The 144,179-nt window shown below is 41.6% G+C and overlaps 3 protein-coding genes across 26 annotated transcripts in view; 2 read left to right on the forward strand and 1 right to left on the reverse strand.

Moving 5' to 3' along the window:
• Nucleotides 1-5,782: 5,782 nt before the first annotated feature.
• On the reverse strand, nucleotides 5,783-32,687 carry LOC103561503 (proteasome assembly chaperone 2). Of its 3 annotated transcripts, none has more exons than XR_011542572.1 (8): nucleotides 32,341-32,595; nucleotides 29,436-29,607; nucleotides 26,172-26,230; nucleotides 22,926-23,044; nucleotides 21,849-22,087; nucleotides 21,601-21,774; nucleotides 7,171-7,291; nucleotides 5,783-6,081 (listed from the first exon to the last, which is right to left on the reverse strand). XR_011542572.1 is itself a non-coding variant. In XM_070629663.1 (8 exons), the coding sequence occupies exons 2-8, from the start codon at nucleotides 32,076-32,078 to the stop codon at nucleotides 5,989-5,991; spliced, it is 753 nt and encodes a 250-aa protein (XP_070485764.1). In that variant the 5' UTR covers nucleotides 32,079-32,218; nucleotides 32,341-32,595; the 3' UTR covers nucleotides 5,783-5,988. The 3 variants fall into 3 exon arrangements, 2 of the variants coding, with proteins under 2 accessions (XP_070485764.1, XP_070485763.1); XM_070629663.1 differs by lacking the exon at nucleotides 21,849-22,087 and adding an exon at nucleotides 32,064-32,218; XM_070629662.1 differs by lacking the exon at nucleotides 21,849-22,087 and having other exon boundaries at nucleotides 32,341-32,687.
• Nucleotides 32,688-32,719: 32 nt separating this feature from the next.
• LOC103561502 (centrosomal protein of 76 kDa-like) lies at nucleotides 32,720-56,828 on the forward strand. 13 transcript variants are annotated; one of them, XR_011542573.1, is made up of 9 exons: nucleotides 32,722-33,087; nucleotides 34,093-34,248; nucleotides 38,743-38,829; nucleotides 39,875-39,952; nucleotides 40,335-40,430; nucleotides 47,386-47,439; nucleotides 50,358-50,521; nucleotides 51,644-51,836; nucleotides 56,556-56,828. XR_011542573.1 is itself a non-coding variant. In XM_070629664.1 (3 exons), exons 1-3 carry the CDS (start codon nucleotides 33,025-33,027, stop codon nucleotides 35,784-35,786), a joined length of 258 nt encoding a protein of 85 aa, XP_070485765.1. In that variant the 5' UTR covers nucleotides 32,789-33,024; the 3' UTR covers nucleotides 35,787-35,901. The 13 variants fall into 13 exon arrangements, 1 of the variants encoding a protein (XP_070485765.1); XR_011542579.1 differs by having other exon boundaries at nucleotides 32,771-33,087; nucleotides 38,743-38,928; XR_011542577.1 differs by lacking the exon at nucleotides 51,644-51,836.
• A 34,686-nt stretch (nucleotides 56,829-91,514) lies between these two features.
• Nucleotides 91,515-144,179, forward strand: part of ANKRD29 (ankyrin repeat domain 29) — a 62,099-nt gene continuing 9,434 nt past the window's right edge. For 2 of the 10 annotated variants that reach the window (XR_011542584.1, XM_070629673.1), the window contains exons 1-9: nucleotides 92,494-92,602; nucleotides 110,406-110,516; nucleotides 115,999-116,097; nucleotides 119,791-119,889; nucleotides 122,881-122,979; nucleotides 127,247-127,345; nucleotides 137,462-137,560; nucleotides 139,087-139,182; nucleotides 141,921-142,019. Coding sequence is in view for 9 of the 10 variants with exons in the window: in XM_070629673.1 (XP_070485774.1) it covers nucleotides 92,591-92,602; nucleotides 110,406-110,516; nucleotides 115,999-116,097; nucleotides 119,791-119,889; nucleotides 122,881-122,979; nucleotides 127,247-127,345; nucleotides 137,462-137,560; nucleotides 139,087-139,182; nucleotides 141,921-142,019 (813 nt within the window). In the remaining variant the exon portion in view is untranslated. Of the gene's footprint in view, nucleotides 91,756-92,493; nucleotides 92,603-109,124; nucleotides 109,178-109,533; nucleotides 109,675-110,405; nucleotides 110,517-114,603; nucleotides 114,691-115,998; nucleotides 116,098-119,790; nucleotides 119,890-122,880; nucleotides 122,980-127,246; nucleotides 127,346-129,099; nucleotides 129,274-137,461; nucleotides 137,561-139,086; nucleotides 139,183-141,920; nucleotides 142,020-144,179 lie in introns of those variants that run through there. The other 8 variants (XM_070629672.1, XM_070629670.1, XM_070629669.1 and 5 more) reach the window with 8 other exon arrangements.

A 144,179-nucleotide genomic window follows, 5' to 3' on the forward strand; every position in this document is an offset into this window, starting at 1 on the left:
CTACATGCAAGATCATGTCATCTGCTAATAGATAATTTTACTTCTTCCTTTCCAGTTTTGATGTCTTTTATTTCTTTTTCTTGCTCAAGTGCTCTGGCTAGATATTCCAGGACTATGTTGAATGCAAGTGGCTAGAGTGAGCATCTTTGCCTTCTTACTGACATTAGAGGAAAAGCTTTCAGTTTTTCACCATTAACTCTGATGTCAACTGTGGGCTTTTCATAAAGGGCTTTTATTATGTTTAGGTAATTTCCTTTTGTTCGAATTTCTTGAGTGTGTTTATCATGAAAGGGTGTTGAATTTTGTCAAAAGCCTTTCCTGCATCTATTAAGATGATCATGTGAGTTTTGTCCTTTTGTTGATGTAGTGTATTACTTTTTTTTTTCTGCTTTATCTCCCCCAACACCCCCCCCCCCACTCCATGCACAGTTGTATATCTTAGTTGCAGGTCCTTCTACTTGTGGGATGTGGGATGCCACCTCAACATGGCCTGACGAGCGGTGCCGTGTCCACGCCCAGGATCCAAACCCTGGGCCACTGCAGCAGAGTGCGTGAACTTAACCACTCGGCCATGGAGCCAGCCCCTAGTGTATTACATTTTTAAATTTTCTTATGTTGAACCATCCTTGAATTCCAGGGATAAATCACACTTGTGCATGGTATATAATACTTCTAAAGTGCTGTTGAATTCAGTTTACTAGTGTTTTGTTGAGCATTGCAGGGATATTGGTCTGTTGGTTTTTGTAGTATCTTTGTCTGGCTTTGGTATCAGAGTAATGCTGGACTCATAAAATGTGTTAGGAAGTGTTCCATCCTCTTCAAATTTTAGGACGAGTCTGAGAAGTATTGATAATTCTTCTTTAAATATTTGGTAGAATACTCCAATGAAGTCATCTAGTCCTGAGCTTTTCTTTGTCGGGGGGGTTTCGATTACTGATCCAATCACATTACTAGTTATAGGTCCGTCCAGATTTTCTATTTCTTCATGATTTAGTCTTACTAGATTGTATGTTTCTAGCAATTTATCCATTTTTTCTAGATTATCCAATTCATTGGCAAATAATTGTTCATAGTAATCTCATAATCTGTTGCATTTCTATTGCATTAGTTGTAATGTCTTTCATTTCTGATTTTAATTATTTGAGTCTTCTCTTTTTTCTTACTCTAGCTAAGGTTTTGTCAATTTTGTTGATCTCTTCAAAACAAACAATTCTTATTTTCATTGATATTTTCTATTCTCTATTTTGTTTATTTCTTCTCTAATCTTTGTTTTCTTCTTTCTGCTACCTTTGGTTTTAAGTTGTTCTTTTCCTAGTTCCTTGAGGTGTAAAGTTAGGTTGTTGACCTGAGAAATTTCTTCTATTTTAATGTAGGTGTTTACTGCTATAAGCTGCTCTCATAGTACTGCTTTTGCTGCATCTCATACGTTTTGGGATGTTGGTCTTTCATTTTTATTTGTCTTAAGATGTTTCTAGTTTCACTTGTGAGTTGTTCTTTGACCCATTGGTTGTTCAAGAGTGTGTTGTTTAATTTTCACTTATTTGTGAATTTTCCAGTTTTCCTGCAACTGTTGATTTCTAGTTCCATTCCATATTGGTCAGAAAAGATAATTGGTGTGATTTCGATGTTCTTAAATTTGTTGACTTCTCTGTGGCCTAATATGTGATCTATCCCAGAGAATGTTCACTGTACACTTGAGAAGAATGTGTATACTGCTGCTGTTGGGTGGAGTGTACTGTATGTGTCTGTTAGGTCCCATTGGTCTACAGTGTTGTTCAAGTCCTCGGTTTCCTTATTGATCTTCTATGTGGTTGTTCTATCCATTATTGAAAGTGGAGCATTGAAATCTCCTACTATCTTCAATTCTGTCAATATTTGCTTTATTTATCTGGGTGCTCTGATGTTGGGTGCATATATAATTGTTGTATTGGCCTGGTGTATTGACACTTTTATCTTATATAATGTTCCTCTTTTTCTTTGGTGACAGTTTTGACTGAAAGTCTAATTGATCTGAAATTAGTATAGCCACCCCTGCTTTCTTTTCCTTATATTTGCATGGAATATATTTTTCTATCCTTTCATTTTCAGTCTATTTTTTTTCCTAAGTTTGTCTCTTGTAGACAGCACACAATTGCATCTTGTTTGTTTGTTTTTTTTAAATCCATTTACCCATTCTATGTCTTTTGATTGAGGAATTTAATATATTTACATTTAAAGTAATTACTGACAAAGAACTTACTTTGTTTGGGCACCTATAACACCACCACCATAAACTATACGGCTTATACACAACATTTCTTTCTCACAGTTCTGGAAGCTGAGAAGCCCAAGATCATGGCATTGGCAGATTTGGTGTCTGGTGAGAGCCCACTTCCTCATAGACAGTGCCTTCTCAGTGTGTCCTCACATGGTGGAAGGGGCAAGCTGGCTCTCTGAGGTCTCTTTTATAAGGGGACTAATCCCATTCATGAGGGCTCTGCCCTCATGACCTAAGCACCTCCCAAAGGCTCCACCTCCTAATAGCATTACTTTGAGTATTAGGGCTTGAGCATATGAATTCTGGGGACATAAACATTCAGACCAACCACTTACTATTGCCATTTCGTTAATTGTTTTCTGTCTGGTTTCGTTTTTGTTTTTTTGGTCTCTCTTTTCCTGTTGCGGTGTTTCTTTGATTCTTGTGTTGACATGCTTTGGTGTTTCCCTCAAATTTTCTTTTGTATGTCTTTTATAGGTGTTTATTTTGTGGTTACTGTGGGGTTTACATAAGATACCTCCAAGCTACGATAATATACTGCATGCTGATAACTTCAATCATATACAAAATCTCTCTTTTACATCCCTCACTTTATTGATTCACAAATTACATCTTTATGTATTATGTATCCATTAACATGCTTTTAGTTATTTTCATGCTTTTGTGTTTTAAATTCTTATACCAGAATTTAAAATGCTTTACACAACGATTACAGCATCACAGGATTCTGTATTTGTCTATTCACCTTTACCACAGAGCTTTATATTTTTGTATGTTTTCATGTTATTGTCTACCATTTTTTGTTTTAACTTGTAGGACTCCCTTTAGCATTGTAAGGCACATCTAGTGGTGATGAACTCCCTCAGCTTTTGTTCATCTCAGAAAGTATTTCTTCTTCATTTCTGAAGGACAGTTTTTCTGGATAGTATTCTCAATTGGCAGGGTTTTTTCCTTTCAGCACTTTGAATATACCATTCCACTCCTTTCTGGCCTCTAAGGTTTCTGCTGAAGAACTTGCTGATTAATCTTATGGGAGCTCACTTGTATGTGATGAGTCACTTTTCTCTTGCTGCTTTCGAGATTCTTTGTCTCTGAAATGGACAGTTTTTTTTATTATAACGTGTCTTGGGTGTGGGGCTGCTCAGATTCATTCTATTGGAGCCCTTTGAGCTTCTCAAATTTGGACGTCCATTTCCTTCCTGAGAGTAGAGAAGTTTTCAGCCATTATTTCATCTAATAAGCTCTGTCCCTTTCTCTCTGTTCACTTCCTCAAACTCTCATGATGCATATATTGGTCCATTTTATGCTGTTTTCTAGGTCTCCTGGGCTTTCTCCATTTTTTTTCATTTTATTCCTGTGATGATAATTTCAATTATTACAATTGTGGATTCTTTCTTCTGCTTGATCAAGACCACTGTTGAACCCCTGTAGTGAATTTTCCAACTTGGTTATTGTATTTTTTTCTTTTCCCCCGCTGAGGAAGATTCACCCTGAGCTAACATCTGTTGCCAATCTTCTTCTTCTTTTTTTATTTGGTGAAGAAGACTCGCCCTTAGCTAACATCTGCTGCCAATCTTTTGCTATCTTCTATGTGAGCCACCACCACAGCATGGCCACTGGTAGAAGAGTGGTTTAGGTCCACACCTGGGAACTGAACCCAGGCTATTGAAGCAGAGCATGCTGAACTTAACCACTAAGCCACCAGGGCTGGCCCCAGTTATTGTATTGTTCAGCTACAGAATTTCTGTATGGGTTTTTAAGTTTCTCCTTGTTGATATTCTCATTTTGTTCATTCATTGTCCTGATTTCATAGTTGTATGTGTTCTCTTGTACATCATTGAGCTTCTTTAAGACAACTAATTTGAATTCTTTGTCATATAATTCATAAATCTGTTTCCTTGGGATGGGTTTGCGGAGATTTACTTTGTTCCTTTGAGCCATGGTTCTGCTCTTCTTGTGCCTTGTGATCTCTTTGCTGAGTTTTACTCATTTGATGAAACACCCACCTCTCTGTCTTCTCACAGGGAAGACCTTCACCAATCGGCCTAGCTAGAAACTCTGGGGACCTCTAAAACCCTCTTTGGAGGATACAATTTCTCTGGGCTTGTGAGTAAAATTTCCCAATTAGAGATTGGCAAGTTTCTTTTTCAGGAGTTCATTATCTCTGTGGTGTCTGTTCATGGCACTGCTGGTTCTCTGGTATTGCAGCAGCAAGATGCCACACTTTCTGTTGTTCTCAGTGATCCCCAAGCATCCAGGGTATGCTGGCTCCCAGTCTGCACTGAGTCAGGTGAGACAGATAGCATTCCTCCAGGCAGCCCTCTGAAAAGTTGGAATGCTGGATCCACAATTCATTCTTTCCTTCCTGAGGGAGAAGCTGCAAGTTGGGTGCCTTCTCCCACTTGGGCAGAGCTGCACAGGCCTGTCTGCAGCACTGCAGGTGCTCTGTTGCTGCAGCAAGCCACTCCTGCTCTCCCTTGCTTTTCGTGGTTTGAGCCATCTAAACTATGTCAATTTCATCAGCACCCCAAGTCAGTTGAGACAGAAACCAGTCCTCCAGCAGCCCTCCAATAAGCCAGAATGTTGGATGCACATTCCACGCTTCTCTGCTCTTCCACCCACCCAGAAGCTGTGAGCTGATGGTTTTTGCCCAATTATGCTGAGTTGTCAGCTTGGCAGAGGGGCAATTGTGGGTAAAATGAGACAGCTCTTCTTACCTGTTTCAATGCAGCCATTTTTAACTTTTGCTTGCCTTGGGTATTGCAACTTTTTAACTGGTTCTGGAGTTCTGATAAAGTTATTTTAGTCCATATATTACTGATAAGCTGGTGTTTCTGCAGTGAATGAGGACTGGGACTTTCTATTCCCCCATCTGGCAGATGCCACCCCTCTTCTAATATTTTAAGCAAAAGGGAGACAGTAACAGGCTGCAGAACCCAGAATGATTTCTATATCACATATAAAATATTTACTGAGTGCTGTGGAGCAGGGTGTACCCCTTAAAATTATAAACTGTTGTTTTAAGGATGAGAAAGCCAAGGCACAGAGGTACCACAGCCAAACAGCAGGTACATAAGATCATGTTTAAAAAGTGACTAACATATAGTAGGCACTCAAGAATGAAAATTACTTTTATTATTTCCTTTATACTAAAATTCTTTTGAGATGGAGAAATTATTCTGGATTACCGCAGTAGGCCCAATGTAATAACAAGAGTCTTTATAATTAAAAGAGGGAGAGAGATTTCAAGATGCTATGCTGCTGGCTTTGAAGATAGAGGAAGGGGTCAGGAGCCAATGAACGTGGCAGCTTCTAGAAGCTAGAAAGGGCTAGGAAATGGATTCTCCCCTAGAGCCTACAGAGAAAACACAAGACAGACTTATTTTTGGACTTGACTTCAAGAATTCTAAGATAATAAATTTCTGTTGTTTGAAGCCACTACATTTGTGGTAATTTGTTACAGCAGAAATACGAAACTAATACAGAAGTCCAAGTTAAAAAAATAAAAAGACATTTCAGACAAAATTACTTAGGAAATATTTTATTGTACAAAATTTACATTTTTGTATATGAGAAAAGCATGGTAAAAACAACCTTTTTTCTTTAAGATTTTCTGTGAAAAGTAAAGATTTCCTAATACATCGTCAGATAATACAACTTTTTATATAGTTGTTTAACACTTGGGTTGGTAATAAGTGTCTTCAGACATAAAGTATACAACCGAAAACAGATCAAAAAAGCGCAGGGGGAAGACCACTGCCAAAGAGTAATCTCCAAGAACTTGGTATTTTCCAAGGCAAGGCAGATGCTGTGGGGTCATCGCACTGTAACGGAAGAAAAAAATATTTTACTCCTTCAACTTTACCACCTAATCTCCTTTTTTTTTTTTTTAAAGATTTTACTTTTTTCCTTTTTCTCTCCAAAGCCCCCCAGTACATAGTTGTATATTCTTCGTTGTGGGTCCTTCTAGTTGTGGCATGTGGGACACTGCCTCAGCGTGGTTTGATGACCAGTGCCATGTCCGCGCCCAGGATTCGAACCAACGAAACACTGGGCCACCTGCAGTGGAGCGCGCGAACTCAACCACTCGGCCACGGGGCCAGCCCCCCACCTAATCTCCTTTTAATATGTAAGTATTACAAAACTCTCGCTTCTCTAGTTTTTTTTTTGGTGCCTTCTGGTTTTGACACTTTTAGCTGAGTTTTATTGTAAGCGAAAAGAAAGTAATAAATTTCTATTACTTTATGTCAAATGAAAATAAATTTCCTCAGGTTCTAAATCATAAAGATACACCAGAAAGGATGTGGGTGGAGTCCATCAAGTAAAATCAAATTCAAAAGGAACAAGTGTTAGGAAAAAAACAATGTCAGCACTGTGTGATTTCTGCCAATTTGTTCCTGGCAAAAGCACAAATTAAAAAATTTCAGATACCTAGCATATAAAGCAGCAATGGTACCTGTTATGCCTAAAGGCTACCTGATTTCTCTGGGTTTAACACTCCTATTTCATAATAGAGAAAAACACCTTAATTACAATGCACATTCAACAGCTACAGTATTGCTCACATAGTAATATTTTGTGCTTTCCTTTAAAAAAAATTCCTGAATGCCAAACAGGACATGTTTATTCTTGTAACAAGCTGTCGGATATAATTAATGCAACACACGCAGTGAATACAATGACGTACCGCAGATTTTCTTTTTTCGGAAACCAGCCTTAATGAGGGCTATAGACAAGCTGGTTAACTGCCCTCTTTCCTTTTCAAAACTTCAGCTAAACTAAATCCTATATAAAGTTAAATCTATATTTAACAAAAACCTTCACTTATTTGGTCTACTTATATAGTATATAAAATGCAAGTTTATGAATACACAACCAGAGAAGGCAGAGGCTTAAACTGTAGTAAAACTTACACGGGGTTTGATTATCTGAAGCCATTCATTAAGATGCTCAACAAGACCCAATGCATCTGGGATATTGTCTCCTTCGGAAACAAATTTCAGCAGGACAGCCAGTGGGATTTCTTTAGAACAGCTACAACAAATAAAAAGAATAATTCAGTATTCTTCTACTGATACTGATTCCAGTAAGTCAGTTTATAGCTAAGATGATCTGCCAGGTTGTAGGCAAGGAGAAGATGCCACATCATAAGGTCACTTATTTATCTCCCTTTGCCCCAGATATATTTTTCTATCGATGAGGTCAGGATTGGGAGGCATGTAAGGCCCACTCTGGGCATATCCCTGGCTATATCATATGAGGTACGTTCTGATCCACTCCCAAAACCTACTGTAGAAGACAGTGATTTTCAGAAGCCCTGCAGCAAAGAGACTGAAGGAAAAAACCCTTGTTATCAATAATCTAAAGCAGCAAAGGAAGACCGTGGAATACAACAGAACAGTTACAGGGAAAGTAAGTTACTACTACTTCCTACAGATTCCATTTATTGAGTGATTATTATGTGCTAGCACTGTCTGCATATTTTAATGATTCAACCCCTGTAACGATCCTTGACGAAGTTATAATTATCTCCATTTTACAAATGAATCAGTTTGAAACAATGGGAACAAGGACAGAATACGTGTATTCAAATTCCAGCTCTGCACTTACCAGATATGTTGGGCAAGTTACTTACTCAGGGCTTTAGTGTTCCTCACTGTAAAAGGGCAATCACGGTAGACCCAACCTCACAGGCTGCTGAGGGGTGTAAAGGAGGTAATGGGGGGGAAGTGCTCAGACCGGTGCTGAACACACAGTCAACGCTGTGGAAGTGTTCGCTATCACTGCAAGGCAACTGAGATTTAAAGGGACCAAAACATGGTAACAAGATCCCAGTTCTATATCCAGGAAGTGGCAGAGGTGGGATTTGAACTTAGGTCTTTGTGACTTGAAAACAATCTCCTAAATGATTTGCTCTGAAGGCCTCAAGCTAGTGATGAGATGGAGATACAGCAACGCCAAAAGCTTCCTGTCTGCCAAGAAAAAGCAAAAATCATCTCTAACACCCAAAACCAAGAACTATGAGAAAATCCTAAGGCCAAGACATGAGACCACATGACAGACAGTAATAAAGGAGAGTTGGGGTCCCAAGTGGCAGAGACTCTGACCCTGGGTTCAGAAGTCTCAGATGTACTGGGAGAGTCTACCACAGCATCTGAGTCTCTAAAAATGAGAAACTGGAAGTTGTTAGCAGTAATTATACCATCTCAGTACTCAGTTCTCAAATATCTGAGGGGCTCTCAAGCTTTGTATGTAGGCACTGAGAGCTGTGATGGCTCAGAAGATTCTAGTTCCTAAATATTCACGCTATCACAGCCTTAGCAATGGCTCCCGTGTGGGGAAGGCTGCCACCCTGACTGTGCCTTCACGTTAAAGGCTCCCGCTTCAAAAGCCAGGGGTACGGTCTTGAACTCACGGTGCCTCTACTACTACTACTGTCACACAGAGTAACAGTTTTAATACCATCCTCTGGTCCTCTCTGTAAAAAAGGAAGGTGGAGGATGACTAATTTAAGTACTTTCTGTGACATTAAAATTTAGCACGTGATACATCCATTATTAAATTACAAAGTACTTCTATTTGAATTAATTATAAAGGATCCCAGATCAGCCACACCATTGCCACCATTTATTTTGAAGTAACTAATATTATATTTTTAAGAGATCAGAATACATATTTATTCTAATAGAGGAAAGCCAAAATATGTATATTAGCAAAAATTTAGCAAATAATCATGATATGCATCGGGGAGAAAAAAGGATTCAAAATTGTATAAGCTGTATGATAAGAGATTTTCTGCAATTTCAAAAATTCCTTATTGCAATGAATGTGTAATTGCATTGAACACTAAACATGGGTCTGGTTATAAATGAATAAAAGATTTGCTTTAGAAAATTAAAAGAAAATCGATTTTGTGAGAAACACCTTTGAATAGGATGAACTCTAAAGTTACAAATGTTAGAGTTGCAGTATCTTGCAGATACATAGATTCAATTCGACTATACTTTAAAGAAGCTGGGAAGCCATCAAAAAATTAGTGGAGGAATGATGTCAGCACCATGGTGGAGGGAGTTGTTCCCTTTGTCTCTCAAATCTAAGTCACAGCCAGTGGGACATGCAGTGACCAACAAAAGCCTACCTGCACAGCACACCAAAATACGTGAGAGATCCATACATTTATACATCTGAAAGCAGCTGGAGTGAACCTCCACGAGGCAGTGGAACTAGGGGAGCAGTGGTGGTGACTCCAACACCTGCCCTCCCAGCAATGAGGGCTGCATCCAAAACGTGGATGCCTCTGGCAGTGGTGGTGGGGCCCTGACCTGAGGTTTCAAAAACCACAGCGATGCCAGAGACTAGAGGCTGCAGGGGCAGCAATGGCTCTCGTGGCTCAGCTCCTGCCCTTCCCCCAGCAATGGCAGGTGGTGCCTGCAATCTGAGGATTCAGGAAATACAGCAGTATCTGTGACCCAGCACCCAGTGGCAGCACCCCAACACCGGCCCCACAGCAGCGGGGACTGCATATGAGACCCTGGTAGTGGCAATGACACCATCTGAATGCCCCCAGCAGCAGTGCTGCCAGCTCCCCTAGATAACCCAGGAGCAGTAGCACAGGTGGTGCATGTGGCAGCAGCACCCAAGCCCAAGAAAGCCAGCAAAGAACCAGTGGGGGAACGTGAGACCCAGGTGCCCCTGGAAGCAGCAGAGGTGCTTGCAGCCTGGTGACCCCAGTGATGACAGCCACGACTGCAGTGATATCATAAAGAGCAAGGCATCAGCAACCTTGGGGGCACAAAGAGGGCAGTGATGATGCCTCTGGCAGAGGCAGTGGAGGGCAGAAAATACAGGCTCTCAAATACAATCAGAAGGAGCTCAGAACCACAGTAACCAAAGCTTTACCCAAATAAGAAAGGTGTTACTACCACAAACGTGCCCGCAGAGAAACAAGTCATCAAGCACCACAAAAAGCTACAGTAACTACAGTACAGAACTATGGTAGCACAGAAAGAAAACAACAACTTTCCAGAAATCAAACTTGAAGTCACAGAAGATTACAATCTAACTGATAGAAAATTCAAAATAGCTGTCATGAAGAAATTCAACAAGTTACAAGAAAACTCAGAAATACAGTTCAATGAGCCCAGGAATAAAATTAATGAAGAGGAGCGTTTCAGCAAGGAGATTGAAACTCTAAAAACCAAACAGGCTATGGAGATGAAGAACACAATTAATGAGATGGAAAATAAAGTAGAATTCATTGGAAATAGAGCAGACTATACAGAAGAGAGAATTAGTGAGCTCAAAGACAGAAACCTAGAAATGATTCAGGTGGAAGAAAGAACTAAGATTTTTAAAAAATGAAGAAATCCTATGAGAAATATTCAACTCAATTAGGAAAAGCAACATAAAGATAATGGATATACTAGAAGGAGAAAAGAGGGAAAAAGAAATAGCTTATCTAAAGAAATAATAGCTGAGAACTGCTCAAACCTGGGGAAAGAACTGGAAATACAACTACATGAAGGTAACAGAACTTCTCATTATCTCAGTGTAGAAAGACCTCCAAGACTCATTATGTTAAAACTGTCAAAAATCAATGATAAAGAAACAATAGTAAGGGCAGCCAGAAAGAGGAAAACTTACAAATAACCCCTATCAGCCTATCAGTGGATTTCTCAGCAGAATCTCTACAGGCTAGGAGAGAGTGGAGTGATATATTCAAAATATTATCACCCAAGAATACTCTATCCAGCAAAGTTATCTTCCAGATATGGAAAAATAAAAGCTTCCCATACACACAAAAGCTGAGGGAGTTCACTGCCTTACAAGAAATGTTGAAAGGAACCCTCTTACTTGAAACAGAAAGGCAAAGGTTTACAAAGCTTTGAGCAAGGTGACAAACAGAATCAGAAAACTGCAATTCTATATTAGGTTAGTAAACAATTATAAAGTTTGAAGGGAAAGAAAGCATCAAAAATAACTATAACCACTTCAATTTAGTAACAAATTCACAACACGAAAAATAATATAATTTGTGACAACAAAACATAGAAGGGGAAGATGAAAAGAATGGAATCTGCATAGGCTAATGGAGTTAAAACACTATCAGCAGAAAAAAGACTGTCGTTTATGAGAGCTTTTATAGAAACCTTACAGTAACCACAAAACAAAAAATCAGAGGAGAGTCACACATCATAAATAAAGAGGAAACTGAGGAAAACATCACAGAAATCCAGCAAACTGAAATGGCAGACAGAAGCATAAGGAAAAAGAAATAATGGAAATAGGAACAACTGGAAAACAAAAGATAAAACGGCAGTATTAAGCCCAAATATATCAATAATTACTCTAAATATAAATGGGTTGAATTCACCAATCAAAATGGCTGGAAGGATTAAAAACAAGACCCAACAATAGGCTGCCTCCGGATCTATCTCATCTCTGAAGACAAACAGGCTCAGAGTGAAGATGATACTTCAAGCAAATGGCAATCAAAAGAAAGGTGTAGCCATATTTGTAACAGACTAAATAGACTTTAAGCCAAAAAAAGATAAGAAGAGACAAAGATGGACATTATATAATGATAAAAGGGACATTCCACCAAGACATAACACTTATTAATAAATATGCACCTAACATAGGAGCACAAAGTATATAAAGTAACTAACAGACCTAAAGGGAGAAATTGACAACAACACAATAATAGTAGGGGATTTTAACACCCCACTTATATAAATGGATAGATCATCCGGACAGAAAGTCAACAGGAAACATTGGCCTTAAATGAAACACTAGACCAGCTGGACTTAATAGATACATAAATATAGAACATTCTATCTGAAAGCAGCTGAATACATATCCTTCTCAAGTACACATGGAACCTTCTCAAAGACAGATAACATATTGGGAAGCAAAACAAGCCTAAATAAATTTAAGAAGATTGAAATCATATCAAGCATCTTTTCTGACCACAATGGTATGAAACTAGAAATCAACTACAAGAAGAAAGCTGGAAAAGTCACATATACATGGAGACTAAACACCCCCCTACTGAACAATTGCTGGATCAATGAAGAAATCAAAGGAGACATTAAAAAAAATCTGGAAACAAATGAAAATGAAAACACAACATACCAAAACTTATGGGATGCAGCAGAACTGGTACTAACAGGGAAGTATACAGCAATACAGGCCTACCTAAAGAAACAAGCAAAATCTCAAATAAACAATCTAACACTATACCTAAAAGAACTAGAAAAAGAACAAACGAAGGCCAAAGTCAGTAATAGGAAGGAAGCAATAAAAACCAGAGCAGAAATTAATGAACTAGAGACTAAAAAAATAACAGAAATGATCAGTGAAACTAAGAGCTGGTTCTTGGAAAAGATAAAATTGGCAAACTCTTACCTAGATTCACTAAGGAAAGAGAAGGCTCAAGAAAATCAGAAATGAAAGAGAAATTACAACAGACACTACAGAAATATGAAGGTTTCTAAGAGAACAGTATAAAAAGCTATATGCCAACAAATTGGATAATCTGAAAGAAACAGATAAACTCTTAGAATCATATAACCTCCCAAAACTGAATCAGGAAGAAACAGAGAGTCTGAATAGACCAATCACAAGTAAAGAGACAGAAATAGTAATCAAAACATTCCAAAAAACAAAAGTACAGGACCAGATGGCCTCTCCAGTGGATTCTACCAAACATTCAAAGAAGATTTAATTTCTATCTTTCTCAAACTCTTCCCAAATATTGAAGAGGAAAGGACACATCCTAATTCATTTTACGAGGCCAACATTAACCTGATACCAAAACCAGATAAGGACAACACAAAAAAGGAAAATTCCAGGCCAATAATGCTGATAAACACAGACATAAAAATTCTCAACAAAATATCAGCAAATTGAATACAATACATTAAAGCATCATACACCATAATCAAGTGGGATTTATTCCAGGGGCACATGGATGGTTCAACATCCACAAATCAATCAATGTGATACATCACATTAACAAGCAGAAGAATAAAAATCACATGATCATCTCAATAGACGCAGAGAAAGCATTTGACAAAATTCAATATCCATTCATGATAAAAACTCTGAATACAATGGGTATAGAAGGAAAGTACCTTAATATAGTAAGGGCTATATATCACAAACCCACAGCCAACATTATACTCAATGGTAAAAAACTGAAAGCTACTCCTCTAAAGAACAGGAAGAAGACAAGGATGCTCACTTTCACCACTCTTATTCAACATAGTACTGGAAGCGCTAGCCAGAGCAATTAGGCAAGAAAGAGAAAAAGTATCCAAATTGCAAGTGAAGAAGTAAAACTGTCATTATTTGCAGATGACATGATTCTATATACAGAAAACCTTAAAGAATCCATGAGAAACCTATTAGAAATAATTAACAAAGACAGTAAAGTTGTAAGGTACAAAATCAAAACACAAAAATCAGTTGCATTTCTATACACCAACAACAAACTAGCAGAAAGAGAAATCAAGAATACAATCCCATATACAATGACAACAAAAAGAATAAAACACCTAGGAATATATTTAACCAAGGAGGTGAAAGACCTATATAATGAAAACTATAAGACATTGAAAGAAACTGAAAAAGACATAATGAAATAGAAAGATATTCTGTGCTCATGGATTGAAAGAATTAACACAGATAAAATGTCCAGGGGCTGGCCTGGCGGCATAGTGGTTAAGTTCGCGTGCTCTGCTTCGGTGGCCTGCAGTTTGCAGGTTCGGATCCTGGGTGTGGACATATACCACTCATCAAGCCATGCTGTGGCAGCATCCTACATACAAAATAGAGAAAGATGGGCACAGATGTTCAGTCAGGGCCACTCTTCCTCAAGCAAAAAGAGGAAGATTGGCAACAAGTGTTAGCTCAGGGCAAAACTTCTTCATCAAAAAAAAGACAGAAAGAAAGAAAGAGAGGGAAGATTCAAACTACTAATATCAGAAATGAAAGTGAGAACATTATATTAATTTTACAGAAATAAAACAGGAGTTATTATTTAATGAGTACAGATTTTCTACTTAGAATGATGAGAAAGTTCTGAAAGTAGATAGTGGTGATGGGTACAGAACACTGTGATTGTATTTAATGCCACTTACTTGTACACTTAAAAATGGTTAATTTAGAAAAACTCTCCGACCCCGACGGGCAGCCTAGTACCCGCAAGCGGCTTTCTTCCAACGGAGGCCCCCAGAGGATCCACACACATCTAGGGCAGGAGCGAGAACACAACAGAGGAGCGACGGTGGAAACAGGTGACCAGAACCCTACCTAAACCCCCCGCAATTACTCCTAAACGCAGAGGGAAACTTTGGAGTTACACACCTGAGCCCGCGGGGAGAGTCTCTCCCCGCCATTGGCGGGGAGACCCAGCCTGGTGCTCGGGGCGCCCGGAGGGTCCCAGAGAGACGCCCGCCCCGGGGGACTAGGGATTGCCAGAGATCTCGGACAGGACCGGGGCGGGGGAACTTTCAGAGGCGGGTCCGGCGACCCGGTGGGGAAGCGCCGGAGCTCCGCCAGGCAGCAGACAAAACTCTCTGTCTGCCGGTAGCAGAGGGGCCACGCTGAGCACTCAGGGCTCCCGGCAGAGGCCCGGAGAGAAGCCCAGAGGGCGGGGCGACCCCCAGCTGCCGTTGCCCGCCCCGGGGGACTAGGGATTGCCGGAGATCTCGGAGAGGACCGGGGCGGGGGAACTTTCAAAGGCGGGTCCGGCGACCCGGTGGGCAAGCGCCGGAGCTCCGCCAGGCAGCAGACAAAACTTTCTGTCTGCCGGTAGCAGAGGGGCCACGCTGAGCACTCAGGGCTCCCGGCAGAGGCCCGGAGAGAAGCCCAGAGGACGGGGCGACCCCCAGCTGCCGTTGCCGCCCCGTGGGACTAGGGATTGCCGGAGATCTCGGAGAGGACCGGGGCAGGGGAACTTTCAAAGGCGGGTCCGGCGACCCGGAGGGGAAGCGCCGGAGCTCCCCCAGGCAGCAGAGAAAACTCTCTGTCTGCCATTAGCAGAGGGGCCACGCCCAGCATTCAGGGCTCCCGGCAGAGGCTCGGACAGAAGCCCAGAGGGCGGGGCGACCCCCAGCTGCCGTTGCCGCCCCGTGGGACTAGGGATTGCCGGAGATCTCGGAGAGGACCGGGGCAGGGGAACTTTCAAAGGCGGGTCCGGCGACCCGGAGGGGAAGCGCCGGAGCTCTGCCAGGCAGCAGACAAAACTCTCTGTCTGCCGGTAGCAGAGGGGCCACGCTGAGCATTCAGAGCTCCCGGCAGAGGCCCGGAGAGAAGCCCAGAGGACGGGGCGACCCCCAGCTGCCGTTGCCCACCCGGTGAGGCTAGGGATTGCCGGAGATCTCGGAGAGGACTGGGGCTGGAGAGAGTTCCAGAGACCCAGCTTAGTAGCCTAGGGGGAAACCCTACAGGTTCACAGAAGCCTTAGGGAAAGCCTCTGCACAGCACCAGTAGAAGGCACCCAGCCGCCAGCCACAAGGCTGGAAGACCCCAGGGCAAAAGCAGCATAGCTAGGTGTACTAACCACAGACTGTAGAAGATGCCAATAGCTCTCCTGCGACCCATAGAGGACAAGTGAGATTTGGTGGGTGCCGACAGCAACGGAGCGACAAATATAAGTGATCCCACCCCTGGCCGCTGGAAAAGCCCATAACACCGTTGCAGACCCCAAGGAGAGAGCGCATCTAGGTGGGCAACAACAGTAGGCACCTGCAGCCTGAAGCCCCCCGTGACGGCCCCCACGGCAGAGGAGGGAATCCAAAGGGCCACTGTGGCTACGAAGAGGGGCCCAGGCCCAGTTAGCAACTACGGACAGGGTTCCTGGTTGGTGAAGTATAAACAGCTGCTCCCCCCACCGCAGCAGCTGAAACAAGTGAAAGGAGCAACTAAACTCTATCTCCATGCGGAGGCACAAATCAACATCATCAAGCAATATGAAAAAATACATTAAATCTCCAGAACAGAAAGAAAGTAACAAATACACAGAAAACAATCCCAAAGAAAATGAGATATATAACCTAAATGATGATGACTTCAAAACAGCCATCATTAAAATACTCACTGAGTTAAGAGAGAATTCTGACCGACAACTCAACGAGTTCAGGAGCTATGTCACAAAAGAGTTTGATACGATAAAGAAGAACCAAACAGAAATATTGGAAATGAAGAACACAATAGAGGAGATTAAGAAAAATCTAGATGCTCTGAACAGTAGGGCCGATAATATGGAGGAAAGAATTAGCAATTTGGAAGATGGCAATATAGAATTGTTGCAGGCAGAGGAGGAGAGAGAAGCAAGACTTAAAAGAAATGAAGAAACTCTCCGAGAATTATCAGACACAATTAGGAGATGCAACATAAGGATTATAGGTATACCAGAGGGAGAAGAGAAGGAGAAAGGGGCAGAAAACCTATTCAAAGAAATAATGGCTGAGAACTTCCTAAATCTGGTGAGGGAGATGGATCTTCAGGTGACAGAAGCCAATAGATCTCCAAACTTTATCAATGCAAGAAGACCAACTCCACGGCATATAGTAGTGAAGCTAGCAAAAGTCAACGACAAGGAGAAAATACTAAGGACAGCCAGGCAAAAGAAACTAACCTACAAAGGAACCCCCATCAGGCTATCAGCAGATTTCTCAGCAGAAACTTTACAGGCTAGAAGAGAGTGGAATGATATATTCAAAAATCTGAAGGACAAAAAGCTACAGCCGAGAATTCTCTACCCAGCGAAAATATCCTTCAAATACGATGGAGAAATAAAAACTTTCCCAGATAAACAAAAATTAAGGGAGTTCATTGCCACAAAACCTCCTCTTCAGGAAATCCTCAGGAAAACCCTCATTCCTGAAAAATCCAAAAAAGGAAAGGGGCTACAAAACCAAGAGCAGAGGAGATAAGTAGAGGGACAACAACAGAGAGTAGCAGCTCTACATCAGAACAGATTAAACCATGGGACGAGAAACAAAGGAAACTGAAGAAAACCGGAAAACAAGACACAAAATGGTAGTGGTAGGCCCCCACGTCTCAATAATCACTCTAAATGTAAATGGATTGAACTCCCCAATCAAAAGACACAGAGTGGCAGGATGGATCAAAGAACAAGATCCAACAATATGCTGCCTCCAGGAAACACACCTCAGCCCCAAAGACAAACACAGACTCAGAGTGAAGGGATGGAGAACAATACTCCAAGCTAATAATGAACAAAAGAAAGCAGGTGTCGCTATACTAATATCAGACAAGGTAGATTTCAAAGCAAAACAGATAAAGAAAGACAAAGAGGGACAGTATATAATGATAAAAGGGACTCTCCACCAAGAAGACATAACACTTATAAATATATACGCACCCAACACAGGAGCACCAAAATTTGTAAAGCAACTCTTAATAGAACTAAAAGAAGACATCAACAACAATACAATAATAGTAGGGGACCTCAACACACCATTAACACCAATGGACAGAACATCCAGACAGAAAATCAACAAGGAAATAATAGAATTAAATGAAAAATTAGACCAGATGGACTTAATAGATATGTATAGAACACTTCATCCAAAAACAGCAGGTTACACATTCTTCTCAAGTGCACATGGAACATTCTCAAGGATTGACCATATTTTGGGAACCAAAGCAAACATCAATAAATACAAGAGAGTTGAAATAATATCAAGCATCTTTTCTGATCATAACGCTATTAAACTAGAAATCAACTACAAGAAAAAAGCAGAGAAAGGTGCAAAAATGTGGAGACTAAACAACACGCTTCTCAACAAACAATGGATCATTGAAGAAATTAAAGAAGAAATCAAATATTATCTGGAGACAAATGAAAATGAGAACACGACATACCAAATCATTTGGGATGCAGCAAAAGCAGTCCTAAGAGGGAAATTCATCGCAATACAGGCTCACCTCACTAAACAAGAAAAAGCTCACGTAAGCAACCTCAAACGACACCTAACAGAACTAGAAAAAGAAGAACAAACAAGGCCCAGAGTCAGTAGAAGGAGGGAAATAATAAAAATAAGAGCAGAAATAAACGATATTGAAACAAAAAAGACAATAGAAAGGATCAATGAAACAAAGAGTTGGTTCTTCGAAAGAATTAACAAAATTGACAAACCCCTAGCCAGACTCACCAAGAAAAGAAGAGAGAAATCGCAAATTAATAAAATCAGGAATGACAGAGGAGAAATCACAACAGATACCAATGAAATACAAGAGATCATAAGAGAATACTATGAAAAACTATATGCCAACAAATTGAACAACCTGGAAGAAATGGACAAATTCCTAGACTCCTACAATCTCCCCAAACTGAATCAGGAAGAAATGGAGAATCTGAATAGACCAATCACAAGTAAGGAAATAGAAACGGTAATCAAAAACCTCCCCAAAAATAAGAGTCCAGGACCAGACGGCTTCTCTGGAGAATTCTACCAAACATTCAAAGAAGACTTAATACCTATTCTCCTCAAACTGTTCCAGAAAATTGAGAAAGATGGAGAACTCCCTAACACATTCTATGAAGCCAACATCACTCTGATCCCCAAACCTGACAAGGACAACACAAAGAAGGAGAACTACAGGCCGATATCACTGATGAACATAGATGCAAAAATCCTCAACAAAATTTTGGCAAACCGATTACAGCAATACATCAAAAAGATTATACACCATGATCAGGTGGGATTTATACCAGGGACACAGGGATGGTTCAACATCCGCAAGTCAATCAACGTGATACACTACATCAGCAAAATGAAAACCAAAAACCACATGATCATCTCAATAGATGCAGAGAAAGCATTCGACAAGATCCAACACCCATTTATGATAAAAACCCTCAGTAAAATGGGTATAGAAGGAAAGTACCTCAACATAATAAAGGCCATATATGATAGACCCACAGCCAACATCATACTCAATGGACAAAAGCTGAAAGCCATCCCTCTGAGGACAGGAACAAGACAAGGGTGCCCACTTTCACCACTCCTATTCAACATAGTTCTGGAGGTGCTGGCCAGAGCAATTCGGCAGGAAAAAGAAATAAAAGGAATCCAAATAGGTAACGAAGAAGTAAAACTCTCGTTGTTTGCAGACGACATGATCTTATACATAGAAAACCCCAAAGAATCCACAGAAAAACTATTAGAAATAATCAACAACTACAGCAAAGTAGCAGGGTATAAAATTAACGTGCATAAATCAGTAGCATTTCTATACACTAACAATAAACTAACAGAAAAAGAACTCAAGAACTCTATCCCATTCACAATCGCAACGAAAAGAATAAAATACCTTGGGATAAACTTAACCAAGGAAGTGAAGGATCTATACAATGAAAACTACAAGACTTTCTTGAAAGAAATAGGCGATGACATAAAGAGATGGAAAAACATTCCTTGCACATGGATTGGAAGAATAAACATAGTTAAAATGTCCATACTACCTAAAGCAATATACAGGTTCAATGCTATCCCAATCAGAATCCCAAGAACATTCTTCACAGAAATTGAACAAACAATCCTAAAATTCATATGGGGCAACAAAAGACCGCGAATTGCTAAAGCAATCCTGAGCAAGAAAAACAAAGCCGGCGGAATCACAATCCCCGATTTCAAAACATACTACAAAGCTACAGTGATCAAAACAGCATGGTACTGGTACAAAAACAGGTCCACAGATCAATGGAACAGAATTGAAAGCCCAGAGATAAAACCACACATCTATGGACAGCTAATCTTCGACAAAGGAGCAGAGGGCCTACAATGGAGAAAAGAAAGTCTCTTCAACAAATGGTGCTGGGAAAACTGGACAGCCACATGCAAAAGATTGAAAATTGATCAGTCTTTTTCACCACACACCAAAATAAACTCAAAATGGATCAAAGACCTAAAGATTAGGCCTGAGACAATAAGTCTTTTGGAAGAGAATATAGGCAGTACACTCTTTGACATCAGTTTCAAAAGAATCTTTTCGGACACTGTAACTCCTCAGTTGAGGGAAACAATAGAAAGAATAAACAAATGGGACTTCATCAGACTAAAGAGCTTCTTCAAGGCAAGGGAAAACAGGATTGAAACAAAAAAACAGCTCACTAATTGGGAAAAAATATTTACAAGCCACTTATCCGACAAAGGGTTAATCTCCATAATATACAAAGAACTCACACTGCTTAACAACAAAAAAACAAACAACCCGATCAAAAAATGGGCAGAGGACATGAACAGACATTTCTCAAAAGAAGATATGAATATGGCCAATAGACACATGAAAAGATGTTCATCATCGCTAATCATCAGGGAAATGCAAATCAAAACTACACTAAGATATCACCTTACCCCCGTTAGATTGGCAAAAACATCCAAAACCAAGAACGACAAATGTTGGAGAGGTTGTGGAGAAAGAGGAACCCTCATACACTGTTGGTGGGAATGCAAACTGGTACAGCCACTATGGAAAACAGTATGGAGATTTCTCAAAAAGTTAAAAATAGAAATACCCTATGACCCAGCCATCCCATTACTGGGTATCTATCCTAAGAACCTGATATCAGATATCTCAAGAGTCCGTTGCACCCCTATGTTCATCGCAGCATTATTTACAATAGCCAAGACGTGGAACCAGCCTACATGCCCAGAAACTGATGATTGGATAAAGAAGATGTGGTATATATACACAATGGAATACTACTCAGCCATAAAAAAAGACGAAATTGGCCCATTCACAACAATGTGGATGGACCTCGAGGGCATTATGTTAAGCGAAATAAGTCAGTCAGAGAAAGACGAATTCTATATGACTCCACTCATAGGTGGAAATTAGCATATTGATAAGGAGATCTGATCGGTGGTTACCAGGGAAAAGGGGGGGTGGGGGGAGGGTACGGAGGGGGAAGTGGTGTACCCACAACATGACTAACAAAAATGTACAACTGAAATCTCACAAGGTTGTAATCTATCATAACATTAATAAAAAAAAAAAAAAAAAATGGTTAATTTAATGTTACAGATATTTTACCACCATTAAGAAAAAAAAAAGATTGACTGTAGAAGTTTCATTAAGTATCAGGATCCCTAATAGGCCATAGATAGTAAAGCTTTAAATATGGCTTTTCAGGGACCAATTCTCCTACAACGAAATTTCAGTCTTTCCTGTGAATATAATACAGTACCTATCTTATAAATGTATTTTCAAAGTTCCAGTAAGTAATCCAACACACTCTCCCAATTATCTTCTTTCCTTTTTAAATGAGAGGGGGAACAAACGAATAACCAGGCAAACAAACTCACCCCTCATCATAGAGTGTTTTTGTGATACCTCCTCCAGGAACACGGACACAAAACTCAGAATCACTTATTTCAGGAATGCATGGACTTTTCTCCATTTCTTCCCAGTTAAGGCTCTTTATTTTACTTTCAACATTTTTTTGCAAGGAAGGTGTCAGCAGGTATCTGAAGGGAGTACTAGAAAGAATCATATAATTAGCTTTCTAAAAACCCACAAGCAGGAACATTAAGGAAAATATCAACTCTTTTACCAAAAATTATCTCATTCTCCATATATTCTGTTGCACAAGGCAAAACACAAGTTTCAGGGGGCTGGCCCCGTGGCCGAGTGGTTACGTTCGCGCGCTCCGCTGCAGGCGGCCCAGTGTTTCGTCGGTTCGAATCCTGGGCGCGGACATGGCACTGCTCGTCAGACCACGCTGAGGCAGCGTCCCACATGCCACAACTAGAGGAACCCACAACGAAGAATACACAACTATGTACCGGGGGGCTTTGGGGAGAAAAAGGAAAAAATAAAATCTTTAAAAAAAAAACAAACAAAAAAAAAACACAAGTTTCAGCAGTCTACGGATAAATAACATAAAAAATATTGCTCTGGCCTGTTATTTACATCCTTAGGAGAGAGTGTAAAGAGACAGGAAAACTGAAACTAAGGCAGGGCCACCGAGAAGATAAGCCCGTTTCCCACAGCTGCGCTCTTCTGGCCGTGAGGCCTATTGTGAGATTCCCAGAAATGTAATGTCTTCTGTGAGAGTCCTAGAAGTTAGCTCCAGTTTTGAAAGGCTAATATTTTTCATCAAGATTTCATAGGTACATAAATGATAATGCAATAAAATAGATTATGTTTCTATCTCTTGGATACTTTGTCTTACATTTAAGAACTCAGTGTGACATGGCTGAGAGCTATCCTTAAAGGCAACTGGATTTCCACAAAGACAAATGGTTGAATACACGAAATAAACAGAAATTTCAACCCGATCTTTCAAAAATTATCAACCAAGAAATCGAAGTTATCCTTTCTCCTCTTTCTCTTCATCAGCTGAGCTCTGTGATGTTGCCACGCACATGACAGCAAACAATCAAAGCACAGTCCCAGAATCATCTCTCTGTCTACACCAAAGCCTTCCTGTGCCCCAACCACAGGAACCACAAGGATCCACCTGACTATACTCCCTCCTGTCCCTTGACTTTCTTTTACCTTCTTTCTAAATTCTAGGGAGGAGAGGAGAGGATGTACATGGTTTTTCAAGTTTATTTTAACTTTTTAATAGAGACTCATCATAATACTGTATAAATCATAACACAATTTTTCAAAGACAAAAACTTACCTGCGAAGCTGTAGATCATTACGGTGATAGGAATGACTGCTTGAAAGAACAATAACTTTGGCACAGTTACTACTTTTCACCCAGGAAAGTAGTTTTTCACAGAATGGCTTTGATTTATACTTTGCATACCATTAAAAGAATAAAAAGAAAATCTAAAGGTTAGATCCTAGACTATAAGAGTACTCTACACAATATTTTATCAACTTTATGTGATGACATATCTTTACATATCTTAAAATTATAATTACTTTGACATCTACTTGCTGTCCTTAAACTGAAGATGAAAAATGAAGAGCAATGAATTATTATATCTTTGCAATTAAGAAACAAATTAATTAAGAGGAATCTAGATTTCAAAAGAATTCCATTCAGACTGACAAAGGAAAATTTCCAGTTCTCCACTTAAGTGATCGACTGTTGCTTGAAATCTACCACATAGTCCTCCATGAGACGTTCTTGCCAGAAATCTCTGACCTGAATCTGATCATGAGGAAACAACCAGGCGAATCCAGAATGCAGAACCTCTGGCCTTGGTTCCTCAAAGGAGTCAATGCTGTGAAGAGCAGAAAGAGGAGGAGGGCCCGTTCTACACTGAAGGATACCAACTGAAAAGACGTAACAGCCAAATGCAACATGTGGACCTTGACTGGGTCCAGAATTGAAGGATATTTTGGGGACAACTGGGGAAATGTGAATATGTTGGATGATACTACTGAATGTTCATTAAACACTGATTTTCTTAGGTGTAGTAGTGGTGTGTGGTCGTGAAGGAAAATGTCCTTGTTCTTGAAAGATGTGTGCTGAAATATTTAGGGGTGAAATATCATGATGTTGCTAGTCTACTTTTGGATTGTTTGCCAAAGGAAACTGTGTGTGCACATGCCTAGAGAGAGAAAGGTAACCAAGGGTGGCCAGATGTTAACAGTTGTTTAATCTGGAATGCGGATTATAAAATTTAGGGGGGGAACCCACTTTATGAAAGCTCTTTTCACAGACTGTTAATAAAAGACGCAATAAAATTTAAAATGCAGGTAAGAAATGGCTAACTTTTAAAAATAGGAGGGCAGTATACTATACTGGTTAAGAGAGGCAGGCTCTGGAGTCAGGCTGCCTGGTCTAGAATGCTGGGCTCACCTCCCACAGACCATGTCTCAGGCAAACTGCTTAACTTTTGTGTGCTTCAGTTTTCTCATTTGCAAAATGAGGAGAATGTGAGTACCTGCCTCAGAGGACTGTGGTGTGGATTAAGTAGAGAAACGTACATAAAGTACTTAGTACAGTACTGGTGCAAGGACTCGATGCTCAATAAACGTTTGCTATTTTGAAATCACTCTACTTCCATCTACTAAAAATTTCATTTAGAAATGTCTGAATTGTTAATTCTTGACTTTACACCGATATTACGAAGAGGACAAAAAAGCCACGTGGTGCATTTAAAAATGTTAGCAACTCTCATTGTAAAACTTTGGGTATATTATTAACTAAACAAAGTAAAGAGTGATTCTAATATAAGTATTAAAATAATCATAGCACTATTCACCTCAGTCTCAAACTGGAAACAATCAAATGTTCCATCAACAATACAATGGATAAATTAGGGTTTATTTATAGAACAGAATCCCATATAGAGGTGAGAATGAACAACTACCTCCACTTCCAACAACATCGATGAACTTCACAAATAAAATGTTGAGTAAAGGAAGCTAGACATACAGACGCACCTACCATAAGATTCCATTTATATAATGATATAATGACTAGGAAGAGCCTCTAGGATGTTGATAAATTTCTGATTTCCTGAACAGATATAGGTACCTTAATCCACTCAACAAACATTTATTGAGAGCTTCTCTACAGGCAAGGCACTATTCTGGAAGCTGGGGATGTAAGAGCGAATGACACCATCACTTCTCTCAGGAAACTTACTTGCTATTAGAGGTAGATAATAATATGGCACATGCCAGGTAGTAATAGCTTGAAAGAAAACGAGCACAGGGTAAGACGATAGGAAGGGTAGTCAGGGAAGGCCTTTCTGAAGAGGTAACATTTAAGCAAAGACCAGAGGAAGTGAGCCATTTAGGTATCCAGGGGAAAAGTATTCCAGGCAGGGAAACCAGTGTAGAGACTGAGACAGGAGTGAGCTTAATCTGCCTGAATGACACAGGGAAGCGAGTGTGGCCGAAGGAGAGTGAGCAAAAGGGGAAACAGGCAGTGAGCACACAGGCCCGGCTGGAGGTTAGATCAGGTAGAGCAGCTGTCCAACAGAACTCTCCATGATAACAGAAATGCTCTTCATGGCAGCTGCTTGCCACATGCAGCTACGCAGAACTTGAAACGCCGCCAGTATGACAGAGGACCTAATTTTAAATTCTATTTCATTTTTTAAATTAATTAATTATTTTGCAGATGAAGATGAGCCCTGATCTAACATCTGTGCCAATCTTCCTCTACTTTATATGTGCTCGCCACCACAGCATGGCTGACAAGTGGTGTAGGTCTGCACCCAGGATCCAAACCTGCGAACTTAGGCTGCCGAAGCGGAGCATGACAAACTTAACCTCTACACCACAGGGCCAGCCCCTAACTTTATTTACTTTCAATTAATGAGTCAAAATTTAAATAGCTACATGTGGCTAGTGGCTACTGTATCAGCACAGACGTAGAGTCTAATAGGCCATGGAAAGGCTGTGAATGCACTTCAAGTGAGATGGGAAGCCACTGGAGGGTTTTGAAAAGAGAAATGATATGATCTGATTTAGGTTTAAAGGATCATTTGGGTGCTGTGTGCAGACTATTAGGTGTCTGTGGGGAGTGGTGGCGCAAGAGTAGAATCAGGGGCGTGAGGTGACAGTGGTTTAGACTAGAGTGGGAGCAAAGGAAGGGGAAAGAAGAAGTTGGACTCAGAAAATTATTTTGATATATACATCATTAAATGTAGATGCCACTGGTTGAAATGTAGTACAAATGGAATAAACCTCTAATATTCACATGCATATATTTTTTTCCCAGTGCTACCTGAATCAAGAGTATGTAAGTCCCGAGCTATATGTCCCAATTCCTTTAAATATAATCATGAAACAATGTTAACGCCTCTGAAATTTTATAATTTCTTTATAGAACTAGGCCTTTAACTGTGAATACAGTAAAGAGCAGAAACGATTTTTGAATCTTAATTCTTAATGATACAGACTTAGTATTTCCTCATTATATTTTACTTTAATAAACTTAAAAAGATAACATACTAACCTTAATAAAAATGGATCTTAACTGAAGAGCCACTAGCTTCTTTGAAGGCAATGAATATACTAAAAAGAAAAAAATGAAATCATATGATAATCAAAATGAAGGAGTTATACAAGTGAAATTATTAATATGATAAAAAATTATAATTTAATTATAAGAACTTTTGTATCTAAATATTTTCAATAATTAAAATATAGAGCCAGCCCTGATGGCCTAGTGGTTAAAGTTCAGTGCACACTACTTTGGCAGCCCAGGTTTGGTTCCCCGGCACGGAACTATACCACTGGTCTGTCAGTAGTCATGCTGTGGTAGTGGCTCACATAGAAGAATTAGAAGGACTTATGACTAGAATATACTACTATGTACTGGGGCTTTGGGGAGGAAAAAAAGAGAGGAAGATTGACAACAGATGTTCAGGGCGAATCTTTCCCAGAAAAAAAAAAAAAATAGAACATACGTACCGTATCATTTGGTAAAAATAAAACATTTTAAAGTACCTTAAAATGCACCTGTGGGCTCTATTTTATGGCATAGATTCATTTCTGAAAAGTCAACTATAAGAAAATATCAAAAGTTATTTTTCTTCTGACTTTGACTGTAAAACTAGAGAAGTATTCCCCTGGAAATTTCTGGCATTACAATAAAATAAAATCATTCTTAAGAAAGTTTTTGGTTGCTGAATTCTCCCCTCTTCCTTCTACAAAACAGCAACACTCATTGGGATAAGTAGAAAAATAAAATGCAGGAGAATGTTAGCCATACAATAAAATCCCTGGAATAGGTACATTTGCGTTCTTTAGGAGTTTCTGAAAGACCTGAAACAACACGCACAATTTTTTGTGAATCAATGTCTGTGCTTTTTTTCTGGGAAAAGAATCCACAACTTTCATCAGATTCTACAAGAAGCCCACTTTACTGACGCTTAAGATGTCCCTGCTCAACTTCACCTCCAAGAAGGAGAAGCTGTGATAGGAACCAAGGACAACAGAGAGAGTCTCTAAGGACACATGATTAGGCCACTGTGCTAAGGGGTAAGCTTTTAGTTACTACAAAAAGATTCCAAATAACCCAGACTTGGGCAAACCCTTTGGTGGAGCATGTCTCTCCTGTTTCAGCCTTCTGGGACTGCCTCCTTGCGCTGGTGTGGGGTGGCGTGAGGTGACTGGGGCCTCTGCCGCATCAGCAAGTCTAGTGACCACTAGGTACGTTCAGGGCAAAGGAGGCTGCACAGGAAGTTGAGGAATTAGGGAACAGGGACTAAGGCACAGGTCACTCAGGCCTCTAATCTATCTGACATACACATACAGCAGAGCTAGAAGGAAGAGGACATATCTGTAGGGAGAGGGCAGGCTAAGCTGTAAAATGTAAGACACATTACCTTCTATAACAGCGATACTCACGTTCTCCATCAGTGTATCATGCAATTCTATTCTGTTGTTAAGATCCTGTTTCCCAGTACTTTTTCCCTCTGATGTAATGCAACACCACCTTTCATGTATTCTGGCCAAAAACATCTAGCCTTTGTCTAATCAAGGCTTTACACCTAACTCCAGTTACAGAAAATACAGAGCCCAGAGAAACAAGCCAAATGACACCACAACGACATAATCAGACATGCAGAAGGCAGGACATTCTATAGGACAATGGGCCCAGTTTTTCCTTCAACAAATCAGTTTGGTGAAGAAGAAAAAAGAGAGTCTACTCTGAAGTGAAAGAGATTTCAAAGGCAGAACAATCAGATGTACTATGGGTCCTGATTTAGACAAACTAACTGTAAAAGACATTTTGGGATAAACTGGGCCAATTTGAACAAGGATGGCATATAGGAAGATATTAAGAAATTGCTAATTTTGTTAAATGGGATGGTATTTTAGCTATGTAAGAAAATGTTCTTAAAAGATAAGAGATGCACGCTTACATATTTGGGAGGGGAATGTCTATAATTTATTTCAAAATATCTCATCTTAAAAAAAAGAAAAAGTGGATTAAAGAACCGCACCCAACTGGCCTGCTGCCGGTTTGCGTCAGAGGGAAGCCGGCGGGCCTCCCACTAGCATGAAGGCACATTCACAGGGCGGACTGGAGTGTAAGAGGCAGGTCTCAGGGGCCAGGCCGGCTTGAGAAGAAGCTCTGTTACACCAATTATTAATCAAGCGACCTGACCGTCTCTGTGCAATGGTTTCCTCATCGATAAAACGATAAAACTACCTATGGAGTCGTCGTAAGGATTAAATGAATTAACACATGTAATTGCACACAGTGGTCAGCTCATAGGAAATAATAACTGACAGCTGTTGTCATTAGTGCAAAAATATAAATTCTAGTTCTACCCTTTATAGTCCTTAACTTTTAAAGCAATAACTGAAATTCAGCCTTGTGGTAAGAAAGCCATCTTTCCTGCAGGAATTTCAATACTAGGGTTATTTCTTGAAAGTGTATTTCATTATCACAAGCTAATGACACGGTTAATGAGACTGACAACAAATAAAATGCTTCTCCTTGGTCTTTCAGCCCACCAATGGTCTTTCACGTTCCTCTACCACCTTCGGCTTTCAACTTAAAATGGTAAACAGAAGACTGAGAGGCCAACAGAGCAGCCAGCCATCAAACGAAGTAGCTGATGCGCTGGGGTCAGGATCAGCAGCACTTCCCCCACTCACTCGGTGCAGTCCCGCGTCCTAAACACAGTGGTCGGGCAACGTGAACTGGTCCCTGACTCACCAAGCTTGAAGGTCCAATGAGGACCTACAGAGATTTACGGAGCGGGAAAAGCCAACGCCCGCCAGTAGCATCAGGCAGACCCACCTCTCTGGGCCTTATCCATCCCATATTATTACAGTTTCTAGAAGAATGTGAGAGGATGACTGCGAGGCTCAGAGGAAGCAGCACATATTAAACTCACAGGACTGAGCCCAGGGGAATTCTCTTTTCCCCTTTCTTTGGTATTAGTGATGCTTACACACGCCAGTGAGAACAGAAAATAAAACTGAGGATAAAACGGGGAAAACCCCCATGTTATAAAAATGGAAATCTCAAACTGTATCCAAAGATACAAGTATAAGCATGTCCCTCATAGGAGTTGCCATCTAGAAAAGGCTAAGAACTAAAACCAGGATGTAAGAGAAGAGGACAACGTGACTGGGTTGTACATTGTGCAGAGAACTGGCACCACGTAAATGTTCGCTACAAAACAGTATCTGGAGCATATTTCTAATTTAAAACAACTCTACCTTGTAGTAGAACAAAACATGCCGAAGCCTTACATACCTTCAGCATTTGTACTGAGCTCTGCTGAATTTTCTTCTGCAGTTGCATATGGGTTGTTTCCAACCATGGGCACAAGACAATCAGTATAGAAGTAACCAATCTTACACATATTCAGCGTAGAAATAATCAGATCTACCGCAAGCTGGCCAACATTTCCAACAGATACTGCTGGCTGAAATAAAAAATACATTCATTAAGTCATCAAAATTAGCAGCACTTAAAAAAGTTTAGACAGAAGACAGTAATCACAGCACTAGAACTAAATGCTTATGCTCAGGTGCCTCATAGCTAGATACTGACTCTTTCATATTATACTACATGTCAATCATGGCTCTAGGCACTGGGAATGCAGTAAAACTAATCGAACAAGTTCCTGCCCTCGTGGAGCTTCCATTCTAGTGAGGGAGTGGTTTACTGTAAAAAACAAAACAAATAGGAAAATACACAGTAGTAAGTGCTATGGAGAAAAATTAAGTGAGTGAGAGTGTGTGTCCAGGTGGCTGGTTGCAATTTCAAACAGAGTGATCAAGGAAAGACTCACTTCAGGCGACAAGTAACTACAGACCTGAAAGGGGTAAGGGATTTCAGGGGTAAGGGAGGGAGCCACACAAAGACCACGGAAAAGACTATTCCAGGTGGTGGGCAAGCAAGTGTAAAGGCCATGAGGGATGGACAAAAGGCTCTTCTTTCTGTTTGCTTTGTCACTGCCTAAAGGCTGGAGTGAGCTTCTTTTCACACTAAACACACACACACTTACCCCCGTGACTTAAACAGTCCAACCGCCAAATCTCTACCTAGAGCCCAGAACCCTATCTGAACGCCAGAGCCTAGTGGGTATCTCCACATGCTTATGTCACAGGCAACTCACACTCAACATGTACAAAACTAAACTTTTGCCCTGACTTGTTCCTCTATTTTGTATTTCAGAAAAGAGCAACAATTATTCACCCAATTACCTAAACCAGGAAACTTCTTCCCTTTCCCTTACTAACCACATTCTAACACACGACTAATTTTCATCGACTCTCTCTTTAAAGTACCTCTTTAATGTAGCTCCTTCTTTGCATTCTTCCAGCAGTTGCTTTTTTTGTGGCCTTCATCTTATTTTCTGGGTCCCTCAGAGTGCTCTTCCACCCCTCGCTGCTGTCACCTACTAATCCCCTCGCTATCTCCTGTAATTCCCTTTCCCTTTCGCAAAGATTCTGCCACTTTGGGTAGACCCTCACTCTCCTGTATCATCCATCTTTTCCTCACTATTGGATTCTTCCCATCAGCATACACGTATGCTTTAATACCTTTCTTTCCTTTTTTTTTTTGGTGAGGAAGATTAGCCCTGAGCTAACATCTGTGTCAATGTTCCTCTATTTTTTATGTGGGACGCTGCCATAGCATGGCTTGATGAGCGATGTGTAGATCCACGCCTGGAGATCGGAACCTGTGAACCCTGGGCCACCGAAGCGGAGCTCGTGAACTTAACTACTCCACCACTAGGCCAGCCTCCAGATAGCTTTCCTTTTAAAAAACTCTGTCTTGATCCCACATACTCTCTTAGCTACCACCTCACTTCTCAGTGTCCCTCCACAGCCAAAATTCCCCATAGTTGTCCACTGAAACATGCAGGAACTTTATCTCTGAACGAATGAATGAATACACACACATCTCCGCCTCTTCCCCATCTATTCATCCCACACCAGTATGGCCTCCTTCTTCATTACTCCAACTGACAAGTGTCAAGGCTACCACCAACAATCTTGGAGACATTACTTTCTCTATGAAGCTTTTTTCTTTTTCTGCCAAGTGTCTCCTGCAAAGATACTTTTTCCTTTTTGTGATTACTACATATTTTTCCGTGACATACTTTGAAATTATGTCTTCCTCAGTACACTATCCCATGCTAATTTTAGCATTCATTGATATTTCTTGTGCGCATTACTATGATGAAAGTCGCCAAAAAGTGATTTTTCTATTATCATTATTCTTTTTAAAAAATTCAGATATAATTGACATATAACATAGTATCAGTTTTACATATACAACCTAATGATTTGATACATGTATATACTGTGAAATGATCACCACAATAAGTTTAGTTCACCTCCATCACCACACACACTTACAAATTTTTTTTCTTGTAATGAGAACTTTTAAGATCTACCCTCTTAACAACTTTCAAATATACAATACGGTATTGTTAACTATAGCCACCACGGTGTACATCCCCAGAGCTTATTTATAACAGGATGTTCGTACCTTTTGATTATTTTCACTTATTTCATTTAACCACCTCCACCCCTCTCTGACAACCACCAGTCTGTTCTCTGTATCTATGAGGGGTTTTTTGTTTCTTTTTTTTAAGATTTCACACACAAACCTTTTCTTGAAGGTCCTTGTGCCCCTCCCTCTCCCAATAATGCCTAGGGCCTTTCTGTACCCTTCTCAAATTTCTACCCTAGCATTTACTGATTTACATGTGTTTCCACTTAGACTGTAAACTCCACTTTTATTACCCTATCGGTAGTTTCCTGATTAACGACAAGGACTTGCTAGCTTAAGAATGACTCTAAATCTAGCTGAAAAAGGATTTTCCGGGATAAAACGTAAAGAAAATGACCCGCACGACGTACGTACAACGTTATCTGTCATATCCAAACACTTTAGGTTTTAGTCAGCAAAAACTACACACTGCAGACTTAGATACGTTCGGTGACAGCGCCAACAAAGGTTCTGCTCGGACCGCCGCCTCCGGCCACGTCCTCCCAGTGTTTTCCCCGAAGGCCGAAAACCTGGAAGAGAAACCGGTACCCGTGCTCCCAGGGCCGGGAAGGCCGAGACGAGGTGGAGGCGCCTCCCGAGAGGCAGCAGCCCCAAGCCGGGCAGTGGAGAGTTCGCGAAAGTGGGGACTCACCATCAGCAGGGTGTAACCCGCGAGGTCGGGAGCCGATTCTCCGCAGGGAACAAACATGGTGGTCCTACGTGGGAAGAAGGGATTAAGCGCCGGGCGGGGAGGGACCACAGCAGCAAGAAGGCGAAAACCGCAAGGTCAACGCCGCAGGCTCGCGCGGAGACCCGGGATCCCCGCGCGACACGCGCGAAGAGGGACCAGGCAGGCAGGACGAGGCCAGGCGGGCGGGGTCCTTCGAGACCCTCGGCGCGGGGTCCTGAGGGGCCTGTCCACATACCTGCCGGTTCGGAGGACAGAAAGGGACCGCAACAGCGGAAGACATGGGGGCGGGCAGCGCGTCTGGAGATCCTGGCAAGGCAAGGCGATGGGGTGCCCTGAGGTCGCGGAGTGAGGACCCCGAGGGAGGGGGAGCGGCGGGCGGAGATGATCAGGCAGAGCGGGGGACAGCCCCGAGGCTGGCTGTCCGCCGCAGTTTGAAAATAACAGTTGGGCGCTGCCGGTGTGGCAGCCTCGGCTCCTGCCCGGCCCGGGCCTGACGCGGCGTCGCGCCCCTGGGAGCTGCGCGGGGCGAGCGGCCGCGCCTGCTTTGTGCTCAGCGCTGACTGACGCTCCCAGGCCGGCCGGCGCGCGCCGCGGGGTTGGGGCGCCCGAAGCGGGGAGGATTGGCGGCGAGGCGCCGGCCCCAGCATGTCGCTGCCCCCGGAGAAAGCCTCCGAGCTGAAGCAGCTCATCCACCAGCAGCTGAGCAAGGTGAGGGCCGCGGGCGCGCTCCTGCCCGCAGGGGGCCCCGAGCGCCGGCCTGGCGTCCCTCGGCCTGGCCGCCGACGGCCCCGGTTTGCCGGGCACTCGGGCCAAGGCTGTGAGACGCCGAGCGCGGGATGCGCGGAGCCTCGGGTTTGAAGCCAGAGAACTTTCGAGCCTCGATGGAGGAGCAAGCCCAGAAAGTGCCAGTTAGACGATGAGGCGGTAGAGCGGTGTTGGTGTCCTAGGACAGCGTGAAACGGAAGCGTTTATCGAGCGGTTTCTGGAAGTCAGATCGAGTCCAAGTCGTGTTTGCAGCGGGTTTATAGTCAGATGTCAGGGATTAGAACTACTTTAAGGGTGAACCTTGCGGTGTCGTTGAAGTCGAGCCAGCTCTGCAGTCCTCCAGTCACGAAAGAGAAATTACTGAAGGATTTGTAATGAAAGTATCTGTGATCCTTCGGGGCTCAAGAAGAACGTTGTGTCTTGGGGTGCTCGGCGAAGGCGGTAAGCCGAACGGATGCAAGCTGCCGTTTATTGTGCACCTTGCCGTCTATCTAAGCCTCCCGATCTTGACAGTGCGCTTATTTCCAGATTCATCGAGGGTAAATGAGTTAACTCGAGGTCACGTCTAATAACTTGAAGCCTGAAGTTCATGCTGATCGCCTCCTCCAGATCTGTGTTCTTTTGATTATTCTGTACTCTCTAAAGATTTGTTTTGGTTGAGTGTTATTTGTGGAGAAAGGGTAAAAAGGGTAGTAAATAACCAGTAGAGTTTATTTCTAGAATTTGGACTAGAAAATTTTCTTTTTTAAAAAGAAACTCTTATCTTTGTTCCCATTGAATTCTGGTAACAATTTTACACTTATTATTAGCTTAAGAAGCCTTCCCGAATTTAGTCTGTCTACTATCTCATTTTTTCCTTTGAGTCAGTATTTTAGAAAAAAATTAGCTAATGGGCAATATTTGACCACGTTGTAATGCTGTAAGTTGTAATACGAGTTTTCTTCACAGATGGATGTCCATGGCAGAATAAGAGAAATCCTTGCTGAGACAATACGTGAAGAGTTGGCACCTGATCAGCAGCAGTTATCCACAGAAGATTTGATTAAAGCCCTTAGACGTCGGGGAATCATTGATGATGTGATGAAAAGACTTAATTTTGTTACTGTGAGTGATCTTTTAGGGGAAAGAAATTGAGGGTATAAATATATTCTCATGCTTAATGCTGCGTATAGGATCCACATTTGGGGCCCCTCCTTTTAGTAAAACCACTTTAGAGTAAGACCATTTTGTCTAGTAATATCCTTGGTTCAAGTGTAAGCTAATTCTACCCTTGAATGTAGCAAGTAGGATTATGTATCGATGAAATTGGAGTTATATACCATATTCCTCTCTCTACAGTGACAGAATTTTCTCGTTATTCTCTGTTTGTAACTTTAAGTATATATATTTTAGTCCAGTTAGTTCATCATAACCTAGCTCTTTTTCATTAATATTGTTTTGTAAACTTTTAGATTGGGCTTAATTTTTAAAATAAGCACTTTTTCTGTAATCTCTGTGATTAACAAATTATCGGCTTCCCCAAGAAAATAATTGTTTGCGTAAGAACCTTCAAATCTTTTTATACAAATAGGTCACTAGTGTGGTGGTAGCCTCTCAGTGCACAAATTAGTAAGTAGGCCTTCTTTTGAAAATGAGGCAATAATGAGAAACTGTAACTTCTGTATCTGGGTAATATAATGTAAAAATTGGATGGACTTCATAATACACCAGGGAACAAGTCCTTTTTTTTTTTAAAGAGTTCATTTTTTCCTTTTTTTCCCCAAAGCCCCCCGGTACATAGTTGTATATTCTTCGTTGTGGGTCCTTCTAGTTGTGGCGCCCAGGATACAAACGAATGAAACACTGGGCCCCTTGCAGCGGAGCACGCGAACTTAACCACTCAGCCACGGGGCCAGCCCCAGGGAACAAGTCTTTGACATAGCATCCTTTCTTGATTTTTGAGGTTTATAAACTTATTTGTTAGAAAAATTGACCTAATAAATTCATGTAGCAGCTTCTGCTACATGAATGTCACTTCTTTATTAAAATCAATTCATGGTGGAATCTTAAGCCAAATATTGTATGAGGTTAGAGAAAATTTAACCTCATTTAAGCTATTAAGGATTTGTTTTTAGCATTCTGTGGACACTGTTGGGGTCAACTTAATTCCTTAGTATTAGACTTCAGGAATGACCAGCTGCATATTTTTGCAGGCTTTTCATTATTTTAATTATACTGGGAAAATAAAGGGTTTTTTTTTTTTTTTTGATGTAAATCTTTTTTGTTTTTTTCTTTTTCTCCCCAAAGCCCCCCAGTACATAGTTGTATATTGTTCGTTATGGGTTCTTCTAGTTGTGGCATGTGGGACGCTGCCTCAGCGTGGTTTGATGAGCAGTGCCATGTCCGCGCCCAGGATTTGAACCAACGAAACATGGGGCCGCCTGCAGCGGAGCATGCGAACTTAACCACTCGGCCACGGGGCCAGCCCCGAAAATAAAGGGTTTTTGAGGGAATTTATCTTGTCTTCTACTTTGGGTTCATTTCTTAGTCCCGTTATTGGCATTTCCTTGTTTAACTATAAGTTTTGTTTTCTAATTTGTTTTGATGTTTTCCTGCCTTTCTAGGACAATGTTGATCAAGAACTCCCTTCCTCTCCAAAATAACCTGTTTATTTTACTGATAGACAATCAACGTTGTTAAAAAAAGCTGTGTGTATTTCTTTTTTCTTTTTTTTTTCAGATTTTATTTTTCTTTTCTCTCCCCAAAGCCCCCAAGTACATAGTTGTAAATTGTAGTTGTGGGTCCTTCTAGTTGTGGCATGTGGGACGCCGCTTCAATATGGCCTGATGAGCAGTGCCATGTCCACGCCTAGGATTTGAACCGGCGAAACCCTGGGCTGCCAAAGCAGAGCATGTGAACTTAACCACTCTGCCACAGGGCCAGCCCCAGTATGTGTACTTCTTAACATTAATTTAGTTGTGGATAATACTGTGAATAGATGTGCTGTAGTATTTGGTAGAAAACATTTCATTTTTTTGTTTTTTTTTTGTTTTGTGAGGAAGATTAGTCCTGAGCTAACATCTGCGGCCAGTCCTCCTCTTTTTGCTGAGGAAGACTGGCCCTGAGCTAACTAACATCCGTGCCCTTCTTCCTCTACTTTATATGGGGGGTGCCCACCACAGCATGGCTTGCCAAGCGGTGCCATGTCCACACCTGGGATCTGAACCGGCAAACCCCGGGCCACCAAAGCGGAATGTGCGAACTTAACCACTGCACCACCTGGCCAGCCCCAACATTTCATTTTTTTCCCCAGAATGAAATACTTACATTTTTGTGACTAATTATCCAGAAAAACTTAGATTCTGCTTTGCATGAAGTATGTCTGAGGATTTAATGTATAGCGGAGTGGAAGCAAAAACAGGACCACCTGTTTCTCACGTTCTAATATACTTTATAAAAATTGTATGGCTTTACTTTTTTAATGGGAATGTAATTATCTAAAGAGTACGCTTGCTGAGTTGATCATTGTGTGAGTTGGTTTGTGGAAGTGAAGGAATGTTGGATAAGCAACTGAAGAGCCGTGGTAGCCTACCCCTTGGCTCTGCCTCCTTTCCAGCTGGAGAAAGGCCAGAAGGGAAACTCAGGAAAAGAGATCATATTGTGTATCTGTCCTTCCCCAGGTACAAATTGTCCTGGTATACAGTGAATTTGTTACTCTCTTTCTTTTTTTAGTCTTGGTTTTATTTCTGTGAAGTTATTATTTCCCGTTGTCTTGATCACATTCCTTAAGTTATTTGGCACTTTCCTCATATGTATTGCTATCATTTACAGCTAATATTGATCCAATATTGATCCAATATTTATCTTCAGGTTTGGGGTGGAAAAGCTTTCTTGAACCATCTGCAAGAACCTGAGACTTTACCAGGAGAAGTTTGTTCAACCTTTACTTTATGTTTACGTTTTCTAAACAAACATTTTCTTCTAAACCTGTTCCATTTGCCTGTGGGCCAGATTTTCGTCATAGGCCTTTACTTGAAGTCCGCAGAGAGAGCTTAGATATGGAGCAATAATAAATTGTCATTTAATTGAGTAAATCTTTGTTTTATTGCAGAACACCTATAACAACTTTTACTGTAAGGAGAGATTTATAATGGATGAATCTCTGTAGTTTTCTGTTTTATGTTTTTTCCCCACTGCTGTTTTCTCTATAAACTACTTCTACCCACTTTTTTTATTGTGAGGAAGGTTGACCCTGAGCTAACACCTGTTGCCAGTCTTCTTCTTTTTGCTTCAGAAAGATTGTTGCTAAACTAACATCTGCATTAATCTTCCTCTATTTTATGTGGGATGCCACTACAGCGTGGCTTGATGAGGCGGCACTGGGTCTGTACTAGGGATCCGAACCTGTGAATTCCAGGCCACTGAAGTAGAGCGCTCAAACTTAACCACTATGCCACCAGACCAGCACCTTCTATTCATTTTTTTGCTTTATTTTCTGCTAATTACTTTTCCTTGAAGATTATTTTTGGACTGTTTTAGTGGTTGATTCTTTAGTAATAAACATTCGAATGCCTGTTAGGTGCATGGTACTATGCTAGGCAAGTGCTGAGGATATAGTGGAGAATGAGACATGATCCTTCTCATTTATGAAAGATGGCTAGATTTATGATGTTCTGTAACTTTTAAAAATCAAAGCTTAGATCTGTAACTCTCATTTTTATAACTTTAAAATTATGATGCTTGGGGCTGGCCCCGTGGCCGAGTGGTTAAGTTCGCGTGCTCTGCTGCAGGCGGCCCAGTGTTTCGTTGGTTCGAATCCTGGGTGTGGACGTGGCACCGCTCATCAAACCACGCTGAGGCAGCGTCCCACATGCCACAACTAGAAGGATCCACAACGAAGAATATACAACTATGTACCGGGGGGCTTTGGGGAGAAAAAGGAAAAAATAAAATCTTAAAAAAAAAAAAGATTATGATACTTGATTCCTGTAATTGTTTTACACTCTTTCTATAAAGATATTTTATACATTTTAGTTTTCAACATAGAAATCTTTACAATATATTTGTAAACTTAGGAAAGTTGTAGAATTATGCCTACAGAATTTTAGATTACTGTGATGGCTAATGCACTACCAAAATCTATTATTTTTCCCCCCAGTAAAAAATTTTGCCCTAATAAGGCAGTTCATAGCTTAAATTGTTACCTCCCAGGCGCCGGGTCTTTCAGTTTTGTGTGGATAATATAGTGATTACTTCTGGAGGTTTAGGGATAAAAGTAGTTTGGGGATTAGTGTTGACATAGTTGAAGGCTTTTTATTGTAGTAGCATATACTTTAGTTAAGTATTTTTACAGGACAGATTTCTCTCTTACAAAACACTGATACACATTAAGTAACTAGATAAGTTGTCACAATTCTGCCAGTCCTCTCAAAAGTTAGTGATAGAAGTAGGAGCGTACTTTTATTCTCAGTCTGTCGCACACTTTCTGAGGCATTACCAAATTATTCTGTTTGGTTTTATGTAAGTTTATTACTAGTATCCTTTTCAATAAAAGTCTTCTTTTATGTTGGCCCAACAGAATATGTAATGTGGTGTGATTGTTTTGGTTTATATTTCTAGGTGATGGAACTAGAATGGCTGACTCAACGACAATGTTATCAATAAGTGATCCAGTTCATATGGTGCTAATCAAAACAGACATATTTGGTGAGACCACTTTAGTAGCGTCCTATTTTCTCGAATGGCGGTCCGTTTTAGGCTCAGAAAATGGAGTGACCAATCTTACCGTGGAACTTATGGGTGTAGGTATGATGATTAATATCACTGTTACCTTTTTATAGCCACAGTTTGTTTGTAAATACATTTTATGTTTTTTAAATGCCTTTATAAACCAAGAGGGAAACATGTAAAAAGAATTTCAATAGCATTACAATTGGCCCCCAGTGTCATAGTCTTGGGAAATGTCTTGACGAATAGTATGAGTGTAGAACTTGACAGTCAATCTGGCCTTGTTTTAAGGAAAAATTTTTATATGGGAAATTAATATTGAAATTTTGAGGGCTTTTTGCGTTCAAGTTTATTTGATTATATATAAGGCTATAAAGAAAATTAAGATTCTTCACACACATATGCATACACGCACATGCAAAAAACACCTTCACTTTGTTCCACCCCAGAATACAGTACATCCCTGATAGTACCAGTAGCTTCCTACAGCGGCAGTTCTTGTGGGATATGGAGTAGGTATTCTAACCTTTTACGTGTGGGCAAGTGGAACTCAGAGGACCTGACTTGCTCAGTGTCCGTCTCAATGAATAGTACTCTTTGAGACAGAGATGGTGCCTATCTTATGCACCATTGTCTCCTTGGCCTCTTGCCTACTACTTGATAGGTAATACATATGTGATGATACAATGAAAACCTACAAGTGTCTTATGCATAACATAATGGAATGACTTTGGTATTGAAATGTAGTCACAGAATTAAATCTGGCCATTGGACAGTATAGCTTTAGTAATTTAGATTTTGATAAGTCAGACCATGAATGAGTTTTTCCTTAAATAAGAAGTAGAGAAAAAGGTTTTATGTAGGAGATTTGTTTTCAAACGAGATACCCATTATTTGTCTTCAAATGTAGACCTAACGTGATAATCATAGTAATGACCCAGAAACAAGTATATTCTCGTTCAGCAAAGAAATATTAAATAGTTGTGATGTGAAGTATATTTGTTTTCCAATTCTTTAAATCCAGGCATGGCTTGAAAATTTGTCCTCCATGTGCTGTGAAAATGGAAGGGATAAATGGGAATGACTATATGAGACAAAGAGTGTAAGTATTTTCTGAGAATGAGGTGTTAACAGTTGCTTTGACTTTGTTTTTACTGTAAGTCTGGTTGGTATGATACATTTAATGAAGAGAAAAATGAAGAATCCCAAATCCTTTAGGTCCAAAAAATCCGTTCAAATGTGATTAGGAAGTTACAAAATAAATAATCTCCTTATAATTAGATAAAGGTCTTTGTACAAAATAAAAATGAATTTGATTTGGTTCATTTTTAACATGAATATTAAAGGTAATGTTGAATATTATCTTCATTCCATGTAAGTGGTAAAAGCACAGAATTCTTAAAATTAATTTGGTTAGACTTTGGTTGACTAATGATACATAATATTCAAACCTCTAAAGTTATAAATATTTATTTATATTTTAGGCACAGAATCAAAAATTTCTATGGCAATTTTAAATCTGAAACTTGAGATGAACCTCTCCTCAATCAAACGTTGCCTATAAAAAGTACTAAACACAGGTAAATAATGCTGAATTTTTCTTCTTTGTATATTTGTTTTCATAGTATATTTACCTGTTGATCCTAGAAAGTACTCTCATTTTAGAAAATTAGAATTAGTTTTAAGCAAGAGAATAACAGTATCTTTTATTATTTAAAAATGTCTGTCTTGGGAGAAAAAAGATCACTGACTATTGTGCAGAGACTGGATTGTACTGGGGAAAGTATAGGAACAAGGGAGTCAGGAGGTTCTTACAGACGAGCTGATGGCAGCTTAGAGTAGGGTGGTGGTAGAGACAGAAAGAAGTGCATAGATTTGTTACATATTTTATAGTAATGAATTAAGGAAAATGAGTAGAAATTGAAAAAAATTTTAATTTCACGCTTGCTTTGGAATGTCAGAAAACTGCAGAGAAATGGCGTTCTTGTATATGCTAAGCAGTGGTGGAGAGAATATACGCAAATTTGACCCTCACAGAGGGGTAAGATTTTTGCACAGGTTTGTAAATTGTATTAGAAAAGCTTCACACCTCTATTTGAGATTTACTGTTGTATATGTAAATTTCATTTAACTTGGACTTGTATGGTATATTTAATCCAGATGAAAGAAAGTTTATTTGTAAACTAGAATACTAATTTTGTAATACTCTCTTCTACTGAGTAGGTGAGCAATATAATACAAGGTTTGTTTTCTTTTGCTTTTCATTTTAAATTATTGTTTTTTTAAACTCTTTCTTGAATATATTTGATTTAAAGTGAATGAAAACCTATTTTGTTTAATTTGGAGTGTGTCCATGATTGATACTTAGTACTAAATAATTAACCACTAGGACACTTTGCAGTTTATATGTAAAGTCAGCTTTTATGTGCAGAACTTGGGCTCTGGGCATGTATGCTTTTTTGTTAGGGTTTTTTTTTTTTTAAGACAAACAGTACTGCTTGTCGTAATTCTGTATAATCAAGATCTCCAAGCCAGTGACCAATAATATTTAACTGCAGCATTTCAGCTATATATCTCTGCCTCTGTTTTTCCTTATCCTGAGCCCATTTTCTCTCATTACCAAACCAACATAAAATATAGGATCAGATCTGTATTTTTTGTAACTTATGAGGAACATTCAATTATTTTGTGTGTATTGAGCCTCATATATGACTGTATGACTATATGTAGTATTTTTTTAATATATTTCTCAGATCCTGTGCATTTGTGTAGATTTTAGGACAGGCTAAAAGTGTTTCTAGATGAGGAATTTCAGAATGGGAGACCCCAGTTAACTATTATTTATGTAGTTTTCATAATTTTTTTAAATTGTAAAAGTAGTATAACATTATCAAAGAGAATTTAGAAAACAGAAGGGACAATTGTATGTAACCTACTTTAATTTAGCCGTTGTTAGCATTTTTTGTTTTTTCATCCAATCATTTTTCCTATGTATTTCCTTAAAATGATCATGTATGGATACTATAACTCATTGTTTTAAGTTTGAGTATTTTCCCTAATTTATTTGCATTTCCTGCTGTATGATTTGTCAGCTTGTCTGTTCATGTCCTTTAGCAATTCATCTTTAAACTCTTACTGCTTTTCTTTCTGTGTTGTATGAGTTCTTTATAAACTTTCAAATTTGAATGCCCCCTCTTAATGTGTACATGTTATGACTATGAAATTTGTGAGCACTGACTTTGTAAAATAGTTGAGGCTCTTCTGAAATTAATGTATTTTCTTTTCCCCCCGTTGTTTCAGCTTATTGGACTAATGATTAAAAGTGAAAAATTTAATAATACTTTTTAATTGTAATTATGTATTTAAATATTTAACAAGGAAATAATATGAAATAATGAAACAAAGTGAGTAAATGGTATTAGTTTACTGAAAAAAATCCACATACATACGTCTGTCTGCATGCACACCTCATAGCATGTCCTCTTCTGCAGACCTGGTTTATGATAAGTTTTTAAATTGTTCATTAACAGTGTCTTCTCCAAGAACTTTTAGTGTGTGCAGCATATATATATATATGTATCAGGTGGAAAGAATATGTTTTTGATCATGTAACTTGCACATTTTGAACAGCACACAAACATACACGTGTATGTACACACACACACTGATTCAAACAGGTCCACAGCATCCAGTTGTGCAGGCCATGCATTGCATAAACATACAGTGCCCATTCATAGCGTAAGCCTCATAGATTTGTACATTTATTGTGGCAGTTTTTCAGCAGATGACAGTAAGTGCCTTCAGGAAGGGGCCCTCTTCCTGATGTACACAAAGGTACCATATGGGCTAGCCATGACCTTGGACAGTTACCTTCCTTGTGCTGCCTCCTGATGTGACAGTCCTGAGTTCTGTTTTGGATCTCACTAAGTATCCAAGAATGGAAGAGAATGAGGTTCAGAGGTTTGGGCAGGGGAAGGGGGAAGCAGTAACTGTACCCAAAGTGTCAGAGCCGGGCTGAGCACCAGGCCTGAGACTCAGCTTTCAGGATCCAGACGTCGGGTTTCAGGGAAGAGAACATTACTGGTGTGAAGTCTTTTACACCTTGAGAGGAGAGGGCTTTGTAATGCTTTTCACGTCAGAGGTCCCCGTCCATGGGTGTGTATCCAGGACAGTTAAATCTTTAATGACATGTTACCTTGCTTCCCTTAAGTCAGGCTGGTAGAAACCATAGTCTTTCATAAGAACCGAAGACAGGCTCTTCTCCAGGAAGGAAATTTCAAAGAGCCAACAGTGTTTCTGGGATATTCATACCTTCCCTGTAATCTTTTTTTTTTTTTAATTTATTATGTCATATTCGTATAAACAAAAGAATAAATGTAACCTACGTAAATTGTGCAGCATAACAATAATTGGCTCCTCAGCTTATAAATAGAACATCCTTAGAACTTCTGCATCTAACTGCGTGCTTCCCATTTTATCTGTCTGCCTTCAGGGCCGAGCTAAGTAGTATCCTGAATTTTTATGTAAATTTTTCCTTTGCTCTTTTCTTTGTTGAAATAGTTTTATCACATATTTATGTTCTTAATTACCTTTTGCTTATTTTTCATTTTTATAAAATTGTGTCATAGTACTCTTCGGTGACATAAGTTTTTCAGTCAATTCTGTGTTTCTAAGGTTGATAATTGGTTTATTCATTTTCACTATACAATAGTTTAATTTTCCATTGTATGAATATCTGTTTTCTGGTCAGTAGATATTTGGGGTGTGTCCATGCTTTTCTTTCTTATTAACAATTCTGCTAAGAACATTTCTGTACATAGCTCCTAGTGCCCCCGGGAAATAACATCTCTAGGAATGTGTTTATCTCTCTTTGGCTACAGTATGAAATATATTGCACATTGTGACACAGTGTACACGCACCTGTAAATTTGCAGGAGAGTGTGTGTACCTAAAACAAAAATTGCACACTACAGTCCTCACCTTTCAACCTAAAATGCATTCTAATGTTTTAGTTTCTATTCTCTACAACAAATGCTAGTCTGAGTGTAAGACCCAGAGACTGAGCCTGCACTCTGAAAAACACTCCTCTCTGTCTGAAGTTTCTCAAACTTGAATGTGCGAAGGAAGGTTCCACCTCAGGAGGTCAGAGGGGGCCCTGAGCACCTGCATTTCTAATGAGCTTCCCGGTGCAGCCACTCCTGCTGGGGGGAGAACTAGGCTTTGAGCAGCGCGGCGTTAGGCTGCTTCCCGAGCTGCTCTGGAGGGAGAATCACTTGGGCTGCTTCATAAGATGCAAGTACTGTGGCTTCATTTCAGGACCAGCAAATCAGACTCTCTGGGGAAAACGCCTAGGAAGCTTGATATTTAAAAAGCGTTCCAGATTATTCTTATCATCAGAGAAGTTTAAAAGCACTGTTCTAGGGCATATACCTAAGCATGTAACTGCTGAGTTGTTGGGTATTCAAATATCTACCTCACAAGATGATGCTAAGTTGTCTTCCACTGCAGCTACACCAGTTCACACTCTCATTGATGTTGACCTACATCTTGCCGGCAATTAGTATGAGCAGACTTCTTAATTTTTTGCTGATCTGATTGTTATAAAATGGAACCTCACTATGACTTTAGTTCATTTGCATTTCCCAGATTAATACTAACCTTGAACATATTTTCCTATGTTTGTGGTCTGTTTTTTCCTCTTCTGTGAAATGCCTGTTTCTAGCTTTCACCTATTTTTCTTTTGAGTTGTCCTCTTTTTTTGTGTGATTTGTGGATGTTCTGTATGTATTCTAGATATCTTTCCTTTGTTAAATGGTTGCCAATATCTTCTGCCTATTTATATCTTTTGTGCTTATTCTATTTGTTTTTCTTTTCTTTCCAAGAATAAGCTTATGTCTTAGCTTTTCACTTTCTTTATGGTACAACTTAATAAACATAAGCTCTTGATTTTAATGTAAATAGATTATCAAGCTTTTCGTTGATACTTGGCACTTTTTGTTTCTTATTTAAGAAATATTTCCCTACCCTAAGATCAGAAAGATAATCCCCCCCATATTGTGGTACATTTTTTTAATTTGGTTTTTCATGTTTAAGCTTTTAATTCAGAAGGAATTGATTTTCGTGTGAGACACAGAGTAGGAATCCACTTTCTTTTTTTCCTAGATGGATACACAATTTTCCCAGCACCATTTTCTCCCCCAGGAGTCAGAATCAGAATGCCACCTCTGTCATATGTTAGGTTTTTTCCTGCTCCATGTCTGTTCTTTCAGCAGTACCACACTGTTTAGTTACTGTAGCTTTGAAATAACTCTTGCTGTCTGATAGGACAAGTTTCTCCACACTGCATAACATTCCATTCTCCAGGAGTGTTAGGACTATTTGGAGGCCTTTGTTCTTTCTTTCTTTTAGAATGAACTCATCAGATTTCTCAGAACTTTTAATTAGATTTTGATTGAAATTGCACTGATTCCACAGATTACCTTGGAGAGAACTGATACCTTGATAACACAGAATCTCCTTATTCATGAACAGTTATTTTGATCCTCACTAATGCCTTTCAATAAATTTTTGGGTTTTGATGTATTTTTATGTATTATTGCTGTCTTGTAAGATTTATTCCTGAGTATCTTATGTATTTTGGTTCTGCTGTAAAGCATATTTTTTAAAATTAGTGTTTCAGTTTGTTGTTGGTATGTAGAAGTACAGATGGTTTTATATTAATCTCATGTTTAAACACCTTGGTAAACACTTGCTGTTTCTTATAATTTGTAGATCTTGCGTGTGCACTAACACATTCACATTGTCTGTGTATAATTAGAGTTTTGTTTCTTCCTTTTTGATTCTTATACCTTTTATTTCCTACCGTATTGGCTAGAACTTCAAGGAAAATGTTCAATAGAGGCAGTGCTAGTTCGCATCCTTATATTGTTCCTCACTGTTACCATTAGGAACAATGTTTGCTCATCAGTTTTGTGAAATTTCATTCTATTCTTAATTCGCCAGAAGTTTTTCTTGTAATGAATAGACATTTTAACAAATGCTCTTTCTGCATCTGTTGAAGTGGTCATATGTTTTTTCTTCTTTAATTTTTAATGTGATGAATTACAATTATAGACTTTTTTCTTTTTTAAAGATTGGCACCTGAGCTAACGTCTGTTGTCAATCTTCTTTTCTTTTTTTTCCTTCTTCTCCCCAAAGCCCCCCAGTACATAGTTGTATATCTTAGTTATAGGTCCTTCTCGCTGTGCTATGTGGAACGCTGCCTCAGCGTAGCCTGATGAGTGGTGCCATGTCTGTCTCAAGATCTGAACCAGTGAAACCCTGGGCCGCTGAATCGGAGCATGTGACCTTAACCACTTGGCCACGGGGCCAGCCCACGTTTATAGACTTTTTAATGTTAAACCATCCTGCTTAATCTAACTTGGTTATGTAGTGTTATCAGTTTCATACATATGTGGCTGAATTTGAATATTTATTTAGAATTTATTCATCTATGTTCAAGAATGAAAAGTGTTGCTTGCACACATTATGCTTATTTGGTTTTGGTATTAAGATAATCAATTCTTCGTATATTCTAAAGCTATCTTATTGGGTGGATAAAAATTTACAATTGTTAAATCTTCTTGTTGGAGTGAAACATGATTCTCTGTGTCCCTTAATTCAGCTACCCTGTGTTTCTTTTGATTAATATTTGCCAATTATCTGTTTTATATTCTTTTACTTTAAACTTTCTGTTTACATGTGGCTTAGTTTTATTCTCTATAAACAGAATATAGCAGGATATTGATTTTACATTGAGTGTAATTCTCTAGATCTTTTAATTGACAAGGTTCTATTTATATTTATTGTCATTAATAATGTATTTGGACTTGTTCCTATCAAAATAAATTCAAATATGCTAGTATTACACTTCTGGTTTTTTTAGTATTACACTGGTTTTTTCTGTGATTGTATTAGGTTTTTAAAAGTTATTTTATTCTTTACTATTGCAAAAATTATCACTCTATTGCAATTTTTATAGTGGTCATTCCAGAAAATTTGCCATGCATATTTAACCAAACCTCCATCTCACACACGTCCTTCCTATGATGTAAGGATCTTAGACCTTCCTAACTCTGCACATCACCCTCCCTGTTCTTGTCAGTAGTTTAGTTCTGTATTGTTTTATAAACCCTCTCAAATTTAGACACTGTTGTTATTTTACAAACATAAGCTTAGATATTTTTTTGTTCTTCATTTCTCATAGCATCTTAGACCTTCCTTCAAATATAATTTTTTTTCTTCCTGAAATTTATTCTTTATTGTAGGTTATTGGTAGTAAACTCACTCAGTTTTGATTCTTTGAAATCATCTTTATTTCACCTTTATTTATTGAAGGATAGTTTTGCTAGATATACAATTCTAAGTTCATATGTATTCTCTCAGCACTAATGATACATTGTTCTCTTGTTTTCTGCCTTCCATGGTTGCTGTTGAGAAACCTTCTGTCCATCTAATTGCTGTTACTTTGTAAGTGATAATATCTTTCCTTTCTAGATGCTTTTAAGATCTTCTCTTTGATTTTGGTGTCTGTATTTAACTACATTATGTGTAAGTATGGACTTAATTTCATTTATCCTCTTTTTGATATATGTTATATTTTCTGTATCATTTATTTATTTATTTTTGAGGAAGATTAGCCCTGAGCTAACATCTGCCACTGATTCTCCTCTTTTTGCTGAGGAAGACTGGCCCTGAGCTAACATCTGTGCCGATCTTCCTCTACTTTATATGTGGGATGCCTGCCACAGCATGGCTTGATAAGTAGTGAGTAAGTCCGCACCTGGGATCTGAACCGGTGAACCCTGGGCCACCAAATCAGAACACATGAACTTAACTGCTATGCCACCAGGCCTGCCCTTATTTTCTGTATCTTTTAATTTATGTCTTTTGTCAATTCTGGAAATTTCTCAGACATTTCTTCAGGTAGTGCCTCCCATCTGTTCTCTCTGTTCTCTTCCTAGAATACCAGTTAGAAATAAGTTAGGTCTTCAAATTCTGTCCTCCATGTCTCTCTCTTATTTTCTATTGCTTTCCTATTTCTAGTTCTCTGTGCTGTCTTCTAGATAATTTCCTCTGATCTATCTTCTAGTTCATTAATTCTCTTCTAAGTTGTGTCCAATCTTGCTGTCTTATCCATCCATTGAGTTTTTGTTATATTTCAATTTTTTTATTTCTAAAAGTTATATTTAGTTGTTTTTGAAATTGGCTTGGTCATTTTTCATAGTGACATGCTCATTTTTGTAATTACGTTTTTAAATTTGAAAGTGTGACTTAAAGTTTTGTGTACTACATATGATAATTTTTGGAATCTAAATCTAGTGTTTCATATTTCTGCTGACTCCCACTTATGGTGGCTTGTGTCTAGGTTTTTGGTCGTCTCTGCTAAAGAGCTCATATTTGGTTCATCTTTGTCTTTGAAAACAAGGGGTCTGGGACTGCCCTGTGGCTTAGTGATTAAGTTTGGTGCACTTCACTTTGGTGGCCCAAGTTCAGTTCCTGGGTACGAACCTCCACCACTTGTCAGCAGCCATCCTGTGGCAGCAACCCACATACAAACTAGGGGAAGATTGGCACAAGTGTTAGCTCAGGGCGAATCTTCCTCAAGCAAAAAGAGGAAGATTGGCAATAGATGTTAGCTCAGGGTGAATCTTCCTCAGAAAAGAAAGAAAAAACAGGGGACCGAATTTAGGGATGACTTTTTTCATAGAAGATTTGTGTTCATGTCTGCTGGGATCCAGGAGACAGCACTGATTATGGATGCTTTAAGACACTTCCAAGTGTCTGGTATTTACCTAGGAGCATCAGGTTTAGCTTCCCTGTGGTGCCCCTGGCCCAAGGGTTAGTTTTTAGATTGCAGAGCTGATATATGTTACTCTTTAGATTGCAGAGCTGTCAGTTCACCTTACACTTCGTTTTAGACAAGGGACACGGTGTGAGGTGCCACTGGAGACACACCACATCCTGTCCAGTAAAAATATTATCTTATGCTGGATTAGTTATTTTTAAGTAGGAAAGTCCTTCTATGTAAATGATTGCCATTTTGTTGTAATCAAAAATCTTAATGATTATTTTAGGGATATATTATCCATCAGTTTATTAATTTACCTAATTCTCTACTTGATGAGTTTGAATTTTTTATTTTATTTTACTTTGATACAAACACACTTAATGATGTGATGTGACGACTAGTTATTGGGAGATATTCTTAACATAAACACTTATGAAACAGAGTTGCTATAGCCAAAGAAAGAAACGGCTCTATACATAATAAATTTTGATTGCAAAGGTTATGTCAGATAAATGATGCAGTTCATAAAATGGCCCCACATTAGCCTTAGGTTATTTACATTTTACTGGAACCAGTACCAGTAATTCAAGATCTATCCTTCGGAACTGGCATTAGTTTTATATTCTTGAAAGAGAATCTCTTTGGGGGAAAAAGAAACATCTGAACATTGTTTTCCTTTTGGAGAGCAATTTGACCTTATCTGGTACACTTAAAGATGTGCAGACTGGATAAGCCAACAGTCCTACTTTTCTGTTCACCCAAAGGAAACTGGCCGAGGGGACATACAGGGAGGCTCATCGTACACCACTTGTGATAGAGAAGGAGTAGACTCACCTTATCCGTCCTCCAGTAAGGGGAGGAATAAGTAATCTGTGGTTTGTTTATTTAATGGAATTCTGTACACCAGTTAAAGTGATCTGTATGGTCTATCTGTAGATCTAAACTAGATCTGTATGTTTCAACTTGGCTAATGTTGAATGAAACCTCAAGTTGAAAAGAAAGGTAGCATTTAAGTAAATTTTAAGCATCCCAGATATATGTAATAAAAGTACAAAAACCTGTCTGGGAATTATACATAATAACCTTGAGATGCCTGCAGAAATGTGCCAAGGATTTATATCAATAATATTTTATTTCTTTGAAAAAAGTGTCTGAAGCAAAACACAAATGTTAACATTTGATATTAGTAGGTACATAGGTGATTGTTTTATTTCCCACTTTTCAGTGTGTTTTAAAGGTTTTATTACTTAAAATTTCGAAAACCTCACATTAACATGAACAAAGAAGAATGTATTTAACAGAATAACGTCTTTCAACCATTGTGGGACTCCTGGCCTTCTTTTGTACAGTTCATCAATTCAGGCAGAATAAAGTATGACAAATCCTGTTGCCGTTGAGTACCTTATCAAAGCTGGTATTTCTTTCTTTCGGAAAGTGTCAAAAGTAAATTGTTTACTGCCTCTTTTTTCCACCTCCATTTAACAAACTCTTTACTTAAGAACATTAAATTTAAGAATTTTTAAAAAAAATTATCCTAGAAGACTTGGTGACATTATCCTGAAACCAGACTCCTTGGGTGACTGACGAAAGGCCCAGGATGTATTCTTTTACTTTACTTTTTAAAGGTACAAACCAGACCAGGAGCTAAGCAAAGCATCTATGCATGTTGTTGTTTCAGGGTCACCTAACGCTGCTAGAGAACGCTCCCTCCAGCCTCTCCATGGTTGCTCCTGGTTAGAGTGCATGTGCAGCCTTCCCTCTTGCCTGAAAGGATCTGCGTTCTCACTTAGTGTGTGTCCTAGTTTTGTCATGTGCTATAGTCCTTTCCTTTTCCCATAAAACGTGAGTAGGAATTCCAGCTTTCTACTCTGATCGAAATTAAACTGATCAATATAATCGATATGTAGATAGTCTACTTCCCAGCAACATAGGGTTGTAGGTTACTTATCTTTATGATTTAGGCCAAATTCAAACCAGCACTTAGAAGACACATTGTGGAGAACATGTGCATCCTAAACTAAGAAATGAAGTAGAATGTTTGATTCTGTGTAAGGCTTGGCGTCGCTACCCTTTCATTCATTTATTCAATAAGACTGTGCTTCATCTCTTAAATTAGTACTATCTTTGAAATTCAGTCTGTTATTTAAGAAGACACTATTCTTTAATATACGATTGTGTGATATATTTAAAAAGAACAGATCATTTTCAAGTGCATTTCTTGATTCTAATCATGATAAATGTAAGAATTATTAATGTGAAGAATATTTTGGTAGAAGACGCTGTTCAAATTCATATAATTCTTAGGACAAGTTTTAAATTATTCGGTTACATCACAGGTATATAGATACTTGTAGGTAGCATACATTAAAGACTGATACATTTCAAAGTTTCCAACTTCACTGATAAAGGGCACTTTTTAAATTCTGGAAAACATTGACTAGTTAAAAACTATAGCTGTATCACTTGAGAACAGTGCCATGTGCCTGGAATCCTTGCTGCTTAGAAATATTGAATGACCGGGTAGGTCAATAAAATATTAGTTAATCAGGTCTTTGCTCTGATTTAACTGAATAAAGTAAGTAAAGCTATTGCTTTATTATTTTGTCACTTTCCTTTGTGTGCCTGGTGAGGCAGAAATAGAGTAGTTGAAGGTGCCAAAGAGGGCCCACCGTGCAATTTTGGTTATTACTCCTTTTATGGTAATAGACCTCTGGATAGTTCATGAAGAGAGAGAAAAGAGAAACCTGTTAGCAAGAGCATTGGTTTGTAATCTGTGTTTTTGATTATCAATGATAGGATCCTAAAATTACACCCAAATATCTCTCCCAAGTTCTGAAATTGAGTTTCTGAAAAAGCACTGGAGTAGTAATAGAAGGTAGAGTGCAGAGTTCCAGAGAAATGAGCTGTGAATTGAACCTGCAGTGGAAGTTGATCCTAACGGTCAGTTTCTACCCTCATTCGTAGAAAAACAGGACTGAATGTAGAAGGAGCCAGGATCACTGATTAAATAGGATGCTAAAGTGCTGGAGGCTAGAACTGGCCTTGCAGGTCCCTCAGGTCAAGGTTGCAACTATCAGACTTCTCTGCTTGAAACCTGGCTCAAACTGGCAGAAAGAGAACAAAATGAAAAATGCTGCTCATGCCAGCAGAGAAATCGGTAAGAACTCCCTGACTAAGCTTCAGCCACAATAGCCATTGCACTACTTAGAGAGGCCATTCTAGTCTCTTATCATGAGTCAGTGTGCCTAGATTGGACACTGGTGTTTGATGAAGTGATCCTTTGCTAGCACGTGGTGGTGGTATCAGGTCACATATTCCACCTGCCCCCGCTGGCAGGGGCAGGAGCTGTGTTTTCTGAACCTACTGCTTGTGCTGGAAGTTGTGCTGATAGGGTTCATCTGCCTTTGCCCACTGGCCGCAACCACTTGGCACATCACACACACATGTGCAGGTGCTCTGGTGCTCGTCCGCTGCCTTGGCCAGATGGGGTGGGATGGGCGCTTTCTTTCACATGCTGATGGGCCCGCTGTGCACTCACAGGTAGTTCTCCTGGTCTGCTGCACTTGGTGGTGGCACCCATGTAGTAGCTGAGCTGCACCACTCAGTGTGGAGCATTCCAGCAGGCCAGGCTGCCCCTCCAAAAGCGAAAGTATTCATGCTGGCCCGCCTCTTCTTACAGTCATGTGCCAGATGCTGCATGAGGACCCACGACCTAGATCACTGCCATTGAGGGGAGAGAGGGGATCCACTCACCTCCTTCTACTGCTTCCCAGGGCTCCAGTACCCCCACCTTCAGACGTGTGACTGCGTGGATATCTCAGTTGTCCTATTGTGCTTTGAAGGGAATCCTCTGTTGGTTAATGAATGTCCATTTGGTTGTAACTTAGGAGGGGAAAGACTAAGGGAACAGCTCACTGTATCATGATGCTCTCAGCTCTCTCCATTCTTCTGTTGATCCCAACCATTCTAAATGGCTATGTATGCACCTCTCTCCCCCTGACAATAGTCTTTATCTTATCACCCTGTTTGTTTCTTGCATGGAACTTAATGTTTAAAAATTGTTTACTTATTGTATATCTCCCAAGCTCCCTCCCACCCTAGTCCAGATTCCTGGCTACCTGAGGGCAAGACCTACATCTACCTACTGACCCCAGGGCTCGCAGAATGTCAGCATTCAATCAATATTTTGAATGGAATGAATGAATCTAAACTCATGATGGAGAATTCATGGTGGACAGAGATAACCCTATGACATTTCAGGCCAGTGAAAGTTTATGAGCAAAAGCAGTGTCAGAAAAGCCCAGTGTTTGCGGGGCACTAAATCTTTATCACCTGACCAAGACAGAAGAAAATCTAATGTCATCATGTCACATATTCAGAAATAAGTTTGGAGAAGGTGTAGGTCTTAAACACAAAGCTAGGGATTTTGGACTTTGTCCTGTAAGCATTTGTATCCCATTGAACTTTTTAGTAAGGGAGTAAAATGAATAAGATTAACCTAGCTCTGGCGGGCAGTGCTAGTTCTTATGTTAATTATACTGTATCATAATTGCTGGATGCTTCTCTCCTTCCCCACCAGACTGTTAGCTCCTCCAGGGCAGGCACCATGTCTGAATCACCATATGAGATCCCAACTCAGAGCAGGATGGTTGGTACATAAGAGGCACGCAATGAATGTTTGGAATGGGTGAATTCATTAACTAATAAACTTTGGGGGAGCAATTATGCTTCCGCAACTTAAATCTGCCTTCTCTGATCTACCCTTTTCTTTGGAGGTATCAGAATGGAGGTCAAAGTAAGCAACTAAGCACAAAGTGAGCAACTAAGCACACAGTGGTGATAGTGTTGCTGAAGCCCCTCCCACAGCAGCTGCGTGGTAGACATGGTCTTGTCTCTTGACTCAGAGTAACCTCGTGAGGGAAGTCTGTGAGAGGGTTACCAACAGATGTGCCGCCTGACTCTGATATTGCCATGCACTATAATGATTAATACATAACAGAAAACATTTTCTTGCCAAAGCTTAGTTGACTCAATTTTAATATTCTTTTAGACAGATCTCCTTACTTATAGTGACATGGTATAAATATAAGAAGAAAGAATGTCAAATATCACTTCATGTAATAACAGTGTTACTGTTCATGCACATAAATTACATTTACCTATTTAAAAGCAAGCAAAGTGCTCAGTTTTGCAATTTAACACTTTTAAATATGCCACATTTTAAAATTATGTCATTACAACTGGTAGAAGTTAGTAATCACCACTAAAATGTGTTTTCTTGAATTATTGATGAACTACTTATAGTAAAATTCTTTAAAAAAATCATTTGAAAGGGCAAAATTTAAAGGCACCTTTGTTACATTTATTTTCACACGTTCCAGACTCATCCGACATCCTTTGAATACCTCTTATGTGGCAAATATCACGAAAACTTCTATAGTTCCACTGTCCGAAATGGCAGCTCCTAGTCAGGCGTGGCAATTTAAACTTAGGCTTTAGTTAATTAAAATTAGCTAAAATTTTCAGTTCCTCAGTCTCACTAGTCACATTTCGAGTGCTCCATAGCCACTGTGGCTAGCAGCTGCTGTATTGAACAGAGCAGAATAGAACGTTTCCATCATGACAGAAAGTTCTATTGGACAGCATTGCTCCAGAGAGAAGAAGTAAATACGACCCATCATGAGCACCAGTCATAGCATCAAGAGCTACTGACGCATGTCTGGGATTTATTTTTAGAGTAGGTATCTTTGCCCACATTGATGAAAATGCTTTAAAGTGTCCTCGTTCTCAGTAAACAATAATTCTGTTCAGTGCTAAATCAAACTATGGCCACTGAAGAAGAGATGTGGCCTTACCCTTATCAGGTTCTTACCTGTTTGAACTAGTTGTATATTTTGTTTTAAGCCAACTGTAGTGTAGTTTTCCAAAATGACATTTTGAAAGCAAACAACTTCAAGGTATTAGCTTAAACCTGAGCTCATCCTTTATGTTCTAATCTACTGGCTTTCAGTTCCTCTGTCTATAAAAGGAATAACTCATAACAGTTATGAGTTCCTGTGCCCCTTCACTGGACCCAGGAATTGAAGAGTCTAAGTGCGTAGGAGAGCTTATCCTAAAGTGTCTGACAGTGCATACATCAGAGGGTTTATTGGATAAAGATGCAATCTTGGTCCATCTGCTCCAGACATTTTATCACATTCTTATTCTCTTGCAGATCACCTAGAAAGCAGATAGTTCCTTTGACCCAGAAATAGGTTTAGCCAATCAAAGCGGAAGAGTTTCAAAACTGAGAAATGAAACCCATTTTCTGTTCTTTGGATTGTATCCGGGGACCACATACTCCTGTACCATCTGAGCTAGCACAGCTAAGGGTTTTGGACCTCCAGCAACAAATAAGTTTGCCACCAAAATATCAAGTATTGTGCATTCCTGAATTATGCATTTTATCAGAAGTAACATTTTTGTACTTTTTCATTTCTATTGTCAAGTACACAAAGCTCACCCAAACTTACACATTGTATTCGAATTAATATTTTAGAGTGTCTGAAAATCAGGCTCATGGAATTAAAGTACTACAAATATTTATAATTTGGGAGCTTAAGATCATCCTGTGTTAGAAAGCAGCCACTGATTAACAGTTTGCGTTGGAGGACTTGGACAGGAGCAGAAGGTTCTGTTCTGTGCACTCTTAGCCACTTCACCGTCCCAAGTTACCAGAGCAGCAGTGTTGGAAAAATCTCTGTAATGAGCCATGAATGACTGCGTGCTCAGCAGAGAGACAGCAGTATATGGAGTTCACTTCCAGAAGGATCAGCTTTCCTTGGTATTTAGTAGTTTCACCCTTAGTAGTTTCAAGTCCTGAAGAGAGAGGTGACAACAGAGGGGTGGCACCAGGCACGCACAGCCTCTAGCCTTTTGCTTGTAGAGACTCAATTACGCCATCCAACAAAAGACACAGTTTGAGAAATATTTCTGGGCATGTGCAACTGCAGAAAGTGTCTTTGTGCTTCAGACTAGAGGAAATGGAGTTGACATCTGGTGTGCGATATGTAACAGCAAGAAACACAATTCCATGGGCATTTTCTTTTCTCATTTTCCCTTTGGGTGTGAGTGGGGAAGTGTTTGAGTTTGACTGTTTTGGCTGGGGGTAGACGAGAAGGAGGCGGAGAGGGGCTCACTCTTTTTATCAGTGTTAGCTAAATAGTATTTGGCCTTGATTTTTGTATCTATTGCCCCTCGTTCCTAGTTCTGTAAAAGTGTTTGTTTAGAAGTGAGGAAAGGGAAGGACTCCTAGCTAGAATACTGTAAGCATTCTAATAGGTTTTGAGGGAAGGAAGTTTGGAATTTTGTCTTTAAGCAATTAAAGCTTGAGGGGAAATTTTTCATTGTGTAATATTTTATTTATGAGCACAAACTTGACTTCAAGTTTAATGTACTCTTGATATTTGATATAAAGCATTAGGTTTTAAGAACAATATGGAAAGTTGGGAAAGAGGAAGAAATTCTTAGGAGGTCAGAAAAATTAAAGGTCGGGAAATGACACAGGTTGTACAGATGAGTGAGTAGAAAGACTGCTGGACCTGGAATCAGAAAATATGCGTTGTAGTTATAATTTTTCCATGTACTTCCTGTCTGATGTTGATCAAGTGAATTTATCCCTGGATATAAATTAGGATGATATTATCTAGTGCATGGATTTACCATGGAGATTTAAAGAATTGTGTGCCAATGTGTATACCTTCTAGCCCTTTGTTTTTTGGTAATTTTCCCTTGTGGAAACCATATTTCAAAGATTATTATCTTAAAGAGGATATTCTTTCAGAAAAAATAATTTTTACCATTTTTAAAAAATTTTACTATTATTATTTTTTTTTAGGAAGATTGGCCCTGAGCTCACATCCATGCCCATCTTCCTCTACTTTATATGTGGGACGTCTACCACAGCATGGCTTGCCGAGTGGTGCCATGTCTGCACCCGGGATCCGAACCGGCGAACCCCAGGCCGTCGAAGGGGAATGTGCGAACTTAACCACTGCTCCACTGGGCTGGCCCCTGGACTCCGGTTTTCTACTTTCATGGACCTCAGATAGAGTACTACTCTCAATACAAAATGTAATTCTGTTATGAATAAAAATTAATTTTAAATAGATTTGGAGTTAATTTTTAATGCTGAGAAAATCCAATAAATGCAACTGAGATGTAGCCTATGTTTTTTACATAAAAGCTTTTTATATGTAAGGGATTTAAAAATCCTGTATTTTTGAGAAGATGATCTCTATCATTCTCATCGGGTACCTGTCTATACCTATGGGTCTTAAAAAGACCATGTGCCCTTCCACATCACAGCCTCCCCTTCATGAAATGAATTCTCTTGTCCATGGTCATGACAGAATTATCAAAGAGCTCAGCTGTTATCTTCTCGTGATAAGACTTAACAATCTAGAAAACAAATAATGCCAGGAAATGGCCCTGGAAATAGGATTCACATTGGCAAGGAACTAACCTTTATAGAATTATATTTGCCTGACTCTCTTTATCTCTTTGAATTCTCATAATAGCCCTAGAGGGTATTTTCCTATGTCGAAAGATAAGTAAACTGAAATTACAGAGATAATTAATGTGCCGAAGGTCTGATGCTGGTTAAAACAAAACAACAAAAAGTCAAACCCAAGAAGTAACCCTTTCTTACTTCAGTTCCCATATCTTTCCCACTCTCATGCGTTCTCTGAGAGCCCACAAGTGGGCACTAATTTCAGCGAGCCTCTCTGGCTCCAAAAGTCCTCTTCCATTCCCCAGATGGATCTTTGGTACACGAGAAACCTTGGCTTAGATGGAAGAAGCATAAAGTTCAGTTTTATGATCCTAGTAATTATTGCTTAAATATGCATTTGAAGTAAATGTGTTTTTGAAGAAAAGCATACGTATAGAAAAGTACACAAATCATAATTTTCACAAGCTGACTACACCCATTTAGTGAGACTCCAAGTTGAGAAACAGAATATTACCAACAATTTACAAGCCCCCCTCATGCCCTCTGTCAACTTAAGATCGAAGAAGTCAACACACACTAGTTTTAGCAGTTGTCCTGATACTCTGTGTAGGGTATATACAAAAGGCTGTTCATGATCGGTTGATAGCTACAATTTAAGCTAAGGGCACTGTGTTCTTGATGTTCTTTGTAAATGAAAGTAGAAATTATTTGTTCGGTATATGTACTGAAAAATAACTTTAAAACCTTTTGGTAACTTTTCTGAAAGCTTAGAGTTTTGCTAAATTAAGTTAAATGACAGAAATTTATTAGGTATGCTATAAGGGGGGAGATATTAAACAAGTTAGGCTTGTTATGCTAAATTACATGGGAAGCATTGTCAAATAAATGATGATAAACTTTCTTAGGTTATATTGCATGGATAGATGATAATGATGAAAAAAATTCATGCATTTTCAAAGAAAACTACTTTATTTGAAGCAGTAATAGCCTAAAGCAGTGTATAACCTATTCTGCATTTCCGTGTAGCCCAACAGATGGAAGAAAACTTCCATTTAAAAATTTTCCTTAAATTAGATTTTTGGACAAGGGTGCTTCCTTAGCAGTCTGCAGCTCCAAAATCTTCTTTTCCCTTTTTTTTCCCTTCAGTCTTAGGAATCAGGTATTGTCCAGATAAGAGTTCCTGGAGAGGTCCCAAGATTTTTTTTTTTTTTTTTTTTTTTTTTTTTTTTTTAAAGATTTTATTTTTTCCTTTTTCTCCCCAAAGCCCCCCGGTACATAGTTGTGTATTCTTTGTTGTGGGTTCCTCTAGCTGTGGCATGTGGGACGCCGCCTCAGCGTGGTCTGACGAGCAGTGCCGTGTCCGCGCCCAGGATTCGAACCGATGAAACACTGGGCCGCCTGCAGCGGAGCGCGCGAACTTAACCACTCGGCCACGGGGCCAGCCCCAGAGGTCCCAAGATTTTTGAGATAAATAGGGAAGGTTAGTTAGTTATCAAGGACTGACATAACCATCCAATTACATTACCTTTAATTTGTTTCTTTCGCTCTGGGTACGTAGTTTTATTTTAGCTTAGTAGGAGGAAACCTAAAAGAAATTCCTGCTAGGCTCTGAATATCAGCTTCCAATTTGGCCAAATTTCTGATCATAAGTTACTAAATCCTTTCAAATATCTTGTCACGTTTCAGCCAAGACAAACAGTAAATATTTCTGGCAGTACTAAATAACTCCATTAATTTTTAATTCTAGATTCCTCTTGACCGTTTAAGGGAATAATGTAACTGTTTAACAGAAGACCTCGCAGAGTCTTGTTAAATCTAGGAGGGGCCCACACGGGACCTTCCTTCAAAGGTAGATATGGGGTAGTCTGTAGGGCCATTAACAGACTTTTGTATATCTTTCTTATATCTTATTTTTCCGTTAGCTTTTTGCACCAAAACTTTCAATAAGGCTATTTTGGTATTTTTAAGCCTTCGCTTTTAAGTACACTTCTTAAATGATCTTATCTAATTGCAACATTCCTTCTAATGGTCAGTGTAACTCCCCTGAGGGCTGGCAGCATTTTGGTAGGACCCTGTCTGCAAATGGAATGCAACCCACATTTCTGTCTAATCATATTTTGGGGCCCCCAACCTGACAATTACCAAACCAAGCTCTCAGGACATGAAATAAGCTTAGTAATATTTTGCAGTTCTTTGTGAATATTTACAGCTTCTGGGAATCACAGTTTTTAAGCAAGTGTGCCAGAAGATGGCATGCTTGATCCTTTAGAAATTAAAGATCTTATTTCTAGTCTTAAATTCTAGCGTGCAAAAAGACAAGTTTTGGAAGCTCTAATGAGGCCTGAATTTGCCACTGTAATTTTCAATTATTCTTAGTATTATTAGTCCACCAAGATAAAAATTTACAAGAGGTAGAACAGTAGTTCTTATATATAAACCCAGCTGGAATTTCTGAGGGAGGAACTTCTTGGGAACTTTTGGAAGATGAAATTCCCATGTTAAAGGACAGCTGGACAAAGAGATGCCAGTTGCAAGCCACAGGTTGTTACCTGTGCTTCTGACCCACTGGCTACAGCTGTTTGGACAAACAACACAAAAGACAGAATTTGAGTACTCACCAGATAGGGATTAAACGTTTATCAACAACCACAGCCAGCTCAGACAGAGAAATCTTCCAGATGGCAATAGCCTCGAGCCACTGTAGGAAGGTGGCCCCAACAGGGGTACCCTTCCAGACGGCAGTAGCTGTGAGCCAGCTTGGAGATAAGTGTCTCCTGGTTGATTGCCCCCAGAATCCTAAAGAAAGGCAAAGACCTCAACCAAAGAGAGGGAGAGCAGAACCTGAGAGGGCTCACGATGGTAGGAGTCAGTGGTTTACGGAAGTTGTGAACACAGAAGGGGACTCAGGTTTGAACCAAAGTCATTTCCAGCGGATGCAGGTCTGCCCAGGCGAGATTGCTCCAGGTCTCACTTCTGACGCCAGATGTCAACCTACAAAAACAGAAACCAGTTTAAGAGGGAAAACGTTTATTTGGGGTCAAAGAATAACAATTTGGGGAGCACAGATTCGGGTAAAAACCCAAAAAGTGTCTTACTAGGGAGTAAAAGTCAGGGGCTTTTAAAAGTGAAAAGGGATGTTGTATTATAAAGAATTTTAATTGGAGATGGAGGCAGAGAGCCAGTCTTGGCTAAACATTGGTGGACTATTGATTCTATCTTCAGAAAGTCCACAATCCTCAGTCTTTGTGATCAGGATGCCCGTTCTCCTGCTGACCTCTCAATTAATTGCTTGTAAAACAATTGCCATTTTGGCTCAACCCAAAGTTCAAAACAGCAAGGCAGTTTCTCTGGAAAGGCAGCTCCAAGTCCATTGTGGTTTTTTGTTTGTTTGTTTTGAGGAAGATTAGCCCTGAGCTAACATGTGCTGCCAATCCTCCTCTTTTTGCTGAGGAAGACTGGCCCTGAGCTAACATCCATGCCCATCTTTCTCTCCTTTATATGTGGGACGCCTGCCACAGCATGGCTTGCCAAGCAGTGCCACGTCTGCACCGGGGATCCGAACCAGTGAACCCCAGCACCACCAAAGCAGAACGTGTGAACTTAACTGCTGCACCACCAGGCCAGCTGCTCCAACTCCATTTTAAAACGGCTCCACTATATTTTGACACTCTCTTTGTTGTCCTGGCCATTTAGGGTTCCTTTGTTCCTCACTGTCCTGGATTTAACTGTGGACACATTTTTTGTGTGTTTGTGCTTCAGAAACATCAATTCTCAAGAGATCAAGAGAGGATGCACTTTAATAGAACTCTTTTAAGAAGGGATATAGATTATCTCATTGAATAACTTCTTCAGACACTAGGTATGAATCTGGGAAAGTATAGGGTAGTTTGTTAGGAAATGAGAAGCATCGCACCTTTTCTTCAACATGTTTTCATTTAGAAGAGTAAATAACTATCTCTGAGAGAAAAATCTTTGAAAGTAAGCCTGGCACCTGCCTTGGAATTAATAAATGGCATCTTCTCAGCACATCTATCAGTATCTCTGATAATTTTTAAATTTTCTCTAGTAAATATTTAAGCAATACATTGCTTTAGCAATGTAATATTCAGTTTTAATATATATAATTTACTTATTGGTATTGCTAATCATGCAGTTAATAATTATTGTTTATTTTTAATTATAACAGTTTATTCAAGTTAGAGTTCTTACATCCCTCCAAATAAAGAAGAAGACCAAAACAATTCAAAGTCCAGTGTGCGCTGAAGGGCTTGAATTAAAAAAGAGTTTCATATTTAGTTACTAAATATATTACATGTCTCCTATGAGCAAAGCACTGTGCTAGGTATGAGAGTAGGGTATCAAAGATGATTAAAAATGATTGAGGGGGGCCGGCCCCATGGCCGAGATGTTACGTTTGCACGTTCGGCTTCATCGGCCCGGGGTGCGCCGGTTCAGATCCTGGGCGTGGACCTACACACCGCTCATCAAGACTTGGGCGTCCCACAGAGAGGAACTAGAGTGACCTGCAACTAGGACATACAGCTAGGTACCGGGGCTTTGGGGAGAAAAAGAAGGAAAGGAGGAAGATTGGCAGCAGATGTTAGCTCAGGGCCAATCTTAAGAAAAAGAAAAAGAAAAAAGAAAAAGGATCAAGGGAAGCCAGCCCCTCCCTAGTGCACTGGGACTGCCCCTTCAAGGACGTTGCGCCACTAGTCATCTCCTTTCTCTCCCACATCGTCAACTTTTCCCTTTCTATTGGATCATAAATATTAACATTCAAATGCTGTAATTTCTCCTGCTTTAAAAAAAGAACTTCCCTTGATCCCCACATTCCTCTCTGGCTCCTCCATATCGATGCTCCCTGTTTGTGTTCACACTGACTTCTTCCTCCTGTCTGATTTCCCTCCTCCCTCAGCTGGCTGCTCCTTTTCGCACCCTCTTCTCTATTCACCTCCTAGGGCTCTCACACAGTCTCATGGCTTTAAATGTCATCTGTTTGCTAACAGCCCCAAAATTTATGCCCGAAACCTAGGTCTCTCCCCTTTGCTTCCAACTGCCTACTTGGCATCTCCTTTGGATATGTAATATCTCAAAACGACCTTGTCCAAAACCAAACTCCTGATTTCCCCACTTATCTCTCCAAACCTGCTCCTCTCTGTCCTCTACATTTCAGGAAATGCAAACTCTAGCTTTCCAGTTACTCATACCAGAAACCTGGATGGTATCCCAACACACTCTATGTCAAGTTCATGGGCAAATATTGACAGCTTGGCTGTCAAAATAGATCTCAAGTGTGACCATGTCTTACCATCTCCACTGCTACCGTCTTGTTCCAAACCATCCTAATCTCTTGCCTGGATTATTGCAGCAGCCTCATAACTGGCATTCCTGTTTCACCATGGACACCCTATGGTCTATTCTAAACACCACACTGCCAGTGTGATCCTGTTAAAACATAAGCCCGATCACATCAGTCCTCTACTCAGAGTCCTCCCACAACTCACATATCACGCGGAGAAAAAGCAAAGTCCTCCCAGTGATGTGCCGCTGTCCCCCCAACTCTGAGGTGTGTCCCACCACTTGCCGCCGGATGACTCCACTCCAGTCACACCTCACTATTTCATAGGCTCATCTTGTATCCTTTAGGATTTTCTTCCCGCTGCCTAGATTCCTCCTCCCTGCATATCAGTATATCTCATTCCCTTTCCTCTTTCGGGTCGCTGCTCAAATGTTATTTTCTCAATAATTCCTTCTCTGATCCCCCGTCTGAGATCTCAGTAGCAACTGTCCCGTCCTCGAGTCCCCACACCATTCCGCACGTTTCTCTGCAGCACCGAGCACCGAGTAACATCTTGCCTACAGTACTTGTTTACATCTGGGTCTGTCTTTCCCCACAAGAATATAACTTCCACAAGGACGAGGTTTTGGCTTACCCATTTGTTTGCTGCTGTTTTCCTAAAATAGTGCACAGCACAGAGTGGGGACTCAATAAACACTTGTTGAATAGATGAAGAACATTGCTGATTTTCCACCACAGTCAAGGACAGGCTAACACTAGTCACCATCACGCAGCGGTTCTGGGCAGCCAACCTACCCCCTCAGAGCTTCCTAATCTTTCTCTCCCCCCTCTTTAGAAAGGCTTCCGGTTTTCTCAAGGTAAGACAGCTCTCATGCTCTGGCAGCAGGGTCTGGAGCCCCAGGCAGCAGTGATGGCCTCATAGCCTTCTGGGCTTGCACCCTTGGGTCTTCTGGGAAAATCTGTGCAGCCAGATCAATATCAAAATGGGGCCCAAACCTCAAGCCAGTAGCTGAGTACTCCGTGTTCTCAGCCTGGCATGCTGCCATTATTTAATTTAACATCCAACACTGGGTCAACACTGACTGTTTTCTGCCAAGTTGAAAACCAACCAAACACTGCAGTGGGCAATCATTCCCTTTCTTTTGAGATCTTTCACATTCGTCTTTATATCTGAAAACTTAAATAATGCAGGTTCACTGGAATACCACCCTTTTTAAATTTCTTGGTCATTAAACAAAACAAAACAAAGGAAGAATCCCACAGCTTTCTCTAGGAGTCAGTAGAGTGGGCGTCTGTGAAGATTATTTTCCGTAATTCAGCAGTCTCTGGTCCTCAATCGCCCTGAAACATTTAGCTTATTCATCATTTTAATGAATATATTTAAGCCTAGATAATGTCTACTGTTAAATGCATACATTTGAGTTTATTCTCTTTAAAAGGAACTAAACTTGCAGTAAACGCTAAACAGAATGCACAGTAGAAGAGAAAAAACACCTTCCCATGAAGTATTAGAATTTATACCAAAGAAAAGAGAAAAAGAATAAAAGTTTATACCATTAGAAACCTGGCAAGAAAATAACAAGACAGAGGGGAAAATATTATGAAAACAACTCTTTTGCCAAAATAAGTTTGTCAATTATACTGTTAAATCCATAGATTTGGGTGAAGGAAAAAAACAGCTATCAGTGGCAACCACATTCCGTCACAAATTCTTCTCTGTCCGAGACTGACTGACAGCTCACAACCTCATGTTTCCAAAGAAACAAAAGTGGAGAGAATCAAAGAAGCCCATTTCAGGAAGGGAGGGAGGGGAGAGCACACAGAGATAGGCAGGAATGATGTGGACCCAGAGTGAGCCTGGAATGAAGGACACACACCTCATGGATCATCTCAGGTGTGGACCCAGAGTGAACCTGGAATGAATGGCACACACCTCATGGATCATCTCAGGGCCGTGATTTATTTCATCCCAACTTAGGTTTATGCTGATGCTTCCCCAGAGCAGCCCTAAACCAGACGTCAGCATCAGTCCCTTCACTCAGCACCCTGCAGTGATGTGGTGGCCGTGCCCTGTTACGGGCAAAGGGAGGGTCCCTCGCAGACAGCGCAGGGCAGACCCCTCGCCTTTTTTGAGTTGGTTTCCCATTTTGCATGACTGCTACCATAGTCACATTGCAACTGTGTCCCACAGAGAGAATATTTCATTTTCTTGACCTGCAATGCAAGATGAGTTACAAGTAAGTGCTAAAGAAGGACAATACTGAGCTCACGCTGGCTGCATCTCAGTGTGCGTGCCTGCTTCCTAAAGGCCATGGCAGGCTGCAGGGGATGGCGTCTCCTGACCCAAGGATGTGCAGAGTCATCACCAGGTCTCCAGAGCTTAGGTAAGAGGCTACAGGAAAGCATAGCTAGTTGTTAGTCAACAGGAGCATATGTGTGACCATTCACAGCACATACTCTTCTCTCTCTGAGTATTTACCATGTGTGGGTTGTAATGCATCTGCGTTATTTTTTACATTTAAATTTTTTAAGCTAAATAAAGTTTTTCTAAATAATTTCTTTCCCAAGTGTTCTATTTATCAGGAAAATTTAAATACAAAAAAACTTAGTGAATCATTTATTTAGAAAATATATTTGGAGAACTTGCAGTCTATAACTAGTGAGATGGGTCCCAATATGCCAACATTTGGAAGAATGAAACCAATTTTATTTTATTTTTTTAAGTTAAGTTTTTTTAATTGGATAGAGAAATCAAAATTGAAAAACATTGGACCTTTTTTTAGTTTTGTGAATTTGAACTGTTATTTATTTTTACATGGATGGCTTTTTTTCAATTCTTATTCATCTTTTTATAACATACACATTTTATCTCTAAATTTTTCTTAGCAATTTATTTAATGTAAAAATATCTTTCAAATCTACCACTTTGGTTGTATGTTCCAGTGGAGTTTATAGTTAAGATGTAATTACAATAAAAAAATAGTAAACGTTAATATTTTCAAGCTTTATCTGGACAAATAGTTTGAAGGATATCCACTCGAACAAAACAGTAGGACATCCTCCTGAAACTGTCAGAAATACAACTGACCTATAAAGTGTTGTCCGGAAGGGTTTGTAGTTAATGAGGCGTGATTTTTGCATCACCACGCTCATTACGATTGCCCTTTGATTGAAACGTACACATGGAGTGGAAACTCAGATGACCACGACCCTTCTTCTCCTGCCTTGTGTTTCTCCCCTGATCTTGACCGGCTTCATCAATCTGGTGGCCACAGCTGTGTTCAGGATGCAGCGCCTCGTATATACCTTAATATGAACAGCTTTCGAGAAAAGTGTTGATTGTATGTTCCCAATGGAAACAGATAGAAAGTTATGGGTTGACACTCCCCACTTCTCTATGATGACTCATCTTTGAATATGTCCCGTCTGGAATGCACAAGACAGAAGGATGGTTAAGTTTTTCAAGGATCAGATGAAGCATGAGTGGAAAACCCAAAGAAAGGGTAGAAAGGGCTGGTGCCAACGTTCAATTTTAATTATGTTTAATTAAATTTTTTACCAAAGACAAGGAGAAAATTCTGAGGTGAGAAACTTGGACATAAAATTCCTACTTCCAGAATGATCTGTCTGCCTGGTGAGGGTGACGCGATGGTTCCGATGCGGAGGGCTGTCGTGTTCTGATTGGAAAGGTGGAAGCCCTAACGAATGGCTTCCGTTTAGTGGATTGAACATCACGTTCCTAGTGTTGTCGTCCTGAGCTCAGTCAGCAGAGGAAATGGATATTTCATCAGACACGGATTTGACGTTCCATCATGTTATGCCGTAAACAGGACAAATGGTGTTTTGGAAAGGGGGAAGCAGGAGAGCTAAGACAGTAGCCACTGGAAGGCTCTGATTCTCTCGTTTAAACAGATATTAAATGTGGGTGCCAGGAGTGTGATCATCAGTTGCTTCCCACTTTGTGAATAAATTGCTTAGAATGAGTGTTTTGCCTACCAGATGTGACCTAGATTTAGATTTCCAAAGGCAAGGGGAAAATGTCTAATGTGTTAAAAAAAAAAAAAAAAAAAAAAAGAAAACAATTGCTGGCAAAATGCATGGCAAGTGAACTTATCTCACTTTTCCAGGTGTTTGGGCTAATATGTTATGGAATTACTGCTTTATTTATAAAAAATAATTGAGAAAATCAATTTCCAGCAAATCAAATTTGGATAAAGCCTTAGGATAGCCATTGTTTTGTTCAGCAAGTTTTTAAATGGCAGAAAGACCAGGGAGTCAATAGAGATAATAAAAATATAAAAACTGTGACTCGGCTTAATTCGTCCTCCAAGGGTCTGTTTCTTCTGGATTAAGTCATTATTCTACCTAAGTCTCTCAGGGAGTCATGGAGGTTACGTTATCAATTGCGCATTTGAAGAGATGGCCTACAGTAACATATAGCCTTGATGCAACTTTAAAAACCAATAAATAGCTCACCAAATTTACATGATTATTTACTAGATAATAATCTTAAAAGGGCTGTTTTCATAGTGTGTGCCACTTTTGTACCTGCTTTTTCTGAAATTTAGAGTATGCTCTCTGTAAGGCAAATTTGCCAATATACTATGCCCTATAAATACAAAACTCGTAAGATTTAGACCTGAACAGTCATGTGGTACAAACTGTCATATTTCAAAGAAAATCTTACAAATTCTAATTTCCCCAAAATTAAGTCTAAATTCTGAAAGTCATATTTTTAAACAGAATAGTTAAAACATGATATTAACCATGGATAAGTTGCTGGAGTGTTATTGATATATAATAAGCTACATTGTTTGGTTAGAAGAACACTGAATTCTTTTTATTGAGGTATAGTTGACATGTAGCATTATATTAGTTTCAGGTGTGTAACATAATGATTCGCTATTTGTAGACATTGTGAAATGATCACCACTGTCAGTGTAGTTAATATCTATCACGTCACCATACATGGTTACAAAATATTTCTTCTTGTGATGAGGACTTTTAAGATCTATTCTCTTAGCTACTTTCAAATCTGCAATAGGGTATTAATATAGTTGCCATGCTGTACGTGACACCCTCATGACTCACTTTACAGCTAGAAGTTTACACCTTTTGACCCCCTTCAGATTTCTCCCACTCCCCAACTCCCCAGATGAACACTGAATTTAGATTTGGAATGCCTAGATCTGTATTTTAGCTAACTTTGTGATTCTGAACTCTGGGCCTTAGTTTCCTCATTTGTAAATTACGAAAATTTCACTAGATGATCCCTGAAGTCTCTCCTAATTCCAGAATATCAGGTTTTCTAAGTGGCAGCCCATGGTGACAGTATATACTCAGTGGCTCGTCACTGTATTTCATCATTCAGACGTGCCCAGCAGCTCTTCCAAAGGCTCTCTGTCTAGTCAATTCAAGTCCAGAGTGTTAGTTGGTGAGCAGTTTATCTTTTAACCACATGTCCCCCACTGTCACCCAGGAGGCACTCAGTTAAAAGCGGGGAGCAGTGGGGAAATGAGCAAGGGAAGGAGAGAGTGGGCAGAAAAAGCAGGGCCTGAGGGGCGGTTCCCATGTATTATTAGGCAAGTTTCCTGGTCAGAGCCTGACACTGACCAAACTCGAGTGCCCTCTCTGTGTGGGCTAGTTAGCCTGTTTGTCTCTACCCACAGCGCACTGAACCAGCCCACGCAAATATACGCCATCGTCACAAAGACAGACTGGGGCCAGGAGAAAGTGGTGAAACAAGTCCATCAGTGTTTCTGAAAATGCAGCTGGAAGTCCGTCCTGCTGGGGAGAAGTCAGTATACCGCCTGTGTTTGTCAGCATGCCAGGCCAGGTGGGCTGAGCTCTTGGGAGGGGCACAGCAAACTTTATTGGGCGGCCCTGTCAGTTATTAGCTTGGCTAAGACCATGTTGCCTTCTGAAGGCCTGGCCTTCCGTAAAAATAGTTGTTGAAGCTGGGCCTCTGATAGAACACGTAAAATCTGTTCAGCTCATCCTGACTCACGAAATTCTTTACGTCTAGGCAATAATGACTAAAAGCTGAGGTGACCATCAGTTTTATCTGGCTATACTAATGTTTTCCAAACCTATCACAAATTCACGACTAGCAGTTAATTTATGTATGAATATTAATCCATTTGAGCCTTGCCTGGACTAATATAATATGAAAACCTTTTTCCTTAAGAACTTTTACAAAACCTTTACATTTATTTTTATTGTGTTCTATAAACAAATCAATTTCTTATTGTTTTCTTTTTCCCAAAAAATATGTTCTTTTGAGAGTACAATGTTTGGACGCAGTGAATGTTAAGAAAGGGTGTGAGATGAGTATCTATGAAATAAAAGTTTCATCCAGAACCATAGGACAATACACTCTCAAAATTAATGCAAAATAAGTTGAGTAGGAGATACTTAGGTTTTATGATGTTTCATCCAAGTATAACTAAACATATTTGTATCAATGAAAATACTTGCATTTTCAACATTTTTCATAAGGAGTAATGTATCTCAATAATATGTTTGACAGAATTTATCATACAAGCACCATCAATTTTACCCTGATTTATTACATTTACTGTTGCTTCTAAAATTGCTATAGATCTTTGAGAAATTGAGGACATTTGCATCAATTACAGCAATATTCCTGTCTCAGCCATTGTGGTAACTAGAAATCGCAAAAGTCGTGGCTACATGAAAATAATTAAAGAGATAAGCATTCTTGGTGAAAATAGCAAATGTTAGCTCTTCGACTACCTGAACACCTGTTATAAGTAACTCTAACTATTTTAATCCTAAGCACTATACCTCTCCTTTCCATAACATTTTTTAATAGCTGTACATTTTGCAAATGCAGCCTATGTCAATTAAATATGTAGCACCCATTCTCTTACATTTAAACAATACTGTTCTACCAAGAAAAAAAATCTCAATAAAAAGAGAAAGTATTTTTGAAGACATCATGAAATAAAAAAGATAAGAGAGAATTTGATGAAAGCCATATTTTCAGAGATTCCTGCTGCATGTGGCTGGAGGCAAGTTGACATTAACTACAGTTTTCCCACTATAACTGTTTATATCTGAGAGAGGATTTTTTTTCCCACTATAACTAAGCATGAGTAGTATATGGAAAATGTCTTAAGTCTGGATGCTTCATTCAAAAATCTTGTTTCAAAATCATATTTTCTGAAACTGCACCGAGAAGCTCATATGTAGACATTTCCTCATGATTATTATTTAGAATATGTGTACTTAATATGCAGCCATGTAAATAATAACCAGATGCTGAGACTTTTCTACTCTAGCACAGCCTCTGGCACGTGAAACAGGATTTATGTGTACACAGATAGGTATGGATATGTCACCCTAATCTGTCCTTCAGTTTTCTAGGTGACAACTGAGTGGGCTTGGTGTACAGAAGTCAGTTAAGCAAGTTGACCTTTTAAAGGCCTCCTCTAAGCTGGCCTTTGTATGACTACCCGAATAGCTCCTACAGTAGCCACTATTTCTGGACTCAATCTAATAATTTAAATATATTCTACTAGGGGTTCTTTGGGAGTTCTTTATAGTTTTTTTTTTTTTTAAGGAAAGTGGGGAATGTAGGTACCAATTGTTTATTTTATAGAAGGAAAGTGTCAGAGAATGATAAGGAGCAGCCACTTGGGCTTTACAGTTTACAAACCTGGCTTCACATTCCAGCTCCTACTTGGCAGCAGTGTAAATTTAGATGAGTTACTTAACCTCTCTGAACTCAGTTTGCATAAGTGAAATGTGATGATGATGTGTACTTCATGGGGGAAGCATGAAGACTAAATGAGATGACTCATGTACGTAGTTGGTGCTTGATAAATAACCACTTAAGGACGCAAGAGTTGGGAAATTTGTCCAAGGTGACATACGTAGTAGGTGGCAGAGCCCGGGACAAATCCAGGTGTGTCTGATTTGTAGCCACCCAGCTACAGTGGCCACAGCAGTAAAACTCAGAGATGCCACTCGCTCTGTAAAACGCAGGGCCTCCTTGCGATCATTCGCCGGGAACACTGCAGTCATCAGCTTGCTGCAGCTTACTATTGCTGCAGGTCTTTGGCTATTTGAATCTCTGCCAGCATGTTTCAATCTTATTTTTGAGCGATCATTAGAGAATTAGCTAAATAAAAGCTTTTTCCACTTCCTTCTTTACTGAAGTGTTTTTTAAATCCTTTCAAATATGTGTTTTGTGTCATCCTTTGAGTCACAAGTTTACTTGTGGTAACTCACAACAGTGAGGATGCCGTATCCTTGTCTGATTCAGTGAATGAGAGAACTTTGCTAAGCTTTATAGTAAATTGTGAAGCAGGGGAGCATTAGCTCCACCCCTTCCTCCTCAGAGATAAGCGTGAGAGTCTGGGAGCCACGCAGGTGACAGTGGGCCCTGAAGACAGCTGTCTGCATGCACACCTTGGCTCTGTGCCTCACTAGCCGTATGACCATGGGCAAGCTGCTCAGCCTTGTGTTCCTCAGTTTCCCCAGGTACACCAGGGGCATAATAATGGTACTTACCCCATAAGAGTGTTAGGAGGAGAAAATGAGTTATTGCCGTTAAAGTGCTGGCCCCAATAAATAATAACTATGTTAGCAATATACACATTATGCTACTTTTGTGTGAGCTGTAGCTGATTCTCTACTTTCAATGCCCATTGTGTGCATACCTCAAAGTCTTTATTTCCATACTCAGGACATGAGCAAGGACAAGGAGCTGTTTCTCCTTTAGAGGGAGAGCTCCTTTGCCGATAGAGAACACAGATTTGTAATTACAAAGATAGCTAGGAACACAGCTGCCTGGAGTAAGACAGCCCACTGTCCCTCAGCTTGAGGCCAGGCCCTGGTGAGGTGCCATAGCTGAAATCACGAGGAGAAACTGCTCTGCAGCCGTCCTCACTCTCCATATTCCTTATGCAGAGGCTCCTGCTCAGTCAAGGGGTGGCTGGAATATGGAAAAAAAACCCATCTACGGAGAAGTCAGCCAAAGTCCAGACCAAAATCTTGAGGACTTCCCTCTAAGCCCCAAATTCTTCTAAGTGGGCATGGCCTTAGCATTCAATGCAAATACTTTAAGTATCAAAATATGTCAGACCCAGACCCTGTAAGGGGCTGAGTGGTCTGCCTCTGGGGGTCAGAACCGAAGGATCGCATTACTCTCTTCAGTGTGCATAATAGCAGCATGCATCTATTTGGGCTCCCTGAGCCTGTCTTAGTTCCTGCTCAGCCAACCACGTCAACTCCCGGAGATGGGGATAGGCCTCTGGAGTCATCTGGAGTGGGGACCCACTTGCCATGGGACCAGGCACCAGCCCTGAACCTGCACACACTGAGCAGGGCTCTCACCAGCCGTCTCAGGGCACCGTTGTCCCATCGATTCTTTTTTTTAATGCCCTGTAACTTTCCAGCACCGTTCGTTCTTATCCTGTATCCATTAGCAAAACTTATTAAAACTTGTTCTTTTGGTGTATCTTACCTCTGACGCTCACGTCTAACAGTGCATGCAAGGTGTTAAGAGAGGGTTGCATAGGTACCACTAAAATTGATCATTCTCTGCAACTGATGTCTCCAGGTGTGTCCACCCAGGCTCCTCGTGTTCTTTGGAGGGTGTACACCTCTGTTCGCAACACTGACGTGACTTCACTTTCTAGTTTGTAGAGTGGGAAATGCCCAGGGTGTGGAAACTGAGGCTGTTCTACTTGCGATGATTGTTTAAACTTGTCGTCTTGATTAGTGAATCCAGGAATTCAAACTTAGTATCATCACTTCTTTATTCTTTTTAGTTTTGTTTTGTATTAATGAGTAAAACAATAATGAAAATATGTAGAGTATAAGGAAAAAAATGTATACATAAAAAAAATAGACAAATTTCTAACCCGATTTTCTTTGGCCAAGATTCATGATCTCTAATCTTCTAACATGAATCTAGATTTCTTTTTAACAAGGAAAGGAGTTCTATCTGGAATCTTTAACTTACGTTCATCTATAGAAAACTGCATAAAGTTAATATTTAAAGAGGTTACAGAGGAGCTACCATGTTAATTAGGAGAGGAATTTTTTTTTTTTTGCCGGATCTCAGTATCACAGGATTTAACACTGTGTTAAATAATATATTGACTTGAACAGGAAAGGTGTGTTTTTGCCAAGTGTCCTCACAGAGTGTGCCTTTGAAAGTGAATAATGCTTCACTAAGTCTTCTGGAAGTAGCTTTTTTGGTTTTTTTCATATATACTGTTTCCTTATTGGCACTGCTGTGGTGGAACTGAAGTGAAGCTATTTTTATGGGCTTTACTGCAACAAGTAAAAATTGACTCATTTCTTAAATTCAACATACTTCTATTTGTTTGCAAACACAAAACAAAAAACTGGTAAAAATGGAGCCCAGGTTATCCCATCAAGGAATGGCCCATTTTCTCTCTCCCGCCCACACCCAGGCATGAATGCAACTGCGGAAGTTAGTTCTGTTCCTGAGACGGCTTGCAGCAGCCCATCCCTGACCACCAGGGTTCTGCTGCGGACGCAGGGATATGGTGCTGTCCTCACCCACCCGCTTCGTGACGGCACGAACGGCGCACTCTCCTTGCCTTCGGGCTCTTGAGTTATTTGGGTCCCATCTGTCTTTTCTATTAGCTTACAGCCTGTTAAAGGCTGTGATGTGATCCTTTTCAATCATCTCCCACACTCCACTCTCACACCTAGCACGCGGGTTTGCTCATAGTAGACATGTGGTATATTTAGTAATTAGAGACAAAACTCTTCTTTAACATAGGCCCTTCAGTACAACACTGGACTTTGAATTGCTTTGGCTTTTTAATTATTGGGAGGGATGTAAATTTTATAATATCATAAGATGTTTGTGCATTTTTCTGAAGTGTAGGCATTCTGGTGGACAGATTCCCTATTTCAAATAGTATGATTTTAAAAAAACTTTTATTGAGGTCATAACAGTTTGTAACATTGTGAAATTTCAGTTGTACATTATTATTTGTCATTCACCATATAAATGTGCCCCTTCATCCCTTATGCCTACGCTCCAATCCCCTTCCCCTCTGGTAACCACTAATCTGTTCTCTTTGTCCATGTGTTTGTTTATCTTCCACATGTGAGTGAAATCGTATGTGTTTGTCTTTCTCTATCTGGCTTATTTCGCTTAACATATAACCTCAAGGTCCATCCATGTTGTTGTGAATAGGACGATTTTGTCCTTATTTATGGCTGAGTAGTATTCCAGTGTGTGTGTGTGTGTGTGTGTGTGTGTGTATAAAATGGTGTGTACATACCACTTCTTCTTTATCCATTCATCAGTCTATAGGCACTTGTGTTGGTTCCATGTCTTGGCTATTGTGAATAATGCTACAGTGAACACAGAGGTGCACAAGTCTATTTGAATTGCTGATTTCAAGTTCTTTGGATAAATACCAGTAGAGGGATAGTCAAATCATACAGTATTTCTATTTTTAATTTTTTGAGAATTCTCCAGACTGTTTTCTATAGTGGCTGCACCAGTTTGCATCCCCACCAAGAGTGGATGAGGGTTCCCTTTTCTCCACATCCTCTCCAACGTTTGTTATCTTTTGTCTTTGTGATTATAGCCATTCTAACAGGTGTAAGGTGATATCTCACTGTAGTTTTGATTTGCATTTCCCTGATGATTAGTGATGTTGAACATCTTTTCATATGCCTACTGGCCATCTCTATATCCTTTTGGAAAAATGTCTGTTCAGATCTTCTGCTCATTTTTGGATTGGGTTGTTTGTTTTTTTGTGGTTGAGCTGTGTGAGTTCTTTATATATTTTGGAGATTAACCCATTGTTAGATATGTGATTTGCAAATATTTTCTCCCAGTTGATGGGTTGTCTTTTTGTTTTGTTCTTGATTTCCTTTACCTTGCAGAAGCTATTTACTCTGATGAAGTCCCATTTGTTTATTTTTTCTTTTCTTTCCCTTACCTGAGTCAACATGGTGTTGGAAAAGATCCTTTTAAGTCTGATGTCAAAGAGTGTACTGTCTATATTTTCTTCTAGGAGTTTTAAGCTTTCATGTCTTACCTTAAAGTCTTTGATCCATTTTGATTTAATTTTTGTGTATGGTGAAAGATAGTGGTCTACTTTCATTCTTTTGCATGTGACTGTCCAGTTTTCCCAACACCATTTAAGGAAGAGAATTTCCTTTCTCTATTGTATGTTCCTGGCTCCTTTGTCGAAGATTAGCTGTCCATAGACGTGTGGTTATTTTCTGGGCTTTCAATTCTGTTCCATTGATCTGTGTTCCTGTTTTTGTACCAGTACCATGCTGTTTTGATTACTATAACTTTGTAGTATATTTTGAAGTCATGGATTGTAATGCCTCCAGCTTTGCTCTTGTTTCTCAGGATTGCTTTAGCTACTCAGAGTCTTTTCTTGTCCCATATAAATTTTAGGATTCTTTATTCTATTTCCATGAAGAATGTCATTGGGATTCTGATTGGGATTGCACAGAATTTTCAGATTGCTTTAGGTAGTATGGACATTTTAACTATGTTTATTCTTTCAATCCATGTGCATGGAATATCTTTCCATTTCTTTGTCATCGTTGATTTCTTTCAATAACGTCTTATAGTTTTCATTGTAATGGGTCTTTCAGCTCCTTGGTTAAAATTATTCCTAGATATTTTACTTATTTTTTGTTGCAGTTGTAAATAGGTTTGTATTCTTGACTTCTCTCTCTGTTAGTTTGTTATTAGAGTATAGAAATGCAAGTGATTTTTCTAAGTTGATTTTGTACCCTGCAACTTTGCTGTAGTTATTGATTATTTCTAATAGTTTTCTTATGGATTCTTTACGGTATTCTGTATATAAAATCATGTCTTCTGCAAAAAGTGAGAGTTTCACTTCTTCCTTACCAATTTGGATCCTTTTATTTCTTTTTCTTGCCTAACTTCTCTAGCTACAACCTCCAGTACTGTGTTGACTAAGAGTGGCAAGAGTGGGCACACTTGTCTTGTTCCTGTTCTCGGAGTAGGGCTTTCAGTTTTTCACCATTGAGTATGATGTTGGCTGTGGGTTTGTCATATATGACCTTTATCATGTTGAGGTACTTTCCTTCTATACCCATTTTATTGAGAGTTTTTTTTTTACCACACACGGCTGTGGATCTTGTCAAATGCTTTCTCTCCATCTATTGAGATAATCATGTTGTTTTTAGTCCTCATTTTGTTAATATGGTGTATCACATTGATTGAGTTGCAGATGTTGAACCATCCCTGCATCCCTGGTATAAACTCCACTTGATCATGGTGTATGATTTTCTTGATGCATTGCTATATTCGGATTGCCAATATTTTGTTGAGGATTTTTGCATTTATGCTCATCAGTGATACTGGCCTGTAATTTTCTTTCGCTGTGTTGTCTATCTGGCTTTGGGACCAGAATGATGCTGGCCTCATAAAATATTCTGGTCTCTTCCTGAGTTCCATCTTCTTCAATTTTTTCAGAATATTTTGAGGATAGGTATTAAATCTTGTTTGAATGTTTGGTAAAATTCTCCAGAGAAGCCATCTGATCCTGGACTTTTATCTTTTTGGAGGTTTTTAATTACTGTTTCAATCTGTTTACTTGTGATTGCTGTATTCAGATTCTCTATTTCTTCTTGATTCAGTTTTGGGAGGTTGTATGAGTCTAAGAATTTATCCATTTCTGGATTGTCCAATTTGTTGGCATGTAGTTTTTCATTGTATTCTCTTGTAATCCTTTGTATTGCTGTGGTACCCATTGTAATTTCTCCTCTTTCATTTCTAGTTTCATTTATTTGAGTCTTCTCTCTTTTTGTCTTAGTGAGTCTGGCTAAGAGTTTGTCAACTTTGTTTGTCTTCCCAAAGAACCAGCTCTTAGTTTCATTGATCCTTTCTACTGTTTGTTTTGTTTCAACTTCATTTATTTCTGCTCTAACTTTAATTACTTCCTTCCTTCTGCTGCCTTTGGGCTTTATTTGTTCTTCTTTTTCTAATTCTGTTAGGTGTAGATTAAGATTGCTTATTTGATATTTTTCTTGTTTGTTGAGGTGGGCCTGTATTGCTACGAATTTCCCTCTTAGAACCACTTTTGTTGCATCCCATATGAGTTGGTATGATGTATTTTCCTTTTCATTAGTCTCCGTATACTTTTTGGTTTCTCCTTTAATTTTGTCAATGATCCATTGGTTGTTTAGTATCATGTTATTTAGTCTCCATATATTTGTGACTTTCCCAGCTTTTTCCTTGTAGTTGATTTCTAGTTTCATAGCATTATGGTCAGAAAAGATGCTTCATATGATTTCCATCTTATTAAATTTATTGAGGCTTGCCTTGTTTTCCAACATATGGTCTATCTTTGAGAATGTTCCATGTGCACTTGAGAAGAATGTGTATTCTGCTGTTTTGGATGGAGTGTTCTATCTACCTATTAAGTCCATCTGGTCTAGTTTTTCATTTAATTCCACTGTTTCCTTGTCAATTTTTTGTCTGGATGATCTATCCATTGATGTAAGAGAGATGTTAAGATCCCTTACTATGATTGTGTTATTGTTAATATCTCCTTTTATGTCTGTTAATAGTTGCTTTATGTACTTTTGTGCTCCTGTGTTGGGTTCCTATATATTCATAAGCGTTATGTCTTCTTGATAGGGTGTCCCTTTATCATTATATACTGCCCCTCTTTGTCTCTCATCGCCTGTTTTATCTTGAAGTCCACTTTGTCTGATATAAGTATGGCAACATCTGCTTTCTTTTGTTTGCCATTAGCTTGGAGTATTGTCTTCTATCCCTTCTCTCTGAGCCTGTGTTTGTCTTTACAACTGAGATATGTTTCCTGGAGGCAGCATATTGTTGGGTCTTGTTTTTTAATCCATCCTACCACTCTGTGTCTTTCAATTCAAGAATTCAATCTATTTACTTTTAGAGTGATTATTGATATATGAAGACTTAATTCTCCCATTTTATCACTCATTTTCTGGTTGTTCTGTATTTCCCTTGTTTGTTGTCCCATGTATTTGTGACTGCCAATTCAGTTTGGTGACTCTCTAGGATAGTTTTCTCAGTTTTCTCTTTATTTATGACTTGTGTCTCTGTTGTGATTATCTGTTTAGTGGTTACCATGGTTTGTTTTTTGTTTTTGTTTTGAGGAGGATTAGCCCTGAGCTAACTACTGCCAATCCTCCTCTTTTTTGCTGAGGAAGACTGGCCCTGCGCTAACATCCATGCCCATCTTCCTCTACTTTATCCGTGGGGCACCTACCACAGCATGGCATTTGTCAAGTGGTGCCATGTCTGCACCTGGGATATGAACTGGTGAACCCCGGGCCTCTGAGAAGCAGAATGTGTGAACTTAACCACTGTGCCACTGGGCTGCCCCCTACCATGAAGTTTGTATTAAAAAATATCATAGATGAAATAGTCCATTTTCTGATAGCCCTTATTTCCTTAGTCTAAGCAGATTCCATCCCCTCCCCCTTCCCCTTCTAAGTTCTTGTTGTCACAACTTATTCCATCTTCTTCTGTGAGTTTTCGGTTAAAATGATGAGATTATGGTTATTTTTGATGTTTTCCTTCTCTTTATCTTTGATGTTATAATTAAATGTTTGCTAACCTGTTCTGATACAGAGTTGCAATTTTCTGATTTTGTCTGCCTATTTATCTCCTTGCTCAAGGCTTTGTAAACTCTTTCTTTTTTTTCAGGTTTGGGGGCCTTTTTGATCATTTCTTATAGTGGTGAGCAGATCTGGTGGTGATGAACTCCCTCAGGCTTTGTTTATCTGGGAAAGTTTTTATTTCTCCATCATATCTGAAGGATATTTTTGCTGGATAGAGTATTCTTTGTTGAAAGTTTTTGTCTTTCAGAATTTTGAAGATATCATTCTACTCTCTCCTAACCTGTAGGGTTTCTGCTGAGAAATCCACTGAAATCCTAATAGAGGCTCCTTTGTAAGTGATTTTTTTCTGCCTTGCTGCCCTTAATGTTTTTTCTTTGTCATGGACATTTGCCAGTTTTAGTACTATATGCCTTGGAGATGGTCTCTTTACATTGATGTAATTAGGAGTTCTATTAGCTTCTTTTACTTGTAATTCCAACTCCTTCCCCAGGTTGGGGAAGTTCTCAGTTATTATTTCTTTGAACAAGCTTTCTACTTCTTTCTTCCTCTCCTCTCCCTCTGGAATAACTATAATCCTTATGTTGCATTTCCTAATTGAGTAGGATATTTCTCAGAGAATTTGTTCATTACTTTTTAGCCTTAGTTCTGTCTCCTCTATCTTAAGCATTTCTGTATTTCTGCCCTCCAAATTGCTAATTCTGTCCTCCATAATATGAGCTCTGTTAGTCAAGGACTCCAGATTTTTCTTTATCTCATTCATCATGTTTTTCCTCTCCAACATTTCTGATTGTTTTTTCTTTATAGTTTCAATATCTTTTTGTGAAGAATTCCCTCTGTTCATTAATTTTGTTCCTGATATCATTGAACTGTCTTTCTGAATTTTCTTGTGCTTCACTAAATTTTTTTATGATAGGTATTTTGAATTCTCTGTTATTTAGATTGTAAATTTGCCTTCAGGACTAATTTCTGGGTGCTTCTCATTTTCCTTCTGGTCTGGAGTGTTAATATACCTCCTCATATCATTTGATGTGGTGGATTTGTGCCTTCACATATTAGTAGTATCTGGTCACAGATTCCACCTGCTACCACTCAGTGGTGGGCAGGAGTTGTGTATTCTAAGTCGGCCCTGATCTCTGGCATCTGTGCCTGTCCTTTGGAATCTATGCTGACAGGGCCTGTCCGTGATTGCCCACTCAAAGCCTCTGCTTTACTAACTATGCATAGGCACTCTGGCAGGCGTCCCTTGTTCTGGCTGACTGACTGAGCTGGTGTACTGGGCAGAGTGGGGGGTACTTTCTTTCATGTGTGTGATCCTGGAGGTATTCTCACTCTGCCCTTGCTATCTGCCCTCCTGGGGTGCTTGCTTGATGAAAACACCCCTGCAGTAGCTTAGCCTCCTCTGTGTGGAGCTTTCCTACGGCTGGGAGGTAATTCAGAGGGCGAAGGTGTTCCTGCAGAGAGCTGCCCCTCCCCCTCTCCTCACAGAGCCTTGCACAGTCCTGCACCCTAGGTCACTGCTGGGGAAGAAGAGGCTATCCAACTTACCTCCTTCTTCTTCCTTCTGGGGTTTCCAGCACCTCCACCTTCAGACATATGGCTGTGTGGGTCTCTCAGATGTCGTGTTGTGTGATGTCCTCTGTTGGTTTATGAAAGTGCTTTTCATTGTATCTTAGTGGGAAGAGTCTAAGGGAAGAGCTCATTCCACTGTGATGATGATGTCACTCTTCAAACAGTATGATTTTTAAAAGTTTGAGTAACAATTCCTTAGGTTTTTAATTTGATATATTAAAGTAGTTTAAATGAAGAAATATTTTAAGTTCAGATACAGCTTAATTAAAAGAAAAATGGGCTCATAACTATCATTTACTTAAATTGCTATTTATTTTTAAACCTTTGAAACATTTTTTTATAAATAGCGGATTCTGTTACATATTTTCCCAAGCAACATCAGCTTAGATAAAAATTATTATATTCAAAAAATTAATAAGCAGCCTCAGGATAATTTTTTTTATACTATGAACATCAATCCTAAAGAAACTAAAATATCCAGTTTTTCAGGTCTTCCACTCAGTGGGTTTACAGTGGAAATGCTCACTCTCATGTCTTCAGTAGCTATGCCAGGGCTCTATGTCATTCATTCAGGTCTTCTCATTTCCAGCTCTTTGCCCACTAGTAGGCCTCCCAATGCACCTTTGCATGGCACTGTTCCATCGAGGGTGTTTGATAAGAATTTTTGGTAAACATTGGCTCACTGTCCTTATGTCAGAAAGAAAACATTAATATAAACCAAATCAGGGAAAAGTCATTTACTGAACAGCTTAGTCTAAGTGTACAGTTATTGGGAGCTATCAAAACGTCCTTTGTTTTGTTTTGTTTTGCTGAGGAAGATTCACCCTGAGCTAACATCTGTGCTGATCTTCCTCTATTTTGCGTGTGGGTGCCCACCACAACATGGCTGCCTCCGAGTGGTGTAGGTCTGTGCCCAGGAACCAAACCCAGGCCGCTGAAGTGGAGCATGCCAAACTTAACCACTAGGCCATGGGGCCAGCCCCCAAAATGTCCTTTATCCTTTTATTCAATTTGTCTAGAAGCCTGGGTTGTGGTTTTGGAATCAGCAGTCAGCCACTGAAGAAATTGACCATTCCTGAAAGAGAGTTGGTCAGCCATCAGTGCCTAATTCTTAGGTATGGTCTTCACCTTTACTAAAAGGGAAGAGAGAGAAATCTCAGAAATATATTAAGACCTTGAAAATGAAGTGGTGACATAGCATTTACTGAAATTCTTAACTCAATGGCTGTCATCTGGGAGTGGTATTGCCCCTTAGGGACACTTGGAAATGCATGAGGGTATCTCTGCTGAGAATTGGTTAATTGTAATTGCATCTGTTGATTGTATAGTTTTGTTGTTACAATTGATTTGTAAGATTTTTCTTTTATAATTTGTGAGGCTAGGGTTGACTCAGAGTTTTGGTCCTAAAGGTCACAGGACATATGGCTTAAGGGTCACAATTGGAACTGCCTATGGGGCCAGGAGAGGTGACCCAGATGAGTACAGGCGAGGTCCTGGTGAAGAGCCTGTCTTGAGAAGACATCCTCTGTTCCGGGTCACTTGGGTCTACTACAATGTCACAGACCTTCCTGTCCCCTCCCACCACCAGGGAAGTGAGAAATCTTGACTTCTTTTATTAAATCTTCTAAGTGTTTTTGTCATTGGCAGCTAATCAATTTTTTAATTCTGTGTTGGCTAAATAAAATGAGTGTCTAGTCACCAATTTGTGATTCCTAGTTCTATTTTATGACAAATCAAGAAGAGGCATGTAAATGACCACATTTCTAAATTCCTTTCTCACCTACATGTTTCTGGCTATAGATCTTGTCTTATGCCGGAAGAAGACAAGAGACTCTTTCCTTGCCCAAGCTTCCTCTCTGCCCACATACTCATTAGTACCCATGATGCCCTCGAATAGCAAAACTGGCCTGCTAAGAATTTTGTGAATAGGTGGTTCCTACTTGGAAATCCAGGACAATTTAACCTTAACTGAAGGGATTACTCCAAAGGGTAGTCTTCCAAGAACAGAGCCACGGACAACAATTTAACAAAGGAACCCAACATAAAGCAATGGTTCTTATTCTGTGTGTCTTTTTACTTTTGTGATGTAAAGAACAGCAATGACAACAAAAGTTAACTGAAGCTCTAAGTCGCTAAGCGAAATGATAGTTCATTACGTGAGGTGGGAAACCAACTCTAGAAAGAATGCGGTTGATTAATGAGCATCATTGACAAGTTCACAGTTTCAAAAGTCAAAATTACAGATCTGATTATGTACCATATAACACTCTTCATTATGTTCAGGTCCTTTTCCTAACACAGAGAGTCAAGGACATTATCAACAATTATTTTAATACCATATGTTCTATGACTTATCAAGTTTTGAGTTCTCAAAATATCTTTTAATTACTATCCTGACCAGTACATTAGCTTTAGCATTTTTCAGTTTAAAGTGAGGGCACTCAGCAGTCATTTCTCTTTCTTTGAAGAACTTACAACAATTATACCAGAGTTCTGAACAAATAAGAAATCGTTAGGCTAAGAGAAATGAAATAGCCATAAAGAAAGATCCGTGAGACAGAAACTAAGTAGAATATAGAAAAACAAATTAAAGCAGATTTTTGGATTCTAAAATTTTGTGTAATATGATGATTTGAGGAGCCCACTGAAAGAGGATGTATTAGCCAAGAAGTCCTTTCCTTCATTAATTTTGTGATCTGGCAAAAACAATCTGTTAAACTTATTTCTCTAGCAACATGCAATCCCTTTCCCAGGTTGCATAAAATGAAAAATGTACTAAACTGGGACCAAGAAATGTGGCCCTACTGTTTTTATTTACAAAAATGTCTTTCTAAGTGTATAGCCAAGAGAATTTAAAGCAGGGACTTGAACAAATATTGGTATGCCCATGTTCACAGCAGCATTATTCACAATAGCAAAAAAGTGGAAACATTCCAAATGCCCATTGATGGATGGATAAATAAACAAAATGGGGTATATACATACACTGGACTATTACTCAGTCTTAAAAAAGAAGGAAATTCTGATACATGCTACAACATGGATGAACTTTGAAGACATCATGCTGAGTGAAATAAGCCACTCACAGAAGGACAAGTACTGAAGGATTCTATTTATATGAGACATCTACAGTGAATTCATAGAGACAGAAAGTAGACAGGTGGATTCCAGGGGATGGGGGATGGGGGAGTGAGGAGTTAGTGTTTAATGGATATAGAGTTTCAGTTTGGAAGGATGAAAAGTTCTGGAGATGGATGGTGCTGATGGTTGCACAGGGATGTGAATGTACTTAATGCCTCTGAACTGTACACTTAATAATGGTTAAGTTAGTAAATTTTCTGTTATGTATATTTTACCACAATAGAAAAAGTTTCAATATTGGTAGACAGAGTGATGTGTAGACAGGTTTTGAACTCTCAGCACTCCTCTCACCATTCTCATCAATGGTCAGCCTCAGAGGTTAGACCAGCTGATGGTACTGTAGACTAAGCTCGTAATGCAGTGTCTACCTTTTGGACTGTTAGGCCTGGGCTGCCTAGGAGAGTTTCTTTGTCCAGCTCACAGTGAAGGAGACCTGGCATGAAATGTGGTTGTGCTTGCATGCGAGGCATCCACAAAGCTGGCTGGACTTTTCTGCAAACAGAATGTTCTGCCTGGTGAACTCACAAGGCCCCAGGGAAAACGTTGCTTGCAAACAAGGGTGTTTTATCAGTTCCTCAAAAGGAACAAGCCTGGGGCCTTGGGAGTTTGAAACATTATGAAGGAACCTGTTATAAACAGATGTGTAGGGGAAAGGTCATTATTGTGGGACGCTTGCGCAGGCTTAGGTCGCTGACTCACTGCTTTGGCAAAAGGCCGGCTTTGTTTAGAGGCTATAAGAATAAAGAGCTCGAGAAACTCAAGAGACTACTACACAGTAACCGGTGTTCGTGTTTTCATTTCGTCGGTAGCATCATAGCAAGAGAATGTTGATGAGATTGGTACATGTTTACCTGAGGTGAGGGGGGCCACAGAAATACATCAAGTCACATCTGAAGCATGCAGCCTGAAGAATTCCAATATTGTTACTGACAGTGGTGACAGTGAGAAAACCAAACTGCCTCCAAAAAGCACCCCATCAGTTGTTGCCATAATACCCTCAAAGCAAGGCAGGATGGCCATCAACCTGGAACCAGCCGAAACACGTGCTCAGATTGCTGCTGACGCACTGATTGTTTCAGTCACGATGAAGAAAGCAGCATGTCCTGCTGCATTGTTTTTAGACATCAGAGGGTGAAATATGGGTAGTGTTAGGCCAATGGCTTTCACAGCTGTCAGTTTTTGATTTTCTTCACTAGTAACTGTGACTATGGCACACATCATCAACAAACAGAATGTGAATGTGTCCAGCATTCTGGAAGCTCACAGTGCTTCAAATAAAATTCGCATAGCTCCCCACGTGCAGGCCTCAGAATCTGTGCAGTTTCAGTCTCATGGGTCTGATTGAAAAACAAACAAACAACAGAAAATAAGTTCAATATGTGCTGCTTAAGACTGGGGTTCCTGTCAGTTAAACAAAGCTTCCATTAGTGGATCTGAATTATTCTCTGGTTTGACTACTTCTAAGTAGCCTTTCTACACAGAGCAGACTTGGTGGCTCTGAGTTGACTGGAATCTCTTTAAGGGCAGGAACCATGATTGATCATCTTTGCTTCTCCCATTCCTAACCCGGACCAGATAACTGTAGATCACTGAAGAAATGAGTGAATAAACAGCAGGTCCCACCATATGTGAGCCCTTTGGTGTTCTTCCCACCATAGGGCCACTCCCCCATCTCCTAAAAGAGGCTTGACTGACTCCAAACCATTTGCTTCCTGTCATTACTAAGGCAAGGAACCAGTACTGCTCTCGCTTCCCACTCTCTTCTTCCTGAAAAACCCCTTTCCCTGAACTGTGCTCTTCTTTTCGTGATCAGAGTCGCTGTGAAGGAGACAGTGTCCCAGGAATGGAATTTTGCTCAACTACCCTATTGTGAGGCACTATATGTTTGTATATTTTGTATAACATCCACCAGAAGCTTCTTACAGAGCCCATCTTTCCTCCAAATGAGTTTATTAATTAAGAGATAATAGTGACTCAAAGAAGGATAAAAGCAAGATTTACCTTGAATAATCTAAATTACTAATAAAGTATCCATGAGTGAACATGAGTTGACTCTTCTAAATAGTCTTTCCATTTGTACTACTTGTTACTTATTTCATAGCGATGATGATGATGATAATCAATGTATATTAAGCCTTTGCCTCATACTAGTCACTCCTGTAAGTTTTTTATGAGTTTTATTGCAGTTACGCCTTGTAACAACTCTATGACATATGTACTGAGACCCTGTTGTTACAGTCAAGGAAGCTGAGACAGAGAAAAGTAAGTTATTTAAAGTCACACAGTCGGTAAGGACAGAACCAAGAGGGAAGCCAGCCCACCTGTCTCCAGAGCTACCAGTCTGAACCATTATGGTTCTTTAGTTGAAATGGAATAGACATACTAAAAGGTGACACAGTATCTACCCACTGAGCTGGAAAGAAGCCACAAGAAAATCCCATGACTATATTGTAACCAGTATTCCCATATTTCTCACCTCACTCATTTCGTGAAACAACATTGTACCCCGTGTGAGAGGAACCCTGCAGAGCCAGGTGGGAGGTCTGGAAGCTGCCCCTGGATGTCAGCTCTGCTCACTTAGGTCAGGCAGCAGAGATGACCTGGGTTACCTGTGCTCCTTTAGAAACCTTTGACGTATCAAGCACCTCAGTAGGCTTGAAATATGCTACAAATAAATGGCCACCTTCCTGCACAGATAATTTCCAAGCCCCATGGTACACACATTGTGGAAATCCGAGTTGGTTCAGCAGACTCTCTCATCCAAATGCAGTGAATACTTGCTATGGAAATCCTGACAGCTCCCCCACTTCTAGCACCATGTGGCGTTAGGCCCATGACTCCAACCAACAGCGCCTGTCATTGCTGTGTGTTCACCGCGTTACCCAAGAGGGCCAGGCTCACTGCTTCTCAGCATTGCCCTGATCAGCTGGGCTCCCCTTTGTGACTCAGAAGTCCATAATTAGTAGCCTGTTTCAAACCCACAGAAAAGGCTGGAACTTGAAACTCCAGCCGTGTTCTTCTCGTTTCTCACGTGCTCACTTGTTAGATTCTGAGAGGAGAAGTTCAGGCTGCCAGCCTGTGGATGGAACACACTCCAGCTCTGCGTTTCACGGCTGCTGCACCTCCACAGGACTAGTGAGGAGTCGCTTGCTTGTGTTGGTGAAAGCCTCTGCGGTTCCAAGGCGAGAAGTCTAGTGTCCTGAGTGAAAAGATGTCATGCAGCGTGAGGTTTGCACTTTAGCAAGCCAGATCCAGGCTCCCCACACGGGCTTGCAAACCCTTCCTTCAGAAACAGGCGGGGCTGGCGTGTGGTTCTGAGATGTGGAAAATGGGGTGAGAGGAACGTGGTAGAGCAGCTCTGCTTTCTGTCTCTGCTGATGCAGGGCGGCTTCTGACGCTGAGATAAGTGTTACTGTCCAGTGACAGAGAGACTTGCAGTGATGTACACCTGTTATTTGGATGACTTTAGGGCTCTAGACTGATCTTCGTACCACTTTCTGCCCTTGCCTGCTTGTTCCCACATGTGAGTGCTTCCCGTTCGTATCATCTTCTGCTGGGCAGGAAATGGCCTCAGCTTCTCAGCTCTGGACAGCACTGAGTGTGTTCCTAGCACTCAGCCGGAAATATTTACCAGCATCTGAATGTTCTTTTTCATCTATTTCAACATTATTTCACAGTATTAATCTTAGTCTGAAAGGTATTTCCTGATAACCATTAAATATTTTTAAATGAATTTGATAAGAACATATTTTCATTTTTGATCACATCTAATCTCAATTTTATGCCAAACTGTTTGGTTTTCACATGACAGCTGGCAGTCCCAGACCACTTTATAACCAAGACTAAGTAATAGGAAACTATAGTAAGGTCTTTGTCACATCTTTTGTCATTCTTGCAAAATATGCTTTGAAGTACCATCATAAATGTTTTAAATTAAACTTAGCAAAAATAAATGCATAGACTACATTTAGTGCCTGCAATACTCTTGGTTTTAATTTTCTTTCCTCTCTCTCATCAGTAAATTTGCTAAATATGGTAATTAACAGACTGTTTCTTCTTCATTAGTGAGAAAAATAAGCTAGTTTCATATTCATTTCTCTTAAAATAACTATTTTCTAAAGTTCCCTTCATAATCAGAACTCAACTGTTTGTGTTAATGGAGGAGAGAAAGGATCCAGATAAAACCATAGACAATCACAAATTGTTTATGTAGGGGAAAGTGCAGGATTTTTACAGAGCAAAGCTGATTTATGGACCACTCACCCCTTTCTTACTGACCTGGAGCAAGATTTAACCAGCGCAGATCTGCATAATGACACTATCACTGCAATAGCAAAGATAAGCACTAGGGGATTACAGCCGTGTGTCCCACCCCACTGTAGCACAGATCCCATCATCGCAGAGAGTTTGTAAACAGGAACATTTGCTCACCCGTCATCCAGATTCTCTCATATCCCACATGTAAGCTCTGCCTAGACTCGATGGAAGAAGCTAAAAGAAATACACTGCATTCTCATTTGAGTTTGGAGTTAAATTTCTTTATAAATATCATATCAACCCCCTTAGAGATGGTTTCCTTAAAGAAATGTTGTGAGTACATGGAAGGAAAATGAAGACCGAACAGGATAAATGTCACTGACGTGTCACAGTGAGAACCACAAGACAGAGGACAGTCTGTTTTTTCCTGCCATTTTTTTTTTTTTTAAAGATTGGCACCTGAGCTAACAGCTGTTGCCAATCTTTTTTTTTTTTTTCCCTGCTTTTTTCTCTCCAGATCCCCTGAGTACATATTTGTGTATTTTTAGTTGTGGGTACTTCTAGTTGTGGCATGTGAGATGCCACCTCAACATGGCTTGATGAGTGGTGCCATGTCTGCACCCAGGATCCGAACCAGTGAAACCCTGGGCTGCCAAAGCAGAGCACCGGAACTTAACCACTCCGCCACGGGACCAGCCCCTTCTCCTGCCATTTTATGTTCATTATTTTCTTTCTCTTCCCCCAAAAAGTTAAGTTAGAAAGTCCTATTGCAGAGTATGGCAGACACATGTTAGCAATGGCTGCCCCAAAAGTCACATTTCCAAAAATATCATGTTGAACAAGGGAAATATCATTTAACAACTTAATAAACAAACACTTTCTGTTTGCTTTTGGGGGTGAGGGCAGTGTGAGAGGAAGAGATTTATCTATAGCTCCTACCCTGCTGCTGAGCGCCTGCTCTGGACATGTCATTAGTGAGCCTCCACGCGGCGTTTCCAGATGCAGGCGTTTACACAGAGACAGCAGCGCCAGCGACAGAGAGGGAAATCCTGAGCTGTCTAATCTGGAGCTGTCATGAGATTCCATGTAATTCATAGGATTGGTAAGAATTCCACCCAAGGCAGGAGTCTAGTGTGACGTATGTGTGAACTTTTCTCTGGTCTTGGAGAATCACGTGGATTGATTGTTAATTTGTCTTCTTTTTTTCTGCAAAGTATATGCATAGGCTGAATGGGTACTAATTCCCAGAAATATGATTTTTAAAAAACGTTATGTCCATTTTTTGGTTTCTGTAAATCCTTATTCCTGAAACAACAGAATCAGTAATTTGGAAACATGATTTAGTATGCAATCATTCCATTTACATTCCTATCGTTTGGAATGCATTTAACGCACAAGATTGTTCAAACTAAATGATGCACAGAATTTCAAGAGCTACAAGAAGACTTGGAGTTCGTCTATTCCTAACCTCTCATTTGAGAGATGAAAAAACAGAAACCCAGATAAGTTACATGCTTTGGGCGGGGAGGGGGAACCCACAGCTGCAAATCCCAATTTGCAATTTCTGCACAGATTGCTTTAATGCACTTTTCTGGTGACTGCTTAACTGAATGATGTCAACTATGCTAATTTCACGACAAGTCATTGACAATGCAAGGGCCACACGATTCATCTGAGAACATGTGTATTTTTCTAGTGCAGCTGGGTGAGCTCTGCCAAGCAAGAAGTCTTAATCTGTGACAGACCCCACTGAAAAGGCCCCAGTGTGACGGATGGCTGTGCCAGCTGCACATTTACAGTCCGTTACAGTCTTTGCTCCCTCAAACTGCCAAGCAGTAAATTTGTATATGAGCTAGGCACTTGTTGTTATTAAAGCTTCATTTTACTGTTTCTCTATGCAACAAACATTTCACTCACTCAAGAAATAAAAAGCCCTCAAATTACATATAGGCAGTCTTAGGCCTGTGGCTAGTTTGTCTGGGGCCCTTGAAAGTAATGTGCAAAGATTTTCCTACCTTTCTGTTTATTATTACAAATAGAAGTTCAGACTCATGGCTGGGGTAGGAGGGACAACTCCTCAGAGGAGCAAGCTGCAGGACGATTCCTGAAGAATCGACCTCCCGGCCAGGCCCGGCCCTTGTGTCTGCCCCGGCGTTATTCCTGCAGCTGGAGTAGGACACCTTCCCACCCCTCCTGATGGCCATCCGAGGTGTCCAAGCTTCTATGACCAGTGAGGTGACAACCACGTTTGAAGGTGGTGCACACTGACCACTGACTGCCAAAGCTAGTCCAGGATGAAGCTGTTCCTCTGAAGCTACTTCTGAGTCATGAAACGTGCAGACGCCCTGCAGCAAAAGCAAATTAGCTCTAGATTTCCTGTCGAGCAGAGCCTTCTGATGGGACCATGGTGTGAATGCTCTCCAGTTGCTTTGCTGAGGGCGAGGAGAGGATGGAGGATCCTCAGGCTACAGGAGGGGCACAAAACTCGTGTTCCCAAGAAAAGAGTCTACGTTAAATTCCTGGATAATTAAGGCAAAACACAAAAATTATTCATTCTACACCTAAATGACCTTTTCTTGGTAAAAATTTTTTTATTTAAAGTTTCGGTGTTTAGTGTCTGAGGGAGGCTTACAAAGGCTACGCTTCTTGCACCCGGAATGTGCAGAAAGTCTGCAGCTATAAACATCTGCACAGCAAATGGGCCCGTGCTCCACCCGCAGCCTGCTAGGTAATTTACGTTGCTTGGGGACTGTAGTTTTCTAATAGATTGAACTGCTAGTTTTCAGGAGGATTTAATGAAATATTGAACCAGATGCCACTGGTCTGCCATGGCTGTGGGAGTGTGAGAAATGAGGAAATGTTGCTTTGTGAACAGCTCGGACCTCTGTGAGGAGGAAACAGTTGAGGCTTTAGTGAAAGAGTCACAGCCAAGAGATAACACAGCGGGTTTCACGGAACCGCGTCGGCACCCACGTCCTGGGCTCATTTAGAGTAGTGGCTGTGTCTAGCCTGCGGCCCTTTCCATTAGCAAGAAGAACCGTCTAAATCTGGAGGTAGGTGACAGGGGCTGAGGTGTTTCTATGTCATAATTGTTGTATAGTGTTAATTCTCTGAATATCCCTGTAATTCCATGGATGTGCTTTTTACCGTATTCCCATTTTCAACACTGTTATCAGATAACTGGCATCAGGATTGAACTAGAGGATTTTTGCAAAGAAAATTGTCCCTTCAGAATTAAATTCTTACATGTCATTTTGAGAGCCCTGACAATTAGATTCTTTCCCTAATTTTTTTTTTTAAAGATTGGCACCTGAGCTAACAACTGTTGCCAATCTTTTTTTTCGTGCTTTTTCTCCCCAAATCCCCCCAGTACATAGTTGTATATTTTAGTTGTGGGTCCTTCTAATTGTGGCATGTGGGATGCCGCCTCAGCATGGTCTGATGAGCGGTGCCATGTCCGTGCCCAGGATCCGAACTGGCGAAACCCAGGGCCACAGAAGCCGAGAGTGCAAACTTAACCACTCGGCCACGGGGCCAGCCCCTTCCTAATGTTTTAAGAACATTTTTTTAATTACCAACCTGAGGACAAGAGGTTGTTTCTCAAAGAAAAAAATTATTCAACTTCTGAGTTCAAATTTTTACTTTTATTTTTCTCTTTAGGAAAGACAAGTATTGCTAGGAAACAGACTTTGGAGCCAGACAGACTTCACTGAAGGTCTCATCTCTCATTAGCAAAGGAGTCATCTCTCAGAACCTTAGTTTTCTCAGCCGTGGAATGGGCATAATACCCACCTTGCAGGATTTTTATAAGGAAAGCACCTGGTACATAGGTAGCACTCAAAATATTCTTTCCCTTCCTTCTTTTTGTTTATCAAACTATTAAAGCAAAACCTCCAATGCTTGATTTTATGAGATAATGCTGTGTGGGAACTTCAAAACTGTCTCATCCACAGACACCCAAGGAAAGGAAAACATTTTGAGTCTTTCTTGATTTAAAAATTGAAATTTTCTATCAAGTTTTGGAATGTTTTTATTTTAAAACTGTTTTAAACACAAAGTAATACAATTTATCCATAAAAGATAAACATTTTAATTTTCATTATGAACTTTCATTTGTAGTGTATTTTTTTAAACTTTTAAATTAAATATTCATTGCAAATTCAATTGAGAAGAGTACAGGAGGTACAAACCAGGTGAGGGGGAGAATGAGTGGATTCCTCTAGTGTGAGAGTGTGAGATGCCCACTTTTCCTTTAGCATTTGAATTTTCTAGAAAGGCTACTGCTGCTTTTTTATACTTTTAAAGCAATATTTTTAAATTAAAAAAAAAATATGGCTCTCCCACTTTTACCTCCCCTGAACCAACCCTGGGCAGGCAGCAAGCAGTAGTGTGCGGCGTGGACAGCTCCTGCCCTCCTCCAGGCGCGCAGCACAAGGCCAAGAGGAGGAGGAGACAGCGGAATCACAAAGAGGAGGGCCATGAGCATAGTGCAGATTCTGCCCTTCGCCTTCAAAAAGGAAAATACTGATTACTTGTTCAACCGGAAGGCTCGTTTCCTCAACTCTGTCCCCGGGATGAAACCAGCACTCCGCTCCCCCCACTCCCCTGCCCCGGATTCTTAGAAAAGGAAGAGAAAGAAAAGAAAGCCTAGAAAGACAAATAAAAATGAAAACAGCTATTTGAAAGGGTGGTGGGAAGGTGAGTGAATTTCTTTCTCATGTTTCATTCACATCATCACCGTATTTGTGCTATAATGAAGGCTAAGAGTCATCTAAGGCAGACCACGCTCTTCTGAAAGATGTGGGGGTGTGTGTAGTGTGTACATGTGGATGTGAGGGTGGGAGTATTGTGAGCGAACCTGTATGTGTGGAATGTGGAGAATGCACAGTGTGTGTGGAGTTTGGAGTGTGCGTGTGTGTAACAGAAATGTGGAGGTGCTTAGGGTGTCTGTGTGAGAGAGAGTGTGGGTGTGGGAGGAGGGTGGGTGTGTGGACCGGAGTGTGGATAGCGCTGTGTGTGTGTGGATCCTGGAGAGTGTGCACAGTGTGGTGTGCAGAGAGTTTGGAGTGTGTGTGAGAGTGAGCGTGCCAGAGGAGTGTGGGTGCGGAGTGGTGCGTGTGAGGAGAGTGTGTACATTACGCGCGCAGTTGGAGTGTGCGAGGGAGGTACGCGGAGGGCGGGCGTGGTGCCCCTCCCCCTCGCGCCCCGCCCCCTCCGGCCCCCCGGCCCCCCGGCCCCCCGGCCCCCCAGCTCCCCTCTCCACCTTCTCGCCCCCCGCTCCCCGCCCCCTTCCGTCCTCTCCCCGCCCCCTCCCTCCCACCCTCCCTCCCTCCGCCCCTCTCCCTCCCCCCGCGCCCCCCACGCCCCGGCCCTGGCGGCGTCGGCGGGGGGGCGGCGCGGGCCGGGGCGGCGCTGGAGCGCGCGGCGCGGGAGGCCGGCCCTCTGCGGCACGCGGCGGCCGAGGGGAGGGAGGGCTGGGACGCGCGCCGGGCGGAGCGTGCCGGGCTCGCCGGGGGCCGCGGACGGCCGCAGGATGTCCTTCAAGGTGAGCGCGGGCTCCGGGAGGCCGGGCCGGGCGGCGGGGCCCGCAGGCGGGGGCGCCCCCGGTGCCGGCGGGCACGGGAGGAAGCGGCCGGGCCGGGGCGGCTCCTGTGGCTTGTGGTTGGGTCGTGTGGGCTTGGCTGGAAAGGCTTTAGAGACCCGGGGCTGCAGGTCAGGCGAGCTTGGCCGCGGGGCGGCGGGGACTGTGGCCGGTGCCAGGCGGGGGCGGGGAAGAAGCCCGGGTCCGCGCTGCCCCGCGGCCGCGCCTGGGAGGGAGCCGGGCTGCGGCGCCGCGTCCCCGCCTGGCGACCTCCTCGCGGATCGCCCGGCGCCGCCGCCGCCTCCCCGGCCGAGCAGTTTGGGACGCTGAAGCTGAGACCAGCGCAGAGTGCATGCAGCTCGGTTGACTACCAGGCTTCAGTGTCCAGAGGAGTCTTGTCTTAGTTTATTAAAGTCGTTCCGTTTAATCACTACAGTTTAGGATGAAAGTGAGGTTGATTTACCTTTATTGAAAGCTTTCAATAAAAATAATAGTTAAAACGTGTTGAGCACTTGAAACGTGCCCGACTCTGAATGAAGGGCGTCACAGTGCATCCTCTGGATTCTCAGGAAGACCCATGAGATGATACTTTCATGGTGGTTTTTTTTTTAAACAAGAAAACTAAAATATGGAGAAGTTAAAGAACTTCCCACAGTCTTGCAGCCAGTAAGTGAATGGCATTAAGATTGGAACCCTAGCATGTCTGGCTCCAAAGCCAGTGTAATCCTCTGTTTTCCAGTAGCTCATGTAAGCAGAGGAATGACGCCGTGAGAAGTGTGTGTTACAAAGATCTCTGGCTACAGTTTGGAGAAGAGAGTGGAGCTGGGAGACCAGTCAGGAGGATGTTGGGGTCATCTTGTTGAATGGTACTGGACTAGGGCACGAAGTGTCAAGGATGGAAGGATGTAGACAAATGTGAGGGACTTCAAAAAATTTATATCTACAGAATTCAGTAATTGGTGTTATTCACTGAGTTAGGGAAGCCCAGAGAGGTTAAGATAAAACGTTTGATTTGGGACATGTAAAGTTGAAGGATCCATGGGAGTTCCAGTAGCCATGTCGATTAGACAGATGTACACACTCGGAGCTCAGGAGGCTGGCTGGTCTAGGCAGGAGAGAGAGATGAGATTTGGAGCGAGCAGTGGTAAGTGGTAATTGAACCGGTGGGAATGAATCTGATTGCCCAGTGAGACCTTGTAAAGGTAGAAAATAAGAGGACCCAGGACAGAATCTTGAAGAAGATCAAGACTTAAGAATGAGCAGAATAAGAGAAGCTCATTGAGAAAACTAAGGAGCAGCCACAGATGCCTGAGAACAATGAGAAGCGTGTGCTGTCGTTAGAGCCAAGAATCTCTAGTCTTTCAATGAAGATGGAGAGGGACTCGCAGTTGATTACCACAGAGGAATCAAACAAGCTAGGAATTGAAAAGGGTCCCTCTAACTTGGTAACAAAACAGCCACTGGTGATCTTGCTGAGAGCAGTTTCATTGACGTGTTGGGTTCATGAAGCCAGATTGCAATCGCTTGAAAAGAAAGTGAGTGGTATTCCGCCACACGCCCAGCTGGGTGAGCAGTGCGGGATGGGTTGCTGAGAGACCAAAGAAAAGACCCGGAGACAGCGAAGGAGACATGCGGGTTTATTGGGAGTTACTTACAGGGAAGGTCCAGTGGCGGCTGGCTGGACAGCAATGTGCATCCGCTACCGCCCCCTGAGAGAGGCTTGGTTAAGTAGGCAGAGAACAAAGGCTGCATGCTTGCCAAGGGCTGTCCTTGGTACGACCAGCATTCTCAGGAACAGTAGCTCACACGGAGGGCTCTGTGTCCCTGTAAGATGCGATGTTCTTTACTTGAGATAAGGGAGGATCCAGGCTAGCCAGGCCCTAGATTGTTACAGATCCCAGCAGCTGGGCGGCCTACCCAGAAGGGAGCCAGAAGGACACATGGTTGCAATGGGCCTGGGGGCTTTTGCTGAGCAGGCAAGGCCCAGGCCCTACAAGTGGAAATCACAGTGTAGAGAACTCTTTCAAAATATTCTGCGAAAAACAGTGTCTGCAGCAGGGATCCAGCCAAGCCAAGGGTTTGTTTGCTTGTAGAGACTTGAATGTCTTTAAATGATGATAGATATCTCAACAATAAAAAGACAACGCAGTTTTAAAATGGGCAAAGGATATGAATAGACATTTCTCCCAGGAAGATAAACACATGGCCAATTAGCTACTGAAAAGATGCTCAACATCATTATCCACCAGGGAACTGCAAATCAAAACCACAATGAGGAAGCTCCTTTCTGCTTGCTAGATGGGATGCTGCCCGATTCATGAATCACTGAAGAAGCCAGTTAGATGTTTAAATTAAAAAAAAAGAAAAAAACCGCCATGAGATACCACTTCACACCCACTAGGATGATTGTAATCAAGAAGACAGACAATGGCAAGTGTTGGCAAGGATGCGGAGAAATTGGAACCCTCATACATTGCTGGTAGGAATGTAAAATGATGCAACCAGATTAGAAAACAGTTTCTTCATTCTTCGAAAAGGTAAACATAGAGGTACCATATGACCCAGAAATTCCACTCCTAGGTGTATACCCAAGAGAAATGAAAACATCTGTTCACACAGAAACTACAACACAAATGTTCACAGCAGTATTATTCATAGTAGCCAAAAAAGTGGAAACAACCCTAGTGTCCATCAACTGATGATAACCAAAATGTGCTATGGATTAGCTTGGGCTGCCATAGCGAAATCCCATAGACTGAAGCTTAAACAACAGGAAGTTATATCTCGCAGTGCTGGAGACTGAGAAGTCCAAGATCAAGCTGCTGGCAAACTCGGTGTCTGGTGAGAGCCTTCTTTCTGGCTTGCAAGCAGCCCCCTTCTTGCTGTATCCTCAGTGAGGGAGAGAGGGAGACGTGGATCTCGTCTTTTCCTTATGAGGGCACTAACCACACCATGGGGGCTCGATCCTCGTGACCTCATCTAAACCTAATTACCTCCCAAAGGCCCCACTTCCTAATACCATCACATTGCGGGTTAGGACTTCAGCATGTGAATTTGGAGGGGCAGGACGCCAACGTTCAGTCTGTAATTTGGTGTATCTGTACGATGCAGTATCATTCAGCCGTGAAAAGGGGTGGAGCCCTGATATGTGCTGCAACACAGGTGAAGCTTGAAAACGTTATGCTAGGTGCAGGGGAGCCAGACACAAAAGGCCACGTGTTGTATGATTCCATTTATATGAAATGTCCAGAATAGGCATATTCATAGAGACAGAAGAATTAGGGGTTGGCAGCGGCTGGGGAAGAAGTGGGAGACGGCGAGTGATTTTTAATAGGTACGAGGTTTCTATTTGGGCTGAGGAAAACGTTCTGTAAAAATGGTGATGATTGTACAACCTTGAGAATACACTAAAAACCCCTGAATTACATGCTTTAAAAGGGTGAATTTTATAGTATGGAAATCATATCTCAAAAAAGTATTTTAGGGGCCAGCCCGGTGGAGCAGCGGTTAAGTGCGCACGTTCCGCTTCGGTGGCCTGGGGTTCGTCAGTTCGGATCCCGGGTGCAGACAGGGCACCACTTGGCAGACCATGCTGTGGGAGGCATCCCACATATAAAGTAGAGGAAGATGGGCATGGATGTTAGCTCAGGGCCAGTCTTCCTCAGCAAAAAGAGGAGGATTGGCAGCAGTTAGCTCAGGGCTAATCTTCCTCCAAAAAAAAAAAGAAAAGCATTTTAAAATGATGATAGGGAGTACTGAGAGGGCTTGGGGTACAGGGATGACTGAGCTAGGTGGTGAAGTGCTCCGGAATGGACATGGGCAGAGAGCTCCAGCAGAGCTCTCTTAGTTGTTGGGGTTAGCTAGACGGGTGGAGGAAAACGTGTTCCACTGGGGTAAGAGGACAGGAGGTGAGATTGAGCATGGACGTCAGTGTTTGTAAAGTGAAGGCCAGGGTGGGGTCAGAATTTGGGGTGTGCAGAAAGGAAGGTGCCCAAATTTTCAGTTAAGAAGGAAGAATGATCAGGAGGTGACGACTGCCTGGAGGTGAGGCAGAAGAAGCAGAGATTTGTACACCTGACTAGAGGGGCAGTGTCTGGAAGCCGGGTGAGGAGGGCCCAACCCCAACTGCTACCCAAGGTTTCTGTGGGAGAGGGGCCGGCCTCCGCCAGGGGTGGGTGCGGGGGAGCCTAGGCAGGGAGACAGAGGGGGCGCTCTGTGCTGGGTTAGGATGAAGAGGAGTTGATTTCCTGTGGAGTTCAGAAGGCGCAGAGGGGAGGCTCTGCCTGGGGCAGAGTCGCAGGCCAGCTCACCAAGCCCACACCAGGCCCAGCTAACATCATATCAGACATACTAAAATGTACCCGCAGCCTGTGACAATAATAGACTTCTCATTGCACATTTTTGGGAGCATTTTTATGATATTGCTTTTAAAATTATTTAGCCATGAAAAACTTTTGATTTACGTTTGTCCATGATTTTTCTACAATTCTCATATATAGTCAGTTATTCTTGTGTAGTGAGAAAATCAGACCTACAAATTATTTATGTGTCATCGTTATTTTATGAATACCAATTTTAGCAATAAAGTTGGTGAGATGTTACAATTTTGTAGGTATCAATTAAATATTCATTAGCTTTGATTTTGGAGCCATAGATTAACTGTTTCGTTTTCACAGGCCCCTGAAAGGCAGGCCCCAGACCCTGGGTCTCCAAAGCCTTTGTTAAAGAGGCCCAGCATTGCTGGCCGAGTCTGTCTGTGGGAGAATAAACAGAGCGTTGTAAATCACAGTTTAGCTTCCTCGTGACTCAGAGGCGTGCGAGGAGGGCTATTTGCTTGTGAACGTTGCCTCTACTTTTTGTCCTTCCTCCATTATACTGTCAGCAGTCTCTTCTCGCTGGTGTCACTTTGCCTCCAGCAAACTTCCTCTTTACAATTGGCAACCCCTAATTAGTTCCGGTTGGGAAGAGACGCATGTTTGTTAGAATTGTTTTTATGGTAAAAGCAAATTCTGAGTGCAGGTCTGAGCCTTTTTAGGAAATAAAGTTCATGGGTTTCAAACATTGACTTTTGGCTTTATAACAGCTATTTCAACTACTCAGGACTTGTTCTTCGGGGCTGAGGTTGCCAAAAGGTTAACACAATTAGGGAGCTGGACTCTGAGACAGTGAGGGAGGTTACCTAATAGAGGAAACATAGCTAGATAAAGAACAGTACTTTCCTAAGCATATCTTACCCAAGCAGATAAAGCATCTCAAAACCGTGTTTCATCTTGGTGATTGAAACTGCTCCTGCCTCGGCCAGAAGTACAGGAACTTGGATGCTTCATCCTTACCCCAAAAGTATATAAATTATCTCATAATCAACTCCAGTTCATCAACAGCTGAAGTTATTCTGCTGAGCCATAGGAAAATAAATTAGCAAAGTCATATATGTTTTTGAGTTAGCTTTATTGAAATACAGATCACATATCCTATAATTCACCCTTTTAAAGTATTTATTTCAGTGTTTCTTAGTATATTCACAGAGGTGTGCAACCATCAGCTCAATCAGTTTTAGAATATCTTAGTCATCCCCAAAAGAAACCACATACTCGTGTCAACCTACAAAAACAAACCAGTTTAAGAGGCACAGTGTTTCTTTGGGATCAAAGAATTGCAATTTGGGGAGCACAGATTCAGGTAAAAACCCAAATAGTGTTCCACTAGGGAGTAAAAGTCAGGGGCTTTTAAAGGTGAAGAAGGGAGGTTTTATTACAAAGAATTTTAATTGGAGGTGGAGGTGGAGAGCCAGTCTTGGCTAAGCATTGATTGACTGTTGATTCTATCTTCAGAAACTCCACAATCCTCAGTCCTTGTGATCAGGAGGCGAGTTCTCCTGCTGACTTCTCCAACAGTTGCTTGTAAAACAATTGCTATTTTTACCCAGTCCAGAGATTTGGCCCAGTCCAGTGTTCAAGACAGCAAGGCAGTTTCTCTAGAAAGGAAGCTCCAACTCCGTTTTAAAAATGGCTCCACTACAGTCAATTTTGACATTTCCCTTTTTGATCAAGATCTTTCTTTGAAAGCATCACTGATCGACTGTTAGAAAGCATTGCTGATCAACCATGAAACATCATTCATCCCTTGTTGCCAGGGAGAGGGGGCCTTACTCCCAGAAAGTCCTGTCCTACATGAGAGGGAAAGTGGTTCACTTAGGAGCCTTAGGGCACATTTGAGCAACAGGACTGCCAGAGCAAAGTCTTACTGTCTCAAGTTCCTTTAAGGGCAAACATTGTGTGTAGTTCCTCAAAGTTTCTCTGGTGAAGGCTCATAAGCCTTAGCAATCATTTTAAAGTGATGAGCGACCATTATCCGAGTGGTGTTTTTATAACACTGAGCAGTGCAAAAGAGACAAAGTTGTACAACAGTGAGAATTCTTATAATAATAAACAAAATGCTAAGTCCAAATTGGAGAATAGACCTGAACCAGGAGGCAACGCCTAAGGGTAGCCAGCCAAAGAGATCCAAGAACTATGGGATGTCAGTGAGCACCGCATTTAACCATTCGGCTTGGGCTCAGATTCTGTCTAGTTCTTCCTTGACCTTGCCAGAGGTGTTTACCCAAGTTGGGCAAGAGGTATTTACAACAGCTACAAATGTTACCTCTTAAATCTCTGGAGGGTCAGTTGGTTAGGCAAGAAGTTCCAGACACTTAGCGCAGGGAATTAGGGAAATGACAGAGAGATTAGTAATTGTACTAAAGGTTTCTCTAGATTTGTGTACAGAAGGAGGATTCTGATGGCAAACCCAACAGTCAGAAAGATTTCCTTTTGTAATAGGCCGGGAGATGTGGGTAAGAGTATTGTCTTTCCAAGGAAGAGAGGGAGAAAATAAGGTAAGAAGCAACAGTGAGTGAAAGGTGTGCAGGCCTTGTCTGGCCATCTGGGGAAAGCTGCCTGCCTCGGATGTCGGCTACTTCTCTTCCTAGGCAATTTTATTTGGAGGCCTCCAGCATTCGTACAGGAACAGATGGCAGGTGGAGCCTTCTTTAGTTGTGCGAGGTATCTCCAAGGCTAAATGCCTTCTAGTTCTGCAGCAGTGTTGTTGGTCAGGAGCACTTGGTGAGGTCCTTTCCAATGGGGCTCAAGGGCTGTCTTCCTCTGATGATGCTTCCAGAATACTCAGTCATCAGGCTCTAGGCTGTGACCAACAGGATCCTTTAAATTGGAATCCAAGAAAGTTTCTTTAACCTGTTGATGATAGGCTTGAGGGTAAGACATTAGAGACTTTGAGTACCTGGTGATATTAGCATAAGACAACAAGGGATCAGCAGAAGGTTGTATACTAATACACATTGATCTGGTGATGACTATCTCGTGTGAAGTGAGTTATATTTTCCAAAGACAGTACTGGTAACAGTCACTGAGACCAAAGACAGTTTCAGGCCAGGGGAGTCCAGTCTACAGGTACATAACAAAACCTGAAAGATAATTAACAGGACCAGAATCTAGTATCTACAAAGATGTAAACATAATTTTTCTCTCTACAATTACCCTCAATTTTTTCCCAAAGATAATCAGTGTAAAACTGATTTATTTATATTAAAAACTTGGCCTGATTAAGTGAAAATAAGAATACTCACTGAGAGTTTCTGAATTCTGGAGGGATCAGATAGGGAGAAAAAGTCAATGTTTCATCTTCTTTCACAAGGGTATATCTTACCACAGTTGATAGCTTAAGAGAAAAACTTCTTTAAATCTGGAAAAACAAAACATTAGAACATCCTCCTTGGTTCGTGTAGTCTCGTGTAATTAATATTGTTCTTCATCTTTGGTTAGCAGTTTTATGAAGCCATCAGTGTCTCTCTTAAAGTCCTGTAATTTCTTATCCTAGTTCAGTTTTGTGATCGAAAAGCTTATCAGAGACCTGCATTCTAGAGTAAATGAGTTCTTTCCATGAATCTCTCTGAAGATGAACCATATTTGCAAAAGCGTCAAAGTAAATCAGTAACTGTCAGTACATGATAAAAGATTCAAAATGGCATGGGAAGAGATCAGATTACAATACAATTGACAAGTTAATTTGGTTATTTCTGTGACATACATTTTAAGATAGTGACTAGAATTATGACTGATAACATTGTATGAAGACATCATATTTTTAGGAATTTCGTATAATTTTTAGAACACATATTAATAACATACACACAAGGATATACATAAGGGAGGTTTAGCATCACTTATTTGACAGTGCTTCCCATGGAATTTAACATACCAAATAAACCTTATTAGTTTAATGTCTCCCTTTTTATAGGAAGACAGCAGTCCTTGAGAAGTCCCATGGGCCCACTGGAAATTCTCAAAGTTACTTTCAGGTTAACAAAAAAGAGTTTTTTAGAATTTGAATTTTGGGAAGTTTGTCAAAAATATGAAAATATTTTAAAACTCTTGGCTAAATAGAATCAAAGGTTACTTTGAAACAATGCTGACTAATCCATTTAACCAGAGTGACAATAGAAGATGTTAAAGGCAAATAGAGTTAAATAGTTTTTGTTTTTTCTTCCCCGAAGCCCCAGTACATAGTTGTATATTCTAGTTGTAGGTCCTTCTAGTTTTTCTATGTGGGATGCCCCCACAGCATGGCTTGATGAGTAGTGCATAGGTCCACACCCAGGATCCAAACCAGCGAACCCTGGGCCACTGAAGCAGAGTGTGCAAACTTAACCTCTAGGCCACTGGGGTGGCCCTGAGTTAAACAATTACAAACAAAAACAGAAAACCTTAGCTGTCTTAATAGAGAGGTCTCAGCATTTTGGACCTAGGAAATTACTTTGATAAAACTTAAAATCTCTGCTTTTTAGGTGGACTACTCAAAAATAAAGAAAAAATTTTCATAGTCTCCTTATCAAGAGCAGACTAAAAGCCCAGGAAACCTTTTCCTTTTAAGAGAGAGAAAACTAAATTTTAATTTTACACCAACTTATTTTTGATATTAAAACTCCCTTACTTAGTTAAATTCATTTCAATCTTAGCCAACTTGACCATGCGTAAAACTCTTTTCTCAGGGTTCGTCTTACACAAACCTTTGCTAACTTTCTTTTTTTACACTTGGAATTATCCTTTAGTCTTTCCCATAACTGGTTTTACTTTAGGACAAATTTACTTTCTTAACAAATGTATCTCCATGCCTTATACCTTCTCTTACTGAAAACATACATTTTCCCAGAGCAAAAAAATTTTTTTAATGTGGCACAAGATATGTTTACTAGTTGACCCAACATCCTTTAGTTTTTCTTATTGTAATTTTTCTGTAATAAGCCAAAAGTAGGTAAACCTATGTTTAGTAATGAATTCTAATATTTTATCTTATTTGAAAATGATGTAGATACTTAATGAATTTCTGTCATTTAACTTAATTTAGCAAAACTCTAAGGTTTCAAGTTACCAAAAGGTTTTAAAGTTATTTTTATTTATTTATTATTTTGAGTAAGATTAGCCCTGAGCTAACATCTGTGCCCATCTTCCTCTACTGTATATGTGGGACACCTGCCACAGCATGGCTTAACGAGCAGTGCATAGGTCTGCACCCAGGATCTGAACCGGCAAACCCTGGGCTGCCAAAGCGGAATGTGCACATTTAACCACTGCACCACTGGGCTGGCCCCTAAAGTTATTTTTAAAGTACATATACCATAACGTATAATTCTTGTTAAGAAGTTCACCCAGTATCTATCCAAAGAACTTGAAATCAGCAATTCAAAGAGACCCATGCACCCCTATGTTCATTGCAGCATTATTCACAGTAGCCAAGATGTGGAAGCAACCTAAGTGCCCATCGACTGATGATTGGATAAAGAAGACATGGTATATATATATACAATGGAATACTACTCAGCCATAAAAAAGGACAAAATCGTCCCATTCACAACAACATGGATGGACCTTGAGGATATTATGTTAAGCGAAATAAGCCAGACAGAGAAAGACAGTCTCTGTATGACTCCACTCATGTGAGGAAGATAAACAGACATGTGGACAAAGAGAACAGTTTAGTGGTTACCAGGGGAAAGGGAGGGGGTGGGGGCTGGGCACAAAGGGTGAAGTGGTGCACCTACAACATGACTGACAAACAATAATGTACAACTGAAATTTCACAAGGTTATAAACTATCATAACCTCAATAAAAAACAAAATAGGAAAAAAAGTTCACCCAAAACCTTTTTATTTACTTACATCTGTTTAGTTTACTTGTTCTCAACAATTATGTTTAGATTATCTACAAAAACTTCATGAGACATCAGACAAAGTTAGGCATCAAATTTTTTTTTTCTGCCAACTTTTCTAACAGAAATAACATGGATTTTTTGGCTTTTAATAGGTAGAACAAAAGCATTATATTTAATGTTGATTACCCTAAAGACATTCCTATTTTAATTAACCCACAAACTTAAATTAGCTTTAATAGTGAATAGTTTCCTTGATCACATGATCCTGAAATTCATTTGGGTTAGTTTCTGTTATTTTTTTGAGAGTACGCTCAATTTATGTAGCACTTATTTGTTTTTAAGCCAATCAAGCAGAGCTCTCATAAACTAGTCTTGGTAATACAATCCAGAGGTAGAAGATATCACATATTTATAACATACATATGTAGACACACACATAAACACACAGACATGCAAACAGAGATCTTATAGCCTCCACTTAAAAATTGTCCTTAAATTAGATTTTTGAGCAAGGGTGCTTCCTTAGCGGTCTGCAGCTCCAAAAGCTTCTTTCCCTCCACCTTTTCTCTCTTCAGCCTTAGGAATCAGGGATGGTCCAGATAAGAGTTCCCAGAGAGGTCACAAGACTTTTGAGAGAAAAGGGGAGGTTAGTTGCTTATCAAGGACTGACATACCCATCCAATTACATTATCCTTAGTTTGTTTCTCTCCCTCTGGGGACATAGTTTTATTTTAGCTTAGTGGGAGAAAGCCTAGGAAAAAAAGGTCCTGTCAGGCTCTGAATATCAGCTTCCAGTTTGGCCCAATTTCTCATCATAAGTTACTAAATCCTTTCAAATATCTTGTCAGGTTTCAGCTGAGACAAACAGTAAATATTTCTGGCAGTATTAAGCAACTCCATTAAATTTTAATTTTAGTTCCCACTTGGCAGTTTACCAGAAAGTTTCTCAGAGTCTTTTTGACTCTTGGAGGGGCCCATTCGGCTTCAAGGGTAGATATGGGGTCTCTGTAAAGCCATTAACTTAATGGACTTTTGTGTATTTTTTTCTTTTAGTTTACTCCTTATATCTTAATTTTTTATTAGCTGTTTGCAATGAAACCTTCTATAAGGCTATTTTGGAATTTTGAAGTCTTTGCTTTTCAGCGTACTTCTTAAATGACTATAACTAATTGGAATGTTCCTTCTAATGGTCAGTGTAACTCCCTGGAGGGTGGCAGCAGTGTGGTAGGACCCTAGCTGCAAATGGGGTGTAACCCACATTTCTGTCTGACCACATTTTGGGCCCCTAACCTGAAGATTACCAAGCCAAGCTCTCAGCAAATGAAACAAGGTCAGTAAGATTTTCCTGTTCTTTGCAATATTTACAGCTTCCAGGATTGTAGTTTTTAAGTAGGTGTGCCAGAAGGTGGTGCACTTGATTCTTTGGGAATTAAAGATCTTATTTCTGCTCTTAAATTCACGGTTCTCAAATCTAGTGTCCAAAAAGGCAAGTTTGGAAGCTCAAAAGAGTCCTAAAGGGGCCACTGTGATTTTAAATCATTGTTAGTATTATCAGTGACCGAGACAAAAATTTATAAGAGGAAGGACTGTAGTTCTTCAATATAAACCCAGCTGGAGTTCCCAAGGGAAGAACTTCTCAGGAACTTATGGAAGATGAAACTCCCATGTTAAAGCTCAGTCGGACGCAGAGATGCCAGTTGCAAGCCTCAGACTCTTACCTGTGTTTCTGACCCACTGGCTGTAGCTATTTGGACAAACAAAACAAAAGGTGGAATTTGAGTACTCACAGGTGGGGGATAAGCCCTCAGACAGCGTAGCTGGCTCAAACAGAGAAGCCCTTCCAGGTGGCAGTAGTTATGAGCTGCCATAAGGTGGCCCAAGCAGGGAAACTCTTTCAGATGGAAATAGCCATGCGCTGGCTTTGAGACAATTGTCTCCTGGTCAATTAACTCCAAATTGGGCTGTTGCCCCCAGAAGCCCCCAGAATGGCAAAGACCTCAACCAAAAGGAGGGGAGGAGATCAGAATCTGAGGGGACTCGTGATTGGAAGAGTCAGGGGTTTGTGCAAGTGGTGAGCACACAAGGGAACTCATGCTGGTACTGAACCTGGCGTCCGCCAGTCCGCAAAGTTGAGATTGCTTCCGATCCCACTTCTGACACCATATGTTAACCTACAGAAACAAACCAGTTTAAGAAGCAAAGCGTTTATTTGTGATCAAAGACAGGCAAAGAAAGGAGGTTGTATTCTAAAGAGTTTTAATTGGAGATGGAGACAGAGAGCTAGTCTTGGCTAAACATTGATTGACTATTGATTCTGTCTTCAGAAAGTCCGCAGACATCAGTCTTTGTGATCAGAATGTCCATTTTCCTGCTGACTTCTTAAACAATTGCTTGTAAAACCATTGTGGTTTTGGCCCAGTCCACAGGTTTGGCCCAGTCCAAGGTTCAAGATGATAAGGCAGTTTCTCTGGACAGGCAGCTCCAACTCCATTTTAAAATGGCTCCAGTGAAGTCAGTTTTGATGCACATTATCAGTCACTCTGTTCTCCCAAACATCCCGGCTTCAGATAACTGCTGATCTACCTTCTGTCTCCATAGATTTGCCTATTCTGGACATACGTGTGTTAAACAGAGTTTAAACATTGTCTTGCGTTCTGACTTGGGAAATGCCAGTGTTTTATGGGCCTACCTCCAAGGCAGGATGCCTGGGGCAAATGGCTTACTTTTTCTCTTCAGTTTCCTCTCACTTACCTAAGTGTAATGATACGGACAACACAGGGTTAACGCTTATTTAACGTTCATGAAGCATTCTGAAAATTTGAAATACTTAGCACAAAGTGGGACAATGGATTCGTCTATAGCCAGTGACATCTCGAAAACATCCTTCTGCCATGGCTTCTGAATCCATCATTATATCCCTATTTAATGTGGCCTCTAGCATCAAAGAAATTCATTATTGAACAAAGCAAATGTTCTCTTGATTGAGTTAATAATACACAATTGAAATCCACATTATTCCAAACTCTTTTTAAAATCATTAGTTTAAATCTCTACCCCCGTTAGCTTTTAATCAGAGTTTCAGTTCTGTACAAGTAACAATTTCCCTTCTGTTTCCTCTCCCCTTCCTTCTTGTACTTAATTTCTGATAGTGTGCCAATGAGCAGTGTGTTAGCCAAAATTCTGGCAGTAAAGGGAGTGGGGAGAGAAGAAAATATGGTATTTTTGGAAGTTTATGCTCAGATTTTCTTATAGGGTATAAGATAGAAGATCTCAGATGCTGGACCCAAAAAGAGTTGGGTTTGAATCCTGAGTCTGTTACATCCTAGCTGTGTGGCCTTAAATAATTCACTTCTATGCCTCATTTTCCTCATCTTAAAAATGAGAATAGTAATAACACCTACCTCATGGGGTTGTTTTGGTAATAAAATGCATTTGAGCAGTAAAAGTGCTTAGCACACTGCCTGATACAGAGCCAGATCTCAGTGTAGGTCATGATAGCTGTTACTCATAGTATAACCGTCGGGCCTGAGGGCGGCTCACTGAACTTGTTGGAGAGATCAGAAAAATCAAGAAAGAGGTTAAATAGTAATAGCATGATTGGTAAAGTGCTTTATAATTTGTGTAAACCATTTCTACATGCCCCTTCTCCTTCAGTGCTAAAGGGCTTGTTGCCCCCTTTCCACTCCACAGCGTTTATGATGACGTGCATATTGTTCCCAGAGGAGGTTTGGAAGTTATCCAGGCAAAGTGATGTGTATAGACCCCATAGAAACGGAAAGTTGGGGGACTTTCCATCTTGGCAGAAAAGGAACTTGGAATGACGACAGTAAGGAGGTCATTGGGGTCAGCACTGCCTTATTCCTTGCCGTCTACAGGAGAATTCTGCAGGAGGCAGAACAGTATGGTGGCTAAAAGGCCCCCTCAGGCACCAGCCTGCCAGGGGCTGAAGCCTGCCTTGTCGCTTCTCACTGGCTCCTCTGTGTAGTGAGATAGTAACAGTGCCCACTTCACTGAGCCATGCCCCGGAGGCCCTTGAAACTCGGCATGTTCAAAGGTGAATTCAGCCTTTTTTTCCCAAAACCTTTCCCTCACAGGGTATTTCTGACTTCTAGGAATGGCACCAAATCAACTAGGCACTCAAACCAGAAACCTGGAGTCGGTCTAGATTCCTTCTCCCTCCTCTCCTGCACACACAGTCGCAGGCCAAAACTGTTCAGTTTGGGTCCTTAAAACTTCTCCCAGCTGTCTCATCCTGCCACGCTCACTTTTGTTGCCTCCCTCGGGCCCTCACTGCCTGTTGCCCAGTCTGCGTCACAGCCTCCTGAGCCTTGTTGACACCAGTTTCCATCTGGCTCCAGTCCTCAGTTCATTCTGAGGCTGCCACAGGAGCCTTCCTGAAACGCAAAACCGACAGTCTCTCCTCACCTTAAAACCCGTCCTTGACTCCCCAGTGCCTGCCAGGATCGGGCACAAACTCTGTAGCATGGCACAGCAGAGCCTTCAGGATCTGGCCCTGGCTGCTTACTCTGCAGCATCTCTTGGCTCTCGCCCTCACACCCCTTCACTGCAGCCCACCCTTGGTGGAGACGGTTCCCACACGCTGTGACGAGCCTCCATGTTTTAGCTTCACCACCCCGTCAGCCTGCGATGCTCGTCACTCAGGCCAATACTCATCTTTCAGAACTCTTCTCAAGAATTCCTTCTCTTTGAAACCGTTCCTGGCCACCTTCCTCAGGTAGAATTGACCATTCTCTGCTCTCACCACAAGTCTGCATTTCCTACCCTAGCACCTGTAATAACATCTGATGCCTGTTGACATGGCTTATTTTCCTGCTGGGCCATAAAGCCATTGTGAGCAGGAATCAAGGTTGACTCGTACATCTAGGCCTAGCCCCTGGCCAGTGCCACTGTCCCAGCACATGCTAGTGACCAAGTAAATAAATTCGCCTGGACAAGTATTTTTTTTTTTTTTTTTTTTAGATTGGCACCTAGGCTAACAACTGTTGCCAATTTTTTTTTTCTGCTTTATTTCCCAAACCCACCCCCCACCCCCCCACCCCCCCGCCCCGGTACATAGTTATATATCTTAGTTGCAGGTCCTTCTAGTTGTGGGATGTGGGACACCGCCTCAACGTGGCCTGAGGAGCAGTGCCATGTCCGCGCCCAGGATCCAAACCCTGGGCCGCCGCAGCGGAGCGCACTAACTTAACCCCTCGGCCACGGAGCCGGCCCCTGGACAAGTATTTTAAAAAGGTGTGAGGGCTGTGCATGTATAGCTAGATTTCTTGAGTATTTACTGTCAAAGAGCATTTACGTGTATTATCTCATTTAATCCTCCAAGAACATGTGCATGAAGTACTGTTATTATTGTTCCCATTTTGCTGAGGCAGAGAGATGTTAAATAACCTGCCCAAGGCCACAGAGCCGGGAGGTAGCAGGGTCGGGACTTAAACTCAGCTCGCTCCTGCCCCAAATCACCTGCTCCTGTCATGCGTCCCCCTCCCAGGAAAGCAAGCCCCTGAGGGAAAATGAAATATTCACAACTTTTCACAAAGCTCAGTTTCTAGAACCTTATAGGAAACCAGGATTTCTAGCCTGAGCAGGAGAGGAGTCCCAAGGCCATCCTAAAGGCAGGAGCGGCTCTTGGTTGAGGCCTCGTTATGACAGTAGACGCTTGCGGTTTGCAGATGGTTTTTGAAAGGTTTTGGGAGTTAAAGTAAAACAACCAAATCACTGAAAACAATTTATAATGTATTACTTTCAAGTTTTTATGTTTCAGGAAAAACCACCAGAGCAGTTCGTGGTGCATATTAATTTCTCTTCCTAATTCTCCCTCGCAGACCTCATTTTGGCCTTGAGCAATCTCTTTACTAAAAGGGCGTTTTTTGGTGATTCATTATGCAAGTCAAAGCTGTCTTGCCTTTGTTTCACCCAGTTACTAACAACTGCAACGTTAGACCCAGCCTGGTGCAAAAGCCACACACGCTGGGTGTGGACCGCACCATGGCAGTTTGGCTGCAACGTCCCTGGGACAGTAAAATTTATACCCTCATGGACAGCAAATTGTTCATCTGGAATTTGAGGTGATTTTTTTTCCTCCTAACTGAGCCAGAAAACTATTCAAACTGTGTTTGTAATGTGCAAAACTCCCTGTTTTGCCATGTTCTCATCCAAGAATGCACAAGAAGACACAGTTGTGTATGAGCTGAAGGGCTTCTGAAATGAAATCCTTGCACCAATAAATGTCACCATCACTCTCCTGTCACTGTGCTTTCATTTTAGATGGCTCTGTGGAGTAGCTGAAATTGTTGATCTTTCTTTTTAACTTTGCGTAGGTAAGTTAGGTATTGTACTTAATACCTTATCAATGTACTTAAAAGACATAGTGTGTAAAAGGCCTTTTGGGTCAAATAGGTGTTCTAAGCCCACCCAAAAAAAGTGTTTTTGTCAAACACTTTAAATACTAGAAAATTTCCTGAGACCGGCAGAATTCTTTATTAGTATCAATACTACTCTGAATTTAATTTTGCCTATTGATTCTAACTTTGTAAAGAAAAGTAGATAGAGGGAAGAGAACTAGCATTTGTAGGCATTTGTGGCGTGTTGGGCACGTGTTAGCCAATTAACCTACATCATTTGATCCTTACTGGAAACTTCAAGGCAGGTAATGTGGTCTCCGTCTAAACCACAGGACACCGAGACTCAGTGGGCCAAGTCACCTGTGCAGGGCTGGGGATGAAACCCAGAGCTGTCTGTGTCCAGAAGCCGTCTTCCCCCCTCCGCCAGGCACTGTGCTCTGCAGCTCCAGGTCGACTGGTTTTAGAGAAGGAAGGTGCGCTGCAGTCCTCTCTGCCACTCTCATTTTGGAGAACTGTTTTCCAGTTCTCTTCCTCCCATAGATATGGTTCCAGCATTAACTTTGCGGCTTTCAGATGACCCAGCAGTGGCATGAAGGATCCATACAAGGACATGGAACAGCATTTTCTGCCCAGAGTTCCTTGTTCTCAACTGACACCTCTGGCAAGTTCCAGCTGAAGCAAAGAGAGTTCAGTGGCGGGAAAGTGAGGTGTTTACCCAGACAGCTGGAATCAGGTAGAAGGTGCTGGGGCACAGAGAAGGGACAGTAAACTCCTTCGGGAGGTCAGAATTGGGAGAGATGTACCGCTGCTGAGAGGTGAAGTGAGATTTGAGAACATTTCAGGGAGAAAATAGCCTTTAAGCAGAGCCTTGGCCTTGAAGGATGGGGGAAAGTCATTTCAAGCAAACAGGAAACTGTGAACAAAGACGCAGAGGCAGGAGAGTGAGGGCGCTGGTGGGAAATAGGACTCACAGTGCTGTGTTATCGACAGCATTGCTCTGCAGTGCACCGCGTGGCTCAGGTGTCTGGTGTGAGACAGTGCATCCCATGGCCAAGCGTATTGCAGTCATCTATTGCTGAAGGAGCCATCTTTCAAAGGATGGGACACGTGGAAATTCCACCTTTGAATGGGATTGCAGGTTTGTGTAGAAGTGGTCATGTTGACTAACGTCAATGTTAAGATCCTGTTTCATTTTGTTCTGCAGAAGGAAACTCCGCTTGCCAACGCCGCGTTCTGGGCAGCGAGGAGAGGCAACCTGGCCCTGCTTCGGCTGTTGTTGAACAGCGGCCGGGTGGACGTCGACTGCAGGGACAGTGTACGGACGGGCTCGCTCGGCAGCCGCGGGCCAGGAGCATGCCCCTTCCCCTGTTGGCATGAGAGTTCCTCACGAATGCATGTTTCTTTACAATGCTTACCTACTTTTTTTTTTTTTTTAAAGATTTTATTTTTTCCTTTTTCTCCCCAAAGCCCCCAGTACATAGTTGTATATTCTTCGTTGTGGGTTCTTCTAGTTGTGGTATGTGGGACGCTGCCTCAGCGTGGTTTGATGAGCAGTGCCATGTCCGCGCCCAGGATTCGAACCAACGAAACACTGGGCCGCCTGCAGCGGAGCGCGCGAACTTAACCACTTGGCCACGGGGCCAGCCCCTTACCTACTTTTTCATGTATTTGCTAGCTTGATCCTTTTCAAAAAGTCCAGGGTGACATGGTGAACTTCAAAAGACATTAGGGGAAAAGTCAACCTCAAGCCAGATAACATCCATACAGCTTTGCTGTCTGATACTATAGCCACTAGTCATGGATGGCCCTTCGATTATTCATTTAGCCCTCACACCAACTCTATGAGGTAGCTTCTATTATCATCTCCATTGCAGAAATGAGTGACTTGCCCAAGGTCACCAAGCTGGTAAACCCAGGCAGTCGGGTTCCGGGGTTCACACCACTAACCCTTGGGTGAAACTGCCTCTCGATAAGTGGAGATCATGGTTGTTGCTTTTCTGTCCAAACCAGACATGTCACTTTCCTCAAACCTGCGCTTCGTGCCTCCTGGTCTCCCACCCCAGTGCTTGGCACCTTCACCCACCCAGGATGGAGACCCCACAGTCATGCTGGACACCCACCTCCCTTCCCTGCCCTCTTACTCCCACACTCCATTTGTCACCAGGTCTCATCAATCTGATGCCCTGACTAGTTCTCTAATCCAGTGGCCCTCAACCAGGGGCCATTTCATCTGCTAGGGGACATCGGGCAGTGTCTGGAGACATTTTTAGTTGTCCATCTTGGGGAGGCAGGGCCAGGGACGTTGCTAAACGTCCTCACCACACAGCCGGCCCCAGATGTCAGCAGTGTGAGGTTGAGAAACCCTGCTCTGTTCATGCCCTGAGCCCCACCCGGTCACTGCAAGTCTCCTCACTGCTCTGAGCTTACCTCTACAGGTTAAAAAAAAATCAAAGAACGGCAAGAAAAAAGACGTTGGGGGAAACCACTACCTACATAAAACGACGGCCATGCTAGGGAAAGAGGCGCTTCGCTGGGAGTCAGAGTCGGCACATTGCCAGCAGGAAAGGGCGTTTAGTCAGGGAATTCAAACCGACTCGTCCTGTGAAAAGCTGGAGATAGTGTAGGGCAGAAGTGGGCTGCGGTGGAGGTGGGAGTTGTGTTTTCTACAAGGATGAGAGAACTGAGAAAGGAGCCTCCACTCAGCCTCTCCTCCTTTCCTTACCTTTGCAAACAGCAATACACCAATTGGCAATTAAGGGGAACTAAAAATAGATACTACCGCCCACTTGCAGGCATTGCTTTGAGAGCCCTTCCCTCCCCAGCTAGAGGCAATGGTTTCGCTGTACTAGTGGGACTTCATGTCTCTGGGGACAAGGAGGACCTCAGATAGAGTAGAGATGTTTTGATTTTAGGATTTAAATAAAAACGTTTTTCAAAGGAGCCTTATTTTCCTGAAAACAAGATGTGCCATTTCCAGCTTTTATTGCACAAATTTGGTAATTGAGATCAGCCGCCAGACAGAGTGAGCTGTCGCCCACTGGGGGCATCAGTGCAGAGTACCTTGCGTTTGCACCTGCACATCTGCTCCTCCCTTCTCCAGCTTGCACCGTGGCCCACCGTGTGAACTGTAGGGCCTACCCTGGATGGACTGACTTCCCTCTGGCCTCCAGTTGGGTTTAGCCAATGGCAGCATTGGTAGAAATCAGAGAATGAGAGGACAGGAATTTTTAGGAGCCCAGTGAGCGCCCCTATTCTGTTCTGGTAGCCGTGCCCTCACTCTGTGTGTCCTGGGAGCCACTGCCTTCCCCCCATGCCTTCCGGCTTGGGCTGACGCTGGAGCCCCACTGTTACCAGCTCCCAGTCTTACACTGTTCTTTGTAGTTTCACTACACCTGGGGCACAGCTTTATGAATAGTCTCTTTATTAAACATCCTTCCAGTCATCCCCGTTTGAATGTACCATCTGTTCCTCAGGACGCAGGCTGATGTGGAGTCTTGGGCATCTGTGAACTAGTCTTGGGTCTTACTGGGCAGCATGGCCACGCTGGGGAAGACTGGAGTAGGAATGCCAGTTTTCATTGTGGCTTCATTCACTGCCACATTGATGACCCCCTTGCCCCTTTTTCTTGAAGTTGTCGCCCTTTTCAGACACCCCTGTGACCCTCTCCTGACTTCCAGCTTCCCAGGGCCACTGACGCTGCCACACACATCCTGCCCACCCCACCCCAGACAGCACCCATCCTTCCAACTTTTCCAGCGTGCTTTCTCTCTCACAAGTCAGTTGTCCTTTACCACCTCCTTTTCCCTCAGAGCTGACATTCTGTCTCTGTCTGTCTGCTGGGTGACCGGTAGCTATTTTGATAAAAAATTTTCTTCTATGAACGGTTACTAATATGTTTATAGGTTAACATATTTGTTTAAAACAAAAAGTCATTTTATCAGGAGCTTTCTGGAGAAATGACTCCTTACCCAAAGGAGCAAGTGTAAATGATGGCAATTCAGACAGCTCATTTGTTTTGAAATGACCTCTGAGATTAGTGGTGACAGAGGCAGGGGGCTGTCTGGGAACAGCGCAGGCCTTTGTTCCCTCGAAGTCTCACCAGGTGGATTTCTGCCTCCTCCACGTGCCACCTGGACGCCAAGTGTGCGTGCCAGGATGGTTTCTTCTGGCGGCGAATGACTCTTGGCTAGCACTGCCCTCGATAATAGGGTCAAGTCTCAGGATCACCCAGGACACCTGTGAGAGCTGTTAGACTGCAAGGAGAGGCGGGGGCTTCCACGGGAGCCACTCCCAACCTCGGGTGTTACCATGTCCAAACTCTTGCAACAAATAGCATTGTAAAGAACAAATACATTATCTCCAGGCCACCCACTGTATGGCAGAGCTCTGATTGGCTAACCCTCATTCATCTTCCATTCCTAGATTGATGCTGTCTTCGCATGATGTGTACATTTTTTGCTTTGCTCATCTCTCTGACACACATTTGCCACAAAGATGTGTGATGGCAGGGTTCTTTAGGCTTTTTAGATGTATGAGTTACGTATTTCACTATCTTGTTTGTTGTGGTCTTCACTACATTTATATCCATTATATCCTCTAGTGAGAATCAACTGGTTCTTTTTTTGTTTGTTTTTTGGTAGGGAAGATTGGCCCTGAGCTAACACCCGTTGCCAATCTTCTTCTTTTCTTTCTTTCTTTTTTTTCTTTTTTGCTTGAAGAAGAGTGGCCCTGACGCCACCACAGCATGGCTTGATGAGTGGGGTAGGTCTGCACCCAGGATCTGAACCCAGGACTCCAAGGGGAGTGTGCTGAACTTAACCACTATGCCACTGGGCCTGCCCCTAGAATCAGCTAGTTTTTAAAAGATACATTTTAACATCAGGCAATGAAATGAGGTAAACTTAATCTTTAGAGAATTAAAATCAATCCAGCTAATAGGTTTTGCATATAAAGGAAGTACTTTTGTGTAGCTTAATGCATCGACACCACTTCTTTATCCTCTTTCTCTTTTGTCCCAGCTTCTGACTTTTTCTCAATTGACCATGATGTAGAATTGAAATACAATCTGTAAAGAAACATTTGTTTCATTCATCTTTCCTTACTTTAAAACAGATGAGCCTAAGACTTTTTATTTTCTTTTTTAAATATCCAAATTAAGTGCTCTGTGCTTCCTCTGGCTCATCATAGATTTGTATTTTGAGACCAGTGGACCCGTGGTAAGAAAATTTTCTCACCTCTCATGTAGAGGGTACATTCATAGCTTATCTTTTCAGCCTGGCTTTAAATCAAACAGTCTTCTGTCCACATTCTAAATAACAATTTTCTCACATTCAGGAACTTAGTAATACCAAGCTTGCCGCAAAAAATTCCACAAATTTTTGAGGTTTTTTTTTTTTTTGCAGGGAAGGATTCGCCCTGAGCTCAACGTCTGTTGCCATGTTCTTGTTTTTCCTCCCCAAAGCCCCAGTACACGGTTGCATATCCTAGTTGTAAGTCCTTCTAGTTCTTCTATGTGAGCTGCCACCACAGCATGGCAACCAGCAGACGGGTGATGTGGTTCCACAACCGGGAGAGGAACCCGGGCCGCTGAAGCAGTGACAGCGCCAAACTTGAACCACTAGGCCACCGGGGTGGCTCTACCTGTACTTTTCATATATAGTAATGAGGACTTTCCCCAAACTGTCTTTGTCATTCACAAAAGTCAACAGAAGCTGGATGACAACTAGTATTTACTGAACCGTCATAATATTTTAATATCTAACACTTACTCAATTAATATCTAACGTTACTGTGCTAAGCACATTGCCTGAATTATCTTTTTCTCATTTAGTTTAATTGCGCAGGTACTTTTATTATTCCCCAATTTTGCAGATGAGGAGAATGAGCCTTTGAGAGCTTAGATAACTAGCCCAAGATCAGTGTCAGTGACCACTCAGCTGTACTGCCCTCTACAAATCCCACAGATGTAAGAAACAGGAGGCTTCTAAGTGTTACTCATCCTCCATACCTAGTGAACCCTCATGTGCAGAACCGTCCGTCTCTTGTCATCCACTCCTGAAAGGCAGCTTGCTGCATATGCAGAGGTGGTGGTTCAGATTACAATTTCAAGCCCTTGGAACCAACTGTAAATTAAACTGCAAAGTCCGCTTGAATTGGAAGGGTCCATAGGAGATGGTACGGCTCAGGTCCTTGGATCTTAGAGCTGGAAGAGACCTTGGTGATCATCCTGTTCAGCCCCTCACTTTAAAGATGAAGTCAGTGAGCCCTGAGAATTGTAAGCAGCCTGCCCCAGGTTACACTGTTGGTTGATGACAGAGGTGGACTTGACCCCAGGGCTCTTGACTCCTCTATCGTCTTTGATTTCTTCGAGGTGCCTTTCATCTTTACCCAAATCAGTGTGAAGATAGACTTTGAAACTTAGAAAACCAGCTGGTACCACTTATCTCGTTTTTTGCATTAATAACTGTTTTGGCTCAGGAATCATTTAATATGAATCATAAAGTGAGACCATTAAATAGCTGCTGCCTTAAAATGCAGCGACTGTGGTTTGCTTGGCCTGCATTTCTGAAGGTAATAGAAGTAAGTGAAACTTTGAACCGAAAATTCCAGCCTCAGCAATTTGTTGCTTTGCTTTTTCCCGTATAGTCTGCATTATAAGATTACTCATGAGACACGTTTATTTCTGGGGGAAATTTTGTGCTTGGCTGTGTCCTGAGTGGAGCTGACATCTGTGCAGCCTCTTCTCCAGGATTCTTCTGACGTACGATGGCCTAATGTTCTGTCTGTCCTCCATCCAGCATGGCACCACGCTCCTCATGGTTGCCTCCTACGCTGGTCACATAGACTGTGTGAAGGAACTGGTTCTGCAAGGAGCAGACATCAATCTCCAGAGAGAGGTAGGTCAGGTTTCACTCTTGAATAAGAATGACCCAGGTGACAGAGATTCAACATTCTCACAATAGTGAATTCGTAAGGAAGACAAGCGTAATCATGCTTTTTTCCTACTTAACATTAAAGCCCAGATTGCAGACTTTATTGTGCCTAAAATAAGGCCCAGGAATGGACCATTGGTTGTACTTGAGTTGAATGTATCTTCTCAAGCATGTGTTGCTGTCTGAGGTAACCAAACCTCTAACCACATTCCTTAAACACGCATACGTTTCATCCCAAGCTTGAATCAGTTCTTCCTTCTTCCCTTGGGAGAAGTGCTGTAGAACTTACAGGATTTTCCTGGAGATCATTATATTTTTAGAAGGTGGGTCACCAGCCTGTTCTTAATGAGGCTCACTTGCTAGACTCTCTCAGCCATCCTCACCAAACCGTGTGTTCAGAGGACTTCTCTCACTGGCCGTGCATTAAATAAGGTCCCCCCAAAAAAGCCACGTAGTGAACATTGGACTGAAATGTGAGCATGTCCCCACACTTCCTTCAAGGGCAATCTCGGGAGTTTGGTCTGGCCCGGGGACCCATTCTTGGTCCATGTAGAGGAGCAGTTGGAGGCTGGGACATTTTGACATGCTTTGGGACGTGGGTCTGAGGAGGCTCCATATGTTTCTGAGCCGAGCTAGGGCCTGGTGAATTAAGCTTCGTGGAGACACATCCACAGATCATCCCTAGGGTCAGTCTGACCTCTCGGTCTGCACTGACTCAGACCCAAGAGGGGCATCCTCAGGCAAGCTTCGAACTAGACTGGAGCTCTTAATTTTCCTTGATCCACTCTTATCCGAGGGCTTGCCCTGCACTTGCTGTTTCAGAAAGGATGATTCCTCAATCAAACTTTCCTCAACCAGTATACCCATCTTCCAGGCTGGACCGCCACTGCTGAGTGGAGCAAATTAAGACTCACCAGGTCTAAGGGCTGGATGTTCCACAGGGCATCTAGAAATCCCTTCCATCTCGCCCCTGGGTGTCACCTTGGCCATGGCCCATGGAAGAGGGACACTTGACAGATAGAATGTGGAGTCTGATTCTCTGTAGTCCTGGATCGGCAAGCGTGGTCTGTTGAGAGGAGCGGTATAAACTACAGCAAATCTGATCAATCTTCTCACAGACTTCTGCGCAGTTTCCATGACACTGGGTCATTGTTTTAGGTTATTTTCATTTCAGCAGCTAATTTCCCTCTGGGAGGAACATGTTTGGACCCATTTAGTATTATAGTTTAAAATTGCCTTAATCTTTTTATTTTTCCTCTCTGCTTTACAGTCTTTGTTTATTATAACTTTAAAGAAAAGACAGATTTTTCTCTGATACAAACACTATGATCCAGATCTGCTTAGTCAAAAACCTTTATCCTGGAGGGTAAGTTCAACATGCACAGAAATCTCTTCAGAACAATTGAGAAAAGCTGAGAGAAGAAGAGAAACAGTTGTTTCATCTCCAGCCAATATATGGTTTTGGTGATTTTATATTTATCTGTTTGGTTCCAATTGCTCAGCTTAGGTTCTTGGAGATGAAAACAGTTGTGTGTTGAACTCAGTGGCCCTTGAGGACTTACCAAAATGTGCCCAATTTATGTCTCAAATGATGATGCTCTGTCAGTTCCCAGTGGCCCCCTGAATTTCCTGAGCCCGTGCAGGTCTTGGGTGATAGAGCTGCTAAGCCAAAGAGAGGCCACAACCTCACCTTGTCTGTTTTGGAAGCAGAGTCCCCAGCAGTGCTGTGGGACTTGCTCATGCAGCAGACTTCTACCGGGTTCATTCTTAATCCATTTTACAATATCAGAATACTTGTTTTCTGAAAAAGTACCTGCCATTGTTTACTTAGGTTGGCTATCTAGACACAAGGAACTTGCTAGAAGACAAACTGGGAGCTAATGGTCCTGAAAGACCGTTGCTCTAGAGAACCAGCAGTGTTGGCTGAGTGCAGCTCTCAGGCATGGGAGCTGCATGTGCAGTTGTCCTGAAGCACTGGGGTTCGGTAGTAAAGTGCGTGCACATAAGACCTTTATTCATGTTCCAGACTGACATCTAGCTCCTCTTGTCTACAGATTGCTGCGTTCATGTGCACAATGATTAATAGTATATGTGTGTGTTCCAAGTTGACTCAAAAGCTTATTGAAAAATGAATCCTTCCTCTTACTGAAGAAACAATTCCTAGAAATGACCCCTGGTAGTCTCTAAAATTTAATGTCTATTAAGAAGATGAAAGTTTTCCTATTCTAACTCAGTTTCTTCGACTAGACATGGTTACATCTTAAGGTTTTTGGAACCCAGAGTCCTCCACTGTAAGAAAGCAATGAGGGTGCTTCCTACTCATTTCTGTGGGAACCAAGGAGAGGATCACTCCTGCATTGCAGGCAGGAAGGCTCTGGGAATGGTCACGTCACCTGTGCCTTCCTGGGGCAGAGCCTCGCAGGGGGCGTGAACTGGGAAGGTGTTATCATTCGTTCTGCCACAGTGGTGGACCTCATTGCTCCCTGTCACACACACACCCTTAAGAACAAGCTTCAGAGTGATTAGTAATCCTCAGGACATGCTCTTCCTGGCTTCTCACACCTGGGCAAGAACCCGCCACTAACATTTCCGGGTAAGCTGTAGAAAGAGGATTTTCTCTTCACTGTGCCTGGGAAAGGAGAATGTTAGCTTCATCTGTGCTCAAAGCACTGGAGTGAACAGCATCTTCAGATGGGAAATACATATTGCTCACAAGAGTGGTATGGTGATTTTGCCCATCTTAAATAATGATTTGGGTACCAATCTTTGAGTAAACTTGTAAAAATGGCTGGGAAGAAAGGATGCTAAAAATTGTGTCTCAGAATGTCATTGATCAGTTTAAAATTTGAAATCAAGCTCTTTTTTGTTAATATGAGCTATTTTGAGGATATTTTGAGGCCAGTTGAGTGAAAATAGATTCTTTCTTGCACTGGTAGCCTTCTCCTCTGGGGCACTAAATTCTGTAACCGGAGCTCTACCACAGTTCTTCCCTCTGTTAATGAATGCCAGTGTTTCCCAGACAAGATGCCAAGCATATTAGTTTCCTGTGGCTGCTGTAACAAATTACCACCACTAGATTTGCTTAAAACAACAGAAAGGTGTACTCTCACAGTTCTGGAGGCCAGAAAATTTGAGCTGCCCACAGGGTGGTACTCCTTCTGGAAGCTTTCCAGCTTTACCTCCTCCAGCTTCTGGCAGCTCTGGGCATTCCTTGACTTGTGGCCCCGTCGCTCTCATCCCTGCCTCCGTGGTGACATTGTCTCCTCCTCTTCTCTGTGTTAAATATCCCCCTGCCTCACTCTTATAAAGATGCTTGTTGGATTTAGGCCCCACTGGGATGGGCCAAGATAAGCCCCTCCTCTAAAAATCCTTAACTTAGTCACAGCTTTTGCCCTGTGAGGTGATATTCGCAAGGTCCGGGAATTAGGATGGGGACATATCCTTTGGGCGTCTACCATTCATCCGTTACATCAAGAGTCAAGTTTTCCTTTTATCTTGTCACTTCTATGAACAAGGAATACAGTCAGTTCAAAAGTAGCCCCGTTCTAGGCTAGAAGGTTAATATGCAACAATATTTTCGTGTTTTGTTTACAGATGTATAAATCAAATGTGATGTAACCAAATGTCTTGTAAAACCAGCCTCTTTCTCTCTCCCAGTCAGGCACAACCGCCCTGTTCTTCGCTGCCCAACAAGGGCATAATGACGTCGTGAGATTTCTCTTTGAATTTGGAGCATCCACTGAATTCAGGACCAAAGTAAGAGAACTTTCTTGATTTGATACCCTGTTGAAGAATTTTGGCAGTCATGAGTATTCGTTTCTCTTCATCTAGAGTGTGAATTTGTGCTTCTCTTGTTATCAGACTTTCAAGCCTAAGAAGGTGGGTTTCACAGGTTACTTATGGTTCAGGGATTGTCCAGGGATTCAATTCAAAACACTGCATTTGTACTCTGGGCTCCAATTGGAGAATTTATGGGGAATTACTTAGATTCTTTCTCGCTCTGGTAGCTTTCTACTCTGGGACAGTAAATCGCGTTATCAGAATGGATATAGGAGCAGGTGCTGTATAACTTTTCCTGTTTTCAGGCGCTTTTTTCTGCTTCAGTGTTAATCCCAGTGCTGTGATAGGGATTGTCAGAAGTACTAAGCCCATCCTGGTGAATCTGAGAGACTTCTAAGGAGGGTGATTTGGCAGGCAGTTTACTTTCTGAGAAGTCTACACTGAAATATATAATATATGACTACAGCTTATATAGTTGGGCAAGGAATTGTGGTTCTTCCTTTAGAGAACTCGTTGATTTTTCAGTGGCTGTCCTGGTGGCGTAGTAGTTAAGTTCACGCACTCTGCTTCGGCATCCCAGGGTTCATAGGTTCAGATTCCGATCCTGCAATGTTTGGATATTAGCTCAGTGACAGTCTTCCTAAAGCAAAAAGAGGAGGATTGGCAACATGTTAGCTCAGTGCCAATCTTCCTCACCAAAAAAAAAAAAAGAAAAAAAAGTCATTGAGTCTTCATATTTGATGTATGGATAAGAAAACTGAGAGTGCAGAAAGATCCATTTTGTGTTCACAATATAATTTTTCATGAAAATGTTTTGTAGTAGGAGAATTTGAACTGCCATAACAGTTTTGTAATTGTTAACTTATTTCTGGTCTAATCATAACAAAAAATTCCTGAAAATTTGCCCCAGTTGGAAACTTTTAGGCTTTATTAATCCATTGTATGTGATATTTTGATATCAGGGGAGCTTCCAGTGGGTTTTTTTTTTTTCCTGTTAAAATGCTAACTGTTAAGTAGATCTGAATTTCAGATAGGTCTCTGTGTTTTCTGAACCTCCTGTTGGACTGCATACATGCATCCACACATGCTGAGTATAAGATATGGTAATCCAAGGTATCTGTGTGGATATATATTTTTGTATTAATTATCATTTTATTTTTCATTATAAAAGTGATGCAACTAAAAATAGAAAGTAAAGTTCTACAAAGCTAAGTCTCAGCTCTTTGAACTAACTCAAAATGATCGTGTGGGTCAAAATGATCATGGCTGCTTCAGTCATCTTGGTTAGCGAGTTAATGCTGGTTTAACGCCTTGTATGTGAGCCAGTGTGTGCTATCCCAGAAATCCACGGAACAGGGGGCCCAGGGTGAGTAATTCCACGTTCCCATTAGGTCAGCGCAGGCGTCCGAGAGCTTTCCATGGGAAGAAGAGAGTACTGAGAGGCTTTGAGTTTTCATATGATCCTGTCGTCAAAACTGACTTTGTGTCAACAGTTGTCATTGTTATTAAATCTATATCCCCCAACGATGTGTTTTTAAAAATAAGAAGTATCAGCTCTTCTATGGCAATCATCATATTTTTATCTATTCTCCTATCTCATTAGGCAAAGAGCTGGAAAATTGACAGAACAAAACTTGGAGACACTGGTGCTCATTGCTGCTATTGAGCAATTTCTTGATGCCCACTCACCCCACCTACACCCCCACCACCGCTAGCTCAGCCCTCCAGTCTCTCCTTCATTCCCCACCCTTCAGAACGCAGCTCTTCCCACCACACAGCCCGTCCCCTGCTGGAGCCTTGCTCCGCCGTGTGCATCCCCCAGGATCTGACCCGCCTGTGAGTGCAGTAGCTCTGGTAGCAGTGTTTCTCCAAGTGAGGCCACCTGCCACCTGCGCACCGCAGTCACCTCACGTGACCAGTCAAAAGGCCTATTTCTGGGCCTCACCCAAGACCTCCTGAATCAGACCCTCTGAGGATGGGGCTCCGAGGGTAGGCATTTTGAATAAACACTCTATGTACAATTTAGAAACCACACTATCTTAAATGTATGATTTGTACTTTATAACCAGGTATACATGTTCTTGCATTCTTTATAATTAGCTCACAAGTCCACATACCAGTTCACGGAGCCAAACAAACAACACAACAATCCTAGATGGGAAAAGATAAGTGCTGAGCTGCAGCACCTGAGAAAAACCATGAAGGGTTTCAGTTGACCCCAAACTCAGTGAGTTGGGAGTGTGATGTGGTTGGAGTAAAAGCTAGTTCTAATTTAGCCCACAGAGATAAAAATAGACTAGCTGGAACAAATGAGCGTCCCCTCTGCATCAGACCACATCTACTTTACAGGGCTTTGTTTGTTTCTAGGGCCCACGCTTTACAAGAGATCTGGACAACTTGGCACGTGCTCAGAGGAAAATCCTAAGCAGGGTGGTGAGAGGCACAGGGAATATGCTGTAGTTATCTGCTCTTTTAGTGGATGCAGAGCTTGTCCAGTGAAGGCAGTGGCCCCAGAGTTACCCTGTAAGACCACCTTAATCTCAGAGGCCTACCACTGAGTGGAACCCCAGGGAGAAGCCAGCGTTTGTCAGGAGGGTGTCTGGCCAGAAGCCACAGGAGACTGTTCTGGTAATTGTAGGACAGAACTTTCTATGCTTTGTTTCCCTTAGTGAGAGGCAGATAGCTGATTCTGCATTTGGCCTGGGAAATTTCTAAGTGAATGATAATAACTTAGTCACATAACTGTAATATATCTCAAGCAAGTCATGCAAGTGTACAACAGAATGATATCCTTAGGATGAAGCCTGTCTTGATTATAAAGAAAAAGTAAGAGATAAAAGAGGAAAAGTGAGTTTGTTATTATCTATGGGCAAATTCTTTTCCAGAGTTCTCCCTGTGCGAGGAGCGTCTGCTTGGTGAAACATGCCCTCACTGTTTCTCATGTGTCTCTACTTTGTGTGTCCACAGGACGGGGGCACTGCCCTGTTGGCTGCCAGTCAGTATGGGCACATGCGGGTGGTGGAGACCTTGCTGAAACATGGAGCCAACATCCACGACCAACTTTATGTGAGTGCGTTTCGAAGGGACACTAGGTGGATGCTTGCTCATCCCCTCAGCACACATTCCATTGCCATGTAAATTCAGATGCCAGAAATGCCAACTTCAAACATATTTTAATGAACAGTAGAACTGTAATCTGAGATATCAGGGAAAAAACATACAGTTAACCAGATGAGCTTCTTTGAGTCGAAACCACATAATCTTCTTTACCCATCTTTGTTCTGCCCTTTTAAGTCTCTTGTACGTATGAGCTATTTCATGTACCTACACAATCAGGATCTTCAAAACTCATGTGATACACACTTAGTCATAGCATGACAAGCCTGGCATATGGACTTGCTGAAAACCAAAATGAATTTTCCTATTGTAGAGTTATTTGGGAGGAAGGACACAAAAAACGAGAAATCAAGTTGTTTGGAAGAGAAGTGAGGTTGGGTGGCTGAAGACCTGTGAAATACGTGCATGTCGGTGACCTTTGAAAGGCGTCCACTGCCGGTGTGGGTCCGTGTGCAGCTAACTGGCAATGAGCATGTTACTCAAGGGCTCTGGTAATTGATTGTTACTGTAATTCCGTAGGGTTTATGGCAAATGTTATTCTGGCTTTGTAGGAAAAAATAAAATATAGGGAGATAAAGTGACTTGACATGGTCTTATGGTGAGGAGTGGAAGAATTCCTGCCTTCAGTTATCTGGAAACCATATTTTAGGCTATCCTATAGCTAAACATTAGCACTTACCCCTGGGCCACTGTACTTTCATAGATGTGTAGTGAGATGTGTAGGTGTGAACTTTTCCATTTGAACACTTTTCCCAGAGTTTACACAGTTCTTTAACTCTGACAGATCACAGACCTCCTTGAAGTACATAGCAACTAGCCTTACCCTTTGCACTTCAAAACCTGTAACCCTCTTTGAGCCTGCAGCATTCCTTCCCAGTTGAATGGCTGAATTACTTGATAATGGTCTAAAGGAGTGATTCTCAGTTCTGGCTGCCCATTACAGTCACCTAGGGAGCTTGAAAAATACCGCTTCCCTGGCCCCCCACAGACCCACTAAGCTGGAGTCTCTGAGGGTGCAGCTTGGCCACAGGTGGTTCTGACAATTGGCCAAGTCTAAGAAACACAAGTCTACAGCTGTGGCTCTTTCTTTGGCTGCATGTAGGTGAAGTGTATCTGAGCGTGTGTATTAGTCTATGTATGTGTAGGGTGAAGAGGGAGAGCCCAAGTTTTTGGAAAAGGAAAATGAGTTGTGATTTTCATAGCATTACCTTCCATAGTCAGCACTCCAAACTGACTGTGGGTGTAGACTTTGTACTCTTAGATAATATTCTTCTGAAGTCGCATCGGGGTGGCACATAATCTTAGAAACATAGAGTTTGGGGAGAACCCATTCCCATTGTAAACTCTCTGTTATAAGGTGATTCAAGAAGTTCCATGCAGCAGAACTTCCATTTTATGTTGACTTTTACCCTTGCCCAAATAGTCCAAATGTAAATGTTGCCATTAAAAACATTGAAATATGGGGGATCCTGGTCAATGATCCCTGAAAACTTCTAGGAACAGAAATTGTAATGCACAGTAAAAAATCCAATACCTGGATATCTGTTTTAGAAAATTCCCAAGAGTTATCAGCTGATAAGGGCATAGTGGACTTTCTGTGGCAACACAGTAAGGAGCAGCTGAAAATTTTATCCCCCATATCAAACTTCTGCTCAAAAAACTGTACAGGGGGCCAGCCTATAGTGGTTAAGTTCGCGTGCTCCACTTTGGCAGCCTGGGGTTCACAGGTTTGGATCCAGGGTGCGTATCTAGCACCGCTCATCAAGCCACGCTGTGGAGGCATCCCACATAAAATAGAGGAAGATTGGCAACAGATGTTAGCTCAGGGCCACTCTACCTCACAAAAAAAACCCCAAAAACAAAAAACCTGTAAGGGTGATTAATTTTTTAATGATTGCCTGGAGGGGAGTCTGGCAGCTTGGCAGACACACACTGGAAATCCTGGCAGGGAGAAGTGCCTTGTATTTTAACTTGTGGTTAGTGTTCCAGACGGGAGGGTGGGAATTAGCTGGATTACCTGGTGTTTTCTACTAGGATGTGCTCAGGTGTTCCACTGAGGTCTAAAAATAGTGCAGCTCACCGTGTTCTGTGAGTCCTATCTGTGTGAACTGAGCCTCTGAGGAGGATGCATGCTCTCAGCTGACCGATGTATTTGCTAAAATTACCCAGTGGCATGTCTTCACGAAAAACAAATGACCAAGAGACATAGACACCCAGTTAAAAAGAAAACTAAAGAAACTTGGAAGCAAGCACTCGCTTGGGCTTTTATGCAGGATTGCTTCGTTGTGTTTAGAGGTGGTGGTGGTGGTATCTGCTGGGCCTTCAGGGAGCGATTTCACGGATATTCTTTCTAGGGCAGTTTTTTCTGAAAGCATCTTGTGTTTTAAACCTGGGAGAAACTGCATGTTGGGGAGACATGGATAAGGGAGCAAGAAAGAGAAAGGAGCGGGCACAATCTAATCCCAAGAGCACTTTTTACTCCCGATTCATAAAAGCACACAAAGTAGATTTGGGGGATTTGTTTGGTTTTTGTTTTTTATTGACAGACTTTCTTTTTTGTTTTTTAACGAATACTTAGGTCTTAATTGACAAAATGACTGAAACAGAAAATTGTATTAGATGTATATATTTTCATCTAATTTAAAAGGGGATGGACTCTGAGATCATGCGACAAAACAGAAGGCAGCTAAGAGGAGAAGTCTATGGAGACAAGAGAAAAATGATGACTGGCTATTTGGAAAACCTGGGCGGCTGCTGCCAGCTGGGTGTATCATAAGCTCTATGACCAAGATTTTGTAGAGTGAACAGTCACTACATATGTTATAACTTATCATAAAACTGTCTATTTTTTTTATTGCAGTAACATTGGCTTATAACATTATATAAATTTCAGGTGCACATCATTATACATTTCGATTCCTGTGTAGATTACATCATGTTCACCACCCAAAGACTAATTACAATCCATGCCCACACACATGAGCTTAATCATCCTTTTTGCCCTCCTCCCTCCCCCCTTCCCCTCTAACCACCAATCCGATCTTTGTTTCTATGTGTTTTTCGTTTTTATCTTCTACTTATGAGTGAGATCATACGGTATTTGACTTTCTCCCTCTAACTTATTTCACTTAGCATAATACCCTCGAGGTCCATCCATGTTGTCACAAATGGCTGGATTTCATCATTTCTTATGGCTGAATTGTATTCCATTGTGTATATATACCACATCTTCTTTATCCATTCATCCCTTGATGGGCACCTAGGTTGCTTCCAAGTCTTGGCTATTGTGAATTATGCTGCACTGAACATAGGGGTGCATGTATCTTTATGCCTTTGTGTTTTCAAGTTCTTTGGATAAATACCCAGAGTGGTGGAATAGCTGAATCATATGGTATTTCTATTCTTAATTTTTCGAGGAATCTCCATACTGTTTTCCATAGTGGCTGCACCAGTTTGCACTCCCACCAGCAGTGTAGAAGGGTTCCCTTCTCTCCACATGCTCGCTAACACTTATTGTTTCCTGTCTTGTTAATTATAGCCATTCTGACCAGAGTGAGGTCATACCTCATTGCAGTTTTGATTTGCGTTTCCCTGATAGTTAATGATTTTGAACATTTTTTCATGTGCCTGTTGGCCAGCTGTACATCTTCTTTGGAGAGATGTCTGTTCAGATCTTTTGCCCATTTTTTAACTGGGTTGTTAGTGTTTTTCTTATTGAGATGTAAAAGCTCCCAAATTTTTGATAATTGTTTTATTCAGTGTTTATTTTTGAACCAGTATTTCTTGATTTGTGTGTTTTGGATATTAACCCCTTATCAGATATATGGTTTGCAAATATCTTCTCCTAATTGTTAGGTTGTCTTTTCATCTTGTTGGTGGTTCCCTTTGCTGTGCAGAGGCTTTTTAGTCTGATGTAGTCCCATTTGTTTATTTTTTCTATTGTTTCCCTTGCCCAGTCAGACATGGTCCTTGAAAACACGCTGCCAAGACTGATGTCGAAGTAAAACTGTCTATTTTAAACTTTACCTTTCTGCCTGCCTTAGTGCGATGCTTTAGGATCATTCTTCAAAAAATAAAACAGTTACCATGCATGGGGAAAAAAGGGAGGGGATAGAAGTGGAAAATTGTATTAAATGTGTGTACTTTTTAATCTAATTTCTTTTAAAATAAATGTGAAAGACGGTTTTTTAACACTTTCAACTTTGCTGTCTCTCAGGATGGAGCCACTGCTCTCTTCTTAGCTGCCCAAGGTGGTTACTTGGATGTTATTCGATTATTATTGTCTTCAGGAGCAAAAGTCAACCAGCCAAGGCAGGTAATGTCCCCGTGCACGGAGCAGGGCACAGGGAGGGCCAGCTGTCCTGCAGCACCACCTACTGGACATAACCAGTCAGCTCCGGATGTCTTGAAATCCTTCTGCTTCTGTGATGAAAGTTCATTAGGTTTCTCCTGTTCTTTGCTTTGGGTTCACTCGGAAGCCAATGAAGTCAGGCTGACATCACCATTTACTATTTTTAAAACTTGAGTGAGGGGCTGGCAGGTGGCGTAGTGCTTAAGTTTGTGCACTCCACTTCAGTGGCCCAGGGTTTGCCAGTTTGGATCTGGGGCACGGATCTGACACTGCTCATCAAGCCATGCTGTGGCGGCATCCCACATAAAATAGAGGAAGATTGGCACAGCTGTTAGCTCAGCGACAGTCTTCACACACAAAACAAAACTTAAGTGTTTGGTGTCTGAGGTGAAATACATACTCTGCCACCTGCTGTTCAAATAAATTATGGCTGCGCTGACTAATGAGAATAGGCTAGGCGGGTCCATCGGTGAAGAGAGGTGAGTCAGGGAGCCTTGCCCCTGCCCAGCCCCTCTGCTTATCTCTTACCCCACTTCTTGCACCAAGCCAAAGAGGAGCCTGTGTCAGTGGAATCACGAGTAGATTCTGCACCTTCATCTCTCAGTATTAGAATGCTATTGAGACTTCATTTACCGACAGCAGGCTAACATCTGGCATAGGATTAATTGCTGCTTAAAGGAACAGCACTGCAGGGTCATCCAGGCTGCATTTGTAAATGGTGAAGAACCGTCCAAATGTAAGGCATTGTAATTAGCTTCTCTTATATAGGAACCATTTCTTCACTAATTAACTTGTTTTTAAGAAAGCATTACTTTAAAGGTAGTTTTCGAGGGAAAAGTCAAACTGATTTCTTTCTAGTAAATACACCCAGGCAGATTCCCACTGTAATGTGACCTGATATGGGAATGCGTTTATGTTCATGTAATAAATAGCTATGGGAACCTTAAGGTTGGTCTGAGCTCTTGGCCACAGGCTTCTTCAGTCTTTAGAAGTCCAAGTGCATACAGAACCTAAGAAAAGAGTCTATGGGCAAAGTGGGTTTGAAGTCAGTAATCCTGAGTTCTAGATCCAGCTCTGCCAATAACTAGCTGTGTGGTGTTGAACAAGTGAATCAGCCTCTCTGGACCTCTCTTCCTTCATCTAAAAATTGGGAGGCTGGGCAGGATGACATTGACGATCTCTTCAAGCTCCCAAATTTTTGATAATTGTTTTATTCAACATTTATTTTTGAAACAGTATCTCTTGAGCACTTAGCATGTGTCAAACACTGCTATGAAGGTGAGATTATATTTTTAGGATTTTAAAGCTATCTTTAGGTTTAGATGGCCCCAGGAATACTCTTGGGAAAGGAAGCTTTCAGAAAAAGTTGCACTTCCATACCTGCCAGAGTTGACGTTTAGGGATTGGAGTTTAATATTTTCTTGTTGGTCCTTCTTATTTTGAAATTGTTGATTGATTCTGAATCAGAGCCTTCATTTTACCAAAATTAATAAAAGAATTGGTAATTTTAAATTGCATAAGTTTGATTTGGAGGCCATTATTGAGGGTATCACCGTGAATTTAGAAATTAGAGGTTATCAAGATTGTCAAGTCTTTCTGAAATAATTTCTGGCACTTTGACAAATCTGTTTGTAAAATAAATTGTATTATTCATATGCCTAAGGTGCTGTTTGTAAAGAACCAAGTTGATATAAGAGATTTTATTTGAAATGTTGCAGGGATTGTATCTGTTTAAACCTAAATTGAGTCATGTGATGACGTGGAAGCCAAGAAGTCAAGGAGTGAACAACAGTGCCGTGGTAGCCATGACACACACAGGAGTGAGGACAACCTGGGCCAAGTGGATGGCCTCGTCTGGGAGAGGGAGGACCCCGCCCGGGGTCAAGGAGCGGGTGACGTGCCCTTCCAAAAACTGTGTCTAACGCGATTGTTTGGAATTGTGAGAGTCCAGCTCTGAAAAGATTGTTATTCAGGAACAGGTGTTTTAGGGAAGAATTGGCTTTGGGGGAAAAAAAGCTCTTTTTATAGAGCACACTAACCTCAATGTATCCTCTACCCATAATGTTTTTACTACCTGCTGTGAGCTTATAAATAAAAGGTTATGTAGCCAGGGCAGACTTGTCCAAGCTCTGCCTTCTCTCAAAGGTAAACTCTGCATATGTAATTCCATTCCAAGAAAACAAGTATTGTCTTAAACAGGACAAAAATGACATCAGTCCTGGCTGACTTTGTCACAGTTTATGAGGAGGTTAAAAGAAAAGTCTATTTAAAAGTTCCTGTTAAAATGGCCTGCACATGGTAGAATATTATATAGGTGGGGCACTTGGAAACCAATGTTGTATTCTGAAATCTTATTGTCGTTGTCAGAAAATTCTTGAATTTACAAAATAACGACAAGGATATTTCCCTGCCTTAATTTCTTAACTTTTTAAGATAAATCTGATTTATAATTTTTGCATTGCCATTCTGTGGAGTCCTGACTGTGACACACTGTGACAGGATGTGAATGAAGTTATGTTGAAATTATTCAGTTGACATTTGGCCTGAGCTACAGGTAATCTGGAAGGGGGTCGTGGGAGTGACTTTTCCTTGTGACTCTGTCACTGAGGAACTAATCGAAAACCTTTTTTAGTACTTTTGCGAAAAGGAAGCATAGTCACACAGCAAGCCGTGGGCAGACTTTGGAAAGACTAAGTTCTTGATTTGAAACTTGAAGATATTTCCCTTCTAAGTTGTCCTAGATGAAGAGGTCAGGAGTCACAGAGACAAGTGTAATTCATAGTTAGTTTTAAAACTCATTTTCAGTTCTTTCTATGTGTCCTCACAAAGTAGAGTTGATATGAGTCAAACCTTTTTAATCACTAGCTGAGATGGCTATTTAGTCTGTTTTTCTATCAAAATGCTTTGACGTATACTTTTCCCAACTCAGCTCACCTACCTTATTCACACGATGCTTTTATAGAGTGATACGGTCCAACTCCGCTCACCCAGAGCTGAGGTGGCGTGTCATCGCTCATCTCTGTCTAGTCCTCTGAATGTGCTAATCAACATTTCTTTGAAGCCTGACAGAAAGGCTATCTCATAAAGTGCCTTCTCTAACAGAAACCCTGGTTTGGACTTGTTTGCAGAGATGCTGGGACCCAGAGAGTAACAGTGCTCTCGGGTTGCAGGCCTGGAGGGGCAAACCCAGTGGTGGGCAATGGGAGAAAGTGGAGCCAACAGATTGGTAAGGTATCCTGAGGGCTTGGAGATGCGAGCAGGCAGCAATGGGGAGGCCCTGCTGCTTGCGTTCCCTCTGCACATGGTAGGCACTCAGAAAGGGTGTGTTGACTACCAGAGGACACCCTGTGGCTTGGGCAGATGCCAGTGAGGTCTGGAAGGCTTCAGTACCCAGGGATCAATGACTGGGAACGAAAACAGGCTCAGATGTAGGCCCAGGCTCACGGGCGGGACACCAGACCCAGGAAGACTGTGCGAGCCAGCTAGAGAGCCAAAGCCAGGTTTCTTGGGGTGGGAGTCAGGGGTGCAGCTTATAGGTACAGGGATCTGGAAATCTGAAGGACGGGAAACACAGTCCCAGTTTTGCTTATTAACTTGAGCAAGTTGCTTACTCTCCCCTATCTCATTTTTTTCATCTGTAAAATGAGGGTAGTAATATCTTTGCTGTAGGCGTGTTGTGAGAATGAAATAAAACGATCCCTGCAGCACTCTTGATGCAGTGGCTGATATGCCCAGGTGCTTCGTAAATGTTCGGTTTTGCCTTATCATTTCCATACGGTCCAGGCCTCACTGGAACAGAAAACCCATCAGAAATCAAGCTTGTACTCTTCCTCTCCCTCCACTCCTTTTTTTGGCCAGCTTACTCTGCTTTCTTATGTTGTATGTGGTCCCCAAGTGTACAGGTGTCAACGAAAATAATCCATAACCAATCTATAAATGAAAATTTGGGTGAGTTTATTCTGAGCTTAAATCTTAGGATTATAACCCAGGAGAGTCTTTCCACAAAGCAACAGAGCACTCCAAAGAAGTGGGGGTACACAGGGTGGTTATATACCCTCAAAGAGGGTGTTTCACATATGATTGAAATATCCCTTTTACAATAGTCACGAGGCTGCTCTGTCAGCACAGCGATTGGTGGAAATGGCAGATAGGTCTGCTGTCTCAGTGAACACCGCAGGGTGGCAGGTGTGTTGCCTCGGGCTGGGGGGTCACAGATGAGCGCTGCAATCGGTTCCCAGCCTAAAGAAAGATGCTTAATCTTTAAGGAGATGCCAACGTTGGGAGGGGGAGAGAAGTTGCACCTGTATCTCAAGGGCCTTTTGCTCTTGCCATAGGGACTCTCTAAAGCACATATACAATGCATGCTCAACGGCCTCGGTCAGGCCCTTTTGGAAAGACAAGGTCAGGCCGAATTAGATTTACACCAAATGGCCTCCTCATATATTCCAATATATCCTATTACTTGCCATTTTTATTTGTCACAGGTCAGACTCTTGTAGCCACGTCATTGTTGCAGCTCACCTGTGCACACCGGGCCCCAGTGGACTGGCTGGTCTTCCCGTCCCTCATCTGATCACCTGTGGCTGGAGACAATGGGGTCAGGCTGTGGGCAATGCTGACATCTGGTAACATCTTTTACAGACCCATTTGCTGGATGGGGACATCAAGCAGGGACACAGTGATGAGGAATGGCTCCCGGGCAGGGAAGGGCTGGTAGCAGTGTTGTGTCCATATGGACCCCCCTTTGCTACTGCTGAGGTTCCTTATATCTCTTGGGCCCCCGATTTAGACTAGGGTTGGTCCCCAAGAACTTCTGTCTGGCTTGAGCCTGCAGGTGAAGTGGCCTAAGTGTAGGGACTTGAAGGCAGGAGAAGCAGAGCCAGTGCCACTTAATATCCCCATTCCCACGAAGAGAATGGTTCTAATTCTTTTTTCTAAATAATCGTTAGGAGTCTAAATAAGATCAAATAAGATTTAGTCTCTAATACAAGTCATGTCGTATGCTCCATCCCATGCTGTGACCTGTTTATAAAACTGTATTAGATACTTGAAAATATTATCTCAAATGGAATGAGAGAATAACAGAGTTGGAAGGAACTGAAGAAGTCACCTATTTAACCATCCATCAGGTACTTGAATCTTTTCTCTAACAATCCTGCTGAGTGGTGATCAGCCACAGTTGAACCCCTCCCGGCATGGGGAACTCATTACCACCTCATCAGCTTATTTGTTGTTTAACCAGCCCTCATTATCATTTCTTTCTTACACTGAGCCAAAGTCTCTGTGTAGCTTTCACCTATCAGTGTTCTTTTCATCACTTGGTATGCAAAGTGACTCCAAATCCTTTTCTGCTTGGTATGCCCACAAATAGTAAATCACAGCTCTCATAACCCTGTGAATCTTACCTTCTTCACCTAAAATGTTCTATTTCCTTTTTTTAAAAAAAGTGCTGTAGGGCTGGCTCCGTGGCTGAGTGGTTAAGTTTGCACACTTCGCTTCAGCCGCCCAGGGTTTTGCTGGTTCAGATCCTGGGCGCGGACCTAGCACCACTCATCAGGCCATGCTGAGGCGGCATCCCACATAGCAGAGCCAGAAGGACCCGCAACTAGAATATACAACTATGTACTGGGGGCTTTGGGGAGAAGAAGAAGAAAAAGAAGAAAGAAAGAAAGAAAGATTGGCAACAGATGTTAGGGCAGGGCCAGTCTTTGAAAAAAAAAAAGTGCTGTAGAGGTGTAACTCCCACTTCATGGTGATCTGTTCCATTTAATATACTTTAAAACTATATATTTTTGCCAAGACGTATTCAAAAACATATAAATATTTTAAAATGTTTTTCCTACTCCACTTCTCTCCAGAACTTTACAAAAAGGAGCTGAATTGACTTAATTTTCATCATTTTTATTGTGAAGTCATCTTCACAATGATGATTCTGACCATTGTAACAGAAGGAAAAAGTAAGAGAAAACAGAAATTGAGATGTACAGGAGGAGAGGAAAACCTCTCCTATTCACAAACCAGAGAGTCAACTGATAAATAATTTGATTTGACAATAATACTCTAATTCACATTCAACTCCCTGGTTTCTTTTTATTTATTACTTTATGTATTTATTTATTCATTTATTTTCAGATATACATCATAATATATTTCAAATTCTCTGTAGATTACATCATGTTTACCACCTGAAAACTGATTATAGTGCATCCCCTCACATGTGACCCTAATCACCCCTTTTGCCCTCCCCCCCACCCCTCTTCCCCTGTGGTAACCACCAATCCAATCTCCAATGCTATGTGTTTGTTTGTTGTTGCTTTTATCTTCTACTTATGAGTGAGATCATATGGTATTTGACTTTCTCCCTCTAACTTATTTCACTTAGCATAATACCCTCAAGGTCCATCTGTGTTGTCACAAATGGCTGGATTTCATCCTTTCTTATGGCTGAATAGTACTCCATTGTATATATATATATATATATATATATATATATATATATATATATATATATGTATACACCACATCTTCTTTATCCATTCATCCCTTGATGGGTGCCTAGGCTGCTTCCAGGTCTTGGTTATTGTAAATAATGCTACAGTGAACATAGGGGTGCATGTATCTTTATGCCTTTGTGTTTTCAAGTTCTTTGGATAAATACCCAGCAGTGGAATAGCTGGATCATATGAGAGACCTATTCTTAAATTTCTGAGGATACTCCATACTGCTTTCGATAGTGACTGCACCAGTTTGCACTCCCACCAGCAGTGAACAAGGGTTCCCTTCTCTCCACATCCTCTCTAACATTTGTTGTTTCCTGTCTTGTTAATTATAGCCATTCTCACTGGAGGGAGGTGATACCTCATTGTAGTTTTGATTTGCATTTCCCCGATAGCTAATGATGTTGAACGTCTTTTCATATGCCTGTTGGCCATCTATATATCTTCTTTGGAGAAGTCTCTGTTCAGATCTTTTGCCCATTTTCTAATTGGATTGTTGGTTTTTTTGTTGTTGAGCTGAACTCCCTGGTTTCAAAAATCAGGTTTGGAGAAGTAATCACCAGTAATGAAATATGCAGGTGTCCTGCAAATCTCATTTTACCAATTGTTCCTGCCTGCTCAGTCAGCTGTCTCACAGCATCACGGGGAGAATCAAATTAAATAGAGTGTATGGAAGTGCTTTGTAAACAAAAATATAAATTAAGGTACTTACTGTGTTTCATGAAAAATAATATTTGGATTCAATTACCATTTTTTAAGCATCTGTTAGCCAGTCCTTGTGCTCAGCACCCTTCTTTTGGTGGTTTTTTTATTGAGGTAACATTGGTTTATAACATTATACAAGTTTCAGGTGTACAGCAGCACCTTTCTATATGATTTCTGGTTCATGAACATCTCTGTGAGGCTACTGCTTTTGCAGCAGGGGGCACCGAGGCTCAGAGTGATTTGCATTAGGTCTACAGCCAGGAAGTGGTGACTTCTTTTTCCACCTACCTTGACTATTGTAATTAATGTGATAAAATTTAAATGTTAGCATTACTGTTATGATATTAACAGTCATTCCCAATATAACACCTCTCAGCACTTTTCCACAGATTAGTGTCAATTAATAGAATTTCACTAAAACAACCAAGCCCTTGGAAAGCACATCGAATAGGCTGCTGGCTGCCTTTCCTTGCCTGCCCTCTGGTGGCGATATCGACAAAGAACAAATGAACCCAGAGTGGGCAAGGAGGAAGTGCATCACACGGGAGCCCCCAAAAACCCTTTTTGGGGCCCAGACTCTCTCTCCTGCCTCCCTGGGTCCACCCACACCCTGCTGCAAGCTGGATTTCCCACCCTACCTGAACCAGCCACGGCTGGTCAAGCCACTGTGACTGTAAATATTCTTCCTTCTGTGTGGAATGCCCCTCCCTCCCCCACCTCACCTGGCAAAATCCTAGTCCTTCAAGACTCAGCTCAGATACCACGCCATCTGTGAAGCTGACCTCGTAACCCCCACGCTGTAAGAGGGCCCCTCTCCTGGTTCATCTTGGGCATTTTTGTCCTTACTTTACCGTAGCACTGCAATCATACTGAAGTTTCCACGTCTCCTCTCCACTAGACTGAGTTTCTTTGAGAACAGAGACCATGTCTTATTTTTAGTACCCTGCTTGAGACTTAGAAGATGCTTAGTAGTTGTTGGGTGATTGAATGAATGAATGATTGGTTAAATGCTGAACTGGGAGAATCAAATTCAATAATGAATGTAGAAGTGCTTTGTAAACTAAAAGTACAAATTAAGGTATTATTTGTATTACTAATGATAGATAACATTCAGATTCAAGAATATTTCTGAGAGGCCCTTGTGAAAGTATGAAGGAGTTCAAGGTGTCTTCAGCCTTCTTCCATCCTTTGTTTCAGCTCCTCTTCTCCATATCTCTCCCAACACACAGAGGTGCCAACATCCTCCTACCACCTAGGCTCCCGAATTGCCACCATCTATCCCACTCAAATGCCTTTGTCCTGTGTCCCTTTGCCAGGACAGTGATAGGCAATAATCCTGTGCCTGCAGTGGCTAGTAGACAGGAGTTGAAATTACATACACTAGAAAATGAAACTTAATATTCTGTAGCTGAATCAGCTTGCCCTTCAGTCCTCATTCCCACTGATGAGTCATTCAGTCTTATCAAACAGTCTCTTTGGGCCATATTGCCTTAATTACCTCAGAGGTTAAATTCAGTCAGTTCTGAATCCTCCTCCTTCCTCTTGCCCTTCTCTCCAGAGCGACCTAAATTCTCAGAGGTCAGACTTTCACCCTGGCATTTGGGTGGGGGTGGGGATGCTCAGATCTGCTCCTTGTGCTGGCTTGTCCAGCCTCTCTGGTCCCTGAGCATCATACACTGGTACCATGAAGATGCAGCTGGTCCCACCATATGCTGGCCCTGCCATCATCTATGTTCGTGACGTTCTGTGGCCTTATCTTCCCAACCTCAGCCTTACTCCAGGCCACTGTTTACCCAGCATTTCCCATCTCCCACAAGCAGGCAGGGACTCCTGGGTGCTCAGATGGCTAGTGGATGTGGACTAGGAGTACTAGGGGCATGTCTCAGGTCCACTGGCCCAGCCACCTCCCACAGGCGTTTCTTTTCTCTCAGGCACCAGCCAGGAGCAGAGCTGCTCTAAGGGGCTTGCAGTTTTCCTAGGTTCCATTCCAAGAACAGGAGAAAGTCCTTCCCCATCTGAAATTCACCATCATTTACCTGGGTGTTTCTACCACCCCTGGCTTACCTGACCCAGATTCAACCCAGAGTGGGAGGAATACATGGACACTTACTGGCCCCCTCCCTCTCCAGCACTTCCTTCCAGCACTGGAAGGGTTTTCTATTTCCCCTTTTGCCTGGAACCACCCTACTGTCAAGTCCTTCTCTGTCCCTCAGATGTTTCACCTTTTCTTCTCTGCAGCAACACACCTCAGCTTCATGGCCAGTGTTCAGGGAAAAAGGGTCGTTAGACGAATCATACACCAGAAATATTACCAAAAATGTCATCCTGCCATAACCAGCTAGTGTGCAGCTCTGCTCAGAAGACACAGTATCATATTTGGCATAAAATTAAAGTCCCTAAAAGTGACGTGTCTATGGTAAATTCTGAACACCAGAGTAGGAGAATAGGAGAAATGTAGTTAGTTCTCAGACCCCACCTCAAGGGCACTGCCCAGGCTTCTGTGGGAATGAGGGCCCCCACCAAGCAGGGTGTGTGGTATGAACCCACCAGTAAAGCAGACTGCCAGAGTCGAGGGGGAAATAAAGACAGGTTCTGCCCTGGGGTGCAACTCAAGTGCTTCCCACCCGTGCTGCATGAAGTCCTGCACCACACTCCGGTAAAAGACTGTGCCATAAAATGGCTGTTTTATAAGCCAAAAAAAATTGAATATTGGCAATTACCCACGTAGTCCGAGCAAATTGTCAAATGCCGGTCTATGTAAACAGGTCAAAGTCAGCCTCCTCATCTGCCGTCGGGGAGTTCTCTCCTGGCATGAACTTGCTGCTAGTGGATGTCTGACCATCCCTAACAGCGGGGTCCACGCGTGTCTCTCCCGCAGGATGGCACGGCGCCACTGTGGATCGCCTCTCAGATGGGCCACAGCGAGGTGGTGAGGGTGATGCTGCTGCGCGGAGCCGACCGCGACGCCGCCCGGAACGTGAGTCTGAGCGAAAGCTGCACGATGCAGGGGCTCGGGTGGAAAATGCATGCACGGAAGCTCCAAAATTTAGCCCAGCTTAGATGTGCAAAGAAAACACGACTCTCTTTTGTCTGTAACTCACCTGGGTTTTCTCCACCTGCTCTTTGGCAGGAAAACAAAGTGTCTGAATCAGTTGAAGCCTAGCAAGTACTGCTTAGTCTCTCTAAGGAAAAAATGTTTAATTCCTCGGGGATCTTCTTCCCCCTGAGCTGACTTCTAGACGAACCCGGGAGGATGCGAGAGGCAGGAGACCCGGCCTCAGGCTGACGGTGAGGGTGTGTCCCTAGCGGCGGCGGGTCTTCCTGGCACTGCGCCTCCTTCTGGCTTCTGGGCCGCAGTGCATCTGGCACGCGGGTACCGGAGCTGCAGACCCCTGCACCACGTCCCCCCGGGCCTCCACTTAGCCTCTGCTGGTGTTGCCTCACTCTCCTCGGTGCGTCCACAGCAGGCCCTTTGACCCATGGGAACTAAGGGTAGCCTGGGGAGACCCTGCTGCCTGACTGCACTATGCTATTCGCTCTTGTTTGTTTGTTTGTTTTACAGTGCCTGGCCTCTTTGCGTTAGTATTACTCCTGCTTGTGTGACCCACCTTCCCTCTCCAAGTCTGAGGGCAGAAAGGGGAAATCAGAAGTCACGTCCCTGGCCACTTCACTTCACTGGCCTCTCTCCCACTCTCTTTCTTCTTCCCACAATCTCTGATGGCAGAAAAGAAAAATCCTCTATTCTCATCTTCTTTCTTCCTGAGTCCAGCTAAACCTTTAGAGCAGGCTGGGGTATTTCCTTTACTACCTTCACTACAGGAGAACTCTGTGAGCCAAATCCTCCAAATACGGCCATTTATATGTTGAAAAAGGAATTTGGAAAATCTCTTCTCAGGCCAAAAAATGATGACAGAATCTGAATATTAATTTTTGAGCTTGGCTTTGCATTCCTTTTTAACAGGTTTCAATCCATCCTCTTCCTACCCTCGCCCCCACCACAACCACAGGGACATACATCCCTGGGGCAGACTAGAGCAAGGTGTATCCAAGAGAAGGCTAAAAGAAAAGCACGTTTAAAATTTTAAAACAGTAAATATGGCTCAACAATAATTTAAATTATTAAAAACAATTCAACAGTTAATTTCTAAGTCGTGAACTTCAGAGAATGCCTCTTTGGTCCATCTATGTCCTAAAAATATGTTCTTGAAATTCCCCTTGTCCCTGACCTGGTGTTCTGCAGGACTGGAGGAATATGAATTCCTGAATGTTAGGGTTCTGAGATAATAGAATGTTGCATATTTTGTCTGCTGTTCTTTCTTTCAGAATTAATTGCTTAATATGCTCTAAAATGCTTCTAGGTTAAAAGACATTGCAGGTCTGTGCTTTAATTTATATGTTTTGCGTATTTCTGACAAACATATTCCCAGTTCTTGGCCAGCATTTAGTTCTTAGCCGACACACACATCTGTTAATATCAACTTGTCTTTTCCTCTCTCTGTGAAGGATGGCACAACAGCGTTACTGAAAGCAGCCAACAAAGGGTATAATGACGTTATAAAGGAATTGCTGAAATTCTCACCCACCCTTGGTATTTTGAAGGTAAGACCTAAGGAGAAATTTTTCCAATCTGTAAATGAGAGAATTTAGTAAATGACACGTCCGTACTTGGGAACTGTGGTAGAATCTGGGTATAATTTACCTGGGTTGGTTGTATTCTTAAAAGAACATATGTACAACTTCTTGATGTTAGAGATCCACGGGCACTGGCAGAAATGAGAAGGGGGAACAAAACAGAGTGAAACAGTCTGTCAGTACCTAGTTTCCCAGAAAAGAAAATTAGACAGTAGTCATGAAATCGATAAATCAGAAAGTCAGCCATATTGATATATTGTTGGAGGATTTGTGAAATCCTCCACAAATCATGAAACACGTTGTTTGTGTCCTACAAAGCATGAGGGACATGTGATGAGTTCCTTCTGTTCATTATCTGAGCCAAAGACCACATTGTTACCGTAGGTGAAATAAAACAGGCCTCAAACATCTGGACACCTCAGAGAATGTGCCATCCTGGAGAGCTGGGGCCTCCAGAAACAGAGCCCCAAAACTCTTTTTTTAAGTTTTAATCATTTTTGATTAAAATATTTCTAAACTAGAATATATAACAGGGACTGGCAATCTTTTTCAATAGAGAGCCAGGTAGTAAATATTTTAGGCTTTGTGGGCCATGCAATCTCTGTAGCAAATGCTCAGCTCTGCTGTCATGGTGAGAAAGCAGCCACAGGAAATTCAAAGCAGTACAAAAAAGTGTGGCTGCATTCCAATCAAACTTTGTTTATGAATATTGTATTTCTGGAATTTCATATTTTCATGTCGCAAAATATTTTCCTTCTTTTAATTTCTTTAAATCTTGGCTTGCCAGGATATAGAAAAACAGGCGACAGGTTAGATTGGCCCACAGGCTGTAGTTTGCTGACCCCTGCTGCACACTCCTGTTTTCTTCCTTTTTTTTTTAAAGATTGGTACCTGCGCCAACATCTGTTGCCAGTCTTCCTTTTTTCTTCTTCTTCTTCTATCCAAAGCCCCCCAGTACACAGCTGTATATTCTAGTTGCAGCTCCTTCTAGTTGTAGCATGTGGGACGCCACCTCAGCATGGCCTGATGAGCGATGCCATGTCCGCACCCAGGATCCGAACCAGCGAAACCCTGGGCCGCCAAAGTGGAGCGCACAAACTTAACCACTCGGCCACGGGGCCGGCCCCTCCTGTTTTCTTAAACAGAGGACACCAAACCTGTTCTAAACTTGGAACAGGGGCTCAGCACTTTTTGGGATGTGCCCTCAGGGTTTATTGATGTGTATAAAGTCTAGTTGTCCTTGAATGACCCCAGAGGCTTTTAGATGCTTTGTATCTGATCTTTATATTTTTAGCCTCCATTCTTGCCGTCAGCTGGTACAGAGCTGCTGTTATCAGTGTACTGGCCCCTCTGCCCTGTCCAGTGAGCTGCTTCTAATCTCCCATGAGCTTGGGGACCAGAAAGCTGCACTTGTTAAAACCATTTGTGGGACCAGCCCTGTGGCCTAGTGGTTAAGTTCCGCACGCTCTGCTTGGGCAGCCTGGGTTCAGTTCCTGGGCACAGACCTATACCATTTGTTGGCAGCCATGCTGTGGCAGCAAACCATGTACAAAATAGAGGAAGACTGGCACAAATGTTAGCTCAGGGCACATCTTCCTCAGGAAACAAAAAATTGTAAAGTAAGAATAAATAGGCTATGAAAGTGAACTTTCAATGAATAAAAGAAATGACCTTCAGAAGTGGACTTTCCAATATCTAGTCTCATTTCAAACAGCTCTTTTTTGGTTTGGTTTTCGATTTTTAACCATGTTGTAAATAGGGGAAGTTAATAGGTTGGTTAGGATTTAGGTAAGTGAAATGTGAATTGCCATCTACGTTATAAAAACAAACATGGGAAAATGCTGCTTTGCTGGAATTTTTCTCTAGGTATGATATTTTACTCTTTTACAAAATAAGAAAGTGTTTTTTAAGTAAATGTTTATTATAAGTAGTTAATTTGAAAATAAGCTTGCATTTAGGCACTCTTCACAGACATGTACCTGCTGGAACAGATGTCATGGGACTGTCATATGACTGCCCCTCATTCTTATATTACGTTCGACATATTCTCTTCCTCTCCCCTCCCAGAATCCAGCTACATGCTGCACACACCTGCTTCCTTATTTCAGTAAATATTTGCAGTATATTTCGTAAAATGTTGGAACCCTATGCCCTAGGCCCTTTGGGCTCAGAAGTGCTCCGGCTCACGGCTCAGGGGTCCCCCCCCACACTTTCCCTCTTACGCCCTGTAACTCCACAGTCACTCCCTGCCTGCCTGAGTGAGCACAGTGTGTGTAGCAGGGCTGGCAAGTTGGCCCGTTGGATAGCCAGGCATTCCTCCAACCTTGCTGCATGTGGCTTGCCAAAAGCACAAAGACTGTAATTGTTGTCCTTGAAGAAAAAAAAAACTTCACCCAGCCTTGTTTCTTCTGCAGCAAGTTCTAATGTCTATAACACTGAGTGAGCAAGTGATCACCAAGTCATGTGCACCCTGGGCTGGATGCCTTGTATCACTTGCCAAACAATGTTGGTACTATTTATACAGACCGTCTCCTGAGTACCTGAGGATGCTGTGTAGATGCTGACGTGGCTTTGAAAAGGGAATATCAGGAGGAGTAAGGCTCCAGCATTACAGTCACATCACTCAGCCTCATTCACGATGAAGGCCAAGCTGAGAGCTGATGGCTGTGAGCTCGCGCCTGACGTATGCTGTCATTTTCTCTTAGAATGGAACATCGGCGCTCCATGCGGCAGTGCTCAGTGGAAATATTAAAACAGTCAGGCTGCTCCTGGAAGCAGGGGCGGACCCAGCCCTGAGAAACAAGGTACTGGCCTTACCTTACCCATATTTTAACTCCATTGGGCGCCTATGCAAAGAGATAAGGCAGCTTCTTTCTGAGCCAAGTTGACGTCTCTGGCTCTGGTAACTGTCTTCATACTTTGGCATTGTAAGGACGTGCAAGGTTGTCCTTAGTAGATTAGAGTGAGCAATACCAACTTGGACCCAGAGAATTATGCTAAAAACCCTGTATCATCAGTGGTTTTCAGCTCACAATGGTGCAACCTCCAAGGTGGGGGTCCGGGGGCAGTAGTTGTAAGGGGGAAGGGTTCTGAGTGTTCTGTCATCAAAGAAGTGTCCTAAAAATGTCAGAGTTCTGCTAGTGATCACCGTCCTCCCTGAGTTGGATGTTCATTTGTGGAGAATTGCTTGAGCTCTGTTTGGTGACTGTGTGGGGAACATGTTGCTCTTACATTGTTAACAGGACTTCACACCACCGTTACAAAGCCAACTCAGACTTTTTATAGCTCAAAATCCTTTGTTTACTTGGGCCAAACTTAGAGGTGGGAGGATGCACAGTCACCATAGGAAAAAATGATCGTCGTCGTGTTTCCTCCTATTCAACATCTGCGTAAGCAGTCGGACGTAGAGACTGGGCCGGGGGAGTAGCCTAGGAGAGGTCTTCAGAAAACCACTGAACTACTCAATTTGAAGGAAGAGTTAGGAATGGTGCTTATTGATAGGGGAAGGTGTGAAAAGTAATTTTTATTTTATAATTATATATTATTTGAATTTTTATAAGTACCTATTACCACGTTAAATTTTTAAACAATAAAAACAAAAATATGTAGTATTTTATGACATTTTGAAAGGAAACCATTAAGAAGTGCAATTTAACAACATGCCGAGAGTCTCTTTTTTTCATTCCACTTCGCATGTGGGATTATTAGTTCCGCGTTCCTGCCATTGACCTGCTTGGAGACAGCAGTTCCGCTGTCTCTCCCTGAGAGGTTTGGATTTGTTTTCTGTTAGCTGGCCTGGCTGTGTGATAAGCCAGCTGAGATCACCATTGTGCTGTTATCTTCAGACCTTGGACACAGACTTTCTAAAGAGATCAATCTTCGTTGCTAAGCCATCCAGTGCTGAATTAAGGCAAGGGGGAAAACGTTAGTACCTTTGTACAGAAACTGACAAATGCAATTCCTTGTGCGTCTCCTGGAATCTCAGCAATAAAGGTTATGGGGAATTTCCTGTGACCACAGTGCTGGACTTTGGACCCTCCCTGAAGCTACTTGAGTATATCTGTGGTCTGTTCATGTGGGAGTTTCAGACTGCAGAAACCCTTAGGGACCTGGGAGTAGCTGCAAGGAACCCACCACCCACCCACCAGCCACCCCATAAAGCCAGCCTCTTTAAAGGCAGCTCCAGAAGCAAGGGTGTGGGGATTCCAGAAGCCACCCAGGAGTTTGGAGGGGGTATTCTTGGCCTTCATTCATTCATTCAGCAAACATTGTGTGTGTGCCTACTAGATACCACACACTGTGCTTTGTGCTGGGGATACATGGTGAATGAGATTCACATAGTCTCTGCCTTCATGGAGCTCAGCATTTACTGGGGAATAAAGACAATGAAACAAACAATTGCAGTCCAGGATAACAAGAGCTATCAGCAGGGAAGTAAAGGATGCTATTGAGGCTTCCCAGAGAGTGACTTCTAAGCCAGTACGAAAGCACTCTTCTCCTCCAGGGCTTCCAGCACTTCTGCTTGGGGCCTTTGAGGCAGACACCTGAGGAGAAGGTAACCGATGACCCCAATGGCCACTCCCCACACTACAGCCATCCCAGAGATCAGGAGCCCCGTGTTCCTGATACTCCAGCTGAGGACTCAGAACACATCTTCTCTCTCCCAGGAACAGTAGGGAGATGGAGTGGTTTGATGCTGTGGTATCATGAATATGGACCTATGGTCCTGCTTTGTAATGAATCAGATGGCCTTTAGGGGCCAGCCTGGGACACTAGCCATCATAACAGTCATCACAACCTCAGCAACCTGAGGATTCAGTGGGGACCAACCAGGAGAGAGGAGGAATTAGGACAGATTTTTAGAACTATCTGGATGACGTATGGAACAGCGATGTGATTGACCAAAACTTGACAACACAGTTTGAGGCTATAAAGCTTATTTTAATGGTAAAGTATACGGACAT

This window comes from Equus przewalskii, chromosome 7 (genome assembly GCF_037783145.1).
Source record: "Equus przewalskii isolate Varuska chromosome 7, EquPr2, whole genome shotgun sequence".
Classification (NCBI taxonomy): domain Eukaryota; kingdom Metazoa; phylum Chordata; class Mammalia; order Perissodactyla; family Equidae; genus Equus; species Equus przewalskii.

Coding starts and splice junctions, on each gene's coding strand:
- LOC103561503 (XM_070629662.1), bottom strand. CDS start 32,397: ATGTTTGTTCCCTGCGGAGAATCGGCTCCCGACCTCGCGGGTTACACC. Junction 29,608..32,340: donor CGGGTTACACCCTGCTGATG/GTGAGTCCCCAC, acceptor TTTTTATTTCAG/CCAGCAGTATCTGTTGGAAA. Junction 6,082..7,170: donor TTCAGATAATCAAACCCCGT/GTAAGTTTTACT, acceptor CTTCCGTTACAG/TGCGATGACCCCACAGCATC.
- LOC103561502 (XM_070629664.1), top strand. CDS start 33,025: ATGTCGCTGCCCCCGGAGAAAGCCTCCGAGCTGAAGCAGCTCATCCAC. Junction 33,088..34,092: donor TCCACCAGCAGCTGAGCAAG/GTGAGGGCCGCG, acceptor TTTTCTTCACAG/ATGGATGTCCATGGCAGAAT. Junction 34,249..35,747: donor AAAGACTTAATTTTGTTACT/GTGAGTGATCTT, acceptor CTGCCTTTCTAG/GACAATGTTGATCAAGAACT.